At 36.4% G+C, this 128,574-nt stretch overlaps 1 protein-coding gene across 1 annotated transcript; it reads right to left on the bottom strand.

Moving 5' to 3' along the window:
* Nucleotides 1–28,672: 28,672 nt before the first annotated feature.
* LOC135076907 (lachesin-like) lies at nucleotides 28,673–96,458 on the bottom strand. Its single transcript, XM_063971419.1, has 9 exons — nucleotides 96,366–96,458; nucleotides 75,027–75,273; nucleotides 62,135–62,262; nucleotides 61,351–61,536; nucleotides 44,153–44,333; nucleotides 39,219–39,350; nucleotides 37,391–37,519; nucleotides 31,140–31,310; nucleotides 28,673–30,569 (listed from the first exon to the last, which is right to left on the bottom strand). Exons 2-9 carry the CDS (start codon nucleotides 75,136–75,138, stop codon nucleotides 30,205–30,207), a joined length of 1,404 nt encoding a protein of 467 aa, XP_063827489.1. The 5' UTR covers nucleotides 75,139–75,273; nucleotides 96,366–96,458; the 3' UTR covers nucleotides 28,673–30,204.
* Nucleotides 96,459–128,574: the final 32,116 nt, after the last annotated feature.

Here is a 128,574-nt window from a genome sequence, read left to right as displayed (position 1 = left end):
TTTATATGTTTTCGGTCCCTCAAAGTGTTTCTCGCGTCATTCGTCTATGTCGAACACTCGTGTCTCATAGGAAAGGTGTTGATGAACTTACGCGGGAGCCGGGAATTCCGGGATTTTTCCGGGAAAAAACAAAAATGAGAGCGAAGACTTTTAAAAGCAGTTTGCTTTATCAATTTTAGCATTGAAAGAGTAACATTCTCGATGAGAAAGGAATTTAGAGCTTAGTCTATTTTTAGTTTTTTTCCTTTTATATTTTTTTTCGTACCAACAAATAATACTCACTTATCCCTTTAAAACTGGAAAATACCATGACTTTAGATCCTTATTCATTACGTGGCTTTATCGTAGGACACAGAATTCCACTGTGGAACGAGGGTGACCGGGGTGATAAATGTTTAGTTCTACTACGAATTTAAATTCGTGCCTTGTAAAGTGAAAACATTATTTAAGTGTGAAAAATCCTTTAAATAATAATGTGTATTTTTAATAATATTGTCTTTGACTATTATTGATTAGCCTTTTTTTAACAAAAATTCTAAAAAGCAAACTTTTATGTGAAAATTTAATTTGTTTATGTTCATTTTGAGTTATATGACACGACAAGAAAACATCTACAAATTCTAGAAGAATATAAGTTATTAGAAAAAAATATAAGTACATAAAAATACATCTTTACTTAAGCTTAAAATACACTCGAAGCGCATGCAAACAGTGCCGGCCATAAAAATGTCCAAACTAAAAAGAAAAAAATAACGAATCAACTGCAACTTTTAAGTATAAAACCGTTACAAAGTTTCGGGGCTGAACGCAAACGGCTCAATAAAGGCGGCTTGTCCCGTCGGTAAACAGAAATGCCAGTCATTAGAGTGCTCGGACGTACCATTCGGTCCAATTATCCGGAGGCCGCCCCGGGAAAAAGTCCGTCGCGGGATCTAATGACGACATCAGAGCATATCAATCTATCGGGAGCGTAATAGACTTTAGTGGCTGGAAGGGTTTGCATCTGATTACTGGAACAGGCTAACGGCAGTAAAAAGCAATCTTTGTTCAAATTGCTGCGGACGTGGGAATTTTATTCTGGACCTATACCGAAGTAACCGAATGATGCTTTTTGCCATTACGCTCAGACTTATCTTACTAATTTTTAGTAAAAATATACAGAGGTCCGTTTACAATGCAATGAAGTGTACATGTCTTTTTTATTCACCGAATGAAATTAATCATAGATTTTCTTAAAGGTATTGGACTCAGTGATTACAGTTTAGTAAATAAAACGCAGAATAAAAATGTTAGCAAATCAACATAATCGTCTGAAGCATCAAAGAAAAATCAATTACTAAGCAATAGCTGAGAGAATCCATAAATTCAAATAGAAGTCGTTTATTTGATTGAATCGCAAATAAAATGATCTAGAATAGGCTTCATGCATCAACAAGATGGAATAAATCTTGAAATATTATTGGAAAATAATTTAAAACAGAGACAGAAACTCTTAAAGAGAAGTTCATATTTTTTGGTTGAATTGAACAAGTTTATTAGCTGAAAATTTTTGTAAGTACAGTAACATTATTTACGGTATTTTATGTTATGTTATGGTATGGTACGGATATGTGGTATAGTACGAGTATGTATAGTAAAACGTTCACATGACGTTTTACACTTCAAATCGATAATAGCCAAACTCGTCAAAAACTATAAAAAAGAGAAGTAGTTAATTTTAAAAATATGCACTCTAAAATAAAACAAAATACCTAGCTGCATTATTACGTTCCCTTGCAGTATCTTTTGAACAATCAAGCAATGAATGTGAAAAGTAGACTAGCCCGACTGTGGTATCTAAACAACACTTATAGAGACAAGATATTATTGTTATGTGTAATGAGAGAATTTCTCTGAATATTTAGTGATGAGAGAAATTGAAATTCGTGGAATGAATCCTTAAATCGATTCAATAGAGTTAGGTAGGTACTCGTATTTGTTTTTTTAATATTTGCTTCATCTTACGAGAATTCCTTTTTTTCGATATGTCAATAAACCTCTTTAATATTTTAAGCTAGAGAGCAAATAGGGCAAATAAATTCGGCACTACAATTATTTTTAACATCTTCAATCACTTTTTTATTTGACTAGCGAAAGGCATTAAATTCAAATAAGTGTGTACAGCTATAGATTATCGTCACCGATCATCTGTACGATTATGATGCACATACGAGTAATTGTTCTATTGCATTACATATAATATCTGTTACACATTTATATATCAAGGTTAATACTTGACAACTGTTACAAAAAGCTTAACCTGTATCCCCAGTTATTCTAGGTAAGCAACCATTTTCATTCCACTCGCTTGCAATAGTAAATAATCCTTTAGCAGGTAGGCACCTGCCTATATGCGCCGTCTTATGTTTATCAAAACTAAGTGCCTCCCAAATTGAAGGGCCGAGTAAGAGTTCCGTACACAACCCGGCTACATTTCACTCACCTCCGAATGAAACGTGGACTGATTGAACAAGTGAGACAAAGGGCCAGCATTACCCTTTAAAGTGGAGCGATCCAGCAAAGGCCTATCTGAATCTCTATATCGCTATATTATCGCGACGAGACGATTTTTCACGATCCGAACCACGATCGTATAAAAGAGTCACGTATTTTTTAGTGTCAGTGGCTTTCTGAGGCCAGCTCTTAACAATATCATAACCAGCTCACACGGCGCGGGTCGTCACAAGGTCGATAGTTGCTTATTGAATTTCGTCGTGAAAAGGGTTTGGAGACTGTAAATTCCTAGTTTCCGCCCGTTTCGTCTTATGCAGCTTTCGCCTGTTATAGTTTCGTCTGTGTGCCAAGAATGATCGATTTGTAGAGAAATGTATGTAATGTTACTTACCTGCTTCTTTATTTTTGATTGTTTTTTATTAAGTTTACATAAAAAGATAAAATAATTCATACAGTTGCGAGCGCGGGTATATAAGGTATATAGGTATAAGTTATAATTATTTTTAGTTTGTGTGTAACGTAAGTCAGGAACATACTACAGAATACTATTTTATACGAATACAAACTGTCACCCCATCCAATAAATCCCCCGTATTGCATAGAGATTTTAATAAAGATATCTAAGCTAAGCACTAAGTTAGCCCATCGGTTTCCCATAATCAATAAGCCATTCCGACTCCACGATCCACCGACAACTAAACACGTCCGACTATTTACTGTATTGAGATTCGACGGGAATTCCCACAAGTTTGTATTACTAGCAGTAATTGATTTTAATTCCTTCTGCAGTTGGACGCATTAGAGCACTAAGGTTGTTACACATGCCATTAACTCGTACACTTGCATACCAGTTCCATGCACGTGCGCCTACGAGTATTATGCTTACTGGCATGCCTGTATCTGGCAAGCGAGAAATTAGACAATAATTTATTTTAAATTTTATTACACATACTTATCCGCCCATAAGGATGTGTTACACATGCCAGTAAAACGGAACAGTAGCTTGCATGGTTGTTAACTGGCTTCTTGGAGTAAACAACATTGTTGTATTCAGGCTCCTGGAGATACTCGTAAGATAGCCAGTTCCTCTGTGTACCTAGTGGATGAAAAAAAACTCTTGCATACATTTTGCGTCCTTGTATGCCTCTATTTCCAACAAAAAGAGACACAGGCATGCCAGTAAGCGTATATTACGTATAAGTGGTTTACCTGTTGCCTAGCTTGTTTTTATTACACACTGTAAAACCCTGGTTTTCCTAAATAAATAAATACACATGACAGTTAGTGGCACGTGCAAGGACCTGGTACGCAAGTGTACTAGTTACTGGGGTGTGTATCCCCGCCCTTACGAGTACTAACAGTAATTGATTTTAATTCCACCAGCAGTTGGACGCAGTGGAGCGTTAATGAAAAATAATTTTCCCAGAAGTTGTAAGTTAAAATGAGTGCGGACCGAAGAAGTAATGTCTATTAAAAACCGGTTTTCGAGAACTGTTTTAAAAAGCATTAAAACTGTTGTTCTGTTTTTGATTGTACTGCAGATTAAAAAAAATGAAATGAAATTATTTATTCAGCTACACAGAACAACATCAAGAAAATATAACAATTAGGTAACACTTTATTATTAATATTTAATCCAAAATGACCATTATTATCCTCGAGAAGATATGTTTATTTTTGAGGAATTTTTCTTTTAGATGTTTTTACGTCGGTAAAGTTCGTTATTTAACCCCTAATTCATATGCATAAGTATGATTAATTAGCGCTTTAGAACTTGTATTCTGTTAGCTTTTAAGATGTTTGGAATAATAAATAAATAAATAATAAAGTTAATAGGATAATTTGCTAGTATTGAATATGATTAATTAATAATTATTTCAATAACAATAATAGTTATTTAAAATTATTATAAATATTAGATATTGAGTGACGTCAGATCCGGCAACTAGCTTCGAGGACTCACTCACTCAGTCGTTCACTTTACAGTCAGTCAGTCGCTATCCAACCTCTGCTGTGAACAGACGTCTCGAGGAAAGTTTGTGAAGTGTTTTAAAGTGTTTAGTGGTGGAAATACTGCTCGAGCAAACCCAGGTTAGTTTTTTTTTATGTACATTAAATGAAATAAGGAATATGAGTGATTGTTTGATTCTTAGTTCCTTTTTATGTTTTCATTGTGAAAATATACATTAAATAATCGATTTACTAATATTCTTGCATTTGTTAAATAAGTACCTACTTATTATTAACAGCGTAGTCGTTTTACTCGTAATGTTATTCCTAAACTCCTTTTCAAGTGGTTTTATATCAGAATTAATACTTACAGTCTCTACTGTGTATACAAAAAAAAAAAAACACATATTTTTTGAAATTATGCTCTTCAGCCTTAAAAAAGACGATTCGTTATAAGTTCCAAAAAATAACACTAAGCTATTTATTCGACCTATTTTGAGCAACCGTAGGTAGGTTAATATTTATCTCAGTTGTACAGATTTGAAAATTCAGTTGCAATTTTTCACATGCCGTCATGTAATTACCAAATAAAACTTGATGTTAAAACGTAGTAGAGTAGAACATACAGTCGAACTGAGAACCTCCTCCTTTTTTGAAGTCGGTTAACACAATATTCACGAACCCTTGATTCGACTAATGGCTTTCCCATGGGGTTTACAAGCATTACCATTCGCGATGGCGCCACGTTACTTCACCAACACTCCGTAAGATGTCGTTAATAGTCTTGCAGCGACAAATTACAATTTGGTATTGTGTTTTTGCAAGTTGGAAGATTTTTTTGTAAGATGCAGATTTAGAAAAGTTAATCCTCATTTTGTTTGATGGTAAGTTTTAGTATATTTGAAAACGTTATTTATAAACTTCAGTTTTCCATTTGTTGTCGAAGATAACTTTGCAAATGGTTATTATTTGCAGATTCTACCTTTAATAATTTTGATCCTAAAGTGTTATCATAATATGAACTTTTTAATGTTTCAGTGAGGAGATATCGAGGAAAATCAATTGTAAGTTACAAAGATGCACCTATGCAACTTTATTAAATTGAAATCGACAACTAGTTGTCCTTAGCTAACAGTCATAGATTTCCTTGCGTAAAAGTAAAAGAAAAAAACATGGCACCTATTTTTTCGCGCCAATTTATCTGTCAAATCAACGTCATGCCAATGACCAATACTTTTTTATATTAACTTGGCTCTGCAATGACGCAGTTATGCCATAAACAACTTGAAACACTTTTGGTCAGTTAATCGCATAGTTTTATAAAGGTACGTTATCACCGATCTATACAGTGTCCTATTGGCAGGTGTTGAGCGTACGCCACAACTGCTGTTATCGCCTGCTGTCATTTCAAGCGATTTATTGCCCGTTCCGTTTGACCCCGACAATACAGGTTTGTCGAAAATATTCCCTGAATTCAGGAAAAGCGTGGAAACGAACGCAAATGACCGCAATGTTATAAAGCTTCTGTCAATATACTGGCGTTTCAAATACCCGGCAAATCTGTAAGTAAACAACAAAATCCAATGGTCGATAGGTAGAGTGGTGGCACGGTGGATTTCCATAAGGGGTTTTTATTTCGATTCAAGCTCGTGTCACTTTTTTTGTAGGTCATAAATTATCTACTATCATATTTTGTACGGAAAACGACTCATCATTACTCATCAAGCTAAATACTGTAGCCGTTTACGTATTCACAAGAGACTTTGCAATAAAAATGTCTGAAGTACGAGTACTTACTATAGACTGTACGTACAGTAATTCTTATTATTGTTCATCACACTAAGATTTGACGAAGAGACCGTGCAATGTGGAAGTCATTGGGGGAGGCCTATGTTCAGCAGTGGACATCCTATGGCTGCAATGATGATGATGATGACACTAAGATTTAAGTCATTTATCTTTTTAATTTGCATTTAAACAATAAATGAAAATTCACAACCATAACAATTGGTAGATACCTACTGTCAGTTGCGTAAAAATACTATGTGGTGCCTACATGAGAACTCGCATAACAATATATCACGGATCGGCCAACAAAAAAGCAAGAGAATATTAAAATAATAAATTCAAATTTTCATCGAAAAAATCAGGTGTTGACTGTACAATCAAGCGCAGCTATCTCGGCTCACGCCCGCTGTCATTTGACACGATTTATCGGCCATTCCGATGACCCGAGAGTCGAGACACTTGTGCCGAAAAGTATTTTCGGCCTCCAACATGTATTAGCAAAAGCTTTTACGTGGCAAGATATTTTTGTATCCTAATATTGACGTAGGCAGATTATATTTTCGAAGACGTTTCAATTGGGTATTGAGATGAGTGTTTGCTTTCCGCGTATAAAACTTTACGGTTTACGTTACAAATGTTATACCTATGTCTTATGGACTGTAACCTTTTGAAGATAACTAAAGATTTATAAACAAAAATGTTCATCAAAATTGTATAATTGAAAAATATTCGATTCCACCGAGCCTCATATTATCCAATATTTATTTTTAAATGTTTGTTACATTTAACACTGCAAATTGATTTTCGCGAAAACACTACACGCAATAATGATAGCAGTTTTATTTTACTATCGTTGTATTTTCTGCCCACACTGTTTTGGCTTTGGTAGTTGTATTTTGCGTTATTTACAAGGGTGCTAGCTCACTCGCCAGCGCCCCCGAGCACTAAAAAATAAGCGTCGAAAATTATTGGAATTTTATTTAAATAACAACTATTTGAACATCCAGAATATAAAGGCGTTGAAACGCGTTTCGCTAAACGGCAAGCGTGTATGTGTTCTGTATGCGATGTTATTAAATTCTTTCCCTCGTAGATAGCAATCGTCTTATTCAATTACATGCCAAAGCGGCATGCGTACTCTGACAATGGCTCTAGGGAGGAATCGTTTGAAAACTCGATGCTTATATTTCATTTAATCCCGCTCTCTGGTGTGACAAGCGAACGGTTTGATGCATGTAAAGGGCACAGAGAAATTACAGACTTCTTTTGAATGATTTCGGAAAGAAATAATGCCGATTCATTCACTGTGCCCTAATGTGCTAGTAGGTTAACTTTTTTGGAACCGACGACTGGAAAATCGTGGAGAATATTTTGTAAAATGGTTTTAAAAAGATCATTGTCATCGTTGTAAAGACTTTCGCATTACATTCTACAACATCCGAAGAGAGTTTAGAATATTATCAACATTTTGAGTTTTTTATTATTGTTAAATTATTATTAAATTATTGTTTTAAAATGATCACGAGGCAGCTGTGTTATTATTCTGTTCTGTTGTTATGTTATTCTGCTAACAAAAAGATAGTAATGTTAAACTATAACTATCATTACAGCTATAAATAATACAGACCGCGTAATTTCATAATTTCGTCCGTTCAATCCGCGGCCACATAATATAGTATTTCGCGGTTAGTAACGGATATTGCCCGGCTGTCTAACTCCTTTCCAAAAGCAATCTGCGTTTGACAGAGCGCGCAGTTTTTGATAGTTAGTTTTAGTAGTAAAGAGTACTGTAGGTAATCATCATCATCATCATCATTTCAGCCATAGGACGTCTACTGCTGAACATCCTCCTCCCCCAATGAGTTCCACAATGGCCGGTTGGTGGCGGCCTGCATCCTGCGCCTTCCTGCTATCTTTATGAGGTCGTCGGTCTACGAGTACCTCGTGGGTGGACGTCCTACGCTGCGCTTTCTGGTACGTGGTCTCCACTCCTGAACCTTGCTGCCCCATCGGCCGTCAGGTTACTGTAATAATGAAAGCAAATAAGTGCTAAAAGTCTATGAAACATATTTTAAGGACACACATATACGTAACCAAAGGCTGTATAATTTCATCATTTCGTCCGTTCAATCCGCGGCCACATAATATAGTATTTCGCGGTTAGTAACGGATATTGCCCGGCTGTCTAACTCCTTTCCAAAAGCAATCTGCGTTTGACAGAGCGCGCAGTTTTGATAGTTAATTTTAGTAGTAAAGAATACGGTAATCATCATCATCATCATCATTTCAGCCATAGGACGTCCACTGCTGAATATAGGCCTCCTCCAACGATTTCTACAATAGCCGGTTGGTGGCGGCCTGCATCCAGCGCCTTCCTGCTACCTTTATGAGGTCGTCGGTCCACCTTGTTGGTGGGCGTCCTACGCTGCGCTTTCCGGTACGTGGCCTTCACTCCAGAACCTTGCTGCCCCATCGTTGGTCAGGTTACTGTAATAATGAAATCAAATAAGTGCTAAAAGTCTGTAAAACTTATTTTAAGGACACACATATATGTAACTAAAGGCTGTATAATTTCATCATTTCGTCCGTTCAATCCGCGGCCACATAATATAGTATTTCGCGGTTAGTAACGGATATTGCCCGGCTGTCTAACTCCTTTCCAAAAGCAATCTGCGTTTGACAGAGCGCGCAGTTTTGATCAGTCGAGCGCACGGAGCCCAGATCTTTCGCTCACCAATGCCTTTTATTTTGCCACACGTTATTTACTTTCTTGATACTTGGAACATGCCGAATTGCCGATACTCTATACTTAGTTATTTATAATTTAAGTTATTCAGTTTCAGATTCAAGGTTTTTGTTTTCAGTTAGTAAAATAATTCATTTAGTTATCGAATCATGCAAAATTAGAGACTGAAACACCTTTGAGTGTTAGAGAAAAATTTTCTCTGAATAATTTTAGTATAAATTTACAATCGCCGGCACATCAAACTAAAATACTTTTAGTAAAATCATTTTTATTCCAACTAAATTACGATAACCAAATTACAAAGAGGAAAGATTATTATTTTTGGATGTTTGTAACGAATAAACTCAAAAACTACTGGACCGATATGAAAAAATGTTCACTAGAAAAACCCTATTTTCTTTCTAGTAAACACAGGCAAGATTTTTTATACTTATAATATTTAAATACCGATATAATGTATAATGTATAGCTTGATAGGCCACTGACCGTGCCTCATTATCGCTTTTGTGTTTACGAAACCTCTCGTTACTAAACAAAACTTTTTTATCTCATTAAAAACAGAATTTCACTGGAGGTCAAGTAAAGGTGTTCCTTTGACTTTGCGAATAAACATTTCAAAGACTTCGAGTTTCGATATTTACTTCTTATTCGATATTTAATTGCCTTTATGATTGTTGCGAGTGGGATAATATAAGTTTTTATACGAGTGCGCAGTTAAAGAGAATTTGAAGGCAATATTTTATAAGGGTTCGCTCTAGATTCGAATACATTACTAAACTGAAACTTTTATATAATTTAGAGACGAAAATTATTGGAATTTTATTTAAATAACAACTATTTGAACATCCAGAATATAAAGGCGTTGAAACGCGTTTCGCTAAACGGCAAGCGTGTATGTGTTCTGTATGCGATGTTATTAAATTCTTTCCCTCGTAGATAGCAATCGTCTTATTCAATTACATGCCAAAGCGGCATGCGTACTCTGACAATGGCTCTAGGGAGGAATCGTTTGAAAACTCGATGCTTATATTTCATTTAATCCCGCTCTCTGGTGTGACAAGCGAACGGTTTGATGCATGTAAAGGGCACAGAGAAATTACAGACTTCTTTTGAATGATTTCGGAAAGAAATAATGCCGATTCATTCACTGTGCCCTAATGTGCTAGTAGGTTAACTTTTTTGGAACCGACGACTGGAAAATCGTGGAGAATATTTTGTAAAATGGTTTTAAAAAGATCATTGTCATCGTTGTAAAGACTTTCGCATTACATTCTACAACATCCGAAGAGAGTTTAGAATATTATCAACATTTTGAGTTTTTTATTATTGTTAAATTATTATTAAATTATTGTTTTAAAATGATCACGAGGCAGCTGTGTTATTATTCTGTTCTGTTGTTATGTTATTCTGCTAACAAAAAGATAGTAATGTTAAACTATAACTATCATTACAGCTATAAATAATACAGACCGCGTAATTTCATAATTTCGTCCGTTCAATCCGCGGCCACATAATATAGTATTTCGCGGTTAGTAACGGATATTGCCCGGCTGTCTAACTCCTTTCCAAAAGCAATCTGCGTTTGACAGAGCGCGCAGTTTTTGATAGTTAGTTTTAGTAGTAAAGAGTACTGTAGGTAATCATCATCATCATCATCATTTCAGCCATAGGACGTCTACTGCTGAACATCCTCCTCCCCCAATGAGTTCCACAATGGCCGGTTGGTGGCGGCCTGCATCCTGCGCCTTCCTGCTATCTTTATGAGGTCGTCGGTCTACGAGTACCTCGTGGGTGGACGTCCTACGCTGCGCTTTCTGGTACGTGGTCTCCACTCCTGAACCTTGCTGCCCCATCGGCCGTCAGGTTACTGTAATAATGAAAGCAAATAAGTGCTAAAAGTCTATGAAACATATTTTAAGGACACACATATACGTAACCAAAGGCTGTATAATTTCATAATTTCGTCCGTTCAATCCGCGGCCACATAATATAGTATTTCGCGGTTAGTAACGGATATTGCCCGGCTGTCTAACTCCTTTCCAAAAGCAATCTGCGTTTGACAGAGCGCGCAGTTTTTGATAGTTAGTTTTAGTAGTAAAGAGTACTGTAGGTAATCATCATCATCATCATCATTTCAGCCATAGGACGTCTACTGCTGAACATCCTCCTCCCCCAATGAGTTCCACAATGGCCGGTTGGTGGCGGCCTGCATCCTGCGCCTTCCTGCTATCTTTATGAGGTCGTCGGTCTACGAGTACCTCGTGGGTGGACGTCCTACGCTGCGCTTTCTGGTACGTGGTCTCCACTCCTGAACCTTGCTGCCCCATCGGCCGTCAGGTTACTGTAATAATGAAAGCAAATAAGTGCTAAAAGTCTATGAAACATATTTTAAGGACACACATATACGTAACCAAAGGCTGTATAATTTCATCATTTCGTCCGTTCAATCCGCGGCCACATAATATAGTATTTCGCGGTTAGTAACGGATATTGCCCGGCTGTCTAACTCCTTTCCAAAAGCAATCTGCGTTTGACAGAGCGCGCAGTTTTGATAGTTAATTTTAGTAGTAAAGAATACGGTAATCATCATCATCATCATCATTTCAGCCATAGGACGTCCACTGCTGAATATAGGCCTCCTCCAACGATTTCTACAATAGCCGGTTGGTGGCGGCCTGCATCCAGCGCCTTCCTGCTACCTTTATGAGGTCGTCGGTCCACCTTGTTGGTGGGCGTCCTTCGCTGCGCTTTCCGGTACGTGGCCTTCACTCCAGAACCTTGCTGCCCCATCGTTGGTCAGGTTACTGTAATAATGAAATCAAATAAGTGCTAAAAGTCTGTAAAACTTATTTTAAGGACACACATATATGTAACTAAAGGCTGTATAATTTCATCATTTCGTCCGTTCAATCCGCGGCCACATAATATAGTATTTCGCGGTTAGTAACGGATATTGCCCGGCTGTCTAACTCCTTTCCAAAAGCAATCTGCGTTTGACAGAGCGCGCAGTTTTGATCAGTCGAGCGCACGGAGCCCAGATCTTTCGCTCACCAATGCCTTTTATTTTGCCACACGTTATTTACTTTCTTGATACTTGGAACATGCCGAATTGCCGATACTCTATACTTAGTTATTTATAATTTAAGTTATTCAGTTTCAGATTCAAGGTTTTTGTTTTCAGTTAGTAAAATAATTCATTTAGTTATCGAATCATGCAAAATTAGAGACTGAAACACCTTTGAGTGTTAGAGAAAAATTTTCTCTGAATAATTTTAGTATAAATTTACAATCGCCGGCACATCAAACTAAAATACTTTTAGTAAAATCATTTTTATTCCAACTAAATTACGATAACCAAATTACAAAGAGGAAAGATTATTATTTTTGGATGTTTGTAACGAATAAACTCAAAAACTACTGGACCGATATGAAAAAATGTTCACTAGAAAAACCCTATTTTCTTTCTAGTAAACACAGGCAAGATTTTTTATACTTATAATATTTAAATACCGATATAATGTATAATGTATAGCTTGATAGGCCACTGACCGTGCCTCATTATCGCTTTTGTGTTTACGAAACCTCTCGTTACTAAACAAAACTTTTTTATCTCATTAAAAACAGAATTTCACTGGAGGTCAAGTAAAGGTGTTCCTTTGACTTTGCGAATAAACATTTCAAAGACTTCGAGTTTCGATATTTACTTCTTATTCGATATTTAATTGCCTTTATGATTGTTGCGAGTGGAATAATATAAGTTTTTATACGAGTGCGCAGTTAAAGAGAATTTGAAGGCAATATTTTATAAGGGTTCGCTCTAGATTCGAATACATTACTAAACTGAAACTTTTATATAATTTAGAGACCCTTTGGCTGTCTGTGTAAAAAAATAGATATTAACTTAAGTAATACATTTACATGATATAAATAATTAAGTATTGATTACTCATTTTATTAGCCCTAAAATAGTTGTACATAACAAACGAATAAGATCTTTAATAACCAACTACGAAATACCTACTTAGCAGGGATGTTATGGACATCCGTAACCTTAACCTAACTTTTGGATATCCGAAATAAAAAAATATCCGAAACCGTAACCATAACCAATTCAAGTTTCGGATACTTTAGGATGTAGGCAGTTTAAAATTGTTTTTTTTTAAATAGCATTTTAAAGGCATAATAGCCTGATTTATCTTTATAAGCCATCTAGTATCAACTTTTTTTTTTAACTTTTTATTCGATGTAAAGTGTGCGGCCATGAATGAACCGTGTTGGACAACTATTCAAAATTGCATTCTAAAGCACAGATATCCGTAATCGTAACCGAAACTCTCGGATATCCGAAATAAAAAAAATATCCGTAACTGTAACCGAAACCGGTATATATTCCTATATCCGTAACCGTATCCATTACCGAAACTACATATCCATAACATCCCTTACTTAGTTATTGAAAACAAAAACAGCTTTATCGTCTTACTTATCATATCTAACTTGTAGTAAGTAAAATAGTAGGCATATTCTAGTAAACTAGCAAGAAAAAAGTAGGCAGTATTGAAAGTTTTCTTCACGTCATAATAATATGATAATTCGATTGGCCATTGTGTATAATATGCGGTCGGTCTTACCCGAGGGGAATATAAATTTTCCAAAGGTAAATACACGGAAGGCGCAACCGTGAATCTCTTTATGATGCCTTTGTATGGAAAAATAATATCAGTTTTTCGTATTTAAATAAAGGTATTGTCGATTTTGAATGAAACAATGCAACGCTGACGGTTTAAAAATGTTTTAAATTGGGATGAGCGCCTGAAATTTATGATAAATCCCACTATAATACATCTGTGAATCTCTTTGACAAGCAAAAATTCACAAAATGTTACCTATTCCTCAGACGAAAATAGTAATGTTTCTGTTCAAAGCGTAATGCTGCGCAGTTTTCGACTTTTGGTTTAGGTAAGTTTTTACAAAATAATAAAAAGAAAAGATATCGACGCTGAAAAAAGTTTAGCGTATTATTTTGCGTGTAACGTCCATCTACGTACAATATCAAAGCCTCTAAGGGCTTTTAAGGTTCAGCCAAACCAACGCGATCACACGCGATCAGCCGGCGTGCAGCGATGGCGAGCAGACTTAAATGCATTGATCGCCATCGCTGCACGCCAGCTGATCGCGTGTAATCGCGTTGGTTTGGCTGAACCTTAAGTCTGATCGCCATCGCAGCACGCGGCTGATCGCGTGTGATCGCATTGGTTTGGCCGAACCTTTAGTTACCTACCTACAATTTCAGTGGTATCGGGTTGTCGGTTTTGACAGGTATATGTAGGTACAGCAGTATGAATTCGTTTCGGGTAATACCTAGAAGCAGTTTTTCGATTGATAGACACATGATACACGCTAGAATGAAATGTTTTTAAAATTAAATACGAATCGGGAAATTGAGAATAGAATTCTTTTACATTGCAATACGTCGGATTGGTCTTAATGATACAAGTAGTAGGTACGAGGTATTTATTAAGAGGAAAGATTTGGTTGTTTGTTTCTACTGGACCTGGACACTGGACACGAAGTTCGCTGTGTGTTTAATTAATTTGAATATATGGAAATAACATTAATGAAAAAGATATAGCTTAATACTGTGAAATGTTTGGACAGTTTTATGTAATAAAATTGTACCTAACAAAATAAACAATGGCAGCTGCATACTCTACCGCGCTACTAATTCCTACTAATGAATGGATGCTTTAACGGACGCATAACTAATTAGAAATTTCAATACTGTATTGAATACACAAAACGTATTACGCGGTAAATCGGATTAGTGCATTATTGCAATGCTAACAACAAATGAGGTTGATCCAAATTGCGGAATATAATAATAGCAACGAAATAACGTCATTTGGTTCAACGAGTAACTACGTCAAACCACATTAGTACATATAATTTTGGATTACATTATTATACATAATGCATTTGTATGATTTGATATTGACTAGAAATCATGCGTATGTTTGCCTCAAAATATATATAATTTAAAATTACGAGTAAACGATGATGATAACTTCGTGTAAATTTTGCATTGTAATCTTTTCAATGAACTAAGCCGCCCTAAAGTATACGGTAACCACGCTCACATGAGGCATTACGGCCAGTTTTTTAAGTTTTATTAAGCAGTAAGTAATCCTTAGACCCTTTGGCTTAACTGACAACACGGTTGGGTAATGAAGATCCATCCCTTGTGAGCCGCCCATCACTTTTTGGAACGAAGCGTTTTTGCTAAAGAGGGATTAGTGTACCCTTCCCGAGCTCGATTTTCCTGAGATGCTTTATCATTGGGGTTCCCGACTAACATGAGGTTAACTTGTAATCTTAGCTTTATTTGGCCGTTGTACTGACTTAATACCTCCAAGCTCAGTAATGAAGCGTTTTTATGAAGACCTTTTCTCATTCGATTTCCATTGTACTCATAGTGGACGTTTCCCGATGACCCATTATACCGTTTCAAATACTTGTGAGGAAATAAGACGTCTTATGAGACCTTTTTAAATTTAATCCCAGATAAAAAGCTCGTTTTGTTCCGTCGATGAAAAGATTTTACATGAACTGGAAATCTAATGAACGTTAATGATGTTGATAGCACAAAAGCGAGACGTGTCTAATTAGCCCGCTTCCAGCTAATAAAACAGGTTAGTTGCGCCCCTAATTGTGACGTCTCGGCAAACAGGCCATGCCTTGCCTGAAACATATGGTGTACAGTGAAAAACGTTGAGTCAATTTGCGAGCATTTGTCTGGTGGCCTTTATTTGCCGGTCCAGCGGGCACGAGAGGCCTCTGGCCAGCCACGGTAAATCAGCTTACATTTTTTCAAAGGTTTTCTGTGTTTGGCGTACCTCGCGTCAGTAGCGTAAAACCTTTTTATTTCTGCCTTAACTTGCTCACCAATTCATGCCACGAAACGACGTATCTTCACAGTTAAATAAGTGTAAACAATTCAATTTGACTTCAATAGCTCCCCTTATCGTTAGTTTCGACAATTGCCCAAAGATCTACAGTCTACACCCAGAATCGGTACCGCAACCCAGTTATAGAATATTACTCGAGAAATCGATTATGATTCCGATTGTGTTCATTTGGTTGCCGTTCGATTAGGCCCAGTTGACTGGTCGTTTAATCGCGTTAACGCCGATAAGCAGACGCCAATCTAATTGCATTGTAACACGACTACGCAAGATGAAGTGTGCCGAACGTGACTACAATCCAACATGGGCCAAACTTACGCCACTTCAGCTACATTCCTAATATAATACCTATAAAGCCTGTGCACCTATTTCTAAATGGGAAACTAATATAAGATTCGAAGCACGTCGGGGCCGACTCTATCGCAGTTTTCAATCCCAACTCGAAACTAGAAGATTTGTCACGTACATTACAACTTTAACAAAGGGACCGTATCATTTCGTCACCTTTTGTTAAAAGTTTTTTCTCTAAAATTACATCCTAGTTGAATATTCATTGGGTGACTTTTAGCAGTCTGGATTTTTGCGTTTTAAATTTTCTCTTGAGCGGTTGGGATTTTCCTTTTAGTGTTGAATGTGATAGAGTTTTCAATAACGTGACCGCAGCAATATATCGAGCACTGAATGACCAGACGGAAGCATGCGTGTATGATCTACGAGGCATTCGATCACAATCCATCAACTCGAGTTCCTATTCGATATCGCCTAGGTTTTCCTATTTCAATAGAAAGTATTGCTGCGATGGTCTGAATTTTAAATAGCCTTTTTCTTGACAATAGAAGGGAACTTGATGAAAAAAATAAGAAGGTCAGAGCACGGATCCAGACAAAGGTTCTTTCAGTGTAAGCTACTCGAGGTGACACTTTACCCGGATTAAAGTTATCGTAGTCAGCCAAACTGAATACAAATGCAGCGTTCGGGCTTGACGCCGCCTCGTGTGCCTTGTTATATGATTAGCAACTCAATGCTCATACCTGACTTCGAAGGTAGGAAGGTACGTAATTGAAGTGCATAATAATTTTTCAGACGTCCAAATAAAATAAAACAAATAAAAATGTAATTCAGTAATAGAAAATATGATTTGAAGTAAATTGTGAAAGCAAGTACACCATAATATTTCAAACGAAAAGTAAGCAATGTCCGAGTTAATTACTGTCAAAAGGTGAAGTCGTGAAATCCGCTTCTCGTTGGAAAATGTAACGCACAAAAACGAATGTCTTCCGCCGAGAGCGCCCCTCGGGATCCGGCTTCCAGACAATTCGCAAACTCACGTAAAGGTGACCGACTCATTCCCTTATCCAGTTTTAGTGGGGCTGTCGCTAAAACGTCATCGCCTTTTTGCGGCTTGTTATAAACAAGCGGGGGCCGAATATAACGAACTCACTCATTCGATATTTCTTCATCGTCTGTCAAATAAACGAGCACAATAAATGTTTATTGTCCTCGAATTACTCGAGTGAGAAAATGTATAAAGAGAAAAGAATGGCGCGCGCGGAAGGGACCACGACAATAGCTATCCTTCTTCGGACCACCAGCCGTGACGCCGCTTACATTAAGGTTATCGTCATCCGCCAAACTGAATACAAAGACTCGCCTGGGAAGAGCCCTGTGATTCATGTGACCGACTCGCTCTATTATCGCACCGCAATTTTATATTGAGAGAAATACGACTTGGGTTTTCTATTGGCGCGGATTATGACGCTGACCAGCTCCGATCTGCCATTCAACCCGTTTGGCGGTTAAATCGGTCATTGTTGACGATAGGTGCTCTAAAAACCGTATTCAAAATAAAATCGTACACTGATTGTTGTTATGTTAAGATTCATTGATTAATTCAAATGAATAAAATTGTATGCTCTCTGTCCACCAAATTGTATGAAGCCCCAACAAAGCAGAACTGTATGTAAGTACTTATATGAGCAATAATATGTTCGTTCCTCTCAGCTCAGCCAAATGACGTCCACTGCTGGTCAAAGGCCTTCCCCAAGGATCCTTGAGTAATAATTATTTTCTTAAAATTTAACATAAAATACATACAAAATTAAATGTTGTTTTACCTATTCCACTAAAACTTGTAATGCAAAACTAAGTAATTCCAAGAGTTTAGAACAGTTAAGTAACTCATTGTAAAATCTTTAAATATTAAGGCTGAGTTGCACCAGATAACTATAACGATAACCGGTGTTTTTTGTATGGAGTTTGACAGACTTTTGACATTAATTAGTCAAAGTTAAAGTAAGATGGTGCAACCCAGCCTTAAACTTATAAGAGCCGCAGATAACAGTTAAGTACATGAATCAAAAACAATTATCAATCGCGATATTCCTATTCTAATACGTTAGCCTGAGCCCTCCTGCTTACAGCCTGGGGACTTGCGGTAAACAGTAATAAAAAGTCGGGAACGATGTGAACACCCTTCCGCATAACTAAATGCAACACGCGGTCAATAAAACATCGTATCCCTGTAAACCTTTGGGTCCGAACGAGTGTAATATTATTACAACGCGTTACAACCGGGACAAATCCGAGGTCACGGGCGTTATCGCGGTTCTTGGGACGGTGTCCCAGGGCACACATTATCTTCGGTCGCACAGCTAGTTGTAAAATATAAATACATTTCAGTTGACGATTATCTGAATGTCTTAGGGCAGCCGTAAACGCCTAGCAGTTTTTTGCGAAAGCTGTCAAATATACAGAATCATCACGCTGCATCTGTTTTCCAAATCTAGTTCAACTTGGAAGTGATGGTAGTCAGCAAATACACAGATTTGAACCTAAGCAATGGCACAACTTACGGTTCAAAAATATGACACCAGATGACACTGTTTTTGGTTAATTGAACAAATATCTTGCTTTTACTATCTTATTTTTATAGTTGTTATTTTAATTATGTATTAAAGAACAATTTTAGTGAGTTAGAACTTAGCAAACTGTGTTAAATAAAAATACTCTTAACGATGAGTTGCACCATCTTACTTTAACTTTAACAAACGCCAAAAATCTCTCAAACTTTATGCAAAAATCACCAGATAAGGTTATAGTCACGGTTAAAATAAGTTGTTGCAACTCAGCCTGAGAAAATGGAGTTAGGTAACATAAAAGAAAATAATACTTTTTACAAATTAAACAGAAAATAACCTAATAACCAAGAATAATAAAGGACCAGTCAAATAATATCCCCAGAACCCCTTATCACACGCTTTGGTCCCCGAGGATACTTCGTTACATTCTGGCGGTCTATCTGATCGCCTAACACCCAATGTTCGAATGGGACCACAACAAATGTTTATAGAAGCAGTTTCAGTCTTGATAATACGAGAAGGTGCCTACTTTCGTCGGATAACCTATTTCAACGGAAAATAACGGAACGGTTCTTTGACTTGTAAAATAAATAAAAACTAAAAATAACAGCTTTTACTTGTACGAGTTGAAGCTGCACTTTGCTTCTACACAGATTCTTGTAAGTTTAGTAGATAATAAAAAATTCTACTCAAAATTACTCAATTTAAATCACTTTCAATAAAAAAGCGCAAGTTTATAAGAAACTAGCTTTTGCCCGCGACTTTGCCTGTTACAGAACCTTCCATAATATGTAACACAATTTTGTTATGTGGTTGTTTTACAGATGACCAAAAATGCGATTTGTTTTTCGCTGAATAAGAATTTCTGTATTTCAACGTAACATACATTGTCTAATATCTATTTAGGTCAATACTTATTAGTTCAGTATATCCATTAAGGCTAAGATAAATTATAACACACAGACATACTTTTTACACAATGTGAGAAAAGATTTTACAACACAAAACTTTCCCAATGAAATCTTCACACAAATTACATCACATTACATCATTGTCTTTTGTAAGGAAAATGGCGTGAGGTTCACCTCACTATCTCTCTATCTAACAGTAACATATCGCCATACATACTGCGGTAATCCCTCAGTTTTCACCGCGACTGCAGAACCTGTTATCTTTGAGACCGCGAGCTAACTAAGGCTAAGTTGTACCACCTAACTTTAACGGTAACTATGACGATAACCGGTGCTTTTTGTATGGAGTTTGACAGATTTTTGACGTTTGTCAAAGTTAAAGTAAGATGGTGCAACCCAGCCTTAGTCTTCCTCGTGCTAAGGCCCGGTTTCCACCAAGGCAGAACGCAGCGAAGAAGTGTTTTTTTAATAACCAACCAGATTTTATTATTTCCACATCTCTCCGCTCCGCACAGCTCCACTCCACGTCGGCGGCTCGGCGCTGGCAAATTCTATAGAAAAGTTCGTCCGAAAAATACTTCTCGAGCATTTTTTAACATCTTGAACATTTTAAAAGTAATATTTTGCAACAAAATGTTTATTCTGATCAGCAGATCGACTTAAAGTAAGTACATAAAGAACGGAGGGTATAGATTTACAATAACATTGTAACTTCAGATCCCTGCATTCGTTATTATCATTAACATTCGGCTTATCGATCAACGAAACATTTTACTTATTAATATCGCAAAGAAAAGATCACTGTAGTAACAAGTTTTAATTAACTTTTTTTAACTTACTTCTTTCAAACATAATATAAATAAACAAATGCACACAAAAACTTTCCACGTTTCGACCAATTCACACAACTCCCTTGTCATTAAACTTGATAGTTCGTTGCAACTTTACACGATTCCAAATCTCTTCTTTTCCCTCGTAACTCTGATCCCTGTGTTCTTTTCCTCCTGTTTTTCTGACACATAAATCAGCTCTTGACAGGTTGTCTACAAGAGTCATAAACATCCCCGAAGTTTTCCGCGCTTACGTAGTCTGTCTGCTAATTTTATACGATTGTTATTGTGACTGAGAACACGGCTTGCATAGTAAAATTAGGGCGAGAAAAATCAAGCGTTTTTAAACCTTAGAAAATAGAACTTAAGCCGTGCAGCTTTAGATATTACCTAGAATCCTAGATCATCATCACCAACGTCATTTCATCAGTAGGACGTCCACTGTTGAACATAGTCCTCCCCCAATGACTTCCATATTGACCGGTTGGTAGCGGCCTGCATCCAGCGCCTTCCTACTACCTTTATGATGTCGTCGGTCCACCTTGCGGGTGGACGTCGCACTCTGCGTTTTTTAATTACCTACATCGTATGAGAATAAAGGTAGCACTGGATGCAGGCCGCCACCAACCGGCCATTGTGAAAATCATTTGGGAGGCCTATGTTCAGCAATGGACGTCCTATGGCTGAAATGATGATGATGATATGAGAATAATTCCAATTGTTATTAATTAGTTCTTGATAAGTCTACGTTGGTCTTCAGCTACGTTTAATATTCCTGCAAGAGAATTTTGAACCCTATAAAATTGTAAACATCACCGAGTCCAAAAACATACCACTAGGTTTTTGTCAAACTAAATACGAGTACAATTTAGTACCATTTAGCAACAATGACCTAATGTTATCCCGTTTTATTCAATTTCACCCACAAAGACCGCACGTCGCCTCGCGTCCAACTTTTTGGCAGTTTATATGGGCCCCTAAAATAAAACGAATCGCCGTAAGCCACACACTAATTGACATTTGTTATGAGACACTTAATTAACTCCATAAAGCCCCAGTTTCACACTCAAGAGATTCAGAAGTGAATTACTTTGAGAGAAACTTTGCGAGATGAGTTTATTTGCAAAAGTTACGTTAGTACTGGGGCATGTGAAATAATGAGGTTTTACAGCTAGTATTATGTGCTAAAATACAAAGGACTTCGTGGCACATTGTGGATTTAATTACTGCAATTGTATAAGAAGTGAGAAGTATACGAGTAAGTGCTCACAAATGTTACAACGCGAAGCGAATTACTTTCAAAGTAACTTATATTTTCTAGAATGTTAAAACAAACAACTGTGAGTATTTTTTTCTGGCAGATCTATGTTGATTAGCAATGTCAAGTAATTGAGCATTATTTTTTAAATTATTTATCAGCAGTTGAAAAAGTAAACTAGGTATGTATCGAATTTTTTTACCTCTCGTAATGTATAAAATTTTTTTTCGTTGCAAAATCGTACTTCAACAACTACAATAGAAGTCACAGTATTTAGGCCATCTGTCGTGCACTGAAGTTGACCTAGTACAATACTAAATCAAACGCCGTGGACAGGAGTGGCCATTGAAAAGAAAACGCACACAACAACTACTGTTTCTGACGCCTATTCAATGAAAAACTGGTCCAGTCTATGCATTACAATACCATCTTTTCGCAAAAAAACTATGATAACATTACACTTACTGAAGTCAGCGCTCTATTAGGTCGTTATTTTTTGTCTTAACCATTTGAGAGAGCTAGATCTTTTATGACATAAATGCAGGAGCCATGATAAGTATGGTAGGTATAGGTTAAACATACTTAAGTAATTATTACAGTTTTTTACAAGGTTATCATCATTTCAACCATAGGACGTCCACTGTTGAATATTATGTTCAGCAATGATTGGTTATAAGTAGGTACTGAATCAATCAATGTGTGTTACCAGTGATAACTTATGGCTCGGAAACGTGGCCTCTCACTATAGGCCTTATACAGAAGCTCAAAGTTGCACAGCGTGCTATGGAGAGGGCTATGCTTGGTGTTTCTTTGCGAGATCGAATCAGAAATGAGGAAATCCGTAAACGAACTAAAGTCGCTGACATAGCCCGACGGATTAGCAAGCTGAAGTGGCAATGGGCAGGGCACATAGTGCGCAGAACTGACGGCCGATGGGGCAGCAAGGTTCTGGAATGGAGGCCGCGTACCGGAAGGCGCAGCGTGGGACGTCCACCTACAAGGTGGACCGACGACATCGTGAAGGTAGCAGGGAAGCGCTGGATGCAGGCCGCTACCAATCGATCAATGTGGAAAGCATTAGGGGAGGCCTATGTTCAGCAGTGGACGTCCTATGGCTGACATGATGATGATGATGAGGTACTGAAACTCTTATCTTTTCTGAAACTTTTTCAGATGTTAATAAAAATGAATATCGGATAAAGATAAGATAAGATTGCTTCTGATAGAAATATGAAAATTTATGATTTCGCGGAACAATCCTAAGATAGCAAAACTAATTATGAAAGTACTACCAAAGTGCATCTACAGTACCTACTTACCGATTCTGGACCTCCAAAAAATGTACCTACTTATTTTTATATACTAGAAATTCACTCTACGTTCCAAAACCACTCAAATCAAGACGCCTTCACCTATATTGCAAAACACCCAATTTATAGTAAACTCGCAAAACGGTGAACGTATCCCAAACTGTATGTAATAAACGGTTTTTTCCTGGTACGTGTCCCTCTCGAGTAACAACAAAGTCAGTCACGTAATAATCTGGCCGAAACAAACCCGACCATAATGTTTCGTGCACATTACGGGCCAAGTTTTCATATAAATATCTGCGAGACTCTCTTTTAACACACTTACGCAATTAGGGAAAATAAAGCCCTTTTTACTTTATTTTTGTTCAGGACTGTTAAGGGTCTGGAGTTTGGAAGTCTTAAAAATTAGGTAACTACTTATTATACTCGTAAACATAATACATACGCGTCTAATATGCTTTGAAAAGGATTGATCATGGACATTTCTTAAGACCTTTGAATGTTTTTGATTAAAATTACTTTTCTGTAAAGTGGTCTCTTTTCACAGCTACAATTTTAACAGAGACTGAACAAAATACAAAATAGTTTTTATTTTTTTTATGCATAACAAGGCAGGTATTTGACCACAAGTATTGTTCCTTTCTAATCGTAGATAACACCTGTAATTTTTATTGGACTTACCAAAACTCTACGATCTAAGCTATTTTGAGAACTTTGGTTTTATCTATATCTCCATCTTAACGCCATTCGCAAACTTAATGAATCGTGAACCAAGTTGCCGATGCAAAACTTTGGCTCCACCGAAACTTGAGGATCTCTAACTATTCTTGATCTTAATTACTAGAACATGAATACCTTTAGGATTACGGAATTTGCAAAAAGATAGGTACTTACTTAAATTATTTGTTGTTTTGTAAAGAAAACTATTTGTAATATACCGCTAAATTTGTACCTTAACAAAGATAGAAGACATGACCTTTTAGCTCAATAGCAACGCTAAGTTACCATAAAGCTTCCCAAAGTATATCCATACAATGGCCGCACCAAAATAACTCGCCCGAGGTTGACGAAATCGGTCAACCTTCACACCGCCGCAAGATATTAAAACAGTATTCGAGAAACGTCAAAGCCGTGTAAATTATTAGAGCGATAAACATTTTTCTAAGTTATTCGCCTATTCCTACGTACACATACAGTGCAATAAATTTTCATATTGCAAGAGAACGCAATATTACGAGGTACGGTAAGTGCCTTATATTTCATGTCTGCGGGTACGCGCGCTGCCTACTTGATAATACAGTTATTCCGCGTATCTACTGAGATATTGTCTTTATAGAGAAAGTTGATCATTGAGACTGCTTTATTAACTTTTCTGCTGATGCTTCTTATACCTAACATAGCTCATACGTGCCTTTGTAAGGATTCCAGGACAAAATGTCTGCCAATTGATAGAGTGAGTTGATTTAGCGACTTATAAAATGATTGATCAAATGTTGGAACTAGAAGTGTGGTGTAGTAGTATACATAAACTCAGATTGTTAGTCAATGAAAACAAGATCCTAAGACAACATGCTAATGCTTCAATCCATTGATTGAGTTCACCTATTCTCATCAGTAATTAGTATCCTGCTTTTTAAACATTTAGATCTCTTGACTTGTATGGCGTAATTTCACTACTAAATATAGATGAGGTATTACAATTTCGCACGTGTATATGCGTTGATTTAAAGCTTACAGTACAATTTCTTGGAATAATTCTCAACTAGCAAAATTCCAAACCCTTTGCTTTATTAACTTCCAACATAAAATTAGTTTGCCGTAGTAACTACATTCAATTACCAAGTTTACTAACACGTAGGTAAATGTAGATTACCCAAACCAATTCCATTTTCTGAACAGGTTTCCTACAAAATGTTTGTAGAGGCGCACCATTAATCGTTTAACTTCCTCAAGCTACGACCTTTAATTAATACAGTGAACCATAAATCCTCATATGCACATATAAGTCTTTGTCTTACAAACTATTAAGGCTGTATTTTGTGCTTAGTAATCTGACGGCTTTATTTATATTGGCTAATTTATGGAACAGGACATGTTTAGGGTTAATTTGCTGAATAGAGTCACTTTTCTTAATAATTAGAGCACCTGGTTTTACTACTCACCTAATTTTATTTATTAAATACAGCGACATTAAAATTACTTCAAACCTTTATACCTAAACGTATGTATGCAATACAAGATGAAGAGCGTATAGAGAGTTATGACCATGCTTATTAAAATTGTCACCAAGTTACTTAACTCTGAACATTATTCAAACTTTTGTCATAACTTAAACGTAACTTTAACAAACACATTCATGTAAATTACCAAAAAATATAAGTATTTTTACATTGGATTGTGAAATAAATAAAAGATGTTCATGTTCTATTTCTGGGAAAAACATACATTGGTTTCTCCTATTAGGGTCTCTGATCCCAGTCTTTTTGCCAACCTGTTACTTAGGTAGTATATTGTTATACTTAGATTGTATACTAGGCGTGTGTATCGCATAACTATACTACTACTCACAAAGAACTATCAAGATTATGTATGTGGATATCAAATTAGACCTTATATTTTCCTAACAAAAGAGATCGGTATATAAAATAACGCGTAAAATAAATTGCGTTCATATAACACTCTAGCAGAATTAGTCTAGTTAATTGGCTTGATAACGCTGTGGCTATACCTGGCTTTGTTAGTAATCCCATAATACTCTTCATCCCAGCAAATACTGTGTCTATGTACGCTTATTATAATACTCTTTTGTTTATTAAATTTTGCAAATCACGCGATTTAAGTAGCAAAATATGAAATAAATGACTATCGGCATCATTGTGAGAAAACTAAAACAAATGAAGACGAGATTGTTTTTGTTTTGTATTCAAATGTCAAAAACAAAAGAACATCATTATAATGAGTCTGGAAGCATATTAATTAACCACGATGAGTATAAAATGTAGGTGACTACTAACGATAAGCTTATGTTTCGGATACTTGTAATCTAAATTACTAATAATCTAAACTACTGCTACTAGGCTTTGGTAGATACGAGTAGTTCGAATAGCTGGAAAATCCATTTTCGGTCACTATTTTGTTTCTCAAAATACAAAAGCAAAGCATTTGACAGTGAGTAGTAAGAAAATAAGTTGTGGAATAAGCTAGAAGAAAGCTGTAAGACTATTTAATTGATAGGCTTTATCAGTAAACTTCAACGAAGCGATTTTTCTATTAACTCGCTATTTGTACCCTACTCACGTGCACCACGTGAGAACCAAACCTTCACCGTTCCTACACAAACGAAAAAAATGAGCGTGTTAATACGCTGCAATATATTATTTCCTCCCAAATACTCGCTTGATGAACAAAAAACGGCCAGCAATTTTTCTAAAACGAAAGAACATTGACAACTCCTGATTGATATATTACTTTTTTCGTCCAATTTTATCGAATACAGAGGAGTTTTTGCGGCTCGTCTGAGTCGGAGCAGATGAATGAAAGTTAATTTTATATTGCTATTGATAGAAAGAGCTATGTCATTTTTATTACGAGCTTCTTTCAGGTAAGGAATTATGCAGGAGAAACATTTACAGTAAATATTTTTAACGAGGTAAGGATCATTTTAATTTTTGTACTTATGTTGTCAACAGCATCATCATCAGTTCAGCCACAGGACGTTCACAGCTGAAAATCGGCCTCCCCGTATGATTTCCAGATTGACCGGTTGACAACGACATTTTTTTAAGTTCAACGGAGATTTTTTGGCAAAAGAAAAGCTCTCAGCATGCACGAAAATCATTCCTGCCAAATTTAAAAAGACTCCATCAAATATTCCAGTCCTTCCAATATTATTCCCAAACGTATCAAATATGTAGTTGTAACACAGAAACCGATTACCAAAAGTTACGCGTACCAACGCTTGCACTGGATTGAGTGAGCGACATATTTCAGTCTTCGGCCGACTCCGGAATATTGATCAGCAGAATCTATCCCGCAGTGCCAGATGCTCACTGAAATTACTTTCAAATAAATCTACTCGACTTGTTACGTTGCGGGTTACATGAAGAAAATGACAGATTTTCTAATTGGGTCGGTTTGGAAAGTTGAGAGCTGAAAATAAAACGGCGATTGGAATACTACGAGGAGGGATAGGAAATAAAGCTTGCAAATTCCTTTCTGTAGTCTTAAACTTAAAACTTAATTTACCTAAACTCGAGTACCTAGGTATTTAGATAAGCTAAAACTTACAAACAGTTTAGAATCAGTGTTTGATGGCTCAAGCTTTGAGCGACGTTGCATAAATTGTACCATGAAAGAGCGCATTTTATTTATTTTCTTTTATTAGATAATAAAGATAGTGGCATATAAACTGTTAAAGAAAGTACTGACAAAGACTTCATATTAATGAACGAACAAACTATTTTATGTAATCTGCAAAAAAGATTTGAGTAAATACTGTTTTCTATTTCTCAAGCAATGCTTTTTGTTAATTAATTTGTAGGTATTTAAACATAAATGACTTACCCGTGTAATGCATGACGGTGCAAAGGCTATAAAATGTAATTTTATGGTTGCAACTTCCACTACTTTTACGTAACTTGAGAATGAAGCGAAGAGATCACAGCACTCTTCTCGTGTAGATTGATTGTATTTGATTAATATAGATTATTCTTCAGACTCAGATCAGCGACCCTTGACAGTCCACGCGACCTGTCATTTGCCTATGATCGCGCCGGCGATGGCGATCTGCACGCGTTGGTATGGTTGAAGCATTGATCGCCATCACCATCGCGCACGCAGGCTGTTCGCGTTGGTTTAGCCGAACCTTTAGGTGTCTGATATGGCTTAATCGGACTCACAACGTATCTTCCCAAGCAAGGGATTATTATTTGTCATATCAGGTAGATACAAACCTTTTTATATCCTAAAGAAACTGGGAACTACGAGAAATAAAAGTCATTTTATACTGTGCTGTCCCACCTAAGAATCGAACTCAGAACCTTGGAGTCAAAAGAGTCTCACTCTTACTTACCCCTGGACTAGGACACGTACACGTCTCATCCAGTGTAAGTAGCAATGCGCCTCTTCATTTATTTATTCTGCACCAAAAAGTCCACACATATATGAGAATACTCGTAGCACATGTATTCCATTCATCTGACCGTAGTACAAACTCGGTTTAGGCTCTATGTACTATAAATAAGTATATACCTATGTAAAATTGAGAATCACGATAAATGTATGCAAAGAACCCTTATCAGGATTTACATAAAATTATTTGCAAAATAAAATCTAAGGCTGGTAAAACAAGGTAGTACAGCTCAGACTAACTCTTTACATCTATATAAATATTAACCATGACATGTATTCGTGAATCCAACTACAAAGCCGTAAGTAATCCAGTACGAGTAAAACCCAACTACATGCATAAGCAATTAAAACAATAACAATTTGATTACATTTTTATTTTAAAATGTCATAAAATGATATCAACATCTTAATGTTAACATTGATAAATAGAATTGCCTTCATGCATTATTACATGAGTTTAATTTCATCGAATTATTTACAAATACAGTTGTTACATTTTATTGTCTTTTACGCAATGTAAAACAATTCAAAATATACAACACAATATTTTATTGTCACAAACATTAACATCTTACATTAATACATTATGCATTATTTATTTAATCTTACGAAACGAAAGTTTTTAATAATATAAAATAGTATTTCAAAAAATTTTGAAAGACGACGCTGTTATTACCTACTATTAATAAAAATAACAAATGCACAACAGCTGCAATTAAAGTAATACAGATTGCATAAGATTTACCACCGTTAGAAGATACGATACGGTAAAATACATAAATATAGATTATTTTTACAGAATCAATTCTTATCAAAATTCATTTTTACTTTTATAGTTCTATGTCTACTATAAATTCATTCTTTTACTTACATACACTACAATTTACATGAAGTTCAATAGGAACTCCATGGGCTACACATTTTAACTCATAGGTAAGTACAAACTTGAATGAGCCGAATACATTATTTTAATATACTATTCGGAAGACAAATTTATTTATTACAAGTATTAAAATTTACAATCTAGCATATTTTTTCAGTACACAAAGAAATTAGGAAGTATTTTGATTGTTATGGAAGATTAGATATTTTATAGAAGAAGTATACATTTATGAGACCCTTTGATTTCACAGAGAGACAGTAAAGTGTGTAATAAACCGAACACCGTCTCTTATTAATTGTTCTTAAATTAACATTAGTTACAATACAATGTCAAAAATTGAGACGTTAGTGGTATTAGAACACTATAAATTTTTGTTACTTTATAAAATACGAATAGGGGAGTCTCTTATTTAACTTAAAATGCAGGAATACAAAATGACAAGACTCTATTTAATTTATTTACTAATGAATAAGGTCATTAGTACCAAGGTATTCGTTGTCTCGAGTTTTTCTCAAAATGGTCTCGGTATTCATTATTTTCTTTCCAACGAAAATATATAAACGCCTCTATTATATAAATACATACATGCAAAACGCATAGCAGAACTAATGATAAATATATTTTGGTCTAGAATCTTAACTCTACGGCTATTGTCTTTACAATCGTATTGTCATACAGATATTAATACTAATATTTACTTACATAGTACTAATAATATAAATATCAATATATTTTTACATTTCTAAATTATATCAAAAGTTATTACATAATCTAAACAACTTATTGTATTATGTCAAAAAATCAGACGAGTTGATAAAACGATTGCGTATTCGAATATTTTTTGCGAAAAATCTTAAACGGCCATTGATATGACATTGTTGATATTACCAATTAATAAATCTAACATGATTCAGGAATTCAAATTCTTATTATTATCAATTTTGATCTTTATTGTCATTATAAGGCTATAAATAATCTGCCCAACGTCAACAGAGCTTAGGTACTTAACAACCGCAATATACGTACTTACAAAATTCAACAGCCATGATTTCATCACTACCTATGCTATTTAATTCTGTATGTGTCTATGCCGCCGCGAGCAGAGCGAGGATTGTGAGCGCGACCGTGTCAACTGTGGTCGAGGCTCGGTTGTATGGAACAAATTGGCGGGGCGGGCCCGATGGGCGTACTTTTTGTTTTTCGGTCCGCTGCGCGTACTCATTATGCGAGTTGTTGGTGGAGCCGTATTGTACGTTGTAAAGGTTGAGGGCGTTATTGAGCTCGGCTTGTCTAAGGTCGGCGTCGAGCGCGTTGTATGTCCTCTCGAACTGCTTCTTGAGATGGCGTTTTGGCGGGCGCGTGGTCGCAGCGACGGTGGTGGTCGGTCGCGGGGTGGTCGTCGTGGTGGTGGTCGTGGTCGTGGTGGTCGTCGTAGTCCTTTGCGGCGTTTCTGTTGAGAATCAAAAGTTTATGTTTAGTATAATGTCGGCAGTTTAAGGTTAATTATTTTATGTAAGCATATTATGAATACCAGTCGCTATCAATTTGTTTGTTTCACTTTGATAAAAATAGCGAAACTGTTTTCCGTCTTCAGCGAAAAATAGCGTCTAGTAAACAGAACCATTTAAACGGGAGTTTGTTTTCGAATACTTTTGAGAAGTTTTATAGCGCATAGCTACAATCTACTTTAGGAATCATTTCAAATTAAACTTTTATTGAACCCGTGAGGAAATTAAACAGAAGAAAATAGGAGGAATTTGAACTTTTAAGTATCGACTTATCGCAGATGGCATGTTAAAAACAAAAGCTTTATTAGCCAAGCTTAGTATTTCTTTTTTTTATTTAAGGCATATTGGACCGAGGGCATCATAAAGTTAGGAGAAGCGCTGGACGCAGGCCGTTACCAATCTATCAACATGGAAAGCATTGGGGGAGGCCTATGTTCAGCAGTGGACGTCCTATGGCTAAAATGATGATAATGATGATGATGATGACGAAGGCATATTATGTAAATACACACCTTTCAATATAACGACGCCTTCAGCCCGGCCGTATCCATTGACGGCGGAGCAGGAGTACTCTCCAAAGTCGCTCTTCTTCAGCCGGTTGATGGTGAGGTTCATGCGCAGCGCGTACTCGTTGTAGCTCTGCTCCGATATTATGTACTTGGAGCTGTTCAGCAGCTTCCCACCTAGGGATAGAAGAGAAGAAGGGTTATTGCAAAAATTCCGTACAAAAAAGGGCTGCCAGATGGTTGAGATTTAACGAGTAACAAACTTTTGTGTGTTCTCCCTACTCCCTAAAAAGTTAAACATCTCCAGAAAAAACCGCTTGTTCCCAACGAGTCACACTGGTACTGATCACAAACATTAAATACCTTTAATATCAGGATATAAGAGCTTTCATTATAAAGAGACAATGTACAAAATACATAAATATCAAAATAATGATGTAATCTAAAGCTTGCAGTAAGAAAAAACAGCTTTACGAGTAGGGGTGTGACTGGATAGGATTTTTTTCCCAACGAATAACAGGGTTTCCTAATACTCTTTTTGGAACATATCATTTTAGTGTTTATTGTCGGGACCAAAAGTTACAAAATCCCAAGAAATTTCACTTTCTCGGGAGCTATTTTGCTCATAGCTACAAGTTAAACCTAATCCTGGTATTCAGAATAAAGTTTTAAGCGAAAACGATCTATGTAGTAGTATGTATGTGGGAATAACGAGTTTATTTTAGTTTATTTTTTATTTTTATATAACGTTATAACGTTATCGGTTACTTTTTAAACAGCAACCCTAAGAAGATCGTTATGTCAGTTGAGATTCTTATGACGTGAGCTGTCTGTATAAGATGTACGATTCCAATAAAACGAAGTGTTACGAATAGAACCAGCTTTTCAGTGAAATAATCCCACAACTTTTTTGGGGGCTCGTCCGGGATCAAGCTCATCATTGAAAACTAATGGTTCGAGACGAAGAAAACCGAAAAAATCATAACGGAAAATACTACGAAAGGCAAGTCATCCATGTCAGTACAGTTCGCATTTGTGTCGCTAGATGTCGTACTTGCTTCGTGGCATGAGCTGTTTTACCGACCATCGAATGAAGCTAGAATTGCCATATTTTAAAATAACGTTATTGAAATAACGTTATCAGATATTGTATGGTTGGAACGTTATGAACGAAGAATACTTGTTACGACGGTGATCATTTTTGATGAATTCAAGTAAAATATCTTACTGTACTACACGACGACGACTTTCTCTTACGACGAAGACGAAAAGGACTAAAGATATTTTACCAAAGATGCCACCAAAGAAGAAAGGTCAGGAACCGAGCGAAGATGAAGAATACCAAGAAGACGTTGAGGTTCAGATATCGTTTCGAGACTTAGAGAAGTCGATGAATACTTTTACTGGCGATGATACCTATCCTGTAACAGAATTTATAGAAGAATTCGAAGACGTAGCTGATTTGATGAAGTGGACTAATGTAGAAAAATTAGTTTATGCAAAAAGACTGCTGGGAGGAACTGCCAAGCTATTTTTGAGGTCTATTGGAAGAGTTAAAGACTACACAAATTTGAAGAAAGCGCTTAAAGAAGAATTCGGACCAAAACTAAATAGCGCAACAATCCACAAAAGATTAGTTGCACGGAAGATGAAAAGCGATGAAACTTACCAACAGTACTTTTTGGTGATGAAAGAGTTAGCATTGCATGGAAAAGTCGAAGATGCTGCCTTGATGGAGTACGTTATAGACGGAATAAGAGACAGTGAGGTGAACAAAGCTATACTTTATGGCGCCGCGGATATTAAAGAGTTCAGGAAAAAACTAGAAATATACAGCGAGTTGAAGAAAAAGCAAACGAAACCTACACCTTCGACATCAAATTACCAAGGAAACCAACATCGAAGATCGAGCAATGTTACGAATACAAAAAGAAGATGTTATAACTGCGGGGCTTTCGATCACCAATCTTCTGCATGCGATAAAGGAGTTAAATGCTTTGGATGTAATGAATTTGGACACAAAAGTGTTGATTGTCCCAATAAACCAAAGAAGACGTTGAATATCCTGAAAGAAGAAAAGGAAGATGCACCATTTAAGAAGATAAAGATTGAAGAAATGGAAATGATAGTTTTGTTTGATACCGGAAGTGACGTTAACTTGATGACTAAAAAAGAATATGAGAAGATAAAAGAAAACGTGAAAACATACAAAGACTCGAAGATTCGTTTGACCGGAATAGCTGAAAAAGAAATAATTACACATGGCATGTTCACTAGTAAAATTCAAATCGATGATTGCTACTCAGATGCCACGTTTTACATTGTGGATGATAACGACATTCCTGTCAACTCTATAATTGGGAATCCAATTCTTAGAGATTTCGAAGTCAAGTTTACTAAAGATGGGATTTCTGTAGAAAAGACGGAACATTTAACGCTGCTAGTAGAAAAAGATGATAAAGCTGTAGAATACGACATAGAAGACTCAAGACGCACTATTGAAATTAAGAAAATGTTAGAAGACTACAAACCTACAGAAAGAATAAAGAAGAGTAACGTTGAATTAAGAATTTTACTTACTGACGATACACCAATACACCAAAGTCCAAGACGCTTATCACCACGGGAAATGGAAGTTCTTAGCAAACAGATTGACGATTGGCTAGAACAAGGAGTAATCAAACCGAGCAAATCTGATTTCGCATCTCCGACGGTTTTGGCAAATAAGAAAGATGGAACCTACAGAGTATGCATAGATTTCTGACGCATTAACAAGAGGATCATCAAGGAAAGGTTTCCATTACCTTTGATCGAAGACCAAATTGATAAGCTGAAAGAAGCAAAGATTTTCACATCTCTAGACCTTAAGAATGGTTTTCTGCACGTTAATGTCCATAAAGATAGTCAGAAGTATACTTCTTTTGTGACTCCACTAGGCCAGTATGAATTCATGAAGATGCCTTTCGGCTTGTGTACTGCGCCTTCAGTCTTTCAACGATTCGTCAACGATATTTTTTGTGATTACATTAACGATGGAACCGTATTAGCTTATCTCGATGATTTGATTATTCCGGCTACATCTGAAAATGAGGCGTTGAATAAGTTAGAAAAAGTACTAAAAAGAGCTGGGGAGTATGGTCTGATTTTTAACTGGAAGAAATGTCATTTTATGAAAAGAGAGATTGAATATTTGGGCTACATAATCAAAGAAAGTGAAGTTCGACCGTCGAAAGATAAGATAAAGGCTGTTTCAAATTTCAAGAAACCAAACAGTATCAAAGCCGTTCAATCGTTCCTCGGGCTAACAGGGTATTTTAGAAAGTTTATTCGAGACTACTCGTTGATTGCTAAACCGATGACTGATCTGCTGAAGAAAGATGCTGTTTTTATTTTTAATGAGAAATGTGAGGAGGCTTTTATGAAGTTAAAAAATGTACTTACCAGCTCACCAGTTTTGAGAATCTATAATCCTGATTTTGAAACAGAACTGCACACAGATGCTAGTGCCGACGGATATGGTGCTGTTCTGCTACAAAGAAGTCCTAAAGATGACCAGCTACACCCTGTACATTTTATGAGTAAAAAGACTACACCATCTGAAAGAAAATACCATAGTTATTACTTAGAAATTTTAGCTATTGTGGAGGCCATTAAGAAGTTTCGAGTTTATTTGCAAGGAATACACTTCAAAATTGTTACGGACTGCTCAGCATTGACAATGACATTACAGAAAAGGGACTTACCTCCACGAGTTGCCAGATGGGCTCTGCTTCTAGAAGAATTCGACTATCAGATTGAACACCGACCTGCATCACGAATGAAACACGCCGACGCCCTAAGCCGTTACCCTACTTGTTTAATACTTACTGAGACGACTACAAGACTGAAGAAGGCACAAGATGAGGACGAACACATTCAGCTACTGAAAAGAATTTTACAAAAAGAACCCTACCAGAACTACATATTACAGAATGACATATTATACAAGGAAAGAAATGGAGATAAATTGTTTGTAGTACCAAAAAAGATGCAGAACGAAATTATAAGAAAGAATCACGAAAGAGGACATTTTGGTATAGCAAAGACAGAAGAACTGATCAACAGAGAATATTTTATTGAGAGTTTACAGACTAAAATCAAAAAGGTCATAGATAACTGCGTAGAGTGCATCCTTATATCACACAAGAGAGGGAAAAAAGAAGGAATGCTTAACCCCATTGATAAAGGTGATGTGCCTTTGGCAACTTACCACATAGATCATCTTGGACCTCTAACTTCCACGAATAAAAATTATAAGTACATTCTTACGGTGGTCGACGCGTTTACTAAGTTTACTTGGATTTACCCTGTGAAGACGTTGACCACGGAGGAAACATTGAGTAAACTAAGTCTGCAACAACAAGTTTTTGGTTCCCCACAGCGACTAATTACAGATCGTAACGCTGCTTTTACATCGAATGACTTCAAAGATTATTGCCAAAATGAAAATATTACACATTATTTGATTACGACTGGACAACCCAGAGGAAATGGACAAGTGGAGCGGATCCATCAGATTATAATCGCCGTTTTAAGCAAACTTAGTGCCGATGATCCCACAAAATGGTATCGTAAAGTGCCTGCTGTCCAACGTTGTCTAAACGGAACCTATCAAAGAAGTATAGGCATGACGCCATTCGAATTGATGTTCGGAGTAAAGATGAGAGACGGAGATGATGAACTTGTTAAGATGATAGAAGAAGAAAACGTAGAAAGGATGAATGAGAAAAGACAAGAGTTAAGAGAAAAGGCAAGAGAATCTATAAAGAAAATCCAAGAGGAAAATGTTAAAACTTATAACAAGAAAAGAAGAGAAGCCACACCATATGAGATAGGAGATTTGGTTGCTATCAAGAAGACGCAATTCTCTCAGGGAAGCAAGCTTTACCCAAAATTTCTTGGTCCTTACGAAATTATAAAGAAGAACCGTAATGACAGATACGGATTGAAGAAAATCGGAAATACAGAAGGCCCTAACAATACGACTAGTTCTGCTGATTTTATGAAGCCGTGGATCACTACTGAAGACGAAGATATTTCATCTGGGACAGATGAATAATCAGGACAGCCGTGTGGGAATAACGAGTTTATTTTAGTTTATTTTTTATTTTTATATAACGTTATAACGTTATCGGTTACTTTTTAAACAGCAACCCTAAGAAGATCGTTATGTCAGTTGAGATTCTTATGACGTGAGCTGTCTGTATAAGATGTACGATTCCAATAAAACGAAGTGTTACGAATAGAACCAGCTTTTCAGTGAAATAATCCCACATGTATTTGTAGCTACTTGTTAGTAGTAGGTACCTACAACCATTTTACCTAAATGGACAATGTCGAGACTTCTCATTTTCAAACAAGTATCAAACTCTGAACAACAATCGAATTATCGTATTATAAATGATGCTCCTTTGAAAACTTCATCCAGAATGAATATCTAAACGATCAATCTACTTACCTATAACAAAAACAAGGTGACACGTGTACAATTTGACATGAAAATATTCTTCCAAGGTTACGTTTTGTGATGAGATTTTGTGGAATTCAAAATATAAAGCGGCTTGCAGACTTATTTCTCAGAAAAACGGAGTATTATCGTAAACGCTCCGATTTATTGCGTGAATGCTAAGCATAAATATGGTATGAATATTTTTACTGGAAATATCTCTATACACGATATCTCACCAAATGAGTGGTTTTTGATAGCATTTATGGAATTCTATCAAAAAGTTTTCTACGATTCCGAAATCCATTTCTAAATGGAATCCGAAATTAATAAAAGTCTTTAAGTTACGTTAGAATAAATGTGGCTAAAAAGAAATGTAGGTACGTGTACCTACGTTGTGTAAGTCTTCATCTTTACATTAATTTTACATAGTACCTATAAAAAACAAAGTCACTCCCGCTGTTGGTACGCTTAGAATCATTAGTTTAAAACGTTACAGATTTTAAGGCAGTTTTCAGTAACAGATAGAGTGATTCTAGGAGAAGGTTTATATGAAAATAGCACCCGTGCAAAGCCGGGGCGGGTCGCTAATGTAGTATGTACATGCAGCTTCAAATAATTCGTAACACCCAAAGTAGCCAAAAAGTTCGCAACTCATCTTTGTTACAATTGTAACAAGGTTATGTTGTCAACATTTGGCCATTTTTGGTTTCACGATCTAGGTATTTGAAGCTTGTTCGCTGTAATGAATACATTACAACGTAATACTCACTCGCTTGAGACTTCCCTCGCTGCCAAGTGTTCAGCGACTTGGGCGAGGCCTCCACGTAGCACTGCAGCGTGACTTGCATGTCCACGGAGCGCAGCACCACTGGACTGTCCACCCGCACTGACGGCTCGACTGTATTACGAAACAGATATTTTTACGACTCAATAATGTAGATAAATCTCTACAAAATATAAGACCCAATTTCACGAATAAACGTTAAATTATCACTAACAAGCAGTTCCACTGTAACAGACTTTTTAAAATTTTCTCTACACCTTAAATCAACTGTTAAAATTGATCTTTTCTGAACTCGGTTCTTAAAACTCCGTCGAAAAACGAGCCAATTGTAAAATATTTTACTTGAATAATTCTAAAGAAAGTTATATGATCAAAATAATGCAATACCTTACCACAAACAACATTCTTAGAATTCCTCTACGTTGAAGCAAAGTGTAAATCTAACCAGTGTGAAGTACTTGCGTTTCAATATAAACGGTAAGTGAATGCTTTGAATCGATTGAGTATTCTAATTACAGTCTTTGATAGAGCTAAAGAAATTCTTGCAAGTTTCATTCGGTATAACAGTAATTTAATCGCTTTGATGATCCCTAACCAGGGCAATAGAAAGAGAAAACAAAGGAAACTTGAATGCCTACTACAAATTGTTCGGGATGAAATAAAAGCAACACTTGGCCAATAGGAAGCTCAATTACTTTTGATTACCTACTCCGTTTGAAGAATAAGCGTTGGGACTGAAACAGATTTAGTCACAGTGTTTTGTTTTTGTTTTGATTCATTGGAACCCTTACGTTAACTTTGAGTTAATGGAATGTGATTAAATCAGCCCCATGCCACAGTCGACATTGTTTCCGTGATTGTTTATCACATTCTTAGAGATGAGGACGACGTTAACCGTAGATGTAATGTTAATATGACCGTAAGTCAACAAACTATCTATCACGACATCTTAATTACTCGTTAAACTGTCAGTTTCTTGAAGTAGGTCTTTGATCTAATAGAGGTCGCCTACGAGTAAAACGGGTCGACCAAAAACAATGTAATTAAAAGTCTTAAACAAATCTTATAGAAATCACCGTACGTTAGTAACTTGATTACCTCTAAATAAAGTTTACGAGAGACAATCTAAGCAAAAAGGTTAACTATAAATTAAGTCAACCCAATTAACTTAACACAAGCCTTGTCCAAAAGTTTGGTTAAGGATCGAAGTTAGATAGGTACTTTGTTTTCTAAAGCCTCACAAAATTTCCCTTCGAATAAATTCGCCTTTAGCTAAGTGTTCAGCCTTGCGAAATTTATTTGGAGATATAGCCAAGTGTGTAAATTTTATTTAGGTCTACGAAAGTAAAAGCATTATTTTGTACATATTTTCTAACTTTGTCTAGACAAAGACTTTGCGCTAGCGCAAAGTGACTAGGTGTATAATTTGATATGACCGTTGCCTGATTCGGTATAAAGAAGCGGGAAGTATTTTTGAGTAACCAGAGCTTTTCGGACAATGTAACGGCGCTGATCCTGGCCACACAGAAGTTGCATTAGTGAAATCATGAAAGACTTCTGGATTAAACAGATACCTACACCGGAACCATTGACCGCTCGACATTTTTCAATGCACTAAGCTGATATATCATGTACATAAGTACCTATTAACCTACACCTATACAGGATGATTTTGTTATCTGTATCCAAATTTTAAAATATAATTTAATAAGCTCTATAGAACAATTTAATAATACAACTTTATGTTAATTATTCTTAATCGCGGTATTTTTCGATAATCATCCTGTATTATAGAAAAAGTGCGATTACTTACATAGTACAGAGACCTCGTAGCGCCGACTCTTGGTAGGGGGGACGCCATTTGCCGCGATGCACAAATACGTCCCCATGTCCGCCCGCTGCAGGTTCGAAAGGGACAGTATGGAGCCCACGTAGTTGTCCACTACTGTTTAACAAACAAATAAAACAATTTTAATGGGAAAAAAGTAATAATTAAGTTAGGTAATTACTTAATTTTGATGTGAATTAGAATTGAGCGATCTTTGTACTTTTACCAGCTTGAATACTTACAAAAATACAATAAAAAGACGTCTTAGGTAAATTAAAATTCAAGAGTCAGTTGGGCACTTGGGCACGAAAACAACTAGGAGGGTTTGTTTTATTGACGCTGTTTTTCTACGTCATTTAACCTGATTTAAAATCTGAGTGACATTTTACTCGGTCTTTAGATGTAGCTGATCGTTGTTGTAATCATAATTAAAAAGCCCCTAATCCCCAACACGATTGCTACAACTTCAGAGCACGGTTATTATATCAAAAAGTCTCATTTAAACTCAAAGATATTTAGCCAAATACCAGCACAATTATATTTTGTATCAGAACCTAATTGCTACAGCCTTAATCTAAATTGGAGCTTACGCGGATAAGTACATCAGACGTCTTGGTGTAAGCCAAACAGGCTCATACATCAAGCGGGCACACACCCGCGCCTACGTTCTTACCTTAATTATATTTGCCATCGCTAATCTCCGCGTAACACTTTAATGAAAACAGTGCACAATCCGGCATTTAACGGTCGCCGTCAAATTAAATTTAAATGGAAATAATTTATCGCTTTATTATAGCATACGACCCTAAATCTCGGGCGCAGACATAAAATACTGCTCACGACGGAGCGCGTAATATCAAAGGCGGCCTTCTAATGTGACCGCGTTTCTGATTTTTAAAACAGGACATAGCTGAGTATACCTACTCGAGTGTATTCAAAAATGATGATGATAACAGAAGAAAGTATAATAAAGAAAATGTTACCGAGCGCTCGCGCTCTTGCCAACAAAGTACAGCCTATCTTAAAAAGAAAATTACCAAAACAAACAAAAATATTGCTTTTCTTAGTAATATAAAACATCTAACTTTAGGTAGGTAATAAATTTTCACACCTCTTAATAAGGGTGACCGGAATTAGTGTTTTGCTATTTAAGAAATAAATCAAGTTCATGCAAACATAGCATGTAATTGATTAATTAAACACATACCCGCCTATTAACTACAGGCAGAGTTAACAGCCCACTTTGCTATGCAATATATTAACGTCCAAAATCGGGCATCAAAACATAAAACACGCTAGAATTAGTTTAGCATTCAATTACGTGGCAGCGTTAGTTTTCAGTAAGCGGATCATTTCGGTGTTCCAGAGAGTTTATCCAGGAAAATCCGACCAAAGCCACGAATTATGGTCACGTCAAGCTTGTATGAAATTGTGTTTTATTAACGGGATATAAAGTTGAGTTGCGACATGTCGTCGGCAAGTTGTAAAGACGTCGGCTCGATTCAGCAATTCCGTTATTATTGCCGGAGCACTAATTGTTTTCCAATTTAGCCGGGGCTCGACGATTTTCCGCCATAAACACTTACAAACGACTTTCAGAATTACTTAGAAACAATGAGATATAAATCGTCTTTGTAATGTAGTTTAGTTACAAATTAACTAATTATGATTTGGTTAATATTTATCGGTTATTATAAAACTTGTGGATGGATTAATAAACGTCTTGATATCATAATACTATCATTCATAGATGCTTAAATTGTTTTTCTTGAGGAAAATCAAAACCAATTTGACGATTTATATTTTATTAAGCATAGAACATTACCCACCCTCCCCTTGGGTTTGGTAGAGAACGCGGACAAATTGACAATTTGGTAAAAACAAACTTCATAAAAGAGAACTTGGTGAGTAAATAATTATGAAGTGAGTGTAATAAAACAAAGTCGATATGCTTTATTGTCACTCTACATCTCTTCTAATCATAAAAATCCACATAAACATATAATTTACTGGGCAAACAATAAAGTCTTATTTTATAGTTAGCTACGATGACGATATGATTGCAAAATGTCAATTAGTTTAATCAGCCATTTCCATTCGATATTACGGAAAACACTAAATTGATATAACGATTATTAGAAATTGACAGCGTTTGTAAGCAAAATAAAAGTATCAATTTTCTTTAAAAAACGTTTACCTACTTATTAAATTGATTCAAATGTGTGAATGCAGTGAATGCATGTGTGAGTCTTTATGTGAAAACCTTGCGCATTAGATTATAAAACCAAAAAAAATAATGGAGAAATAGATAGAGTCTTGATATTTTGTGGAGGTTACATGGCTGTCATATTTTAATTAGGTACCTAGGTATTAAAAAATATGTTTTACCTAATTACCTTCTGTTTGAGAGTTTTTATGCTGGAAATCCTTACAAAACCAAAAGAGAATTATAAATAAATCTGCCATTGTTCGGTGTCACAAGTCAGTTTATCAATGAGGGTCTTAATTAAGAGCCGGTGACGTCACGTCCCGTCGCCTCCGAGATACGTAATTAACTAATCATGTAGATTGATTATTGAGTGAGAAAAAATACTTGTGTTATAATAGATAAGGTCACAAAAGATATTCATATAAGGTATAATGTGAGCAGTAGGGTTTTGTGATGAGATAATGATGATGATGTGTTCTTGATTGGGTCTACCCATCGATTAAGTTAAAGCACGTGACTATTTGAATTAATCATTTATTTTATTTACATTACGAATGGACGAACATACTACATAGTACCACAGCTGCTATTTTTCTACCACAAAATTCAAACCTTTTTAACTACACTGTTCCGTGGGCCATTTTGATACAAGTGTAAATAATTTTAGATCTGACTTCTCTACTTCCCTAGCCTAGAATATGAAGCACACTATCACTCTACAACCTTTGATAGTATCTATCATAAAAAATTAATGTTTAATTAGATACTAAAGATGTAAGACAGTAAAAAAATCTTATCTCTATGTCGTGAATAAACGCGATTAAATCGTAAGTCTATCTACAAATACAATGGACCAGATTAGAAATCCTTTTTAAAAGAGATAATGGCGAGTCCCAGCAAATCTTTCCCATTTAGTGGAGCGTGTATAACATGTCAATTAATACAAAGCCAGCGCCGCCACTCTGTTAACTATTACAGCCTTCCTCCGTTTACAGAAGCCAGTCTTTTGTTTATGCTTAATGGCTTAAATAAAACGGGTCAAATCCGTAAAACACCGCCCTGAAAAGGTTTAAATGGCCGCTACGGGACTACCAATTCCAACCCTAATACCTGAACATTAAAGCATAAATTACCCTGCCGGATTACACCCGATTAAAAGGACAGCCGTGCATATGTGTTGGAATGACTTGTACTATAATTGTTCCGAACTCCTGTCTTTTCACCTACTGTTTTCGGTTACGTGTAAAGGGCGGGTCGTTATAACTATAAGAGGTAAGCTTTTGTTACGTTAATTTTCACTAATCCGTTCATTTAATTTCCTGGCCTGAGCCCGAATTGCTTCAATATTTTGTTTAAGTAGTAATTGAGTTCTTTGAACACGTTTTTTCCACGGAAATGAATTCCAGCCATCGCGCGGGGGCCACTTACTTTTGTAATGTAAAAATGTTGACAGCCTATTCGGGTAAAAGCAGGAATATAAAGGAAAAATAGGTGCTTATTGAAGTTTGACTGGGGTGCGTTTGGATTGTATAAAAGTTATTTTACGTATGAAAACAATTTTGACATAACACCAGGTGCGATTGTGGTCAAATACCTGCCTTGTTATGCATAAAAAAACATTAACTATTTTTCTACAAATAAAAACTAATCTAAATTATTTTTTTCCTCTAAAATGAATACTTTATTAAAGTATTCATTTTTATTTACATTCATTTTATGTTTCTTTATTTCTTTATCTTTTATTTAACTAGTCAGTGTTAAAAGCAATAGTCCTCGCTCCGTTAACCTTTACTCCCTTTAGCGCCGTTAGACTTGAATCGAAAACAAGAAAGTTCGCACACAAGCACTGAATCGCTTATCTAAACCGTGCATAACCCTAACTTCCAATAGAGCTGGCTTCCATTTGTCACACTGAGTCATATTATTTGTGTTTCTTTCCGATATCTTACAGCAATATCTTATTAAATCCCATAAAAGTCCAATGTTTTAACCACGCAGCCACCTGCGCCCGCCCGTCGGGCTTTGAATTCAAAATTAGTCTTGTTTCTTTTTTACCACTTAGTCGGATCTCACCGATGCGAATGAAATTCAAAGGAAAATTGACGTTTTATGTCCTGCTTTTTATGCTTTTAGGGCGAACGAACGTCGATTATTCTCTTTAATTTGGAACAACAGCAGCGAACGTAATAAATCTGCGAAGCAAATAAAACTTATTGCGGATAGCGCAAGTAGCTGCGTAATTATTTAGGCTGAGTTGAACCATCTTATTTTGACTTAAAAAAACGTCAAAAATCTGTCAAAGTCCATACAAAAAGACACCGGTAATTGTTAAAGTAAGTTAGTGCAACTCAGCCTTAAACTACAAATTAAACAGCTTCCATCAGGTCCAGCATCGATCAAAGTTTTTTTAACACTACTTGACAAGCTGTTAAGAATAAAAATCGCGTTTGGGTAATTTTTGTTCCCACTTTGGTTAAGATATTATGAGTTTCGATTCACATTTATTACTTTGAAAGGAAAGTGAGAATAAGTTTATGTCAGCCACCTAATGGGAACTTATTGGATCCTGGCTACACAGGAGCTTAGGAGTTGCAACGGTGGGAACGAGTGGTGGGAATAGTCGCGTTGATGGGGGAATATTAAGTCTGATTGGTCAAATGTGACTTTTAGTTGATACAACGAAAATGACAAATATTTAATGACAACTTACTTTTCTCCTTCTCCTCTCGGAACACAATGTTCCTGCCCTCTGTCCTCCTCCACGCTATAGTAGGAGTTGGGACTCCAGTAGCGGTGCACCTCAGCTCCACAGAGCCGCCTTCGGGCGCGCTGGCCTGCGACCCATCTTCATCGGCGATGTCCGGCGGAATCACCACTGAGAGGTGGCCCATCTGTGGAAGAAAACCATTGTTAGAACCAACATGAAAAATCTAAAAATCTATATAATCAGGTAACTGGCGACAAAGGTCAAAAAACAGCTGCTATAAATAGTAACAAAGCGTAATGCCAGTTTCACCATCAATGTCTAATTTTTAAGTGACCCCACTTAAAAAATAGGGATCGATGATGTAAACGGGCCTAAGTGTCCCACAGTTATCTGCCAAAATTTCGGAGCATTATGTAATCATCCCAATGTGTCTGCTGATGCTAAATATTATTGCTGAAATTGCAATTAATACCTTTAGATAAAATGGATGCCATATTACCTACTTATCTACTTATTCGTATGTAGAGTTACTCGTATGTAATTTGACGGTTCGACGAAATAGATTGTTTTATTACGTTGATGATAGATCGTCCAAATTAAAAAAAAAATTATAGTATATTGCACGGATTTAATACTAATCTATCTGAAGTAATGAGGCAATAATCATAACCATTCCTTTTGGCTTTGCCGTAGTCGGATGATTTTACCAACCAACATGCAAAAATATAAGTTTACAAATGTGACTAAAACTTACTCGTATCTAGGTACTGTGGTTTACCCGCAAACTAGTGAAAAAAGTAAATCTGAGAGACAGTTTTAATTAACTTTTTCGTTCTACTTCGTTCAGTCGTTAACAATGGAAATGATTCCGTGAAAAGTGAACATTTTTATTTCAATTAGATCCTCATTTAGGTACATTATAATACTTTAAACATAGTAGTATAAAATAAAAGACTATTGTATAATACTGAGACGCAACGTAGACGTAGATGTTTTGAGTAAATTAGACAGCTTAGACATGAATTAACTTATAGTTAACTTTCTTAGATCTTTCTGTAAGATCCCTTTTGCTGTTTACATTTTACTCCTTACTAAGTAATTATGGATTTCCACAGAATAACGCCTGATAGCGTTTCATATGATTGTCCTCTTATTTAAATTAAATAGGTACCTCTCAAAATTTATTCTTAACCACTAAAAGACAAACATGTTTTAAAATTAATGCAAGCAGAAGTAACGAAACTTTGTGAGAGCTTCGTACGTCTCGTACTGTATAAATTGAAAACTTTGCATAGATAGAAGTTTTACTCTTACAGCGATACCATAATGCTCCGTAACTCAGTGGTTAGAGTTAAATAAATATAGACTCTCTTTTATAAATCTTGGGTAAGATTCCCAAGTAAGACTTACATGAAAATAGTTCCCAAATAAATACAATTTTATACCTACAGAAGCTAATAAACCGAAAGTCCCAGGCCACACTAATGTTACCTACAGTTACGAATAGGTAGCAACGTTGAGTACTATTTTACTTAAATTACATCTTCCAATTCTAATTAGTTATAAATAACTAACAACAAAAGTTTTAATAACATTTAACTATATGACATAATATTTCTTCTCCATCTTCGTTACATTTGAGACATCTCCTTAATGATGGTTATGAGAGATAATCCATCAGAAACAAAGAAAATCTTTGCAAAAAAGCTAAAACGGATCAATGTAATCCTAGAGGGTCAAGGTACTAAAGCCCTCTAACGAGATAAGGCCTGTTCTGAACACGACCTCTATGTTTGTATTTTTTTTTTAATATGTTTTTCCCCTGGGTCCACTCACGTAGGTTTTTTGGCTGTCCTAGAAGATAATTGTGCCAGTCTATATGAAATGTTAGGGTAAAATATGAAAATGGACATCGAGAAATAAGTACAAAAGTAAGAAATACTCAATTTAAACGATGATTATTCTATCGGTAGGGTGTGTTCTCTTCAAACTACTTTGAGAATCATGACAGTTATATCTTATGCAATTTGCTATATTTGAATCTCTCATACCTGAACTGAACCTGAAAGGAGCTATACATATGTCCCTATGCAAGTAAAGAATGCTAATTTCTTCATAGATAAGAACAAATTAATCAAACACATGGGAATAGCCTTTAGATATCAGCACAAACAAGTAATTTGCTACTCGTCCCCTATCGGAATGGAACAAAACACTACTCGGCACGCAACAATTATATGGAAACCGACATCGATTAAGCAACCCCTTATCGGGGCGGGATCGGAATCTGATAGTTTATACAAGTCTGTTGTCCCTCAATCTAATAATGTAGAGGCAGGGGCCCGTGAATGTTGCATGAAGACGTATTGTTCCCATCCCGCCGTGGTCCGACTTTGACAAAATTCCTGGGACGCCGGCCCGACGGGCTCTCAGACATTTGTTACGTTAAGATACAAAAATCGCCACTCTCTATTCCGTCGGAATCCTCGAAATCCTCAACGTCCTTTGAATATAAACCTTATCTTCACCTCGCAATAACATCTTTCGACGGCGAGCTTTAACTAAACAAAAGTTTGTTAATATCCCGCCCAGATAATCAGACTGAAATTGAAACGGGTGTTTGCTCAAATGCGCCAGCTAAACGCTGTAGTTCAATCACAGAATGCATGCAATCGCAGAACGTCTGCAAACTGGACGTAATCTAAACACTTGCGTTTAATAACGGATGCTTGTATAAGCGGAGTAAAGAAGCGTTTCTCGCTTTTAAAATGTATTATGCAAATTCCCGATAACATAATGTAGTGTATTGTACGTCGCGAGCGGAGGAACGCGAGGACGCAGACGGTACTCGCTGCGGGACGAAGAAACCCCGATACACGTCACGGCGGACTTTGACAAAATTCCTCGCGAGCGTGCCCCGAGCAGGCACTAAACGGGTCGCATTCCTCATGCAAATATGTACGAGTTATAATTTTAAAACTCCGTGCAATATTAAACTTTTCGTCATGAACAAAATAACGACTGTAGAAACGCAACGTTGCTATTTTGTTTCATTTCCCATTCGCGTCAAAGACATATTATGATAAAGCAGGGCGTTTGCTGTTTCCACGTTTCGCTGCAGTGTAAATTCTTATACAGACAGTTTCATGTCACATGAATTATGCAGATTCCTGGTGCAGGCTAGAGGCGAGTGAATCGGGGATTTGCATCCAGAGAGCACGACCTTTATCCTCGCTACTTACTAATGTACGAGTATAAATATTGTCTTTGCTTTGTAGCGGCGCCATTACACAGCTGCGTAGACGTGAAAGATATTTCCTGCGGAATATGTAGACGGGTAAATATCGTAACCATGTGACGTCGTGCTCTATTCAAAATCTCTAGCAAGAGTGTTGGCGTGTAAATATCAATATCATACCTATCTACACAAAGATTCGAAAAAGTGCTACATTTCAGAAGCTACTTCTTTGGCAACTGCAATAGGATATGTTAAAAAAAATTCAGGTTGTTTTATATTATAGTAAATCTAACTAATATTTACATTCAAGATTCACTGCCTTTAATACTGTTTTCATAGAATAGATTTCAACTAAGACCCATTTTTTGGTGTTTTTATGGAAGAAATAAAATAAAAAATGTAAATAAGACCACAAGAGGGCGCGTCATCAGGGTCACGGAGGTTTAATTTGAGGATTTCAGCGGCAAACGGCACACACTGCTAGACATGGAGAATATAAAACAGTTGGCTGCTGGATTTTATTCTTATTCCCGTTAATTTTATTCCCGTCACGACGCGTGGCGGATTATAATAAAAAATACGCAATCATGGGAGCGGAGCGAGGCAAGAAGCAAGTCACGTCTGGGTGCGAACTAAACCTTCATTTCGTCGTGCGGGCATCAACAGGTAAGTGAGTCATTTGTTTTCCGTGTGAAATATTCGTCTTAAGGGAGACCGTGACGCGGGCGAGACCGGGGCGACGGTAGGACGCGCAAAAACACAAGGCTATTTTGGCAGACCATTTAACAAATACAGTAAGAATTAAGCAGTACAGAAGGCTTTTAAGCTGAGTGAGCTTGCAGCGGAATTTGTATGTGAGCTGAAAATTTTCTTTTGAAAGGAAAATGTCGAGTGTTTTTCTTCTGAATGTTAATACAATCTTGATACTTATGCCTAGCGTTTATTTACAGCTTATAAAATAAAGTAACTTTCAAACTGGATGTTATTTTATAGAACAGAGTTTTACTTATCTTACCGAGCCCACGACAAATAGTTTTGTCGTTAAAAACTGAATTTTATCTTGTGCAAAGTTCATATTTAAACAGAACTTAAGTCTTTCATTAAATACTCTCAGTGTTGTTAAATTCAGTATTAATATTCATTCGATTTCGAGCCTATCAAGCCGTCCATTAATCTTTGTGAGAGTCTATTAAGCTTTCAACATGTTAGTTTAAACTTTTGGGTGAGCTTCACGCTACCTTACTTTTCACCTCCGTGACTTAAAGCTCATTTGTTCTATGGTTGTTTTAGTAGTTCGTACAGTTTACTGCTAACACGATTACGAGTTCAATTATTAATTTAAATTGAGTTTGAGAATTGATTTCTATAAATCTGCTTGAAAAAGTCATTTTGAATCTAAGAAACAAATAACATAGGTAAAAAGAAACATACCTACGTACATACATATTATAAGGGTTGGTTCTTTATATACAAAAATGAAACGAGGACCTATAAAACACAATATTTACCTACACCATTAACTATAAAAAATGAAAAATTTTGACACAGTTTGAGCAGGTTCTCTCCTTGAGTAGACTGGTCCACTAGACTGTCAATATAACATGAAATCCTTTGAAATAAAAAAAATGATTTTGTTTTTCCAGTGTCTGTGGTAGGTACTGCATTTTCCAAATACAAACGATAGTAACAATAAAATTAATTGAATCGTATAAAGTAGGCATGAAAACAATTGAATTACGCTCGTTTAACGATTACGAAGAAAGTGAAATCAAATACCTACCAAGAACATGAAATTTCAATGCGACCAAGAACATCCGGTTGTATCGACATGCCTGCTAAAGAACCGGGCCGCACCTGTAGCCAACAAAGGAGCTGAGTAATGCCTGCCGATTTTTCCACTAAGAAATAATTCACTTGTTGATTCTTCTCCCTTGCTTTCCACTTACGGCCCTTTTTATGTATTATTTATTTTAGTTCCAACGCGTTTTGGCACCGTATCCGGTTGAGCAGATGGTATCGGTGGTGAGATAAATAATAAAGAATCGGGCGGTCTGCTTTTGACATGTTGACGTTTAATTTTTTGCTGGATAACTTGTTGGGATATTTGAGAACGAGCTGTGGCTTTGTTTACAAGATGTCTGACAAATGCTTACATAAAATGAGAATGAGTGCAAATAACATTGTGTTTTTTTCAGGCTTACAGTGAATCGAAATTTAGGTTTTTTTCGTTGAAATGTTGTTTGCACTAAGCAAAAGAGGACTTGAGGATTTTCAATCGAACTTGAGGTCATATAAGAGAGTTCTTTAGTTAAGGCAAAAAGTACTAATGTAAATAAACTTAGGTAAGCGTGATGCTTCTTATTGATATTCCAAAAAAATGGAAAGGAACAGTACATCCACTTATATGTATAACCAGATTCCTTTTTGCCAGCTCGTTTATTAAGTTTATATTCAAAGCAAAACCATAATTTTCATACGAGTGATATCGCCTAAAGACTGTAACAACATATTTTACGTCAACTTTGATTAATATTTGAAATATTCATGCTGAAAGTAATGCGACTCGACCGCGGTCATTTTGAATAGCTCGTTACATTACGGGATAGCTGGCATGCACTTTGTGATCATTTTTGTTATTTGCTAAACATTATTGCATGGAATCCGACGGACATTTCGTTCAAACCATATTTACGAGCGTTTGCGCCATGTTTTAAAATGAAATAGCTCTCAGCGAGCACTCAACAGTCGCTCAGTTCTAAATAAAGTTGTGAATAAAACAACTCATGTTTCATTCAGTATTCAACTATCTCCGGCCCTCATCTTGTTTGTATAAAGCATAAACTGTACGATAACATTGCAACGAGCTTTATAGATAATCCTTTGAGCATCGTAAATCCGTATAGGAAGCTAAGCCACAATATTTAGGGGTTCCAGGATTTCGGCCGCTTTAGTATCACGGCCCGGCTTTGTAATATTAAATGAAGGGAATAATTATGTAACGCGCACCTCGGTTCCCGGTTTACAGCCAAAGGTGGATTCCTTGGAGCAGTCTGACAAATTCCTGGGACGCCAGATCTAAACGTTATAGCGGGCGTAAGTTGCGACATCAAGCAACTATGTGTCGAAGAATGTGTTTATGGTGCCAAGAATGAAGCTCCTTAGCAGCAGGATTCTTGTTGTTTCGTGTTGCTTTACGTGTTAATTCCAACGTGATTTCGCTCTAAAACTACATTAAATTCCCATTGCGTTGCTTAGTCGTTTGAAGGGAAAGGTTGAAAGGTAATGAGCGATACATGCGCATCGCAGAAGCCATTATTACAGCCGTACCACCAATCATATGGTACGGTAACTGTTGCAATTACTGACATACAGTTCTTAATTGGTTTTTAAATTAACTAGTCACCCGCCCTAGCGTCAAACGAGTTAAAAACAATAACTTCCCTAATGAATACTTTATATACTCAACATCAAATAAACCGCACCTTCCGCGACGCGAACTTTAACGATTTTCTTCTGACACAATCATGGTACCCCAACAATATTGGTGTTATTTGAAAGGCCAATAAATATCCTTAAAGAAAAACACATTTAATTTCTTAATAAATGATTAACATATACCATAAATGTGACTTGAAAAAATACCTCACTTTGGGCCCACCTATGGGATCAATTAGACCAATTTTTATGGTTATAAAACCAAATAATGATTTCACGTGTCCTCTTTAACAGATGGATAGCAATTAAACCCAACTTAACAGTTTTATAGCCATAAAAGTTGACTCTAGCGTAACTACCTATTTTTTTAAGAAGTGACTCTGGATTCTTCTAAGGACACATTTTTGGGGTAAAAACCTTTCCTTTAATGAAATGAAGGTTAGAACTAGGCTTTTAAATGGTACCAATATTGGTGGGAAATGGGGATGCATACGTTTGAAAATGCTTGTCGCGGGAGGTGCGATTTATTTGACGTCGAGTGTATTAATTTTAATTTCTATCACTTTATAAGTATGTGGAAAATCTTGTAGGTAACAAAATGAAATGGTTATATTCTAGAGTCTATACAGACCTAGTCGAAACAATTTAAATGCAATAATCATTCAGATCTAATGTAACTTATTGCTCTTTAAGGGAATGTCTAAAATCCCTACCTGTTAAATTTCAAAGACTTCGTTATGAAAATTCCTTAAATTAATACCATGAGATAGCGGAACGATTTATTATAAACTTTAGGATTGTACGAATTCTTTCAGTTGTCGGATTTCAATAATGTTTCGCGTACCTTGAGTTCGCGTTTCGTTGGTTTTCATTATATTTGCCAAGATAAATTAATAACTGCATTTATGTAAGTAACTGTATATTTTAAAATTTAGATTCTATAGACACCAATGTATAAGGGTAAGTATACACAGTTGTTTATTGCCTAACAAAACACTTCATTAACATCAGTGTCTCATGCATCACATTAAATAGGAACAAAAGACTTATCAAAACTTCTATCTGAGACCATGCTACATAATATTCCATTTTCCAAGAGCTCGCACAAAATATCGGCACAATCTTTCCAAAGTTGAAGCGCATCAAGTTCGATAACTAGCAAAGCCACGTACCAACAGAAACAAGATTGCATACTAGATCACGTATGAATCCCATCTAAGTTTCAATTCGGTTCAGTTACTTTTGCGATACTTCACAATGCAACGTATTCATGCAGTTTTGCGTCGGACATAATGTGGTGGAAGTTGAAGAAAGAAGTTAGAGAGACTTGTACTAAAATTAGGGTAATAATGTAAATCGGGTTTTATAGTATAGAGTTTAATTTCTAGTTGGTCTCAATAAAATCACACGACAAAAACTAAGCTAACTTATTCAGCTATAGATAAAATAAACACACAAAGAAAAGTTCACAAAAGAAACCCGTAAAATCTTTCAAATGAATAAAATTACTGGCACCTCTAAAACAAGCGATATCATCTGCGATAATAACTCGCGACGCGATCTATCGCAAGATGGCCGCAGTTCTCAGCTGTAAACATTTCACAAACGGGACTTTAATCCCGCCATAAAAGTAATCCTCTCATAAAGTTACGCGACGATGGACAACATAAGGGTAGGGATTTACTCTCACAAAGATTTCCAAGTAATTAAGATAAAATACCACGAGTTTTTTGTATGTAACTCGAGCGGACGGCTGACTCGTTTTTCAACGCTCATATCGAGTTAATCCTGGAGTATGCAATAAAGCTGCTAAAGTATTTGTTCCAAGCGAAATTACCCATATTGAAAATACCCTTCGGCGCTAACAGCGGGCTAAAGGCTTATTTAAACGTGCCCATATATTATACGGACATAACTGGGGATCCGCTGTAGATATATTTGTGGTATGAAAACTCCCAAGGCTGTTTACTACGTATTACATGGAATCTTTTCAGAATACCTAACCTTTCGTGTGAATACTTTGCAATTATTTGAAACATATTCTAGCTAATGTTAGATTATTTGGTGAATACGTCAAAGAACAGCGTAATGGAATTAGCTACACAATAAATTGGATTCATTGTGTCTCAATTTAGATGTCGCCAGTTTATTTCTAGACGAAATTTATTTTGGTTTATAAATAACTCAGACGTACGAAAATTCAGCTTTGACTGTTCATTCCGGAGCTTTTTTATCTCCAAATGTATTTAACCCCAAAAATGCGAACGTATCTAAATGTGAACTTGAAACGATAAAAAGGGTTGGGGGCAAAAAATACGCTCGTCCATCACTGCCTCTGTCAACAGGCCGCCGTCGATGCCGCAAAAACAATTAGTAGGTCAATATTTATTTGATTGCCCGACGGCCGACCGACCTACGTGAATGATGACCGACGGTATTTGCTTTTGCTTAAATTAAACAAAATGACTCGGTGAACGGGTGATAAGCCTTTTCGTTAATGATTTTCCCGTAATGAAAATTTTATCCGTTGAAAATGTATTCAGTAGAAAAAACGCATAAAGAAAGTTAAAAGCCTTATGAAGAAAAATTATGTATTTAAAATTGGTGTTTACTTCTTAAGAGTTTAAGGTGATTTCACTTTTTAAAACATAAATGGATGGGTCCTTCCGAATCCAAAAGCTTTTCATCTGAAATATTGAATCTTCAAACTCAATAATATCTATTCACATATACACATCATGTATGACTCGATATAATTATGTAGACTCTATTCATATCGTTTGATAAATCGATCTTTGTATCCAGAAATATTTCGTCCTTAGCCGTCTTCACAGCTAAATGATTTCTGTTGAAACGTTAGTCTATTCAAGCACAAATTTGACTTAACACTTAGAAAGCGTTTCACCCAACTGGCAAATAAAAGCAGGCGTTTGCGACACCGTCGCCTCTTGTGATTCAGAACCTAAGCAAATACCCTCAGGACTGCCGAACTGAACAATCTTTGTGCTCTTCAAAGATGTTTGCAAAAATGAACGAGGATTAAAGTACGCCAAATGTTATGTCAAGATGATTTAGAAACCGAGACGCGATAGAAATATGTATGGCAACGAATACTAATAACTTGAAAACAAATCACTTTTAAGAATGATTGTGTAAGATGTAAACAGTGATTTCTAAAGGAATTTTCTTAGAGATAACTTAGCAAACATTTGCGTATTTGAATTTGAAAATGAATTATAAGCATGGCATTAACGCAAACAGAACTGGCAGCCAAAAGAATGTTACTTTCACTCCCAATTTTGCGGAAACCCGTTAACATAATCTCATGAATATTGCGTGGTCCCCTGCCAAGAATCCAACTCTTACAGAAATTCGTGGAAACAATGCCACCAAAGCACAGGTGCGAGCTGAAAATGTAAACAGTTGTCACGGCAGTATTTGGAAAGTTGTCTGTGCCGCATGAAGATGTCGCGGTGACATTCCTCCCGCCCCTCGCTTTGGCAAGCGTGTGCATTCCGCGGAGCAGTCGACGAAATTCCGCCGTCGACCTGCCCTCCACAAAGGTAAATAACTTAATAAGTGTCACTGCTCAGTATTTACGGGAATGTTAAACGCAGACTCAAGCTAAATTTCCTAAATTATAATAGGAATTTTGAGGTTATGCGACCACTAAATGATACAACGCTAAAATAAATGTTATTTTTGTTATTCCACAGTTTTACGAGGATTCAAGAGCCAAGAAATTAAATTCGAACAGTGCTTTGGTAAAGTGATTACCAGAGCCTGCGTTCGCAAATGGGAAGCACCCCGACCATTTAAAGACATTTGCTGAAAACGTATCTAGCTTACATTTGACTGATATCTTACCTACTCGTAGTACTTATGAATGTGTATCTGATTGATAGGAACTTCACGGAATAAGACTGATAGTAATAGCCAGCTGTACATCTTTCCCTTACATATCCTAGGCAACGCACATTACTCTGGAATAAATCTTATAAGATCATTTAGGTATAATTTCCAAATCTTAGCAATCTTTGACTCTCAAAATAAGTACTCGTACTTATAAAAATGTCTATGTAAGGTCTTAACATAAAAATAATCTACATTGAACTTATTTAACAAAGTCTATATTAAAGTTTAATAAGGAAACACTCGTAAACATACATGCGTATTGTCACCATTTGTTTACACGAAAAGCCGGGTAGTACGATAGTGTATCACACTGAGCGGAATGGATAGGTTGGGAAAACTACACCATTGAATCTGAATATACACGATCACTATCCGGAATCCAATATCATTAGGCTTTTAAAACAAAAGCGAATCATTTTTGTCATCGTCTTGGCACATCCAGTAAAATATTTTATCGTTGATGAGTCGGTCACTTCTAGATTTTTCAGAGCATTTTCATGCTGAAGTTATAATTCAAAATGTACTGAACATTTTCTTTTACGTGGGCCAGAATGGGTACAAAATATTGCGGTTAAGATGAAGGGAGGAGGAATATTTTATTCATCTAAATATTCAGCAAACGCTGCCTACTAAGGTCCCTAGAGAAACACTACAATGTAGAGTATGTATACAATAGTCATGTGCCACTTAGCCTTATTTTCAAGTTAGAGCATAATTTTACCAATTTTCCGTGAAAACACGTATTTGACGATATCTACATAATTATACTTTAATTTAACATATTCAACCATGCGCACAGTAAGTAGTACCTACGTTACAAGAACGTTATTAATAATAGTGTAATTAATATGGACTTTTGCTTTGTGAGGTCTGTAGAGACTGGTAACAAATTGAAATCTATATTTTGTTTGGCAATGGTGACTATTATGACGTTGTTTATTGATTTCAAAGTTACTAAAAATTGACTTTTACGTAGAGTGAATTGTAAACCAACTCAGTTTTCAAGGCCATACAATATGTTTTTTATATTAGGATTTAGGTAACTACTCGTAAGTCTGGGAATTATTACTTACGAGTATTGGCGTCAAACAACTACCCAACTCGTCACCAGGACGTAAAGAGTAGATTTCACCTAAAGAAAAAAACTAAACTCTTATTATATTGACCTGACTCTATAAGGCTGAGTTGCACCATCTTACATTAATTTTAACAGGCCTCCATACAAAAAGCACCAGTTATTGTTATAGTTACGGTTAAATTAAGTTGGTGCAACTCGGCCTTTTATATTACAGTAACTTTTCTACACCCTAAACCTATTACCATAGTTTTTGAAGTGTGCGCTGACATTCTACAAGCCATGGCATAGAAATGAGGTTTGAGCTGACAGTCGCGTTATTATTTTCCGTATTCTCCTGAAGAGATATTGTTAATGACGTTGTATTGTTACGCTCACACTCACATAAGCACGCCATTTACGCACAGATTCTCGCAACCCGACAAGACCCACGCAATTATTATTGTCTTCACAAAGAAAGGTCCCGTAGATATGGTTATTCGGTTATTATTCAGATGTTTACTTTTCGAGAACATATATTGTGGTTGAGTTGGTATTTCTTTCTCTTGGTTGACCTTGGTAAAACGTAACTTACCTAGTTACTCAAATTTTAAAATTTTGCTCTATACGTATTTTTTCACGGGATTATCCGATCTCGAGACGCTACTCGTCCCAGTGTTAGTTTAATATCCTATCCTATAGAGATGGACAAAATATTGTGAACTCTATCACACTAATGTGCTAATTTGATTTTAATGAAACTTTACAGTAGTTATGGTAGATATGTATTACCATTTTTATATGCGCGTGGTAAGTAACTTGCTTCTGAATGTATTGTAACTTCCTACTTTTATATATTTTTAAACCGGCTGACAGTGGTGACTGAGTTTGTTGCGGCGCTTCTTCTCAGCACTTGCCAAATGTTTGTCTTGAAGCGCTGGTAGGGCAAAAAAAGAATGAGACATGTATAATGTATAGGCTCCTTAAGAGCATTTGACGATTTCCAAGTACTAATTTAATTAGTCTAAACAAATAAAGATAATTTTGATTTTGATTTTTGATTTTATACAAGAACAAAATATGGCTATAACTTTAAAAAAAAATCGACTTCAAATGCGTGAACACAAAAAAAACAAATATTAAAAATATTGCGTATAAAAAAGTTCATCCCCAATTTTCCACCCTTGGGGGTTGTTTTTCCTATTATTAAATTTAAATGGGACCACCCTTGAGGTATTACCTATACGCCGAAAAAAGATTTGTTCAAATCGGTTCATAATTGGCGGAGTTATCGCGTAACAAACATAGAAAAAAAACATACGGGTCGAATTGAGAACCTCCTCCTTTTTTGAAGTCGGTTGAAAACGTGTCACGATGAACATACTTTAATAAAAAATACCTAAACCTTTGAAATCAAAATGAACCAAGTCACGAGCGTACACTTGGTTTAAACAGTACTATACAAAAAAAGATACGACTTTCATATTTTTTACGTTAGTCGTGGAATACTAAACGGTTGGCAATACTTTATGGACTGTCTGAAAGTGACCTTATTTGTCATTTTTATGCCTAAAATATTCCGTTCTATTGCCTTTATTGGCAAGAAGCCGCGATAGCCTGTGGGAACACAGCTATTCATTCCAGAGGTCATGCCTTCGATACCCACCAGTTTATGAAACGACACTTAAGTAGTCACTCAAAATCGTTTTAGGTCGCATATTGTAATTTAACCAATCAGAGGTTTGAATATATGCTTGAGTTTTGATGTTTGTGTAAAGATCTAAGTATTGTTGGTGAGTCTATTTCAATAACAAATGAGCCTATGATTATTATCTGTAATAAAACAAAACTTAGAAGAAACAAACAATATTTGGATTAAAAATCTAAATAAAAGGTAAGAAACTTGGTTCAAAATGCATTTTACAACATGAACAAATAGCACATAAAGATTAAACCATTCATTGAGTACAGCATAAGTAAAAGCCGCAGCATTTTATTTCCTAGAAAAACCAATGAGCAAAATATTCAGCTAGCGGCAGTTTCACTTCGTTTCCATTCCGTCTCAGCTCTACTGTTAAATTCGACCAACTATTAAGAGCAATTGAGTCATAAATTCGGATGGCCCTCGTAAATAATGCTCGAGTGGACTTACAACTTTTTATTTCCATTGCTTGCTTCGATGGGACACTGTTAATGAGATTGTCCCGTAACTCATGGGTTGATGACTTTACAGGTTTTAATCTACACTTAACTTCGCAAAGTAACTTTAGCAATTTGTCAGCTTACAAATTCTTATCGATTAAACTTGACTTAGAGAGGGAAGGCGGAGGGATATAATATACGTATTCGACTTAATATAGCTTGCTTTAATTTATGGATGATTTAATTATGTGCAGTAATTGAACAATAATATGTTGAAATCAATGCATATTGGGATGTAAAAATAACTTGTAGTTAACTTTAAAGGTATAACAACTTACACCCTTAGGCTGAGTTGCACCACCTTACTTTAATTTTGACAAACGTCAAAAATCTGTCAAACTCCATACAAAAAGCACCGGTTATCGTTGTAGTTACCGTCAAAGTTAGGTGGTGCAACTCAGCCTTAAAGTTATCTACAAGTTATTTTTACAGTGAAATATTTAACGCAAAATGTTGGCACAATTTACACTACACGTTAATTAATTTTTATCTGCCCACAGATCATTAACGAGAACGTTAAATAAAATCTAGGATAATATTTAAAGCAGATAAATGTGTGAATTAACCGTAGGAGCTTAATATAATGCGCTGTTAATGTTGTTATTGTGTTCAACTGAGTTGCTAAATCGCATCAACTACAATTTCATGCAATGTGTTAAATTTTGATTTGATTTACAAAACAGAGCCCTTTAATGCAAACTATAGCTTACAAATCGGAATGAAACGAGTAATGAAAGAAGTATACAATTTAAACGGCACAATTTAAGCGATCTTATATCGCCATATAAATACATTAGCTAGTGCAGTTATATTACACTCTCAATCTACGCCATGATTAACAACTGTCAATAAAATTTAAATGCCATCAAAAAGACAAATCACCATCAACCCATCTGCGTGATTAAACATTTCTTTGACCAATATTGAAAGGTGTTCACTTAAAATCGATAGTGATCAAAATCAATCAATCAAGCCCCAGACCGAAATGTCTCATTGATCACAGTCTGCATTTATTTAGCGGATCGCTGAACGTGTGACGGCCATTTTGCAGCTCGGTGCAGCCGCGAATCTGATTGCATGTTACAGGCAAAACGTAAGGACAAGTCAATCTCCATAAATGTCTAGATATTTCAAATTCAATATTCAAATTCTTTATTATTAATTGTGTACAGGTCCTTTTCAGGACACATAAGCAGGCTCCAAGTATAGCTTGCCCTACCACCACTTCGAAATAACATATTGGCTAGTGCTGAGAAGAAGCGACGGAAGAAACTCTGTCACCTTTGTCAAAAATCTACAACATTTATCGTAGTTCCAAGACTGTCAGGTATTTCATAGAATCAATCGGAAATAACCCAAATGTTCTATTACGAGTAGAATGTCGATTAGTAGCTATTAATAGAACCTAGGCAAGAATTTTCGGGTTAGTAGTAGTTTCGCACGATTTTCCTTCGCACGAATGTGCGAAACGTCCCCTTTCAATAATATTTTCTTTTTAGTAGTATTAAAAACGGGTGCGAATCGACCCCTTTGAGACATTGGACATTCGTGCGAAGGAAAATCGTGCGAAACTACTACTAACCCGAATTTTCTAGGAAATTCCAACGGTTAAATAGACATGAGCGATCTTATTAGGATTCCAGAAATTGATAAAGATAGAAAAAATGTTTATTTATGTAAGTAATAAGGACATACTAATAATAAGTGTCCATTATTTTAAGCTCAAATTTGACAGGCAGGTGTAGCATTAAAAAAGTGTTTATTAACGTGTTCTTCATAAACCATCAGGAAATATGCCTCAAAAACTTTTCAAACAGAATTGACAAATGCTTTAAGTTAGCAAAAATGGCGTTTGCTGGGAATTTTATGAATTAGCCAACTTTCCACGTGACTGTAACACATACATTTTAATATTAGCGGAGCTCGGAAACCTATTGTAATTGCTGTTCATTATTGATAAGCAATTAATGCTCTAATTGAATGGAATTGCCATGTAAATGGGGCAGAGACGTTATAGTGTCTACTGAGTTATGCAACAATAGTCGGATCGTTAATATAAAGCTTATTGCTAACATTGTGTGTTATTGACATGTGATGTGACTTCAAGACGTTTGAAGTAGGTCTCTTGAATTAATGGTTATGAAAAAGACTCCTCGTCAGATACAATATCGTACAAGCTAACTTTTTTCTATGAACCTAATGCCACAACATTTCTATTTTGTTCTACCTAATGCTTGTTTAACAACATCATTATAAAATAATACGCTTAGGTTTTAATATTTACTACTAAAGCTATACGTAAATAAATAATAATGTAACGTTTAAGCCTTCTTAGTAATCTAAAATGTTTTCAGAAACTTGACTGAAAAAAACCGTAACTTAGTAACAACTTTAGATTATTGACTTTCGCCTATTCCTATTCCAAACAAGAATTTTCCCATTCTGAAAACAGTGACCAGTGTTCCAGAATGGCGTTCCACATTCGGCCACCGAAGAGCCTGTGGCTAGGCGTGACGTTTGCAAAATACTCGAATTCAGCGACGCTACGTAAACCAATAACCACGCTCCATGGCTCCAGGTCCATTCAACAACTTGATACATGCCCACTGGAATTGAAAACCAGTTCGAGCTTGGTTTGGTACTATTTGCGACATTGTTTTGTTATTAGGACACACATATTTTTCTGCCTGGAAGTGACTTCTTGAAGAATTATTCTACGTAAATGATTACAAATCATCGATCCGTATCGGATGAATTGCATGATCACTTTAAAATTAAAAATTTGTCGGAAATAAATATAGCATACAATTATTAATAATAACTTTTATTATTAACGGTTATTATAACAGACGGATTACGAAATTTAAAACGTCTGTGATGTTATCCCAGGAGGCGACGCCCTGAAAACCTATTGGACATTACATTCGCATCTTTTCTGGCATGCGCAAATACGTGACTAGAAAATCCTATTAATTTTTTGAAAACACTATCACAGTGGAGTTATAAAATATAAGAGCAACAAGAATCTTGTATAGGTAGGTACTGCAACTTATTGAAAATTCTTAAAATCTCTCTAAAGGCGAATAGGCGATTAAATGTTTGGCTATCACAATTTTCACGATACTTGTGCAAGCATTAGTTAAGTAATGAAACCGACAGTCGCCGGTTGAGAGCCACAATCTGTTCTAAAAGCATAACTCATCATCATACCTGGTCGGTATTGATCTGGCACATGGTAGTGCCAGAGTCCTTGTGCTCCACACTGCTGATCTACCTACAGTTTCCTGGTGTTGTGACCGTGGTGCGACACCGACAGCTGCAGGTTCAACATCGCCAACTGTTCTAAAAGCAACTTACCTGACTCATCATAGGGTCGGTATTGATCTGGCACATGTAAGTGCCGGAGTCCTTGGGCTCCACGCTGTTAATGTACAGCTTCCAGGTGTTGTGGCCGTTGTGCGACACAGACAGCCGCTGGTTGAGAGTCACCATGTGCGTGTGAATCGCCAGTATTGTCTTTGTGTCCGATTTTATCCAGGCTACCTGTAAAATGGATTGATCTTTATAGTACAGCCGACGGCACGTCAAGATAAATACGGTGGCCTCTTAAGTACTAATAGTTGCTATATATTTAGCAACAAAAATGTAATAAAACCATGTTTCAACTGTACATAATCGTTCGTTCGTTTCAGCCAAATGACGTCCACTGCTGGACAAAGGCCTCCTCCAAGGTTTTCCACAATGAACGGTCCTGCGCTGCCCGCATCCAGGCACATCCCGCGACCTTCACCAGATCGTCGGTCCACCTAGTAGGAGGCCTGCCCACGCTACGTCTTCCAACCCGTGGTCGCCACTCGAGAACTTTTCTGCCCCAATGGCCATCGTCTCTACGAGCTATGTGCCTCGACCACTGCCACTTGATTGTAACAATTCTGCGAGCTATGTCGGTCACTTTGGTTCTCCTGCGGATCTCCTCATTTCTGATTCGATCACGCAGGTTTTTTTTTATTCTCGCTTAAAACATCGTACCTATGTGTCACATTCTTCTAACAACAACTGAATTTAATTTTGTATTGGAAATATTTAGAATAGGCACCTACTTAAATTACATTCATGTAACCAACAAGACACTGCCAATTACCTTGTATGTTCCTAGATTGTTGACAGTGCATGTGAAATGTATATCCCTGCCTTGGGCCACTGTCAAGTTCTCCAATGGTGACAGAAATTCTGGCTCCTGTTCGCTGTACCCTGACCCCTGAAGTTGCCCTGGAAAAATAATGAACGTTTAGTCAATTTTATTTTGTTTAAATCAGTGGGATCGTGGGCGGGAATATAATTTGGTGATTATCATTGGCCATTATTTTGTTAAGTTTCTCAAAAAATTAACATAGGAGTCAGTAGAAATCAGATATTTTCTGCATGCTCGTGATATAAATAAAACTTGATATCAAGGCTTGATTTTTCGTTTGATTGAACGATTGTCATAGAAGAGCTTTCAATTTACTATTTTGAATCCAATTTTTTGAGATAATACCCCTTTACGTATAAATATTAGTGTAATAAACACGAACTCTGAGACCACTGTTGGTAAAAACAATTCCATGATATTTCCACGCGGAACCGCCCACGGGAATTGCAGCACAAAAGGTCCTTGACAAAAAATACGTCCAGCGTCCGAATCAGCTTTATTTCCGATGGTAACCAAATACAATCAGAAGAAATACAGGTCGAATTGGCATTTCAAATTGCTTTAAATTGGGTCAGGATTGCACAAACAAAAGTGCGGAACCGCTGACGGCGGACGACCGAGCGTTCTACTTCTATTAAATAAATCGCAAATGCACGCGATTACTGAAATCGAGATACGATCCGACTTAATCAGTCGGAAAAAATACAATTAGACAAGGAATAGTCGGGATGAATAAATAAAACGATGCTCTGAGCTAATTCAGTTCGATTAACAAGATACTGGAGCGTTTCAGAGAAGTTATATTTTTGTTTTCGTTATAGGTACTATTAGCGAATTATATTGTTTTGTTGGATTAACAAATCAATAATCTGATTCAATAAAAACATCTTTGAAAAGTGCAGTGTTGTGTAGAAGTCTTTTGCATCTATTGAAAATAGAAATTTAAAGTCATATAAAATGCAAAGATACCAACGCCGCCGTAAAAGAGTAACATAAACTTAATACTTCTCGGTAAGTGACACAGAAAACATGGAACATTATGTGAAAAACAGCGTTAAAATAGTAAGTCCTATATGGTAGCAAAACTCCCAATTAAATCCCAATTACGGGCTGCAATCGATCTCGGATATACGATGTCCGATCCAACTTAATCATTTGGAAAAAAACAATTAAATACCGAGGGAATTGGGAAGTAGGAAACGTGATAATTATCTAAGTTGTTTCTTTATTGTGGAACGGCGGACGGTGTCGCAAATGGCCGAATTTTCTGACCGTACAAAGATCGGCACATCAAATTAAACACAGTAACATCTTATGTAGTTGTGATAAGGGCTATTTTGCAGCAAAAATGTGTACTATGATGGTATTAACATTTCAAGAATTAATGAGAAATTGTTAAAACAGATTTTGCAAAAACCCACGTGGTAAGACTATTTGACTCCTGATACGCGAGTATATCATAGAGTTTGAGGCTAAATCTCTATTAGCTACTGATAGCGTCTGCCTTGACCCAATGTCCACGTAAAAGGGATGCAGATATAAACTGATTATTCAAGCAAGCCAAAGATCAAACACCTTTCATAGACTCTATTAACTCGAGTACTTTAACGAGAAGTCGCACCTCAGGTTTTTAAAATATTTTCCTTTTTTGAGAATCCCAGGAACTACTAGTTAGAAAAAATCTTTTTTTGTTGAATAATCCATTTACCGAGAAGGGCTTTGCTTGCTACTTGCTACATAACATCACCCTACAGCTAAAGGGGCGGAGCTGTAAAAAAAAATGTTACGAAAACGGGAAATGTTATTTTTAAATACAACATTTTTTTATTTTCGCTAGCACAGCTAGTTAAATTATAAATGTCAAGCTGTTACTTATTAAGCCCATAATAAACATGACGTTTATTTTCCGTTGCTCCTTATTTTATCTAACATCACCTTGCTAACACATATTACATGCGCTACTGAGTAGCATATTCTCCTTTGCAGTGCAGCACGTAATCGATTATACCTAAAGCATTTGCCCAGTCACTTAGCGATTACCTAGCATGGCCATTTGAACGCAGCTAACCAATGAACAGCTTGGCTTTGGATGCCTATCATCATAGATATTATCTTACGAGTAATATACGAGCATTTCTACTATTTGTTAATCAGTAGGTACCTACTTTAAATCTCGTAGCAAAACTAAAGTTGATGAAATATGGCTTCAATTATAATCTTGTTTAGGCAAATGTAGAAAGTTGTATAACGATAAGTAGTGAACGACCGTTCGACGTGACGCGACTGAAAATTGCAATATGGAATTTTAAAAAAAACTGTGTAATCTATACCCTGTATATTGATTTACAGGAAAAATCACTACCAAAGCGCTTATCTACAAGCTCTCCAGTATAAAACACTGTTCCTATCTATAGTCTATACACGCACCTACAAACTTTAAACTAATCAGGATTTGAAAGGATTTACAAACACGCATTAACCGCGTCAACTAAATCTCGACCCTTCTAAAATACGTACAAATTACCTCGTGTGCACCCAGCCTTACTCGAGTAAGGTTCGGCGCATAAAAAGGGTCACACTAAACGTCCCATACTGTGACATCACGACGATTAATGGTCCAGTACGGGATTCGGAACGGCGAATATTTTCGACCAATTCCCCTAATTTGGAACTCGGATTTAACACATTTTTCACGTCGCCACTGACCTGAAATTTCTGACAATTACTCATCGCCCTTTTATCCAGCTTTCATCATTATATTCAATGGTTTAATTAAGATTACCCGTAATTAATGCCCTTATTAGGGAAGTCGGTTTTGAATTTCACTATACGAAACATGTTCACGTCAATTACCTTGTGAGTTGTGTCTAATTAACTAAAACGATCAAAGCGTGTATAAAACATACAAATAAAATCAAACTAGATACCTGCTTTTAATAAGGTAGGTACGCATTCGCATTTAGTTGCCATATGTATATTACGCACCTATAATTTAACAAAATAGGCAAAACATCTGAAAGTACAATTTTATTGCACTAAATGTGGTTTGTTTAATTTTCCGTTTGCGACCACACATCGAAATTGTTGACGATCATTGATTTGTGCTACATTTGTTAAACCTCAAATGAGTGGTTCGGTGCATACAAATCAAATCAAACGGTGGCAAACACACATTTCAACTGTAATTAATCAATGTTTACTGCTAACTATTGCATTCGTTTTGAACTACATAGATAAATCAGAATGCTATTTGTCCTTATTTATGTGTATGAAGCGTCAGGATCAGGTTGTTATTAAACTTACTTTAGCAATTCAAAATTTGGAAGCTTTAATCATGTAACCGAATACTTGAAGATATCGCATTTTTCTTGGTGACTGGCATACTTAATTATACAAACTAAAGTACTATCGAAAGACATTACTACTATGAACTTTAATTTTATTTTATCAGTCGCATAGTCGTTATCCAAAATCTGCACTACCTAGCACGAATCTCAGCAATGTTCCGTTCAAGTCCCGCCGTGTTATCTTCTTAGACGATTCCCAATAACCCGCCTTAATTAGGCCATAACACTTCGGCATGCACACAGAATGCCAGGCCCGCATTAATGCCTCTTGCAGCCGACTGGCTGTCTGAGAATCTGCCCTGCGGATTGGCCTGTGAATACGGCCACGATATGGCTCGTTGGTTGAGGTAGCTCGGTTGAGGTTCTGCGTTCTGCGAGCATTGCGCGTAACCACCGAGGTGGAACCTATTTACCGAAGGTTTAGTAAGCTTAATGACGCAATAACGAAGTACGTGTTCGATTTGATCGTGTGATGGCTTTTGCACGTGGCTTTACTTGCATGGATTTAGGTTTGTTAAAATTCGACTGACCGAACGAGTACTGAATAAAAGCAAAAACAAGTGCCTTTGATAAAGAAAATCTGTTATCGAATAACCAATTTTTAAAATAAAATAAATACACACATGTTATTAACACAAAAAAGATTTATCACAAAAGGAATAAACCAGCATAGGAAAGATAAAATTTGTATATTCTATAAACTAATTCCAAAAATATTGTAAAAAGATTCCTTGAAAATGCTTGTTTACTACATCTTGAGACGAGACATCACTATTCATGCGGAATGAAAAAATATTCAATATCAGTTATCCGTCTTCTTGTTGACGAAAAACACAATAGATACTCGAATCATAAGTCTTCCACACGAAATACAAAGAAAATCGCAAATGTGTTAGTCGAATTCAGATTGAATGGTCATGGAATTGAAAACACTATCGAAATCAACGTCAGTACGTGGCGGTCGTTCCATTTTCGAATAGGCAAACGTTAGTAATGCGTTTGTTTTGTGCCGGCGAGAACATAGAGCATTGTGCCATAAACAACACTCTACAACACGATTAAGTATGCTCCACTTTGTTATGTTTGGGAAAAGTAGAGATTGTTAATTTTTTTTTTAGAAAAAACAAGGAGTAAATTATAACGAAAATTTATGATTTGGAACCTCTTTCATAATTATTTGGTAAAATTGCTGATTGTTGATGATGAAAGATTTTTTATTTATTTTAGGTTCACTAGACATTCTTCTTTTGACTATAAGGGCTTCTAAAAGTAAAATAATACTTAGTTCTGAAAAGTATTAAGTAGGTACCTAAATAATTATAAAGCATGATAGTCCAGTCATTTAAGCTTAAATTAGGTAAGAATCTCGGAATTCGAGATACCCAGCTGTAAGTCTGTAAATACTTGTATATTGACACCCTAAAAGTTGTCTCAAAACCTACATATGGTAGGGTGTAAGCAACTATTAAATTTTAAGGTCAAAGGTCACAAAAATCGCTTTTTTTGGAAATATCTCATTTCCTATGGGTTTTTTGCTATTTGTATTTATTATCAATATTGTAGAATACAAAATTCTCTACAAATTTTGTTCAAAAAATTGTTTTATACGGTGAACCGTTTTCGAGATAGAGGGCGGCCGCTAGTACTTATAATAAATCTGTAGAGGTCAATTCTGTACATGAAATATATTTTCAAAATAACTATCGGTTCACCGTATAAAAAAATTTTTGAAACAAAATTTTTAGAGAATTTAGTATTCTACAATATTGATAATAAATACAAATAGCAAAAAACCCATAGGAAATGAGATATTTCTAAAAAAAGCGCAAAAAAAACGATTTTTGTGACCGTTGACCTTGAAATTTAATAGTTGCTTACACCCTACCATATGTAGGTTTTGAGACGACTTTTAGGGTGTCAATATACACGTATTTACAGACTTACAGCTGGGTATCTCGAATTCCGAGGTGAACTTACTATAATGACTGGACTATGAATGTAGGAAATAAAATAACACTCCTATGAAACTTCATCCTTGTTAGATAACATTTTTAATTGGATGTTATTTCGCCAATGTTTCATTGTAGGTAACATTTTTTTTTTTTTTACCTTTTTATATCTGCAATCGACTTAGGTCATAATCAGATGTTTTGTCTTGCTTTTTTGTTTGTGTTCATGAGGAGGGGTATTCCAGTAAATTCTCTCCCTCGGTTTTTACTAATTCACGTAGCAATCTAGTCCAGCCTTCCAATATTCAGTCCAAGCCACTAGCATCTTTGGTCCAACTGTAATATTTGCCATCTTTTCAGTCTTGTGGTGGTCTTGTGGGTTTGTTCCACAATTTCTCTAGCAAGTTGGTTTGTGTGATGTTTTAGCCTTTCCTTATATTTGGTACAGTATTTGCTCACCTCCTCCCTGACTGTCGGCATCTCCAAGTACTCGTGTATCTCTACATTTCTAGCGAACCATGGTGAATTTGAGATTGCCCTCAGTGTTTTATTCTGAAACCTTTGGAGGATTTCAAGGTTGGAATTACTGGCAGATCCCCAGAGTTGAATCCCATAAGTCCATATAGGCTTTATTATGCATTTATAGACCAGCATTTTGTTGTTTAAACTGAGGGATGATTGTCTCCCAATCAGCCAGTAGAACTTCTTAAATTGTAAATCTGCTTCTTTTCTCTTTGTTTTTATATGGGTTGCCCAGGTTAACCTCCGGTCTAGATGGAGTCCCAGGTATCTTACACAATTTTTTGTAGGCAGTTGTTGCCATGTTGTTGTAGGTAACATTTAAAAAGTATCACATAGTACAATTCAGAATAGTTGATAGCCAGTGTGTAAAATAGAAAACCTAAAAATTCAAAAATAGAAAGCTGGTGCGTTCCATTTTCGAACAACATCGACGACCGTTTGCGCCCGCTTTGTGCAGATAGAACGCAAAAACACCCTCGATCCGCGCCGCGGCGTGTCCCATAAACGATTTGGCGTTTATGCGTTTGAACGTGACATGACACTATCTTAGCTCGTGTAACTTTTATTTTCTGTCGTTCTTTTTAACACGAAAGTCAAAGTCAAAATTGGACTAAAAAGGACTATTAAGAAAAAGAAGATTAATAAAAAAAATCTTTAAAGTTTTGCTCTTATGGAGCCTTCACATGTCTCATAATGTTTTCGCTCTACCAGCGATAAGTTTTTGCAATGTATGTGTGTAATGTAAGATTAGAGTAGACTAGTAACGTAGATATAAGTACTTTAACGTTTCATCTAACGAATTAGATAATCAAGAGCATTGTTTTAATAGCCGAAGCTTGACCTATATTTTGAAGCCTGCCAGGTGCAGTTTTGGCTTCGAAACCCAGATAGTACCAAGTACCCAGTACAAACATCTAGGACAAATATAATGCGATGAGTACGATTATTTATAAATAGTCGATGATTTATAGCCGAAGTCAAGTTCGTTTAATACGTATTTATTCGTACATACTTATTTTACTATGTTCATTCCTTATTGTAAAGCGCAAAGAATTTCTATTTCAGAAATGAAAATTAAATTTCCAGTATTGCCACAACGATTAAGTTTCCAAACACCAATTCCCAGCATTACACTGACGTCACAACACCAAAATTAGTAAGCTGGCCGCTTAACGCAATAGTCGCGTCTCTATTCTCTGAATCTTCAGCAAACGATTGTAATGGGTTTGCTTTATGCAGACAGAAGCCGGATATGGGAGCGGGCGGCGCGAAGCTTAAACACAACTGTGCCACGCCAATCCGTGCTACGCGCATAAGCGTTTGATCGACTTTTATGGTCGAATTTTGCAAAGCCACTTCGTTTCATTCTGCATAGTCCGATTCTCAGATTTTGATGAATGTGATTGAAACGCAAAGGCATGTGGAAAAAGTTTATATTATTTATCAAAACAAAGAATACCTTTAATAAATATATGAAAGCCTATAACTGTAAGCGTTATTAAAATAGATTTTTTATTTTATGAATAAAGTAAGCCCCTAATTTTGCGGTCGTTTAGGTCATAAGACTTTTACCGCCTACTATCTACGAAAAACTAATTTCAAAGGTGAAAAAAGGTAAATTCCTATAAATATGAAACCTTATTATAACTCTATCTCTACAACTATAGAAGATTTATAGAAGGCCTCGCCAACGGATATTGAACTGCAAATGACACGAAGGCGCGCCATGACGAATGATCGCGAGCAATTGATCGCGAGCGAACATTGATGATCGGCTACTGTTTCATGCCTTGATTATTGAAATTGAAATTTCCACGTTTGTCTGAGACTGAAGCGTTTAAGTACCAAATGGTATGCCGACGAATACTCGAAAGGAATACCCATAATTGTTTCCCTTTCTGTGTGTAACTAATTCATTTACCAAGAAATCCGTATGACATCTCGTACATAATTATGGTTATACAATATCAAATTATCCCTATTTATTTCGGAGCCTTACATTAAAGACGCAACGTTTAAAATCCAATGGGTAAAATCTTCATACATAACAGTCAATAATTTGTTCTCTACAGAAGCAAAACTTTGAGCTAAGTACATCCTAATGCTTACGAGCGCATCAATCAAGCGTTCTATAGTATTTATGTCATTTCATATTCTTCTTGAAATATTGTGAGTAGATAATATTCAAGGCAGATATGTATAAGGCTAAAATGGTAAAGTATCAATTACCTATCTCGTGAGTATGGCTTCAAATCAATTTACATTTTAATACTCTTAGAACTTGTAAGACTTTGAAAGAATATTCCAGTCTGATCCAGACTACAGATGATATAAAAACTGATTATAAAAGAACTGTTTACCTTACAGTATAAGGTTTCATTAACCAATCTCCAAATTCATAACAATTTTAAGTGCTATACTGACGCCTAGAACACGAATCAAAATTTAAAGATACATACATAATTACATAGTAAACAAACGACCATAACTCCGGTTATAATAACGTGCTCACTATACAGTAACGATAAAATAGTTTAAAATTAATAGAAATAGAAAACCTTTTTGACACAAAAAAAAAAACAAAAGAGTCAGACAAGACGAAGATTTGAAACAAAATCCGATCAAAAAACAAAAGAGTGTTGTTACCGCGATAACAATAACCTTAACGCCTTATTAATAAAGTATAATCTTCCCAGTTGAATGTGATATATAATTATTGCCGGCTCTTAATATTTCACAGTCCTTTAGATTATAGATATGAAGACAAACGGTGTCGTCGGTAAAGTTCGCGGGACTACCGGGCTGGGTTATTAATTTTCATTGGACGGGATAAAGGCTTTATAGCTACGAATGCCTTTAATTCCCTTTGTGTCATTCGGGAATTGTGTTTGGGTCAGTAAAAATACTGACTGCAAGCGACAGGTTGAAAAACTTAAACAGTAAACGTGACAATTGTTCAAGACTTTTTTCATAAAAATTAAAGCCCTATTTTTCTCAATCAATTTTTCCATTTTTGGTCATAATCTGACTGTAAATATATTTAGAGCGCCGTGTTTTACCCTAACATTTGGGTAAATAAACTTCATTAACAAGCTTTGAAAATTTGCAAATAGGTTTTTGTGGCAAAACTAAGAAATTGTTAGTGAATATGATATGTAATTTTGGATAACATTTATAATTTAGTTTGATGACGCAGGCAAAACTTTCAGGTAAAAATTCCAAGAAGCACTTGCATTATGCCAGAACTTAAAAAGATACAATATTTATCATCATGTCGTAGAGAGCACCAATAAACGAAAATGTTTTATTAAACACGGAACGGAGCCTGTTTAAACAGTTTTAAAATTAATTACACATGTCCATAAATTAGAACATTAAAATGGAAGCAAACGGGTTTTCTGAGGCAATTTCCCCTTAAAGCGAAATAAAAAATGAGGTTGCTGGCAGTCAATCACAGCGGATGTGCCTGCGACGCCATTATTAATTTTCATTTGACACAGTCGGCTGCGGCGCGCGACAAAGGAGTGTGACCGGCCTCGCGATTACATAGGCAGTAGGCACGCAGCGGCTTTAAGTGTTGAAACATTTTTTTATTGCAATTTGATTTTGTGAACTTTCGCTAAGATTTGTTACTTACTATTTAATCTACTAATGAACCGTAAAACATCCTCAAATTTTGAAGAAGTTTGTGCCCAGAGACTGAGAGAGAGAGAGACTTCTTTTGTACCTACTTACACCATATTTTTTTTAATAAATCGTAATTCATAGATTCTTAAAAATGAGATTACTGAGAGTGGCACGCAGCGATCGCTACGAGCATCCTACGTTGTAAAAGTCGAATAATCTTTAGTGGCATATTGCCATTTTGTTCCGAAAACTTTCGCTTAACAGTATTACTACGAACCCATTTACTCAGTAATCTCTGGTAAAATAAAAGTAGAAAATTCTTAATTTGTAAATTTTCTTATAACTTTGCTAATAAGTTATCTAATAAAAAATAATTCAATTAATTCTCTATTCTAACAAACTTAAAAGTATTTTTTTATATTTGCAATTTGTTCCCTAAGTTACGTATGAATGAACAACATGATTTTACTATTTTCACAAAGCGACCCTTTTTTAGGTCACATAACTTGGTAGGTACATCATTCTATCAAAGTTAATTTAAGAAAGCTGCCCGTATCAGGCATAAAGGGCTCCGTTATTTCAAAACTTGTACGGGATCTTAAAAACGAATTGCCAGTCAATCGAAGCGTATCCCCGCTCGAGCTGTTATTAAATTTCATTTGACACACTCGGCTGCGATAAAGGAGTGTAACCGGCCTTACAATTACTTTGGGAACTAATCTACACGAGTTCTCTTACTCGTGACGTTGTCAAACGACAAATAGTTGAAAACTCAACACTATTTACTCGCTATCTGTAAGGTAACACGCCTACTCGTATAAGCTCTTGTCTCGAAAGTTTTATGGCATTGATAGTGTGATATACACCAGAAGGCAACAAAACTTAGTTATCAAATAATACATTTTCAGTATTAAGATTCAATGCTTCATGGAATTTAAGATTTAATAGTAAACGGTACATGCCAAAAGCCTCTATATACTCGTAGTACTTTATATTAATCTTATATAAAATTATCATAAATATTCCACGCGAACAACTAAATGTAAATTAATTATAAAAAACATATTTCTTTGTGAACTATAATGACGAAAACATAACCGCAACTGCGATTCGTGGAAAATTACTCGGTGAGAGCTTTTTACTCGGAGAATATTAATTTCATTAAGCCGCATTCAATGCAGAAGTATGAAAGAGTTTTAATCAAAATGTATCATTTTCACGTATTCACCGGTAGCATATCCTATTCGATTACGTGTTCCAATTATTAAGTATTTCACGCTCATCGACGTCTATAATTACATTCTGATAGAATTGCGTTAAATTCACCGCGCGTACCATCACTAATTTCCATACAATTAATCCAATGATTAGCTGTAATCCAGTGTGGGTTTTGCGCATATCAATCGTTCCCAAATACCAATGTGTGCCTATTACGGATCAGTTTTTGTTACGTTTAATGAGAACGAGCTGGAATGCGCTGCATGGCGGAAAAATGAGGTGAGAACTTTAAACAATTAAAAGAAAGGTTTTATAAAGCGTTTTCAATTAAACTCGGAATCCCTAAGGCATGGCTGTGTGCGGGTTCCTTACGTCAAGAGAACGTGAGGGAATCTGGGGCGGCGTTGCCTCTAAACTGCAACAGTACTGGCAGCCGGTCGTTAAAGTGCAACAATTTCCTAAGCTCGGTTTAGTTTTAACTACGGAGACGCGTGAAGCAAATGATGGCGGGGCGGGGGCTAACGATGACTCACTAAGATGAAGTGAATTCCGCGCGACTTTGTTGTTGTGTTTAATCTATTTTCAGCTCGCAGCTTTTATTTTAAAGCATTTAAGTTAACTTCATAATGTGTGTATTTTTGTGTTACTTCTATATTATTTTATTCCTGTTCCTAGCCATATTAAACAATATAAGTTATGTGCTTTCAAGCTAACATAGTTTCCACGCTGTGACATAACAGCGCTAGGAAAGTGCTGCTCCGAAAGTTATTCTGTCAATAAACTAGCGCTCGACGAATGAAAAACGATAGAGCAACGCGATAGTCGAATAGTTTTGTTGCATTTTGTATCCAGAAACAACAGAAAGCGCTGAGCTATGACGTCAGTTTCAGTGACAGCCAACAATTTAGTAGTCGATCAAATCAACCAATTATGGAATTCAATTGGACGCATTACAACCCGGGATGTAGAATAAATATTTATAATACTCCTTCGCGGCGTGAATTCCTGATAGAAATTAATTGTAATTGTGCGCTCAGTTACAGTAACATCCGATAAACGCTGCTGGAATTTGATACGACCGCGGATTCCGCGCGGCCAATACCGGTGCAAATTATGCGAAGAAAATCGGCATCGGAGATTTAACATAAGCTGGGAACTAGCGGAGGATTTCGGTTGTAACTTTTGGGTAGGATTTGGGTGCATTAGTTTATTCGGCGGAGAAAATTAACAGCCTCAAAGAGCCGAGGTGGATATTAAGCCTTTCAGCAATCCGCCATTAGGAGCGTAGCTGAACATAGTTCGGACACGGGAGCTGTCGAGCTCGCAGTAAGCCAGCCTAATTTCCCCCGACTCAGAAAGCGCAACGTGTAAAGGATCTAATAGCTTTAATTACAACGTTAATGGAAAAATGCAACAGCAAATTTACACTAAGCAGTTTACAGACTTCGCAAAAACGCTCCATTTAAACAACGCCATGAATCTATGCGAAACTTTCTTGTTTGGAAACTTATTAGTATTACGTAACTAATACGTTGTAAGGTGTGACAGTGACTAAGAAAGCCTTAATTGGTTCTCTCACCATACTATACTACACTATACATCAGACTGAAGAAAATAAATCTCGGGATCAAAGCCGAAGAGATCAAAGACTGAAAGAAAATTGATTAATATTGAAAGCATCATTAACATTCATTACAAAATATAGTTTGATCAAACACCCAGCTAGATGGAGCATAATTAGCCGTCATGATAGCACCCCGTGATACTAACTAATAGACCCTATAACGACGTTAATGAACCAGAAACTGCATCAACAGTTATTAAGAAACACAGTTTTCCCAACGCTCATTTATATTAAACGTTATTATCCATTTGAGCACTTAATTTTCACTAAGTCAGCTTAAAAACAGGAAGCAACTTTGCATGCACATCAGCTTTTTGCAATTACTAATTTGCTTAATTAAAAATAAGGGTGATGGTTAAAAGGGGGATTTTATAGGTTGGCAAAATACTTGAAAGTTACTTTACTCACTCTTTGATCTAAACCAAGAATGTACAAGACTTTTCCTGTTAAAAGACGTCATTTTCCGCGACATGAACATAAGGATTAACCTTTCTTGTTGCGTAAGAGCCATCGTTCCCGGCTGTCCTCCCAATACTTAACAAATATTTACTTACCTGCTACTATAGTAAGTAGGGCAAAAGTTGAGACGAGTGGCAACCCTCCAGTTTCCATGGAGACGGCCCGAGAGCGCCGCGTGGGTTCCCCCATCATCACACCAAACGGCATCTGATCCTCCGCCAACTCTCTCGCATATCCTTATTGTCGTAAAGTGTACAAATCAGTCTCCAAAATCAGCGTAAATATACTCTTTTTCAAATATTTTAAAAAACTTTATTGTCATATTTCAATCCATCGCCGCATCTGCAACAAAAAAGTGTAACGTGAGTGCAAATTGTTTATCAACGTCGATAAATCATCGTCGGTTAGCGAAAAAATTGTGTAGTTTTGTAGCACGGTTCAACATAAAACCGAACGCGCTACAACGATCGGTTAAAAATGAACGCTGCATCGCGTTACCAGAGCCACAGATATTTTGATATGGGAGCAAATTTAATTTTCACAATTTAATTTCGTGCGTATAGGCACAATGTTCGAGTGATTTACCCACGCTGTTAAAACCTAACGATACGTGTCGGATACATTTTCGAAAACAATACTTTTAACCTCGACTGTTGGTAACTATTTTACACGTCCCACCAAGTATAAAATAGTTTTAGCCTTGGCACTGCCACGGGACAAAAAGTTCTTAAAAGCACAAGAAACTCTATCTCAATATGTATATCAATGCGAGATAGGCAAACAAATTGTCTTTTACATAAGATTATATTTTTAATAGCCCTTTACCAGAAAGGGGTTTTGACATTACGTGACATAACACACAATACTTTTTGGCCCTCTGAAACCCCTCTTGCAAAAAACGTTCCTATATCGTGCTATCGAGGGTACGTAGGTCTCCCTTAAAATAAATTAAAAATTATCTCTGGCCTTAAAACGAACTATTTATAAGAAAGTAAGTGGACGAAACGGCCGAAGCGCAGTGCAGCCAGCCGGCTTGTACATACGGTTGTTTTTTATTGCACCCGTTTCCGCGCGGCGTGCGCAAACCGTGATAAAACAGGAATGATTGCCGCTCTGTCGCGATATTGTTTCAAGTGTTTTGTTCCATTCTGCCCGCTCTCGCCGTTTTTGTTCCGAGCCCGAACCGAGCGAGCGTTTCATACGGCGTAATCGAATACTAATCTGATTTACATATTATTATGATATCGAGCTGCATTCTGAACTCGAGACAGCTTTTTTAAAGGACGCGACTTTTTGAGGATCTCGGATTTCGTCGCTGACACAGCTCTATGCATTGAAATGACAGATTCCTTTGCGCGGTACCTCAAGATTTAGTCTCCTTGTGGAAAAAAATTAAAAGCGTTCGAGCTCTTAATGTTCATAAGAGGATTTGTTACTGAATTTAACTCGGAACAGTCTCGAAATTTACAACTATGTAGTACTAGTAAGTTATTCGATGACAATATTTTTCCTAGAAGCTGTAAAAATATTCTTGTTCCATGAAACGTCTTTATTGCTGAGTTGCATCACCTTTTTTAACCGTGACTATAACCATAACCTGTGTCCTTTGTATGGTGTTTGACAGACTCTTGACGGTTGTTAAATTTAAAAAGATGGTGCAACCCAGCTAAAAGTAGGTACGAGTAATTTTCACTCGATAAAACCGTATCGCGCTCGTAAAGGCACCACGTCAGTTTTACTGACCCGAAAATTGCCAAAATATACACTTTGCTGAGACATAGTTCGGGCGACGCGCGACATTATTCCCAGCGCTAGCGAGTCTCTCATAAAATAACTACCAACTATTCTAATTTACAAACGCCTATAACTTTGCGTCGTCCCGTGAATAGGTTATGTGCAAAAAATGTTTTTCGCAGAAAAATTTCCCCAATTTTGTGTAGGTTGTGGGTGTGAAGTAACTACAGTATGTACGACAATGTACGTGGTTGAATTATGAATAAAATATTCATTCACATCTTAGAAAAAATAATACTCTCTTTTGCCCCTTTAAGATTTGATAAGATGGAGCTAAGCTCACCGTTTAATTTTTACCACCACCACAACTTCAGATATTGTAAATAGATGATAATAAACCATACCGTCGCGGTATCTTAAGTCGATTGAATGTTGAACTACACCATTAAATGTCGATCTACGTTCTGTAGCACATCGCTCTTTCAGCTCGTTGATCCAATATTATGTCGCGCTAATATTCGTAGAGCCAGTGTGCTGTCCGTCGGTCACAACAGCTAAATTATTAGTCTGATATGAAAATAGCTTTTCACAAGTGATAACTCTTGATCGAGGCCATCAATTCTATCAAATTACTCTTCATTTGGACGGAAATGAGAAATTGAATTAATAATTAACCGCGACCCCTCATCGCGATCTGTGATTTCGCACCAACTCTTAGCGCTTGGAGTCAGGTAGACAATAAGAGAGGATAAGTATCCGAGAACATAATAGTTGACTCGGGGGACCGTTCGGCTCTATCAATTGAAACATGGCTGGCGTCTTTGCCGTATGAACGAGCCGCACGACAATAAACAATACAAACAACCCTGGCCTGCGTTTGACACCAGCCCGTTCGGAGTGGATTAGAGCGCTCTACAGGGCGTTCGGCAGCATTTAGGGAGCGTAATAGCCTTCCGCCGTGACCTGTTTTAGTTGCGACAAATACAGATTTACGGGATTGCCGCCCCGGGATTTCGAAACGGAGTCTGCTCCCCGTAATAAAATTGAATGGTGTTTACTTTGCGGCTACTTTATTCCACTATCCAATTTTAAGAGCGCGCACTCACCACCCGCGTCGGCGATTAGACTGTCAATCGATCCCAATCCGAGCTAACAAAGTTTCGAACAATTTAATACCTCTTGAAATATGCACGAAAAATGTGTCAGCAAAAATTGCGCTTGACGCAGGCAGGGGTAATTTTTAGGGGCTTAAGTTCGCGTGCCAATTATAACGTTTGAAACAAACGTTATGTCGAAGTGATAAGCCGAAGGTAATTACGGGCAGAATCCATTGAACTCAATCATATCAGGCGTGGCTCAGAGCCGATTCGCCTCTAACCCCGGAATTGTGGAGCCAAACCCCATTTACGACATTCCGTTGCTTAATAATTTTACATCCGCTCACAAAGAGCGCGCTTGCTGTTATCTCAAGAGTGGCACGCCGACGATATGAGTCCCCACCAACCCCTTACTCCAGTTCCTATTGTCATATTTACATTGTCTATGCTTATTCCCGAATTCCGATTAACGCAAAGCCAGCATGCCGACGTCTACCGAGTTTGTCTTGTTGTGTTTACATGTTGTACAAATAAATATTCAGCCTTCACTTTAACTTTATGACTGAAGGTTTCGTGTTTTGTTTGTGTTCCCTGGAGTTGCAAGTTTCGACGTGGATTCTAGTTTCAGAAGTTTCCTTTCGAACAGGTACCTAGTTTTCAACGCTGTGAAAAGTAAATGCGAGATTAAATAGACGTGTTGATGAAAATGCGAAATTAACTGAGAAAATACTCGTTGATTTTTATTTTAATTATTAATTATTCATTTTTACAGATTCATTTTTGTTGCTTTAACCTAACTCCTAAAACTTTTTATGCCACAGTGTTTAACTTGGTGAGCCGTCGTCCGTACAAATAGGCCTACTTATAAATTCTAATTTCAGAATTTTAACATTGATCTGACATGTTCTTGACAGCATTTTATCTCAGCGTCTTTGTCACAAAAAGTCCAACAATTTATTTCACTGAGCATGTTCAACCTTTGCACTCCCCTGTTTCTTAATTCGCAATTAAAAAGTTAAATTGTTCGGTTAATTGCAGCCATTGTGGGTGGACGACGTCCCCCATTATTCACAACTGCTCTCTGAAAATTTGATGAAAAATTCGTAGTGAACCGGTAGAGGAATCACAATAAGTAATTAACTTATCTGTCTGCGTCACGCGGGTGCCTGGGCCCCCTAGGCTTGGGACCCAGGGGCCACGGCCTCAGTGACAGGGGGCAGGGGGGCAGTTCACATCTTACGCTAATGCCCCAGTACTAATCTCGCTCTTCTTAATATACGGACTGAAGAAGTTTGCTTCAATAAATTACAGAAGTCGAAACGGCGGTTAACTTCTCGGGAGATATGCTTGACTTGCAATAGTTTGTAGTAACTTTCAGTTCGTTCGTACTCGCTTTGCATACACTTATTAATATCAGCGTCTTTCAGATACTAGTCGTATCTGTACGTATAAAAGTGATTACGGATTGAGAAAATAAATATTGCCAACCAAAAATTCGAAATCATAAAAACGAAGTTATTAAATATTTCGAAAATTTTACTTTGAGGCAGTTGAAAAAGTTTTCGATTAATTACATTCATTGTGGCCAAAACTTTGCTCGTTACCAACGATTCCCTTACATTCAAACTTAATTAAGTAGTAAATCCCTTAAGGAACTTTTAAAAAAGAACTATTGATCTGTCAAAGGCACGCTTTTAAAATGAAGCGCCGGAATAAAACGATTTAATGAGAAAATGCCTAAAGATCCTTCGGAAGCAAAGTATGAAAGTAACTCTCCTTCAGGGCAAAATACTTCATTGGGACACTCTCCCAGACAATAAAGACTCGGGAGATATATCGATTGTATAGCTACATTTGTATGCAATACGTAAATAACAATTCGTATGTCGAAAAGAATTGAAAAAGAAAAAGTAACAAAGTTAATATCTTGGGTTTTGGTACAGCGACAGTTCGGAGTAGCTCTCGTATTGACCGAGCGAAACGAATTACCAAATTTCATTTATTTGAAAGTCTAGTCCATCACTCGGGCAAGTGCTTTCCAAATATTGAACCGCCACTTGATCCGGGATGTGATCCAGCTTTGATAAAACCGGGTATCTGACAAACGTGAACGATTACTGTGAAATAAAAGAGGATACTTTTATTCACATATCTGTTTCGATGACCTGGGTGATAGATCTGTTATCCACATTGAAAAACTAGTGGATTTTCATCAACGTTTTTAGAGACCCAATCCCACTTCCAATTTCCCAATTGATTTTCTATGACGGCTGGGATAACAAATCCTCTACAGTTTGTATAGTATTTTAAAATTTAAACTGTCTATGATTTTAATTCGTTTTCAATCCTGAAAATACAAAAAAAAAACGCAGTGAAAAAACTCAGTTACAAATGAAAAGAAAGATATATGATACAAACTTTACTTTTTTCCTGCCTGAGAAACAAATAGAATCGTCTAGACTTCCTAAATAGCCCCTTTAGATACGTGAGGAGGCCATTCGTCTTGGGAAAAAGTGTACGGTGTATATCTAAGTTAGTATACTAATTTGTAAAGGCTTTAGACAGATCTCTATAACACTCCCAAGAGGTGCTCTGAATGGATTGAAGATGCTATCCATCTGTAAATGAGGCGATTTCTTTATTGCGAAGATCTGAATAGTAAATTGGCATTAAGAAAAATGACTTAAAAAGAAAAATGCTATGAATTTTAAGATTATTTCAAGATTAGAATTCTAATCTTGTTTGTTATGAAAATGGAATGCAAGAATGTAAAATAATAAGAATCTATTTTAAATCTAAACGAAAGTGAAGTTATGGTTATGATCGGTCTGGTGCCATTGACCTCAAATAGCGAGGCAACCCTCATTTTGTTATCTGTCCACACCATATTTAGAGGCGCGCAAAAGTTTCCTGGCATAAAACCTGTATGAGGGTCAGAAAGTAAAATATTTGTCAATACAATACATGCATCTCTACATAAACATACGAAGCAGATATTTTGCATCAAAGAATTTGAAATCTCCGAATCTTTACAAAAATGTGAATGTGAAATTATTTTGATGGAATATCATTTCACGTATATTCCCGTGTCCAGTTATTTTAATTAGGAATGTGCATGCATTCCAGTTCAGTGAATAATTAATAATTTTGTAGTTCAAACGCGCGATTTAATCCGTTCACAGTGCCACTTGAAACGGTAGCGGTAAATAAACAATTAATTGAAAACTATTTTATATCAATAACGCTTTATTGTTTAATTTAATTAACTCTACGTTAGTAGCACGGAAACAAATATTTGTAGAGAAACTATGTTGGAAAATAATGAGTTAATTTGAGTGAGGCAAAGCGGCTCTCCAGGAATTTGGCAAAGGGATTGGTACAAAACTGGGAGGCACTGAGCGCTCCCCTCCAGTTCAATGTCTACAATAACATGTCTAGGTTTAAATTACATTGCTTTTTATGTGAAACAAAAATGTTAAATACTAACACATTTATTCAATTTTATTCTTATGGCTGAATAAATAAAAGTCACAAAATAAAATATGCCGTTGCGTAACGAAAGTTTAATCATACTCGTAGATTGTTATCTTTTGTTTCCTTAAATTAATAATGTTGTAAGAGCCCCAAATAAAATCACGTTAAAGTTTTCCTTACCATGTTGGATCGTTTTCGATATTAAATAATTTGGTAAATTGTATTCAAAATGCAATATTATGAAGGCTGACACTTCCGCATACTAATTGTATTTTCTAGTAGTAGTAGTAATAGCAGTACAGTTTCAGTACATAAAGTCATGTTTATTTTGTTGTTCAATTTATTTAAAGTGATTAAGGAATGCAATATGCGGCTCTAAAAGCTTTATGATGTTTAAACGCACGTACTCGTATTTATGTATGCGTGTAATTGCCCTGCAGTCGCGGTTTTCAGTAGACTACGCACTGACCCATTCGTTTGTGTTAAGCATTGCACAATAAAAAACAAATGCACATTGTGATTAAAACAGAGTGGGATTTTATCTTCACTCTTTGGGTTTATGGAGATGATATTATAGATACGTTTGTTTCATTACTGACAACATAAAAGCAGGCGTTCGCTTTTTCCATCCAATATATTGAAACGCACCCGGCTTAGCTGTAGTCAGATCGTTCCTTCGCACCAATATCTTCGAAGGCGACGATCTTCCCTATAAACACATCCGTTTTATATTTTTCCTTATACGTTTTAGCTATGTATTATTGGAGGTTAGTGTCGGACCTTTATTATCCGTATATTGCATTTGTTCTCGAACACTAACTAAATTATTGCTTGCCATTCCGTTCTCGGGTCCTCCGCAAGTATATTTTAAATAATTCCTCCTTCCACTAACTACATTTTACGTTTCTTCAGCGGTGAAATACACTTCGCCTTTATTGCGAAACGTTTTATGATATTTTATCATCCACGGTAAAATGGTCACCTTCCTTGGTATTACAATAAAGCTTCTTTTCTCTTCGTAAATTCTTTAGATTCAGCCGCACTTAACCTTAATGTTATGTTTCTCTGAAAACGCTTGAAACTCGATTATTCTAAATGACTAAAACATTGCAGTTTATTTCGATATTTGTAATCTACAATCTTAATTAACTTATGGCTTAAAGGATGATGGGCACAAATGTATGGAAAGTGGTACCCGCTCCAATAGCCATAACCAATACATATTTCAAAAGGTCTTTAGATGTAGAAAAATGTCTGCTATGGGGCCAGTTCTAATTCACGTTTTGAAAGCAGTAATTCCACTAAGTATTATATGAAAGTATAACACAATCATCCATGTATACGAGTATGTACTATGACTACAATCTATTAATATAACTAAAACAAGCATTGAAAAGGAAAGGATTATACCTACGATGAACTACCCAAGCCTTTTATTCGCTTTCATCATCATCATCATGATCATTTTTAGCCATAGGACGTCCAGTAGAACATAATTATTAGGCCTCCCCCAATGATTTCCAGAATGGCCGGTTGGGGCGGTTGGTGGCGGCCTGCATCCAGCGCCTTCCCGCTACCTTTATGAGGTCGTCGGTCCATCTTGTGGGTGGACTTATTGGGTCTTGTGGGTTTATTCGCTTTAGCAACCCATAATAAATCCCTTAAGAAGTAATAAAACTCCAACCCCTTTATTAATAAGTTACACCCTAGTTGAACTCTGGTTTAAATTGTTATTTGGTATGGAAATGTCATTTTAATCCAAGGTTCATCCTAGGTATAACTTTTTATTAATAAGGGGGTAGTAGTTCTTCAAATAAAAACATTTATTTCACAATTATCCCTATCAATAATTATAGAGTTAAGGAAGGATGCTGGAGCATTAAACCCTTCATGCCTCGCATAACCTAAGTACCATACGATGGGCACGTATGATACTTCGGTTACACAAAAAGTATGTTTATCTTCGAACGCAACCAGATCTGAGGCTGGTGGCCATAGTAAATGTTGTTCGTCTTGGTAAGACCTTTCAAATGACACTATAAACATAACCATTGGAGCCGGGTACCATTTTGCAAAAAAGTATGTTTATCTTCGAACACAACCAGATCTGAGGCTAGTGGCCATAATAAAAGTTGTTCGCCTTGGTAAGACCTTTCAAACGACACTAGAAGCATATCTATTGGAGCCGGGTACCATTTTGCCCATTGTCCTTTGAACGACCTCCTACTCTGGGATCTTAAATGTGCTTGCATGTTTCATTGTGATTTATATGGTGTGTCGGGAAACAATCAAAACTAATTTCCATAGAGATTTCCGCGAGTAAATACGACAAGGCATATTTAAGGCCGGGTACCAGAGAAAATGGCGAAAATAAGGTTTTCATTTTTCATTTTTGAGGTACTAAACAGTAAAATTAAAGGCTAAGATTTTTATTGGGCATAGTTGAGGATATTTTCTAGGGCTATTAACGGATGGAAACACGATTTGATGAAGTTGACTCGATAGAATAAATTCCCAAAGTTACCTCTATTCGTTTTCTATTTATGGTTTTATTTTTAAAATAAGCGATTTGAGATTCTAAATCTTTTACTAAACTAAAGTTCAGAAATAACTTGAGGGCTTTTAACGGATGAAATTTTTATATTGCGTCTTATTTAGTTACTATGTTCAAAAATGTGGAAAAAATCGTCCATGACGGCTTGGACAATCTCAATCAGTCGCGCGGTGGCGCTTACGGAGGACGGACGCGTGTCAGTTTTTTGGCCGTGACAGTTCGCGATTTGTCAATATTTTTGACAATGATGACTTTGATGAGTCACAGTATAATAATATCAGTGTTACTGGAGAAAGCTTAATTTTTTATAATTAAAAATTATCAATTTTGTCTACGTATTGAAATTTAAATCGTTCGCATCCTTTTAAACGAAGACTACTCATGATGCATAGTACATTCCTCAAATATGAGACAAAACCAATGAGTTAAAATTACATTTTAATAGTACCTACATACAATCGTCTTACACTCTTTAGAAGAGCACACTGACACAAAAAAATAATAAAAAATACTGTCTAAGGTCTGTAGCTAAAGGTCTAAGCTGTAAGATAGAAGAATCTTCTAGCCAAAAAAATGGCAGATGCAGCAGATGTCAACAGATTTAAAACTGGAGTTCATATATTATGACTCCTTGTAGACTTGAGTCTCTAGAGCGTCCCTTCCTCCACCATGCGTAAGAATTTTCACAAAAATACTGTCTAAGGTCTGTAGCTAAAGGTCTAAGCTGCAAGATAGAAGAATCTTCTAGCCAAAAAGATGGCAGATGCAGCAGATGTCAACGGATTGAAAACTTGGAGTTCATGTGACTCCTTCTAGACTTGAGTCTCTAGAGCGTCCCTTCCTCCACCATGCGTAAAAGTTTTCCAAAAATACTGTCTGAGGTCTGTAATAAAAGTCTAAACTGCAAGATAGAAGAATCTTTTAACCAAAAACATGGCAGATGCAGCATATATCAACGGATTTAAGACTGGACTGGCACCACCTTGCAATGTCATCCTCTCATTGTTATCTGTAATGTAAATTATTTTTAAAATGTATTTAAAAAATAAAATGTTCGTTTTATTATTTCAATAATCTGACCTCTCAACTCAACTACACTACACAAACACCTTTGTTCGCAACTGTACTGACGAAACCTCGATATTATACCGTTCATTTAAGATGGCAAGCTTTTTGCTGCGGTAATGCACTCCGTGTATGTGTGGTAACCGTGTGTGATGCTTATTGCTCATAGTGATTTTCGATACAGAGCCCTGTACATACGTTATACATAAACTATGGAAAGAAAACATCCAGACCAATACAAACAAATATGTATGCAATTTTAGTATGATATTTTTATTTATTAATAAACAAAAAGACTGAACAAAATTGATGCGTGTACTGATTAATGTAATTAACCACATGCAAAGCTTTGTGAATTGCAACAACTATGATTTATTATCCAAGCTCTAAATAATCGCTACTACGAGTAACTGATCATAAAATGTTTTTCCAATCGCTCAAGCTCCCGAGGATCTACCGATAGGTCGGGTGACGTAATCTTGAAATGCTTTTAGCCAGCGCGGAACTTCCGGAAGGTCGGGTGACGCCACGCCTCTTTGAACCGTGTTTACTTTGGCAGTTATATTCTATATTTATTCGATTCTAAAATATATTCCCAAAAATTTTGAAAGTTGTTTTAATTTGTATCACTTGGATATGATTTGTATTAAAAAGTGCTGTGAGTGTGACGCTTGAACGGAAGGAAGTCAACCTAACCTAACCAACTGCGTATTTCTATACTGTGTAGCCGCGAGAGCTCTCTGGCGCGCTGTCTTCGGCGAAGTATTGCGCGCGCAGATTTTGACAGCGCGAAATACCTACTTTAGCAGAAATACCAAGCCTTAAAGGAATTAACTTGCGCCGAGCCAACGCCGCGCTCCCAAGACGCTATGTATTGGGAAATCTTTAAGTTATTATTTACGCGACGAGGTATTTGCTGTAATACCCGTCGCGATGTACATTCATCGAAGTTTTTATTACAAAATACCATTCATGTTTCACTTGGAATTTGACTTATTAGTACCCAACTAACATTATCCCTCCCCAAACCCGTACAATCGGAATCTCATTAAAATATCGCATTCAGCTCTTAGCCTTTGGTTCGGAATCAAATTCGACTGTTATTATAAAAGCAAACTCCACGCCTGTTCGAATTTATCGCAATATTCGCTGAACATTCACAATCACTTGAGTGTTTCGATATTATTTTAGGATAAGATCATTTACTATAACATAAGTCGGTATTTCTAAGACTGTAAATCAATAAGGTTGAAGAGAGCTTTGCATACTGTTTATCATATACGACAATCAATATTGAAACTACCACTTGACTTATGATAATAATAGAATCATGGTCGGCTGGAACAAATCTCTTGCAACATTAAGAGTAATAAATAATTTGTATACTCTACAAGCTAAGACCTCTACAGTTTCTGCCATCCTTGTAATATTTTTACAAAACATTTTTTTAAATAGATGAGTTTTTTAAAACAATTATGAGCAGGAGTACCTACACCTACTCAACAATGAATCACTCCCAAATAAATAACCACATTTCATAACACAGTTTTCATTTCACGCGAGATACGATTTTTGAGGGGCGAGGGTGCAAGACAATGTACATCAGACTGTACATTTTTGTTGCAAAATAGCATCTATTACAGCTACATAAGAGAGCTAGATATGTGCCGTTTCACGTGCACCAAATTCCGCTGGCATGTCGAACTTTGATATTCAAATTGATGCGGAGTGAACGGCGTTCACGGAAATTTCTCGAAAATGATTTCGTGACTCACAATGGAAGAAAGTTTCTTGGGAACGTTTTGGCTTTCTTAGACATGTGTGCTTTAATAATGGCAAAGAATAAGTAAAATCGATAACCGGTCACATTAATAGATATTATGCCATTTATTTATTTATTTTAACTACCAGTGTAGGTGTTGTTGTCGCCTAATATAGCGATTTAAATTGAACTTGGAGACAAGTCAAAATATTCTATGGCTTTAATTAAGTTATTTCGAGACAGACGAAATAACAAAGCGTACACTATGACTTTTCATTAGTTTCAAAGTCATCAAAGTTTGTATGTGACCCAAATTCAAAAGTGTTAGGTCATATAAAAGGATTTTATTTAAGTTGAAGCCCTTATAACGCCCGAACTTCGATATTCAGCAACATTTGTTATAATATGCTTACACAACTACTTTTCATTGTTATTAAAAGCAGCCTAATAGATTTAGAATTGGAATTAACTAGCTCAATGAGCTAGTATTAAAAATCCAATATTCAGGATCAGAAAATCCAGTTCGGAATCGTAGTTTACTATCAGTGGGCCACGCAATCAGGGTGCCGCGCCACCGCACGGAAATTGTGCGGCGTTTTATCAAAACGCTTCCGACGGCGACCGCACGCAGCGATACTAATGCTTGCATCTGTGCACTTGCCACAGATCTGGACACCTCACACGACCACGGTCATGGAGGTTTTCCTTGGATAGATAAATGTGTAACAGGAGGTGGGAAAGACACAAAATATAACCAAAAGGCCTTCGGTGTCTTCTGGAGTTCTGAGTTATTTTCACGTCTCCCCAGTTTAGGTTATGATCAAGACCATTTATTGCTAAAGTCACCCTCTAGAAATCTTCTCATGGGCATAGATAGACCAATATCGCCTACCAGCTACGGGACTATTCCCACCTCTCGTTCCCACCACTGCAACTCCTGTGTAGCCAGGATCTACAGCTTGACCGCCACAAAAACCCAACCAATGAAGGTCAAGTTTGTCCCGGGGGAAAGTTAAACTGTCATTGGACCCGCAACGAAATTAATCAGAAGAACATAGGAGGAGTTCGAAATTAAGGTTCGACTTCCCTCCATTGCAAAGCGGATGACAGGTGACAAACAAAGGTTTAAAAACCTTTAAGAAAAAGATTATGCACCACGGACAATAAATTAAATTAAGGGGGCCTATCTTATGAGCAATTAGCAACTACCTGCCAATAATATTTTTCACAAAATCGCTTAAAAGCACGGAAATTTTTCCTTGTCGCGACAAGATCGGTGTAATAAATTGCGGAAACAGATGTATGTTGTATTGAATTAAGCATTATATCACGTTCATGTTTCCAAAGATCACACTCCCACAAGATATGATGGGCAGACTGCTCATGACAGACATCATCAGTGGAACACTCGCAAAAAGGAGACGGAACTAGTTTGAATTCGTGAAGTTTATGTTTAAAGTTGCCATGTCCCGTGAGGAACTGCGACGAGCAATGGTCGATTTCTAACCATCGCCTAGTTAGACGTTCGCGTACATTCGGGAAGAATTTATATAAGTGACGTCCTTTGACTGACGTATCCCATCTTTTTTGCCATTCATTAAGTAAATCTTCTTCAACGACTTCTCGGGAATCAAATAATCGACTTATTTTAGAACGATCGCGGCTATTTAAGAAATCGGAGGCCTACCAGCTAGTGGCAGGACCTAACCACGTTGTGAGTGTGACTCCACCACTCGAGAATACTTTTTCCAACGATTATCATTTCGGCGAGTTATATGGCCTGCCCGTTATCACTCCACTTTGTTAGTGATTTTTTCCGTTTCATAGGTATGTGGCGACATCTACGATACGCCACTACAAACGTGTACCAACAGATGGCGCTGTTACGACTGCACTATGGCACACTCCGCCGCTCATACAAACCTGCATCGCGGTGGCGGAGTTTTCTACCCTGCCAAGTACATATAGACAAACCAAGATGGTGTAAATTGGACCTTGGTCCCCGAGCATAACACCCGCTCGGAAGGAAGCATTAACATCTAGCTTCCTTATAGTGGTTGAGCATCACATCCCACATTGGTGACCCCGACGTGATGTGAGACGTGACCTCCATCGCCACCATCTTCGGCATCAGCCTCCGCCATCCTCACCATCTCCGCCACTCCGTCATCAGCTCCAGTCTTCAACAAGCCAGCATCCAGCCTTCAGGGACCATCGCAGATCGCAACCGACCTTCCTGGTTCCTCGGCAGCAAGCAACCGTCACTTCACTGGTCACGGGTACAGCTCTGGCCCAGCTCCACGCCCGACCATCGAAGACGCCTCCGCTCACTATCCCGACTCACCGTGGATAGAGCACCGCAACCCGCTCGTCTCGACTCACCGCAGACTTGAGCACACCTGGCACTTGTAAGCTCATCACGCACAGACTGCTGAGCACATCCTGACGTCATCCACCTCCGGTTCTTCCGGGGGGAGTGGTGTGGCGACATCTACGATACGCCACTACAAACGTGTACCAACAGATGGCGCTGTTACGACTGCACTATGGCACACTCCGCCGCTCATACAAACCTGCATCGCGGTGACGGAGTTTTCTACCCTGCCAAGTACATATAGACAAACCAAGATGGTGTAAATTGGACCTTGGTCCCCGAGCATAACACCCGCTCGGAAGGAAGCATTAACATCTAGCTTCCTTATAGTGGTTGAGCATCACATCCCACAGGTATCACGCAAGAAAAGCCACATTAGCTCTTCCCACAGCTACAGCTTAGCTTATCCAGAAAAATAACTTAATATGCACTTATAAGGACAAATATTCTGGACAGGTGCCCTTTTAAGCAGTAGGAAAGATTTGTCTTCACCAGACAACAGATTTGAAAGTTTACATTTTCTCTCACTGGTTTAGCACTGTCTATGCCTTTACATAAGGCGAGGGCGAGGAGCAGAGATCAATAGGCTTATCTGTGTCCGATGCAGGATAGGCCTCTCCCAAACTGTGTCACTGTTTCTTCAGAAACTCGTACATAATATTCTCGAACTCTACAATTTCTGTTTTAACTACATAAAAATTTCCATCCACATTAATTTGAATTTCTTTTTGCGACAGCAAATTAATATCTTTTCACTAGGTCTCATCTTTCTTTGCAAATATTTATTGCAAGAAAGAATCACTATAGCATAAATAATTATTAGAGTAGTTTTGATCTCGTTTGAAATCATTTCACATCGCATTTCTATTTGTAAGCACAAATGCAAAATTTGGTGCCCAGGCCATTACATAACGGCATCGTTTTAGTTTCAATCTAAACTGCTATAACATCGACCAGCAAGTATACCTACAGGACGAGTCAAAATGTAGCATCCAAAAGTTGTTTCATGATATTTCCTACCTTTTCATTCGGTTCATTATCTTTAGAAAGAGAGCTGATGTTTGCATAATTCTCTCTTAGTCGCCTTTTAAGACGTCCACTGAAAGAATAGAGGCTGTCCTATTCTACTCTGCCGAAAGACCACGGCTAACTTCAGTTCCCTTATTAAGACTATATTTGGCTCTCATCATCATCAGTTGACTCAACTAGGTATACAAGGTGAATTAACTGATGATTTTAACTATATCTATAAAAGCGAAAGGTCACTGTTTGACTGACTCACTCATCACGAAATCTCAGAAACTACAAGTGCTAGGAGTCTCAAATTTTGCATGAGGGTTCCTTTTCGAGCGTAGGTGCTCACTAAGAACGGATTTTACGAAACTCAACCCCTAAAGGGGTGAAACGGGGTCCACGCGTACGGAGTCGCGGGCGGCCGCTAGTTCAATATAATTACAGAACCAAATCTTCTCCTCAAATCTTTAGGTATCCTCCTAAATCGTCAATATCGTCAGCTATAGTACATATGGTGTATCGATTATCGTAAGCAACACACAAATCGTAATGACCATAACTGCCTAGAAGTGTGACATAGTGCTAGTACATAGTATCGTTATACTACTTTTTTTCTCATAATTAAACTTTTGTTACCTTTGTTTGACACCCTGTACTGTATTCGGTACAATAACAGAACGCATTGGCGGCCCACTCAAATCGTGGCGTCGTTAGCATCGTATCGACGCTCGTGAGCACCTTACAACTCGGCAACGGCCTCCGCTGCCCATAAGGGCGGCATAGTGCTAGTGGAATAGCGGCATAACCACCTTTTTATAGAGCCACTATTACTAAGGTCACCAATTGTTCCGATATTGCGAGAAAATCTCGATTTTTTACTATGTGGTATGTTTGATTGAAATTCGTATTCGAATATGTGAAATTACACCTTTTACTTTGGTACACTTTTCGTGTGAACCTTTACTTGTGTACTGTAAGCTATTTAGTAAATTATTTCATAGATCATATCCATTATTTATCATAATTAATTTTAGAGAGTAAAAAACTCATAAAGTTTTATTAAACGAGTAACGTTATGTGTTGCGTTAAAGCGCGCTTGATATGTTATCAATCTAAAACTATAGCCGTTTTAAAATGTTACATTTTTTGCTTTTGATAGCAAACTATTCCGTGAATGACGATTCACAATAGTGTAATAGCAAAAAATTTAGCTTTTGAAATGCCGATAAAATGCAACACGTTTAGGAACACTTGTTTTTCTGGGAAAATACGACCCAATTCCGGTTCTATGGCGTGAGCAATCCCGAAAAAGCTATTTTCATAGTGGCCAGCCTAGCCATAACCCTCGTACTACAATAAATGTTCGTACGAAACGCAGAAATTCGCAAAATAGTCTTTATCACGTCGGTTACGAGGTCGCCCGCCGCCTCGCAAACGACCACCCTAATGTTAATTTGCACAGGCAAATAAGATACCGTAATATGACTATGATAATATTTATTGAGTATTGTTATTTTATTTACTAGGGTTGTTCAAAAAGTTATGAGAATGGGATATTTTTAGCCATAAAAAAAACCGAAAAAATTGAGCAGGTAGCTTAATTCTTTACTAATAAACTAGTAAAAATCATTTAAGTTCACCATTGCGTTTAAGAATTACATTCGCCTCACCAGTCGGAAAGTCCTTTTTTTCTATGCCCATCGCACCCGTACACAACCCTGACGTTGCGGTGGCAGCCAAAAAATAAATTGGGGTTTAAAATGCTCAAAAATCTATCAATTCTCTAGATCCGACTCTCAGATACGTTAATAGCTCTTTTTCCGATTTAAAAAGTAGTTCAGGACCTGATATTTGAGGAAATTGTCAAGGCAGTGTCCTTTTTTGGACATAGGGTAATTCCAGGATACATGCCCCAGTGGGATAGGTGCCGCGATTTTAAGTACACTATGTTACAAGCAACTTAGCCTAAAGTTATAGTACGTATAACAGAAAAGGACCTCCCCGTACCACTTTTCGCCTCGCAAACCATCAAAGAGTGCGTTCGTTTAGCCAGTGAGAGCAAAAATCTTCCGCGGCCAGACCTTAGCGAGCGTCGAAATAATATTGGTAAGTATCTTTTAATGGATAATTTTTTTGTCAGCTGTAAAATGAAGCAGATTTTTATATAATTTGATAGACTATCTTATAAATTATACGGGATAGCTATGTTTAATTCGATTTTTAGTGTTATTATATTTTTAATTAAAAAAGGCACCTATCCTATGCTAAAAGGATAGTTGCCTAATTTTTTTTGGGTATAGATGCCCTTAGGGCCATGTCCCATGCACCTAGAGGCATCTATCCTAACCTGCTCTTTTTGTCACAGGTAGCAAGTAAGAAGAAAAAAAGAATGTAGTACGGCTAACCTTAGGAAAGTAATAAATAAGGTGCCCTTCTGATCGAATTACCTTTTTACCCGACTGCGCTAGAAGGAGGGTTATGTTTTTCGGGTGGATGTACTATGTATTATTTTTAATAAAAAAAATTAAATTTCATTTTTAATTGATTTAATAACCAACAATCTTAAATAATAATACTTGGCTTGTTTGATTTCAAAATGCATTTTGATCCTTAGAATTCAAAAACTGTATTAACGAGTCATCTATCCCTGCATCAGGCGTCTATCCCACTTTTTAGAGGTCAATTAAAATGGTATTTACTCAGAATCGGTATAACTTAAACTAAAATAATTATAGTAATATCATAGATGAAAGACCAAAGTTTACAGATACTAAGGTGAAATTGTTGATAAAAACTTACTGACTGAGTTACAGAGCTGTTTCAAAAAGTGGGGCATCTATCCTGGACTTACCCTATTTTGGATTTACATTAATTGCTGTTTAAAACCAATCCACTTTGCACATGTTTACTCACTACTTGTGAGTTTGCCGCCATTGACCTTAATTCGCATGGTCGAGAAAATAATTGGCATTTTTTTATTAATTTAATAAATAACTACTCAGCATTTTAAGATATCACATTTGGTGTTACTCTGAACTTTATAACCTGTGTTTTAGGTTTTAATAGTTATATTATAATTATTTAATTGGCATTGGAGAGAAATCGAAGCTTTTATTAGAAATAGCAATGAGCTAAATCATTAATATGTTATTTTCTTACATTCTTTCTAATAATAAAAAGCAATTTGATGTTCAGATCAATCTATGCTAACAAGAGTAGAGTACTTACACAAGCTATAATGTTAATGTAGTTGTATTAAGATGCCAACTTTGACAGTAATATTCAATTTGATGTGCTGGCGACTATACCTACATTTGTGTAAAGCGACTCGCTCTTTCTCATTTAATTATTTATTAAATAAAACAAAAATGTCCCGAATCCTTTAATCTGGACTTAGTCCGTTTGAATTTCGGGTGCAAATAATAAGCATCGCTCTTTTCGCTTCCCGTCGCAGATTAAGCTGTCGACACAGCAATTATTGGATTCCCAAAATCATTTCGTGTAAATTACAGCCGAATTAAATCCATTAATGCTCCTGAAATACAGCCAATACTACCCCGGCCATATTTACGACTGCCAAATAACGAATTATTGAAAGTTATACCAGGAAAACTCGGCTGAATAGACAAAAACAATTCTGCTTTTAGGTTCTCCCAACAGAAGTCTACTGAGTGCTGATGGATCATGGTCAAGCGGTTTATGATCGTTTAAATCGTTTTGAAGTTTTTGGCAAACTGGCCAATCTAGTCGTAGGCCCGCCCTACCCAACACAGCGGTACGTGCCTGCTAGGTAAAGTAAATTGAAACCACGTTGACCAGACGCCCACTATGTTTTATAGGTATACATATTGGTAGGTATACCTATATACCTATATCTAATAGTTTTTATGTCGATGTCTAAGGAGAGACGTATCGATAATAATTGATCACTACCCAAGTGCGCATTTTGAGCAAAAACAATCTTACGCCTCTCAGAAAATTGCTTATTGAATATAAAACACGTACTTATCTTAAGTGGCATTACGAACGTTCAATAAAAATAACTCATAACAGCTTATTACGTTGATCATTTTTACGAAAAATAATCTTATTACAAAAATTCAAGTACAAGAAACATAATTGGTACTTGAGAACGTCAAAACAAAAGAAGTAAGCTGTAAACGTGATTCGAACAACAAAGCCGTACATTAGAAAACGTCGGGAAAGAGCCCGTTTAAACCTTATCATTTAATAAGACAATGGGAAAAATGAAAAACGAAATAGTGATAGCGTTCTTTTTTACGGGGGACGTCAGACGAAAACACGAAGGGAGGTTTTTGTTATTCATCGACAGTTCATTCATCTCGAGTGTAACATTTGACAGACCTATTGTGATCACGAACAATGGCGGCGCAATGCCCAAATTTGTAATAAGGCACTTTTTTCCTGAGCGATATTGGCGAATCTTGACGCCTCGTACAAATTTCGATAGACCATTTGTTAAGTTGGCTGTGCAATTCAGAAGGTTCTAGGGGAAGGCAAACTTTTGTTTCTTTTTGAAAATGGGGTCTGTTTCTCTAGATAGAGAAACACTTTTTGTCCTGGGCACGCGACGAAAAATGGTATACTCAGAACTATCGCGACTATGGATATTTCATTAAAAATATTTAGGCTCAACTTATGAAAATGTGTTAATATTACATTAGGTTATATTAAGCCTAGCCTAGTCTTTCTTTCTTTAATACCTACATACTTATAACAATATCTGTTGTATGTAGACAAAATTAAGTAGGTATTGTATGTAACAAGTATCTAATCAGTTAAAATCGACTTGATACAAAGTAGTAATTAGGGAAAATCTCGGACAATTTAATGAATATATTTTTATAAGTCATTAATTAACCCACTTATAAACTGGGGTTCAATTCTAAAAAGTAATACAAAACCTTAAAAATATCAACATGAGCCGTACACTCAAGCAAAGCAATCAGACTTAAAGTTCCCATCATTATTTTCCAGAAAACGTTTTTATTTCCCAAACGCTATCGCGCCTAGAGTAACTGAAGGTTTTATGAAGATTTATACGTCGGAATGAAAGAAGTCCTCCGTGTTACATTACGTCATATGTTTGGATAAAGCGCGAAAGCACTTCACCCTTCCTACGAGAAACGAGGCGATAGTATTCCGAAAATTAGATTCTGTATGTGATATTGTTTCTAACTAAAGGTGGCTGCGAAATTCTGTGGAAAACGTTGAGATTTAAAGGGTTAAGTTGATTGAGTTTAGTTGCTAATAGCTTCGCGTAATTAGGGTTGTTACACAATACCATCTTTTCTCAAAATAAAACCTCATTGTTATTGATGTACAAAAGTTATGAAACTTAATAGTATTTAAATAAGCAATGGATCGTAAACAATATTTTTAAAAGATTTTATTAAATACGTATGTCCCGACAAATCGATAAGATTTCTTTATAATCTGGTAATCCGTACTTATTTACAGCAGTCCCCTTTAGTAGGTAATTAAAACTGTAATCAATATTAATACCTGAAAATGTACATGTAGATAAAATGTTTCATAAAAAGTAAGCTGAAATATGAAAGAAATTGGTGGTTCAATTTAAATAATTTATGCAATAATGTCATTATTCATTACTATTCTCATTAATACATAATTATAATAACAACAGTGTTCAACGGCCAATTAAAAATAACATGCATTGATCTATAATCACAATACAAACGTAATGAAATAGACTGTAGAGCAAAATGTAACACGAATTATTTTATAAATACACTTGTTAAAACCCCGCTGTGGCGCCATGGGTTCATTGCACTAGTTAATAAGCACCTTAATAATATATTTAATACAAACACTGCACCTTTTGGTTCGCCAAAATGTATTTTGAACAAATTTTGTTTAAAATTGTTTGTATTATCACCGAAAATTCAGCATACATTTACTGAAACAGGTTTACACATTTAATTTCAGTAGTTTGGAGCTGTTGTACTCAACGAATGATGTTAAACAGTTTGTTCACAGTCACTTCATTATTTCACACGTCCGCTTTTAAAGTATTAAAGGCTGAAGCTGTGAAAATGTAGGTAAATATTTACCTTCATTGTCTTTATTGTTTTATTTTTTCCTAATTTATCAAAACTTTAAACAAATATTAAAAGTTAAAAAGTAACAAATATTCTTTAATTAGGTATTAATTATTGTTTAATAAAAACAAAATTATCAAATTGTTATTAATAAAGGTTGCCATAGCAACAAAAGTTTATTTTGGAGCTGTCAAATTTAAACCACCAAAAAGTTTCTTTCAAGTTCGGTCCCGCATTAATAAAACAAAAGAGAGTTAAGGCGATTGCATCCACTTACCGTGCAGTTATTTGTTGCAGGAGAGCGCGAGAGAGACGGCGAGAAATTGTGTTTGGTAACTTTTTGGGAGCGCTCGGGAGCGCAGCGCGAGGCGCGAGTAGCGGCGATTCATTAACTCCGGAGGCTGCGAGCGGCCCCGCGCCCCTCCCCCGGCGCATGTGCGGCGCCCTCCAATGGCGGCCCTGTTGCTTCTGACAGCGCGACGTCAAAACGCAACCTTCGGAATACTATGAATAATCGTCACCGAATGAAAACTCCTTGAAGATCTGATCCTTTTTTTTCAGCTTCCAATTTTGAAAAATATTTTTTTTTTGCTAAATAGTTCGGCAAACTTTATCGGATATCAGACAGCACTATGCCTTAAATAGCCGTGACTGGCCGCTGCGTTGGAAATCTTAATTAAAATCATTAAGTCCAACCACAGCGTTAATCAGCTTAAGTAACCGCGCTCGCATCGCTGCCCCAGAATGTTATAGGTATGGCGCCAAAATGTCTACTAACCTTTTAAAGGTAAAGTTAAGAACGAACTCATTTATTCGACTTATGAAAATAAAACAAAAAGTTTCAACTGCACTTTTAACAATTTTCTTTCCCGCTTAGCTCGCGCTTTTACCATTTGTTACTGTGATAAAATTATCATACTCGTGATACTATGCTTCTGCGTGTTTTTTGCATTCTTTTTAAAATGAATATTTTACGCTTGGTTCACTTGCGTTCGGAATTTAGAAAATTAATGAAGAAATAATAGAATTATCTGTCATTGTATTGACTCTACCATTATCACATTATAGTACATTCATAGGTTTGACTGTCTTTTTTCCCTACTGACTAAAACTAAAATATTTAACAAACTCTGTAAGCTCGTATATTCAGGCTACAGAATGATGTAAATAATTAAAAAATACGAAAATTATGAAAGAGGCTATAAAAACTAATTATTTTTTCAAAATTGTGTGACATAAATGAATTCAGAAAAAGTAGAGTTAATAGGTAAATCAAAAGTAAGCTTAAAGTATTAATGATAATGTAAATATCAAATTGCTTCGTTCCGGTTAAACCCGAAGCCTCGGACAAACAGACGGAAGCTCGGCCGCAACAATAGGGATCTGGTTCCGTAGACCTTTTATACGGAACACAAACAATAATATTTACTTGAAAAATAAGACTTCTTAGATGAATTTCACAAATGAGTACACTTCTTGATATAGGAGTGCTCATATAACGCCCTTTAATGGCTATTCTATTGACGGAAAATAGTCAATCGGTGAACCTGGTAGATTAATGCCCGTTTTCACCAAATCCCAAATTTTTAAATTATTCATAGGGGTTAATGAAAACAAAATTCCTGTTATGTGAACTACCATAGAGGTCACTTAAAAATTAGGTATTGATGGTGAAAACGGGCATAACTCACAATAAGATTTTCAGGAGGAAGTTGCTTTTCCTTCTGTAAAAGTTAGGCAAAATTAGGTAAAAATACACTTCATAACTTATACAGTCATTTATTGGATTCACAGCAAAAAAAAAAATTAAAACTTTACTCTGACGATTATACAGGCTATAGAATTATTATCATGAATAAATTGGTATACAAAGAAACACCTCTAGGTATAGACAAAAGTTCATTACACAGTAATTTTCTAAGTAGCCCACTAAAATATTTTCGTCACGCAAAATAATCAAAATGTTGTACAAACACGGTCTGAAATGGTCTCGGAGTTACGCAGACGCAAGTTGTGCCTGTTTAAAATGCACAAAATCCTCCTTCTGCCCAACTTTTGCCCACTAAACCTCCATCAGGACGTACAAGCTGGATCTAAATCCCTTAAATACGGTACCCAGATATTTATGGCAAAGCTAATATCATGAATTACTCCGAGGCCGATGTCCGAGATTTGAATTGTTTTAAACAACGTATTAAGTCACTTAATGATGGGAAAAACACTGAAAAAGTACTCTTACTTTTTATATTTGTAATTTGTCAAGTCTTTAAATAAATAAAATAAAGTAAGAGGCAGGGATGTGATTACTTTTACGTTGAAGAAATCCGAAAAGTTAAGTACCTTTTGACATGCGTCTCTAGGGATGTTTAACCCTATTCATCCGGATCCTACTATACTGCACTATTTGCTACTTACACTTTCTTCTTCTTCCTCATTTCATTGGAGAACTCATCAACATCATCTTTGTAAACTCATCACTTGAACAACGTTTTGAGAGGCAGAACCTTATAAGTGGATCTTCTCGTAGTTAATGCAAAGATACGCGGGCCAAGATAGTAGTTAGTAGGACATGAGCCAAAAACATTCAAATAATAACATTTATGATATTAAGAGGATTATGACGATATTTATATTCATGCCGAGAAGCTTGATGAGCTTATAAAAAGCGTAAGATACTCACATAATGATGATAATATGTACGAACATTATATTTAAACATTTTTCCTACTTCTTAATGATAAGCCGCTGTCTTTTCAGTAAGAAAAATAATCAGATGAAGCCCTTGAGCATTCCAGGCCCGTCCTTTGAGAAAAGATTTCTGAGATAAACAAAAATGTATGCTGGGGAGCCAGAAGTGAGCTACCATAAAACATTTCAAAAGAATTCTTCCTACAAATTAAGTTTGTCTATAACGACCGGGAATTTATGGTGAAAGTAATAGAGTAACATTAATGAAAACTACGGTTTCTACATTGTTGATTAATTTTATACTTTGATTGATTTTTGCAAAAAACAGTAGTAACGTAATCGTTAGGATATAACAAAAATTAGTTCTCTTGCAATCTGGCTCTTGATACACGAATGATTATCCCTTTATTTACAAAACGACTAAGGCAAGTTTAATTTATTATTGTCCCGTATTCTACGTTAAGCTCAAAATTAGGTTTAAATCAGGCTCAACCTTCGTCAAAAGCGGACAAGCTAAAAGTCAATCGTGCAAACGGCCCGACGTGCCCACCATTTAGAACCTATATTGATCTAACTTAATCTAACAAACCTCCAATTTATTAATAAAGCACTTTACCAGAATATTCTGCTTCTGACATTCACTAATGATTTCTAGGAGAGCTCTCGAACAGTCCACATCACCTTTACAACCTATTCTAATCGAAAACAAATACGAACTTCTTGCTAGATTATTTTCCAAACAAAACACATTTGTGTTTTAATTTTGTTAATTAGGTAAACCCATAAACTAGTTTTACAGTCGAAGTGACTGGACCGAACTAAAGACATTAAAAGGGTCAGCCGTAAACGCAGGTGTGTAAAATCAAATGTAGACACGTAAATGACTATTGGGTCGAAACCCATTTGCTTAATCCTCTGAAGGTTCTACACCTACGCCGATATAGTACACGTATATACGCATCCGATAATGTTCTGAACGTTCGCTATCCCTATTGTACATTTTAAGCAAATTATCCTAATATTGAGTTGGTCGGGAAAAAATATTCCGATGCAGATCCTTCGCTATACAATTTAGAAATACGGCACCGATGCTCGTAAACGTAAATTCGTTCCTAAGCTGGAATGCCTTATGCGAAACAGTGTAGGCTTTCGTATATATGTATTTAGAGCAATACAGAGGTTTGAGGTCTCGCTGTCGGGGCAAAGACAAGCAGGAAAACCCACCTTTGCTCGCGGCAATAGTGCCCGACTTTAGGAATTGGGAGTCGAGTTAAACCTAGCCGAGAAATTAATTTAGCGTCGTGATTGTGCGACTTGTGTTGGGAACGGATTAAATGATATTGACTCGGTAACAAAGGATGGTTTGTTGCCTATAGTTTCGGATAGTGATTGCTTCTTCATAGTTGTGATTGTAAGTAAAACTGACTTATCGTTGACATAAGTATTTTTTCAGGATTCGGACCTAAATCATAAACTACTTATACTTAGGTACGGTACAATTCTTTATATCAGCAATACCGAACCTTTATACTACAATTCAAATGTTATCATTTGGGTATACTCTTACAAGACGGAGGTACGCAACGTAGATGCCTGCCTATAAACTGAAAACATAAAGTTTTATATCAAAGCTATAACAAAACAGATGTAATAGCAATAGGAATGATCGTATTTACGACTCGACGTCCATGATATGTTGTTCAAAGAAAAACCAGTCATGCATTGGAATAAAGTAAACGAGGATTCCAATGACGAACCAACAAAAAAGAGATCCGGGTAGATAGTAAGAAAAAACGGGCTCCTAGTAAAATGTCAGCTGGAATCCATCGTTGGCTTACCAACAAAGAATTGGCCGAGGTCCATTATGATAATGAAAGTGACTCCCGTTTGTCTTAAAGTCGTAGCTCAATTTGCAAGGCGAGAGATAAACGTTGTTAAACTGTCGAAGTTCGTGACAAAGCCTGAATAATGCAGATTACACCGAGAAAAATACCGCCGCAGTCAAATCTGCATATTTTATTGGTCCCTTTTCAATGTTCCTTCACATCCACCGTGTATAATGATCTGCGCTTTTGAATTGCTATTATACCGTTTTGATGACTTCCCATAGAAAGCTACCATATTCAAATAGGTATACTTATCTTTTAAAGTCTTATTCCTTCACCAACGTAGGTATTTTTTCCGAAGATCGTGTATGCGTTGAATCTTACAAGCAATATTGTTTGTTAATGTCACTTAATAGATTTACAGCAATACTTTATACTGCCAACCCTGAAATGGAAATGCCTTTGTCTTATTGCAGCCTTGCCCTTCAAACCGAATACAAACTAAAAGGTGTGCCTTGCGTAGTCACCTGAATTATGTAATACGGTATAGGACAGGTCTGATCGTGTTGTGCGATAGTACTTAACAGATATACAGCGCTTATTACTAGATTGATTAGGCAATATCGTAGCATGACTGAACACTCGATGCGGCCCTTACCACCAGCTACTATTTCTCTAATGACTAGCTTTGTAACTAGGGCGTACACCATTGAAGGCTGATAGGCGATGAAATCAAACAATTTGGTTACAATGTAAAACCTGTTATAACTATTAGTTTGAAATAAACTAATATCCTTAGGGAAACCTATCAAGTTTTGCCTCCTCTTAACTAATTTATATTTTAGATTTTCAGCGCCAGTAACTAATGGACTATGATTTAATTAGTAATTTTAGTCACTAAAAGGCTCAATGTCTCCCAAAGGGCGATGGAGCGTGCTATGCTCGGCGTTTTGTGATCGTATCAGAAATGAGGAGATCCGCAGGAGATCCAAAGTGACTGACATAGCCCGCAGAATCGCTAAAATCAAGTGGCAGTGGGCGGGGAACATAGCTCGCGAACTGATGGCCACTGGGGAAGAAAAGTCCTCGAGTGGCGACCACGAGCCGAAAGACGTAGTGTGGGCAGGCCCCCCATTAGGTGGATCAACGATCTGGTGAAGGTCGCGGGAGGTGCCTGGATGCGGCCAGCGTAGGACCAGAGAGACAGAAATCCATCTTTGTCCAACAGTGGACATCATTTGGCTGAAACGAGTGAGTAATTTTAGTAACAGATAGTTATGTATATCATAGTAAAATAATGAGATATTATAACCCAGCCTATTACAGAAGCACTTTACAGCTGTAAATATAAGTGAAACTTATGTATGCGTCAAACTGTAATGATAAAGAGGATTAGATTAATCAAGTCAATTTAACATAGTAAACAAAACTCGTAATCTTGAGGCATAAATAATTTCCCCCATATCTATGAGAACCAGCTTTAAGTGAGCTGAAATCTAGACCAAAGTTTCAAGTAAATCAACAAAATAATGAAATAATAACAATATAAAAGATCGTTTTCTAGGGCTGAATTTTTCCCCTCAGTATTAATAACTGCATCCACCATGCCAGCGGCAAAAGCCCAACGCAATAGGTAAGTATGTAGTAATTTATCTGAGCGGACAAGGAGCGGGGTGTCCAGCAGAGCAAAACTAATCGCTGATAGAGTAGTGCGCGCTTGCCAACGTTCAGCTATTGATTTCCTACATCTAGGCCTCCTGATAAATAGCTTCCTGGTACGGGAATTGATTTGTTTAGGTTGTTTCGTTTATGTTGATGGTGAAAATGCAATTTGTTGTCATTTACACGGCATTTGATTGCGTCGTAATTATGTTTAACTACATTGAATTCACATAGTAGTCTTGTACACAAGGATTCCTTCACATTAAGTAGTTTTGGTGAAAATATTTATAGGTAAAGTGAAATGCTTTGAAGTAATTTGGCATTTCTACATGGCTTTAATAGGATTAGTCGACAGCACATTAGCTTATACATTTTTGTAGCACATCTAAAGGTGCTTAGCCCGATTTGCCTTAGTGCTCACATTTGTGTCAGTAATGTCTTAGATATTGAATATATTTTTATCCTTTTTTTTAGGATAAAAAAGAAAACTTAGAGGAATTGGAAACTACAGCACCTTGTGTAATAATTATGATAACAATTGACTCGAAAAAGATGTGACTGTTTTATATTCTTACCATTTTTCTACTCTACTTTGTAATAAAAAAGTATGTTTACTGAAATCATTTGATACGTTACCAATCAGCTTGCTATAAACATTTTACGAGCTTATTTGTTAGAAAATTTACCAGTCTGCATTGACTACGTGCACGTGCATTTCCGAATTACAGCGAACTTATTGGACAAGTTCAAGTCTGCACGAGACTTCCCGACGTAAACAACTCTTCGGGCTTTGTGTCTTGCGAAACGGATTTTATTTGCTTTTTAACAGAAACAGACTCGGGACTCCTTTAATGAATTAGTGAATAATTACTTGAACCTCGGTTGGAATGTTGAGATGCTCTGAATAGTTACAGATTTTTCTTTAAATGAAATCAGGGCAAAGTTAACAAAGTCTGTATGTATTTTGAATAAGCCAGATCATTCTTAGCCACATCTGCTTTTAGATACATATTTTATTGTTACGTGAATGATTTTAGTCGGAAACATATCGCCAAAAATGTTTCACTAGTTATAATACATTAATCATAGTCGTTTAAATTTTAAAAGTACCATACCTTGCTTAGACTAGAACCTTTGTTGTAATAATTTGTGACAATGATCTAGCAATCATCATAGCTTAATATTACTAGCATAAAGCACTATCAGGCAACAGTGTTAACTGCCCATTGCCAGTCATGTCATCTCGTTCTATCGCAAAGAATCGCCATTTGATTAGAGCGAGAGCAAAACGGAAATGGATAGTTAACAGTGTGGCCGTCTATCGGTACGTAATAAACTAATTAGAACGTCCCTAAATTCGGTTTTATTTTCTAAAAGTTCTCCACTCGAAACTTTACGCTATTCCGTTCACACTAAGGCAGATTCAGTTTATTTTACTAATCATTACGTCGAATCAGCTAACTTCGCTATCTTCGAGAGCTGAAGCTAGCAACACCCAGCTTATAAACGTTTTATCTGCACTGAAAGCCACTTTGGACGATTCTAGAGTAAACTGATACCCTAATTTAAACCAGCAAGGTTCAATGTTCTTTAAAACTGATTTGAATTCTTTGTTTCGACTTTCATTCGTGGAGTAAGTAGAATTTTTGACAACTAATCTCATGTGTATTACGTAATTGTATAATAAGATAACATTTATGTAACTTAAAAGGTATGCATTAAAATATTCAAAAACTTATACGAGTAGGATTCACTAGAAAAAATCTAATAAATACTTAATCCTGATTTAGAGAAAACACACTTTAAAAGACTTCGTTTTAAAGTTGTTGCGTTTCCACGAATCGTTTCTTTCGTTGCACGAATCGTAAATTGACTAAACCGGTTTTCCTACAAGTGAAGCATCACCGGTAGATAGATTAAACATCTCTATTCGATACGGTTTGTAATAGAATTAGTCGCCAGACTACATTTCCCATTTCTCGTATCTTTGTCTTATCTCTCGCTCGTACTATTCCTTAGCCTTTAATTTACTGCCGACAATATCATACATAGGGTATAAGTAATTAACCTGCGATCAAAGATAATTGTTCAGTATAATAGAGATGTTTCCTGGGTAAAAAAGCAAGTTTGAATTAGTTAACTTATCTAAAAATACTCGACACGTATTTTTCACTTTTACATTTCTAAATTATTATCCTTACTTTGTCTAACCTTAAAGAAAATCGATGCGTAATGCAATAATGGAAGCTCCACAATTCGTGTTGTCGGTGGAATCTACTAAAACACACAAGTGCACATTATTGAAACTAGAATTGTGGGTTTTCGAGGCAATAATTCGGTAGAGCAGTCAAGCGGTCCGTGCTCTGCCATCAGCTTTAACCGGACAGTTTACCTCTGAGTAAGCGGGACGTGTGTATTTCAATAGCATTTGGTGCAATTCCCCTGAACGGTACGCCAATTGATTTAGATGTTCTTAGTTTTTGGTGCGTTTGACCACCAGATCTAGAGATTCTCGAGCAGATTGAATTTGAACTCTAAATCTGTACGGTTACGGTGGAGTTTGCGGTTGTAAATATGCCTGAGGAGGTTTAGGACTAATAGCTAATGGTTCGAACAAAGCTGTGCCGTATCGCGGCGATTTATGACAAGTCTGGGACCTCGAATGCACGCCGGCAGCTGAAGTGACCACATTTACATCTCCGCCGCATGCTTGTCTGATTGATTGCGTAGATTTATTAGTAGACGCCTGTACTGGTGCATACTAACCTGAAAACTACGGCTTTAGAATAAGGCTTATGTTTGGATCACACAAAAAAGTTTTACACATTGTAAACACATAATAGAGATCCCTCTGCGTCATTATCTCAGTCATAAACTATGCGAAGGGTATCTCCGGGAAGGTATACAAGGCGCTCTATGCCCAACAACTTTTATCAGGTCATTTTCATGGCGGGTTATCAGAGGACAAAAAGGTTAAATTAGCTCTATAATAGAAAAATAATACATTATAGAGTAAAAAAAAATCACCTCAAGATAAATAATATTAAGATTGTTTACGACTTTACTATTTTATTGTCTTTGTCTTAGAACAAATAAACACATTTATTACTCTACGTAACTAGTAGGTAGGTACAAAATAATATCACCATAGTAGCTTCGTCGAGATTCACCAAAAACCAACTAAAAATGTAAGAAAGTACATTTCAAAACGACACACATTATCTGGTTCTTAATGAAAGAACTGAGAACGCCGCCTGTCGCCGGGCGACTAAAAAACTTTGAATCTCAGATTTGTAACAAAAAAATGTGACAAGTCATCAAATCTACATATTTTATTAGACTCTCCCTCGCCAACTTCGACCCTCTGTTGGTCGGGACCGTTCTCTTGTAGTGATGTCGCGAACTTCAGGAAAAATATTCTATCGACAAAACTTTTGGTGAACAAACGAGAAAATCACTAACGTTGGTTTCTATGCGTATAGCACGAGTAGGTAAGGTGGTGCGTTTTTCAGTTCAGTTCAGATTGATTCAGAGTTAACTATTTAAAGTTCTGTAACAAAAGTTTTAATAGGTAAATATCAAAACAATAACTCGGAAAACATCAAAAGCTAAAGTTGTCTGCATTGCGAATATTCCAGTCGTTTCGACTGAAAAGTACATATCTAGAAATACATTTCTAGAAACAGTTGTATTCTAGAACAAAGGTATTTTAAGGGACAATATTATTTGATCCTCTAAAAACTAATTGATCTTTTTTGTATGTGCACTTTTAAAAATAAATGATGTGTTTTATTATATTTTATCTTTATGTTAATTATTGGGTCTATATTAGTTGATCTACGGATAAATTATGAATGATCTTCATTTTAGGTAACATAATATTTATGTATAACATACTCTTTTAATATTTAGTAAACAAAAATAATATTTGACCCTCTTTTTTAGTTATTGATCTTTAATTTTGGTAATTTGATGATTTTTATATCAAGTTTGCCTTTTAATATTGATCACCTAATAAATGTATTTCGATCTAAGTATAACTTAACTTTAAAATAATACACTCAGCGGCACGGAATTTGGCCCAAGCCTAAACAACGAGATATGAGGCCAAATAGGTGTTGTATACCTTAATTTCGTGTGACATGTTAACAGAACATAGGTTTTTGTTAATTTAAGAGGCTAAATTTATAAAAAAAATGCGTCTGTTTAACTTTTTTCACTCTAGAACCGTATTTCGTTGTTGGAACGTAAAGAGTACGGCTAAGTTTAAATTCGATATTAAATGTTGTAAGGGTTTGGTATTTTGTTTTTTGTTTTTAAATTAATCTTAGGGTTATTCTCGTTTCCTTAATTTGAGAATAATTCCCATTACTCCAGCTCAAGTTGCTCAAATAGTGTTGCTTAGAAGTCAAGGGCGTATGCAGCGGGAGATGGCTGAAACTTTCAATTTATGGCGTACAAACTTAAGATATACGTTAAAAAGGCATGACCAGACCGCTTTTTACACAAGAAGATCAAGAAGTGGGGAATTAAGGTGTAAATCAGCGCGCGATGATCCGATTATCGTGCTTGCAATATCAAGAAATCGGGTTCTCACTACGTTTGAGATACGCCAGCGTTTACAAACACCAAGCCCAGTGAATGTCAGGGAGCACACAATAAGAAGAAGGATGGAGGATCATAACCTGCATACTCGAAGACCAGGTTAAGGACCAGAACTTCTCAGATACCTTCGCGAAGTGCGACTTACGTTTTCTAGAGAACATGCAAATTGGACGTTAGACTAATGGAGTAAACTCTTATGAAAACTGTCTGTTTGCGTAGTACTTAACTCTTCTCCGCACCTTCTCTATACACTTCCACGGCCGTCTGGAGCTCTTAAGGTGACTCTGCAATCTTCGATCCATAGAACTTTACTCCATTAGCCTTGCGTCCAATTTGCATGTTCTCTAGAAAACGTAAGTCGCTCTTCTCGAAGGTATCTGAGAAGTTCTGGTCCTCGAGCTGGTCTTCGAGTATGCAGGTTATGATCATCCATCCTTCTTCTTATTGTGTGCTCACTGACATTTACTGGGCTTGCTGTTTGTAAACGCTGACGTATCTCAAACGTAGTGAGAACCCGATTTTTTGATATTGCAAGCACGATAATCGGGTCATCGCGCGCTGATTTACACCTTAATTCCCCACTTCTTGATCTTCTTGTTTAAATAGCGGTCTGGTCATGCCTTTTTAACGTGTATCTTAAGTTTGTACGCCATAAATTGAAAGTTTCAGCCATCTCCCGCTGCATACGCCCTTGACTTCTAAGCAACACTATTTGAGCAACTTGAGCTGGAGTAATGGGCATTATTCTCAAATTACGGAAACGAGAATTACCCTAAGATTAATTTAAAAACAAAAAACAAGACGCCAAACCCTTACAACATTTAATATCGAATTTAAACTTACCCGTACTCTTTACGCTCCAACAACGAAATGCGTTTCTAGAGTCAAAAAAGTTAAACAGACGCATTTTTTTATTAATCTAGCCTCTTAAATTAACAAAAACAAATGTTCTGTTAACATGTCACACGAAACTTAGGTATAAAACACCTATTTGGCCTCATATCTGGTTGTTTAGGCTTGGGCCAAATTCCGTGCCGCTGAGTGTATTTGATCTAACTAAAAATATTATTGGTTAATATTTTTAATTAAAAAATATCTTTTAATTTACGCGGTACTTTGTGGTTGAGTGACAATCGTCCGTCATTGGTCGTTTACTGAGTTGGCCAAGGGCTTAGCAGCCAATAAGCAAGCAGAATGGTACATTGCCATGTTTGTTTAAATTACAAGCTTTGCTTAGTTTGGGACTAGAGGCGCTGTGTAAAATAATTTCTTACTTCTGACATCATAATTTTTACCTAATGTAGCGCGCATACGAGGTGTATTCCGTTAGGTTGGCTAAACGCCAGCGGGTCGGTCCTATTATGTTGCCTGGACCGACACGGCCACGGCCAATAGGAGCGCTTCCCGCCTACGCCTCGGCATCGGACCGCGCTCTGCGCGCCCCCTCTCGCGACGCTCCCATTGTTAGTTTTTAGGGTTCCGTAGCAAAATAGCAAAAAACGGAACCCTTATAGATTCGTCATGTCTGTCTGTCTGTCCGTCCGTCCGTCCGTCTGTTCGTCCGTATGTCACAGCCATTTTTTTCCGAAACTATAAGAGCTATACTGTTGAAACTTGGTAAGTAGATGTATTCTGTGAACCGCATTAAGATTTTGATGCAGAAATAAAAAATAAAAAAAATTGGGGGCTCCCCATACTTAGAACTGAAACTCAAAAATTTTTTTTTCGTCAAACACATACGTGTGGGGTATCTATGTATGGGTCTTCAAACATGATATCGAGGTTTCTAAAATACTTTTTTTCTAAACCGGATAGTTTGCGTGACAGACGCTTCCAAAGTGGAAAAAAGTTGGTCCCCCCCCCCCCCTCTAACTTCTAAAATAAGAAAATGAAAAATCTAAAAAAAACATATGATGTACATTACTATAAAAACTACCAACGAAAATTGTTTTGAACGAGATCTAGTAAGTAGTTTTTTTTAATACCTCGTAAATCGTAAACCGCTTATTACCGCGTAATCTTTCATACAAATAACTTAAATTAAAAAATAATAATTTTAATTCATAAATCAATGGTACGGAACCCTTTGTGCGTGAGTCCGACACGCACTTGGCCGGTTTTTGTTAGAGACAGTAAGCCGTACGAAGCCGCCACGTATAGACTGATTTTTAGGCTAACATTGCCATATTATAAAACTTGTGCCATTTTGTGAAATAATTTGTGTTTTCTGCAGTAACGAACGTTACAAGTGGCGCCCAATTTTTTTTCAAATCGCAAGGTTGATTTTATCTTAGTACACCGATCACGACCGTGATCAGTGACCATAGAGTAGAGATGAAACGGATAGTTGTTTGGCCGGATACCGGATACCGGATATCCGGCGAGCTGCTAGGCCGGATAGCCGGATATCCGGCGGCCGGATAGTTGGCCCATTGTCTTGTTGCATGTCGTGATGAGTTTAGCGCCGCACAGGTGCTTCAAACGCGATCAGTGGGTCTAGTAAACTGGACAAGTCACACCTCGAAAATCGAATCCGTCCGAATATAATGTCAGACTTTGCCATTTGTGCAGGGGGCAGATCAATTCGGGTGATTTCAGTTGCCATCGTGAGTGTTAAGGGTTCGAAAATATCAAGATAATTACGCTTTATGATAATTTTCCGATAATTATCGGATAATTATCAACAGTATAAGATTCATTTGTCATATTTTTGTTTCAAAATAAATTTTGATGTTACATCGTTTCAAGTCGAGTTATTCGTTGCAAATGTTACAAATATTTTTGGTTGCTGATTGTTGTCAAGTTATCCATCGCTAGTCGCATAAAGCGTTGTGGAAAATAGTTAAATATTTTGACGCTAGATAACGAGTGATCGTTGTGGAGCTAAATAGATAGGTTTATTAAATCGTTCATAAGTTTCACTTGTGGTCTAAACTGAATAAATACTTTTGATTTTGATTTTGAAATATCTATGTTGAATAACGCCCACCACTAGACGCAAGTGCGGAAATACACGTTCGAAATCTTCGAATACAGTTTACTTTCACGAGCGTATTGTTTTGTTATTATCAACCGATAATTATCCATCTGTTATTATCATGATAATTATCGTGATAATTATAAATGATAATTATCCTTTCGAACCCTGTGAGTGTTTGATTGAATAGCTAAAATTAAATTAGTTTACTCGCTGCGTAATCTGAATGAACTGCATCATGTCGATCATCAGTGAAAAAAAGATCGCTTGTTTTATTTGGCAATATTTCGACATTAACAGATATTTACTATTTATGTATTCGTCATTAGAGTGAATAGCCTAGAAAAAGAAATTAGTTTTTTGAAAGACCTTACTATGGTTTTCTTGTAACTTTTTGGACTTTAAAACAAAAGCCGTCATTATTATAAGCCATTTTATTGATATTTACCTCAAAGATTAATATAATTATTTCATTTTATTATAGAAAATTGTTGTAGTTTTTTAATATCCGGTATCCGGCCGGATAGTAAAAATAGGCCGGATATCCGGCCTACCGGATAGTTACCGGATATCCGTTTCATCTCTACCATAGAGTCATCTGTCAACGGGTTGATTAGACCCGATAAAAGCACTAAACGATATTTTTTTACTTTTAGTGCGACATCGGATTACGACCTGACCTGATAAGTTTTTTTTCCAAATATTTGCTGTGTTTGACGCAAACATTTGCAAAACAATATTTATCTTTCGTACTACTAAATAGACCGAATATATCCATCCCGCACCAACGCATTCAGCACCTAAGGTCAATTCGACCCGATAACGCAGTGTGAACGTGATAAGTATGTTTTTTTAATAAAAAATAAATCTTTGAACATCAAGTGCCTTTAAATAGTTTCCATCCTTTGACTACAACTTAATAAAAATAAGTACCATAACATAATTATTTTGAAGATTATTTGATATAGACAAAAAATAATTTATACAAATCGAATTATTTAAAAAAGTATCACAATATTGAATATTTGGTGCTCATTTCTCTTATTTTTGAGGACCGACAAGTAACGATCAGATTTAATTGTTACATCTCAAAAAAATTTTGCGTATATCAAAAGAGGTTAAAATATCGATCGATTTCATTTATTTTATGTCTCAAAGAAAGAGGATCAATCATTAAAATAGATGACCATTTAGATTTTTTTATTTGCCGTTTTTGCTAATTTAAAAAGATCATTTAAATACATGCCGTATTTTAATATCCGAGTACTGAAAACCTGCCAATTTTAATACTAAATTACGATCTATGTTGAAAAGATTTGTTAAAAAAATCTAATGGAATTCCGAAGTTAACTTGATTTTTATGACGGCTGAAACAAGTTTGTCGATATCGATAGGCCAGTGCGGCCAAGCTCGGTCCAATATTACAGGACTCTCAAATAGGTATCAACGCCAGCCGGCCGACTGCGGCGACACTTCATAAAGAACACTTTTATACTCAAGCCTTTTATTTATGATGCCCCACGTCTTCGGCTTCGTTTATTGTCTGCTCTACGTGTTATTGAATTTCCAATTTAAATGGTAGACTGCGTTTTTGTGTCTAGACTTGTTAATTCTTAACAAAAGACACATTCTTACTCTGTAAATGTTCGGTTTTATTGGAAAACGAGTATTAATTTGGGCTTCTTTCAGATAACAATGGTAAATCGTTAGAACTTTTGATTTGGCGAAAGAAATCGCATATTTTTTCTTGTATTACAAAGCAATTCGGTCCTTAAAAGTTTTGAAATAATTCATATCTTTGAAGACGATTAACTTAACACTAAAGTGTAAGACTATAATGTGAAGAACTTTATTACATTTATTAGTATGGCACAAGCATTATGAGACACATATTAGATGAGGGGAGGAATTAATATCACTCCACCAGATGGATGGCCCCGTTCACTAATCCAATGAAATTATAGAAAATAATTTTCTATGGAAAAACCTCACTTCAAAAATGTATTGTGGTAATTCAGCAATCACATTGACAATAAGAGTTATAATCTCAATTTTATTGGCCAGAATACGCACTGAAAGTAACATAAAGTCAAACCTCTAAATCGCCACAAAAGTAAAAACAATTAAGCAATCAAACTCCACATCTTCACTCACTGCAGTAACAAAGAATTAAAAGAGTTGCAATATATTATTCAAATAGAGAATGGCGGGTCTTTTTACTGTGGAGTGGCGGTTGCGCGGTACAGCGCTCCGCACTTCAGGACGTGACCGAACCGAGTTGATCCTGGATCTCAGAATATACACTGGATAAGACCTAATTTCCCACTGAACTTTGATTTTAGACCTCACACCAAAGTGATAAAGTGCGTACTCCGTGGGGCATATAAATTTTTCTTTGAAATGAGACATTTTTCTCTTTGTGTACGTTTTTGGGTGAATAATTTTCTATTTGAAGGACCCTGAAACTATTCTCAAAAATTATAATAGGTAGTCTTTTCCATGTAAAATTTTTAGTTTTGTTGACTTTGATGGACATCTTCAGTCGATTCATCTGATCGAATGATTCTGGATGGAAATCAAATGGTTGCCTGACAAGTATTTCAAATCCAAAGTAACTCCACTTCCCTAAAGACAAAACATTATTTTTGTTTCTACCCTTCCCTGTTGTACCTACTATGGTCTCTTCCAGCCATACTGGGTCACATGTTAAATGTTTTATTCCGACCAGTGAAATGCCACCAATGGCTCCGGGCCGAATTACTTACTCGCAAAAACTGTAAGGTTGGAAATAATGGTCATCTGATACACGCGCGGTACAACCGACCTACTTGTAACATGTAAGTAGGTACTTTCGATAACATGAAGATTCTGAAAAATTTCCACGCGATTAAATACAAGTTGTACTTATGTTTGTATTAAAATACGTTGATGCTAATTTGATGTCAAGTCAATGTGTTATAAAAATATTTTCAAAGTTTGGAATTGTGCCTGAAAAAAAGATTTTTTAAATACAGTGTGAGTCACGTTAAAGTGTACATATGAAAATAGACGAAACTAGACCTATTTTTATCGACAAAAAAAAGGTCAAAAAATTTTTGAGATTTTTTTTAAATTTTTTATAGAATTTTTTTTCTTCCAATTACTTTTTGTAAAGAAAACGTAATAACTTTTAAACTAAGCGGTATATCTTGATAAAATAAAAACAATAATAATGCTAAATAACAGGCAATACTAAAAAAATACATAAAATACACAAAAAAGGCCAACAAATAATAAAAAAATGATACTTTTTGAAAAAAATCCGCTTAAAAATTCGTGTTTTTTTGGTTATTTGATAAATTTCTCCAAAAAATGCCCCTATAACCGGTAGTTTTTATTACTTTGTATTATTCTCTATCGTATTTCCGTCGTAAAACCGAAAATCGCATGTCTCTATCCCTATCACAACGTTTGCAATGATCGTTTGAACTAAGCCTCTCCGGGCGCGCCATTCAACGCTTCGTTAACAACAACACTGAAGATGGCTCTAGATTTGTAATTTTGATAAAGACAAGTTAGATTTCAAATAAAAACAAAAGATTTCAAAGTAAAATAAGCATTTTAGTTAAAATTAAAATTGTCTCTACCTGTAGCGGAGAATAATGTTATGGCAGGCCTTTGTTCAAACGATCATAGCCAATGTTGTGATAGGGATAGAGACATGCGATTTTTGGTTTTACAAAGATAATACGATAGAAAATAATACAAAGTAATAAAAACCACCGGTTATAGGGGCATTTTTTGGAGAAATTTATCAAATAACCAAAAAAATACGAATTTTTAAACAGATTTTTTTAAAAAAGTATCATTTTTTATTATTTGTTGAAATTTTTTGTGTATTTTATGTATTTTTTTAGTATCGCCTGTTATTTAGCATTATTACTGTTTTTATTTTATCAGGATATACCGCTTAGTTTAAAAGTTATTACGTTTTCTTTACAATAAGTAATTGGAAGAAAAAAAAATCTATAAAAAAATTAAAAAAAATCTCAAAAATTTTTTGACCTCTTTTTTGTCGATAAAAATAGGTCTAGTTTCATCTATTTTCATATGTACACTTTAACGTGACTCACACTGTATAATTCTAAATTAATGTTAATAACTACAGGAACACGAGTATAGGTAACTACGGGAATTAACCCTTTCAATCATAATACACTTCTGTATATTATTATCAGTAAAAACTTTATCTAGTTTGATAAAAATGATAGGGTACCCAAAAGATACAAAACGGAAGTAATATAATAAAAAAGAAATAGCCATTGTCACCCATAACATTGGAGCCATATCAGTTATCCGAAATCGCAGATACATCACACTTATAGAGTAACATTGGACCGCTGTTTGCGATATATCGACGGTGCGGGGAAACTTCATGATATTCGATATTTGAATGTAAGCGCTACATTCACACAATATCCAAGGTGTAGTGCGTATTAAAGGAACAGCAACGTCCTATAAAAGACACCTGTGGTCACATAAAAAAGTCCCAATATTGCGCGATATTACTTCGCAGTTCATCGGCTGTTTTCATTTCCTACAAAAACTTTGCAAGGTGATTCTGAATTATTTGACGGTTGCAAATGTTTGCTCTCGTACCCTCGTCACGATAACGATCGCTCTACTACGATTAAACACATATTTTGTAGACTTGAGGTTTAGTAAAATATGACATGGGCTGAACCTTCCTTGTTTGCGATATTGTACGGCTAGCTCGTTTTATTCAACCCTCAGGTAAAATACAACTATTCTGAGATGCAAGCTATTAAATGGCGCAATATTTTCGTAGAATTGCAGTCATGAACTTTCAGCCCTACTTTTAAGGATTCTGAATGTAAATAATTAAATCTTGCAATTCCATTTACAAGGTTTGCATTTGTACGTCACTCATAATGTAATTTTAAAACTGTAATTACGTTTCCATTTCCAACCCAAGTTAAGTCGTTATTTATTATCCGTAAGTAACTATCTCATTCCAAACTAAGAGTGATTTTTGGTAATATCCAAGTTGACCTTGTTGGAGGCGCAAACAAGCGGTTTGCAAGTTCGCGGCACTCCGAGTTAGTTCTGCGGGAGCTGAGATGAACCCCTGGGCGACGCCAACTTCGCCCACGTATATTGGGCCAGAATGGATGTTTGATGAGTGGTACAACCCTACGCGGTAAGCAAGCTTGTATTTGCCAACTCTGATGAGAATTGACCAGGGAAATGCCCAGCAAATACTATTATGACACATCATTTATGTTACCATGATAAAGCTCAGCAAATAAATCAGCTGACTGGTCCAGACGAATGAACTAATTAGGTGCTCGATTATTATTTATTTATCCTAAGGGCACCGTAATGAATATAATCCTGTATCCTGTATGTGTGAACATAGAATGAATATTAGACATTGATTTAGGTAGCTCTTTTGACCCTTTTCGTTCAAAATATTGTAAATTTTGTAGTCATATTATAGTAGAAATAAAAAATATATAAATGGAAACGGTTTTCATCATCAACGCACGGCTGAAACCCCTGAATTTGGGCAGCTCCTCTCAAGCGAGGTTTCCCCAAAGATTAACTGTTACTTTCACAAATTTATCGGTGAAAGGCGCGCATAAAATCCAGGCAGTGTAGGCCGCGGAGCGAAAAATTAGTTATGTAGAACAGAGCGACGTTTGATTTTAAACTTTGTTCTAAAAGTAGAGTTTTCATTATGCGAATTCATTAACACTGCATCGGAATAGAATTCTGAATTCCATTGAACTGTGGACGGGCGCGGTTCGTGGAAATCGAGCTGAAAAGTTGGATGGAAAATGCCTTTTTGCTTTCTGGTTCAGAGTACTCCATTCGGTGCGCATTTCTGATTTGTTTTTAAATTCCACTGTTTGAATTTCTAGCCATTGACGTAGTTTCGAGTGTACTTTACGAGTGTTGAGTGTAAGTAGCTTTGAAAATACAGAAACAGTTTAAAAAGTTCGAAGAAGAATTTTGTTGCTCTACATTTGGAGAGCACTATTTTATTTTCTTTACCGTCTCCACACATTTCTTTATACTTTGACGTTTATACAATGTAAGTTGAAGGTCAATTGTTCAAATTAACAGTTATGTACTGACATAACATGCTTATTTTAACAGTCTTTGTAAGTAGTTAAACTAAATTTAATTCCGGCAAATGAAACTGAACTCCACTGTAAACAGATAAACTAACAACCATAAATACGTCGTCACAGTGTAAAATACTTAATCAGATACAGCCCCCTCTAGTGGTGAGTTTGGATTAGTTATTAACAAAGTAGGGGCGTGTACACTCGGGTTGATTTGCTGCGCAACCGAGCGCAACGCTATCCGCGTACAACTTGTAATGCCGTTGTACGACATTCGTTTAGCACGTAAGTCGTTTTGGCAAGGCGTTGTATACAGGGCTACAAGAAAATAGCAAGCCTTAATAGTATGCTGTGATATAGTAATGTTTACTTGGAAAACAATAGTCCACGTCAATAAAAACTGTCTCTGTAAATTTTGGAAGTATTTAAAATACAATACAAATACAGTACGACAAAAAATTTTCAACTGGCTTTACTCGTTAGAAAAGGTTACGATTTCTTTATCTTTCTTTTTGTGGAGGACGCGAACTATACGTTTACATAAAAATGATATTTTCATGTAAATAAAACTACACAATTTTACATGTAAAACCTTGATAAATAAAATTATAGTTTTAACCACATAGAGGTACCTACTACGAGTATTATAAAAACATTATTTAATTTTGTATCTTCTTTGAGAATTAAATTTCGAGAATTGGTCAACTGGCTCAACTATCGGTAGCCGTCGTACAGTTGCAGACACAAATCTACCGCGACCCTCGCGACGCTCATCCGACGGCCGTCGCTGCGAGAACCATTAACGACACATTACGGCGATGTCACCGACTTTTTTGACCCCAAATAAATGTGACACTATTTGGCTATCTTTTATACAGTGTGAGTCACGTTAAAGTGTACATATGAAAACAGATGAAACTAGACCTATTTTTATCGACAAAAAAGAGGTCAAAAAATTTTTGAGATTTTTTTTTATTTTTTTAAATAATTTTTTTTCTTCCAATTACTTATTGTGAAGAAAACGTAATAACTTTTAAACTAAGCGGTATATCCTGATAAAATAAAAACAGTAATAATGCTAAATAACAGGCGATACTAAAAAAATACATAAAATACACAAAAAATGACAACAAATAATAAAAAATGATACTTTTCGAAAAAAATCTGCTTTAAAATTCGTTTTTTTTTTTGGTTATTTGATAAATTTCTCCAAAAAATGCCCCTATAACAGGTGGTTTTTATTACTTTTTATTATTCTCTATCGTATTATCTTTGTAAAACCAAAAATCGCATGTCTCTATCCCTATCACAACATTTGCTATGAACGTTTGAACAAAGGCCTACCACAACATTATTCTCCGCTACAGGTAGAGACAATTTTAATTTTAACTAAAATGCTTATTTTACTTCGAAATCTTTTGTTTTTATTTGAAATCTAACTTGTCTTTATCAAAATTACAAATCTAGAGCCATTTTCAGTTTCGTTGTTAACGAAGCGTTGAATGGCGCGCCCGGAGAGGCTTAGTTCAAATGATCATTGCAAACGTTGTGATAGGGATAGAGACATACGATTTTTGGTTTTACGAAGGTAATACGATAGAGAATAATACAAAGTAATAAAAACCACCGGTTATAGGGGCATTTTTTGGAGAAAGTTATCAAATAACCAAAAAAACACGAATTTAAAAGCAGATTTTTTTCAAAAAGTATCATTTTTTATTATTTGTTTGCCTTTTTTGTGTATTTTATGTATTTTTTTAGTATCGCCTGTTATTTAGCATTGTTACTGTTTTTATTTTATCAGGATATACCGCTTCGTTTAAAAGTTATTACGTTTTCTTTACAATAAGAAATTGGAAGAAAAAAAATTCAATAAAAAAATATAAAAAAATCTCATAAATTTTTTGACCTCTTTTTTGTCGATAAAAATAGGTCTAGTTTCATCTATTTTCATATGTACACTTTAACGTGACTCACACTGTATGAATACTCGTATAATCTTTTGAAATGCGAATGATATTTTCTGGTTAGAGACTTTTTTTTAATACTAAAATAACTGGATAACACGGATTCGTAAAGAAGAGATCAACTATTAGTAATTTACTTATTTATACAAACTTTCTTTTTGAACGCATGGACGCATGTGGACAAGTAGATGCAGTCTACACTGATTTCTGCAAGGCCTTTGACAAGGTAGATCATTTGCTGCTACTACATAAGCTTGCTTTTAATGGAATCAGGGGAAATTTACTACGTTGGTTTGCTTCATATGTCATGAATAGGACCCAAAGGGTCGTTGTAAATGGTTTCGCTTCAAACTCAATAATGGTGACTTCCGGCGTTCCTCAGGGCTCGATTCTTGGACCATTGCTCTTTGTGTTGTTTGTTAATGACATTGGTAACTGTTTCTTAAACTCAAATTTTCTTTTATACGCAGATGACCTAAAGGTCTATCATAGTATAGTTAATATTGATGACTGTAATAAATTGCAAGAGGACCTTAACCGGCTTTCTGAATATTGTATTGAAAACAAGCTTTGTCTTAGTCTTAACAAGTGTAAGAGCATCACTTTCACAAAAAAGGCCAATGTTGTTAAATGTCAGTATAGATTGTGTGGTGCACCTTTGGAACATGTCTCGGTGATGAAAGACTTGGGTATTGTTTTTGATTCTAAGTTGCACTTCGAAGATCATATTGAATACATTACCAACAAAGCATTTCAAATATACGGATTTGTAATAAGGACAGGTGTCTGTTTTAAACGTCCTCAGTCCTATCTACTCTTGTTCAAATCTCTCATTAGATCTCAATTGGAATATGCCACAATTATATGGAACCCATTTTACGCCAAGTACAGTGACCGCTTAGAGCTCGTTCAGCGAAAGTTTTTACGTGTCGTTGAATACAAATGTTTCCACAGAAAACTGTCATATAATAATCTTATTAGTAAGTACTCACTTCAGTCGCTATTTAAGAGGAGATTGCTCTTGGATCAAATGATATTATACAATATTTGCCACCATAAATTTGATTGTACTGACATTATCAATCAAATTCAATACAGAGTACCGAGCCGTATAGGCCGTTCTTGTAGTACATTAAACTTTCGTCTGTTTGAACCTAAATTCGCAAGAACACACGCCGGAGAGCGGGCTCCTTTGAGGAGAATTATGAAATCATACAATCAATACTTTTTTGATCTGGATTTATTTGCTTTATCGCCTAGTAAATTTAAGAGTAATGTTATATTATTGTTGGATACAATTATTTAAATCCTTAAATCTTTGTCGTATTAAGTCCTTTAACTTGTACACCTTGCATTTCCCTTGTCTGCCATTTTCGTTTTCTGTTGTGTGATCGGTGCTTGCCGTATGGCCTTGACTGTAGGTATAATATGTAATGTATAACTGCACTAAGCCAACTTAAATAAATGGTAATACGGTTGTTTCCTAACTTTTGTCTTATAACTTGTCAATTTTAACCTACCAAACTTAGCATGGAATTTATTGTCAGAAACTTAAAATCAGTTAAATAATTACTTCAAACGTGTGCGACCTTAGTAGCTGTTCTATTTATTATTTTCGTGGATAACGGTGCTGGTTGTGCATTTATTTAAGATATATCTGTAAGACTTTTTGTAAAACCGTTTGTACAATTGTTTGTTGTCCCTAATAAAATAAAATAAAATAAAATAAAACTGAACCAAATTAGATTATATTGCAGACTCCAATTTGCCATCAGTTTTTTTTTTGTCTCTCGATGACACAAAGAACTATGCTATGTATAAGTACCCCAGTTTATATCTTCAGTAAAGTAATGTTTAATCTCTATATTTCGCGGCATATTTTGAAATAATTTAAAATCGAGGCAGCCGTAAGTTCGCAAAGGATGCGCGTGCCGATGTAACTTGCGTTCTGACACTTATCTGACAGCGCCCACGCGGGCGGAGCCATTAACGCGCCTTCCGCGCGGCTACTTTGGGTGCAGGCCACACTGAAGAGCTATCTGGCTTTAGTATTACGCAGCTCATTATGGAAAATTGACTGAAAATAGAGCAAAAAATCAAGAATAGAACAAGTAGCAAAAGCTGCACATTCCAAATGTAACTTGCGCTCAATGTCACTCAAGCTATTTTGGGAGCAAGCAGCTATAGAGTAGATTTATTTACGCCAAAATGCTGACAAAATACCGCTGCTGTTGTTTTACCCATTCTTTATTTATTGTACTTCAACGACGTCAGAAAATTGGCGTTACCTTAATTTTTTAAGTAAAATAGCACCTATCAACTGTTACTGACTTCATTACCTAATGGTTTTCAGTTTCTTTGTGCTAGTAGTAACCACTGATTAGCAAATCACTTGCCAAAATGAACAAAAAATACTTTTTCATGTCCCCAATACGTCACATCCAGAAACCGCTACAGTGTGACTCGCACCTTACGGGATGTCACCGACGTTTCCTGCAACTGCGAGAAATGGACGCTCCCGTGAAACACTCAGTGACCGATCGATGAACGAACGCTGCAGATTTTTGCTAATGTATGTTTTGGGACGGCGATTTTATACAGCGTGCACGGGGCAGGTTGGCAAAAACGTTTAACATGCACTATATTTATTACCCTCCTCAAATTAGGTGTCTGTCTAGAGCTGCTATGTTTATGCATGGTACTTTATGTAGAGTCCTATTTTGAAATAGAATATAATAATTGTTTATATTTCCACTAATATTCGTCAAATTATGTCCAACGCCATTGAATAACTGATCATCATAAGTGTGACACCAGGACCTACATTCCACATGATAGAAGAAAAATAACCTTTCCTTTCAGCTTTATTTTCCATAGATATTTTACCAATTTGATCGACCTACCTACACTACTATTTACGTCAGTGAAATAGTGCACAAATAGCTCAGTAATTGGTATGACTAGTGTAAATCACACACGATAGCTTTTGCTAGTGGCTTTGGCGGTCCCGAATATTAAATTATTTCGATTACATCCCGCCAGGCGGCGCTGCCCGGTCCCATATCAAAAGCAAACCAGTGAATCTCGGAATCAGCACACTGATCGAATCCAAAACGAGTATTTCTAAAAGGCTCGCCCGTTGGCGTTCCGATACCGCAATATTACTTCTCCCTTGCCAGTAATTCTGTGAGAGGTCCGATAAAACTCAAACCTGTCAATAAGCTAGGGCCTGGCTGCTAGGTAAATCCTAACGATGAATATGTATTTAATAAACTTTATGTTTCTGTCTGACGTGATCACTGAATTGCAATACATCGCAAATATTCGTATTTGAACTTAATTACATGATATTTTTTTACATTTAATTAACATGACTACTGTACGCTTCTTAAAATCATTTACGAGCAAACGCCTTCAAGAGTCACTTGTTTATTCTACGAGTATCTCTACTTAGCGTTCACTGCCAATTTCATCGTTTAATGTGCTTGTTACGTTACGTTAACTTTATAAACACACACTTGCCTGCCTTTGCCACACCTTCCACGTGCCCGCCAAAACGTCAAATTCAAAATGACGTCACAAAACTTGCAATGACATTATTTTGTGAGGAGCAATTTTAGGCAGGAAACTCTAGGAACTTTATGATAGGTAAGGGAAGAGCACGTACCATCATTATTTAAAACATACCTACGCCAAGTTCGTCGAATAAATGAGAACTTATTGTAATGAAACGGTGCAGTTGGCTCCTGTGCGACAACAAATTGTGGAAGGCAAGTTAAACGCTGAAAATTTTTATGAACGCAGATATTTTCATAATTTTTCGTAAACGAGCAGAACGTAGGTACTTATGACCGAACAATTTATTATTCATTCAATTTATTACTACAGTTTTCAGTTTAAGTGCGTAGTAGAGGTCATAAGTATACGGACATTACGTAATAGTTTTAAAACGCATAATACATATTACTGTTGGTTTAAATTTTGTGGGTAGATCTTAGACTACTTTATAGGAATTTACGCACCTATCTCAGAATATGTGATATTCCTTTAAAGTTTTAACATTTATGTACAAAATTAAGTTAGTAGAGTCACTCATTAACTTTATTTATCAAGAATAGTTATAATATACCATTAGAAAATTTTCATTTTTAGTTCCTAATTTTAATTAATAAATAGTATGTTTCATTAATAAATTAAAACTAAACAAGAACCGCTGCTATTGTGAGGAAACATTGTTGTAGCGTATATTGTTTTTAGAAATGTGTAACAATAAAATGTGATGGAAGCAATTTCCTGGATATTGTACCGTAGTCGGACGACAGCACATCAAGCTTATCATCGTGACACCTTATGCTTATTGTAATAAATGCCATTTTACAACGGAAATGTATAGTCTAACTCGCTGTTACTACGTTTACTATGTTTGTAATTTAAATTAAGTGCCTCCTTTCAGTTTGTAACATCTAACGTAAATAAATTCTAAATATGTAATTACTAGCGACCCGCCCCTGAATCGCACAATTATGTATTATACTTAAAAACCTTCCTCTTGAATCATTCTATCCATTAAAAAAAAGCCGCAACAAAATCTAGAAGCATACATAGGGACAGACAGGAAAGCGATTTTGTTTTATAATATGTAGTGAGGATGGTTGATAGTGATGTATTTTAATAACTAAGGACTAAAAAAACGTGACGTGTCTTACTATCCATTATAACCCATTTCATAGTTCATAGATAGAATTTTCTAAATAGTAGTAATGTATGTAAATTCCTAACATAAATAAATAAAATATACTAGGGATGTTAAAAAGTCACGATTTGGATCGTATCTACACGATTGCAACTCACACACATCGCTACACGCCGCGCGCCGTAGGAAATTGAAACAAACATTGCAATCCCCACGGAATATGTATTAAAAGGAACTCTGTGTGCTCTCGTTGTTTCTAAAAATTATTCCGTGAATACCGAACGGGTTACATTTCGATAGACGGTACATTCAATATGCTCTTGTTCACGTACATTTCTTTCAATACAAATGGTTCGTTAGACGTCTGAACATTGAAAAGTTTATTTTCGATATGTTAAAAATGTTTTTAAAGCAATGTGTACTAATAAAAGTGGACCACAGTATTAGCTTGATGTGCTGACGTCTTCTGTGTTACTTACTGCCAAAAAAATATTTTTTGTAAGACACAATTTGATAAAAACAAAGCGTGCCCATTTGGAATCAATTCATACAAAGATAGATTATTGCGAAATACTTTCTTTAACCTTTTATGTCACCTGACAATTCAACAGTCAGATGTGGTATTATTATTATACCCCGATTCAAAGACCCATGTCATAATATCATAACGTAGAATCATAACGGGCCTGCAGCGATGCGTCGCTGCAACGCAAAACTTTCGAGATATATCGGCGACTCTGGCAAACAATACACAATACCACCACTTGTACTAGAACTGCGGGCCATTTTGCATGCGGGCACTCATATTAGCTGCTTAATTTGTTACCTTGTGTGTTGGTAATAAAGGTTAATTATTTCAATTTAATTATTTCAAGTGTAAAGTTAAGATTGTGGGTTCGCTATAGCTGAAGCATACCACACGCGCCGCAGCTGCGCGATAAGAACACGTCATAAAAGGTACCCGCCGAAAGTTTGCCTTAATTTCTGTATTTTCCATTTTGGTAATCGTGGAGCAGCGTTTTATGTAGATAATGGTTAACATGAGTGCTTTCACGGGCTCAATGATAGGCCGTGTTTGTATCTGTTTTCTGTTGCACGGCGTACAATACGTGGAATTTTTGCCGGCTCTTGTACTAGCGTACCTGGAAATGAACAAGGTCTGTAGTAGTGAAACAGTAAATTGAGAGTGCTCATGTGTTTTTACAAAAAGCACTACTGTAAATTTGTAATAGGAACACAAATAGGTAAGAATACTTCTGGGTAATGTAGAGATGCTTTACTTTTTGCAAGTAAGGGTACATAATTTATCATTCTATAACTAAGATACTTTACTTAGCTTGAAAAGTTCGCCTGCAGCTGCATTCGTAAGGAACTAATTCAGAACACAAATACATATTTTTAACTATGAAATACTGAAACTGAAATGCTTAGCTGAAATCTACACAAACATAGTTCCTAACTTTCTAATTCATTACAAATGTGTTAGATGTTTTAATGTGATAAAAATCAATATAGGCGTAATTTTAAATACTTAGTTTACTAATTAGTAAACCAATTGGATAATAACGTAAACCACATAACATTTTCCTATGTTGTTACCTTATTGTTACAAACAAGTCTTAACAACCTTTGCAATGCATTATGGATGTAACACGAGCAGAGCAACATAAAAGCAACAATGTAATGTATTTTACAATGTTTTCCATACTAAAAATAATGATTTCATAATTTAATTCAGTTGTTATACTTGAATCTAGATTCTGAGAAAAAGAACTTACTTATTTATTACTATTATTTTAGTAAAAAATTAAAATATTAAGATTAAAAAGTAAATTAATTATACCTAAAGCATTTTTATCTAACAAACCTAAAAAAACTGAAGAAAGGTTCAACGTCTCAATAAAATGTAAAAGGCCTAAATAATTTAGTCCTCTCAAAATCTTGAGAAATGAAATGAACGCACAAATAATGTGTTTACAAACTGTAAAAACCTTCTGTCTACATCCTGTTGACTGCGGAGTACAAACTTTGAACCCTCCGGAACAAATAAGGCCCATTTCGCAAGTACAAAACAAGTCTATCTAACCGCGAATGGTTAAATACGAAAGAGCGGAATCCTGTAGCGAGTTAAGGTCGATTCACACATCAATAAAATCACATATCCGAGAAATATTATTTAATACATTCTCTATGAACGCATCCCCACTTTACATTAGTTAAGACGCAGTGCTGTCAGAGTCAGTACCGACACCGGCAATCACTGACGTATCATACTGTATCAGTACCTACTGATCAGTACTGACACGTGTGAATTATTTCACTGACACAACACTAGCACTGATGCTGAACTGGGTGAACACGTTGACGGGACTGTGGCTCAGCTTAAAGCACATGCGTTGCGGCGGTGTCGCCGCGTCGTCTTCGTTCGTTCGTTACAGCCAAATGACGTCCACTGCTGGACAAAGGCCTCCCCCAAGGTTTTCCACAATGACCGTCCCTGCGCTGCCCGTATCCAGGCTCTTCCCGCGACCTTTACCAGATCGTCGGTCCACCTACTAGGAGGTTTGCCCACGTCTTCCAGCCCGTGGTCGCCACTCGAGAACTTTTCTGCCCCAACGGCCATCGTCTCTACGAGCTATGTGCCCCGCCCACTGCCACTTGATTTTAGCAATTCTGCGAGCTATGTCGGTCACTTTGGTTCTCCTGCGGATCTCCTCATTTCTGATTCAAACACGTCTGTGTCGTTTGTAAAAACAAATGATGAAAATGAATCTGTGGCACACAATGATACGGCGAAATCTTTGCGGGGCGGCGCAACGCATCACGTGCTTTGGCTCTCACTGCTACGTGTGAATCGACCTTTAACCGCGAGCGAACGATAAGTATTGCCTCAAACGCACACAGAGTGTTTGCTGACGGAGATTGCAATATTATGTACCGATCCGAGCCTTGCTACTCCTCAGCATTGGAAATATTACCCTATTGAAGTTTTAGCGGCCATTGTGATCCGAGCTTACAAGATTTCAATAGCACATATGTACGCCGCAGTCGGACGCAGATCTGTGAATTTACTGTTGCATGCTTCGGCTTTCGAATGCTTCATGTTTTCATATTGGAAATTTGAATCGGAACTCGTATTGCAAAGATATGTGTAAACTTGTGTTATCCTTTAAACGTATTGATAAAACGAGGAAACTACTAGTTTGGTTTCCATATCCTAAAGCCAACATCTCATTTTAACGTATAGATGTGAATATCTACTGACACTCAGGGTTTCGAAACTACTATTTTTCTTTTTCTTATCACGTATCAACTAAGACCGTCATAACAAGATGAGCTCATTCATACATTTTCGCCCGTATTCACAAACATTACTATGAGGTCTTCACGTGCGCGTGGACTCATAGGGTGACACACGAACCAATCACAGAGCTCTATTCAACGCTATGCGTTCGATTTGCTGCTTCACAAGCAAGCATCGTCTGTGAACACGGGCGTTTATCTTATAACTTTTCCTTTATTTTTGGTGTGCAATAGGTAACAATTTACGTATTTATCTATCTAATATTTCTAAAGGGCGTAACTGGGCATTTCTACGGGGACGACCGATTGACCTACTGGGGCGAAAAAAGTACCTTTAAAATTGAAGTACGGACTTGAAAAAAATCACACATATTTATAGGACTCTTGACCTAATGGAGAGCATATTTAGAAGACCGCCAGGTTTTACATCTCGCCTTAAAAAAATCTGAAAGTTCAAAACGGGCGAAATTTGGCTTAAAATGGAGTGTCCGGTTTCCAGAATTTACTCGTTTTTGCTTCATAACTTTTGAAATAATAACTTCCCCATTATGATACTCACATTCACAGAACAAGGGATAGTTAATAAAGCCATATATATGAGTTTCTTTATTGTAAGTCCTTGGGTTTTAATACAGTAACACATCTAAATTTTGTCCGACGTGAGTGCCTCAATTCCGTGATTTTTACTTTTGTGCTCCTATATCACTAACTACGCTCAGTACGAACGCCCTCGACTGATTCCCACAAACTAGCAGTTGCGCCCGAGTTTTCGAGTAGTGTAAAAGAGATATCTGTCGCTTTGAGGAGCATTTTTCAGAGGTTTGAAATCACTCAAAATTTTTGGTCACTGGTCATTTCTCAAATCGGTGTGCGAAATTAATAATGTTCAGGAAGTATTTAATGAGATTACTGCTGAATTAATTGAGTGTTTAAGTGATATCTGCCATTACGTTTTGTAGAAATTGTTGTAATTTATAATATTTTCGAGTAATTTGATGGATTGTGATATTTCCTCAATTCCGTGGATCTCAATTCCGCGGAATATGGGGCACCGAATTGAGAAAACGTATACACCGAATTGATATTAAATGAAAATGGAGACAATAAATTGTTTGTGTATCTTAAAATGACAATGAAATCAGTAGAACATAATAATAGGGTGAACTACCAATCATTGGGCACTACCAGTCATAAGACAGAAGACAATAAAACATTTTTTTTGAGGTTTCATCAAAAAGAATGCACTGCTACTGCTATCTTATCAAAATAATATAAAACAATAGTTCAAAACATTAGTAATCGATGTAAGCAGAAGTTTGAAAATATGTACTTTAACTTATCGCAACGATTTTGAAAATAGAATGATTGTCTATAACATTTTTATATATTTTTTAAATCTATCTTATTTGCTCAATTGTTTTTATACTACAAGGAGTTATTGTATTTTGTATGTAATTTAATAATTATTGGTTCCACAAAACACAGTTATGAATTATTGAGTAATGGATATTTGCTGTCCAATATAATTAATTTTGTGTTTTATTTACAATATTATGTAATTCATTATTTTATTTTATTTTACGTTCGATCGTTCGTTTTAGCCAAATGACGTTCACTACTGGACTAAGGCCTCCCCCAAGGATGTCCATAGCAGCCGGTCGTGCGCTGTCCGCATCCAGGTTCTTCCTTCGACCTTCACCAGATCGTCGGTCCACCTAGTGGGGGGCCTGCCCACTGGTCCGTGGTTTTCACTCGAGAACTTTTCAGTTCCAACAGCCATCATCTGTACGAGCTATGTGCCCTGCCCACTGCCACTTGATTTTTGCAATTCTGCGGGCTATGTCGGTCACTTTGGTTCTCTTGCCGATCTTCTCAATTCTGATTCGATCACGCAGGAAAATTCCGAGCATAGAACGCACCATCGCCTTTTGGGCCTTCTTATTAGGCTCATAGTAAACGACCACGTTTCACATCCATACACCATCACTGGCAACACACACTGGTCGAAGAATTTTGTCTTGAGAACGCTGCTTAGCTGAGTTAAATTCAGCGATAGACCTCTCGAAGTTAGACCTACCTATTTGGACTCTTTGTCCCAGGTATACACAATTGTCAACAACTTCGAGTGTAGAGTCTCCAACCTTCAGAAGAATGGGTGCAACACGAAAATTTGACATGATTTTTGTCTTGTCCATGTTTATTTTGAGACCCACTTGTTGAGAGGCTCTGGAGAGGCCATCGAGCATTGTACATACATACATTGTACCAAGGTCTCAGCCATGACTACGATATCGTCCGCGAATCGACTCCTTGGTCTTCTGTATAATCTGCCGTAGCGAACCTGTTTGTGTACCATAATACTAAAGCCTTTTCGGAAACAAGCTTGTTCGGAAGGCTGGAAGTCGTTGAGTCTGCGAGCGAAATGATTGGAAAGGACTCTCGAAAACAGCTTGCAAGCACGCCTCAGAATTAGTGAGATGAGTCCATAATTCTATCACCACACTTCTGTGTCATGCCGAAGGCGTTTTTCCTTCGAGGATGACGGAATTGAACTGCTTGTCTAGAGCCTTTACCGTATCGGTGAAGCTCAGCCGTGATGCCGTCAACACCCGGTGCCTTGTTGTATTTCAGGTG

This window comes from Ostrinia nubilalis, chromosome 12, assembly GCF_963855985.1.
Source record: "Ostrinia nubilalis chromosome 12, ilOstNubi1.1, whole genome shotgun sequence".
NCBI classification, from domain to species: domain Eukaryota; kingdom Metazoa; phylum Arthropoda; class Insecta; order Lepidoptera; family Crambidae; genus Ostrinia; species Ostrinia nubilalis.
This window is presented reverse-complemented; position numbering and strand designations above follow the sequence as displayed.

Bases quoted from the DNA above. Each gene is read 5' to 3' on its own strand.
- LOC135076907 (XM_063971419.1), bottom strand. From the start codon at position 75,138: ATGCCGTTTGGTGTGATGATGGGGGAACCCACGCGGCGCTCTCGGGCC. The intron at 39,351-44,152 runs GTAAGTTGTCAT...TTTGTTAAACAG, and splicing joins CCGAGAGGAGAAGGAGAAAA to TAGTGGACAACTACGTGGGC. The intron at 30,570-31,139 runs GTGTGTATTTAC...GATTCTCAACAG, and splicing joins AGGCGTCGTTATATTGAAAG to AAACGCCGCAAAGGACTACG.